The sequence below is a fragment of the Anopheles nili genome, chromosome 2 (genome assembly GCF_943737925.1).
Source record: "Anopheles nili chromosome 2, idAnoNiliSN_F5_01, whole genome shotgun sequence".
NCBI classification, from domain to species: Eukaryota; Metazoa; Arthropoda; class Insecta; order Diptera; family Culicidae; genus Anopheles; species Anopheles nili.
In genome coordinates, this window is record NC_071291.1 from 17,643,121 (window position 1) to 17,755,861 (window position 112,741).

At 51.0% G+C, this 112,741-nt stretch overlaps 10 protein-coding genes across 10 annotated transcripts; 3 read left to right on the forward strand and 7 right to left on the reverse strand.

Moving 5' to 3' along the window:
- The first annotated feature begins 59,004 nt into the window (after positions 1–59,004).
- On the forward strand, positions 59,005–60,093 carry LOC128730704 (S-formylglutathione hydrolase). The gene is made up of 2 exons (XM_053823781.1): positions 59,005–59,091; positions 59,174–60,093. Exon 2 carries the CDS (start codon positions 59,176–59,178, stop codon positions 60,025–60,027), a length of 852 nt encoding a protein of 283 aa, XP_053679756.1. The 5' UTR covers positions 59,005–59,091; positions 59,174–59,175; the 3' UTR covers positions 60,028–60,093.
- Positions 60,094–60,141: 48 nt separating this feature from the next.
- On the reverse strand, positions 60,142–61,620 carry LOC128731657 (presenilins-associated rhomboid-like protein, mitochondrial). Its single transcript, XM_053824789.1, has 5 exons — positions 61,483–61,620; positions 61,192–61,411; positions 60,828–61,125; positions 60,435–60,757; positions 60,142–60,359 (listed from the first exon to the last, which is right to left on the reverse strand). Exons 1-5 carry the CDS (start codon positions 61,530–61,532, stop codon positions 60,168–60,170), a joined length of 1,083 nt encoding a protein of 360 aa, XP_053680764.1. The 5' UTR covers positions 61,533–61,620; the 3' UTR covers positions 60,142–60,167.
- A 1,794-nt stretch (positions 61,621–63,414) lies between these two features.
- LOC128720659 (uncharacterized) lies at positions 63,415–69,681 on the forward strand. The gene is made up of 6 exons (XM_053814345.1): positions 63,415–64,037; positions 65,239–65,348; positions 65,429–65,561; positions 65,695–65,896; positions 65,961–66,179; positions 66,586–69,681. Exons 1-6 carry the CDS (start codon positions 63,415–63,417, stop codon positions 69,679–69,681), a joined length of 4,383 nt encoding a protein of 1,460 aa, XP_053670320.1.
- A 5,284-nt stretch (positions 69,682–74,965) lies between these two features.
- LOC128730918 (uncharacterized) lies at positions 74,966–76,597 on the reverse strand. The gene is made up of 3 exons (XM_053824012.1): positions 76,416–76,597; positions 75,623–76,086; positions 74,966–75,546 (listed from the first exon to the last, which is right to left on the reverse strand). Exons 1-3 carry the CDS (start codon positions 76,595–76,597, stop codon positions 74,966–74,968), a joined length of 1,227 nt encoding a protein of 408 aa, XP_053679987.1.
- Positions 76,598–78,314: 1,717 nt separating this feature from the next.
- Positions 78,315–79,607, reverse strand: LOC128730927 (zinc transporter ZIP3). Its single transcript, XM_053824023.1, has 2 exons — positions 79,135–79,607; positions 78,315–79,074 (listed from the first exon to the last, which is right to left on the reverse strand). The coding sequence occupies exons 1-2, from the start codon at positions 79,605–79,607 to the stop codon at positions 78,459–78,461; spliced, it is 1,089 nt and encodes a 362-aa protein (XP_053679998.1). The 3' UTR covers positions 78,315–78,458.
- A 4,435-nt stretch (positions 79,608–84,042) lies between these two features.
- Positions 84,043–89,219, forward strand: LOC128732071 (tubulin polyglutamylase TTLL13-like). Its single transcript, XM_053825233.1, has 6 exons — positions 84,043–84,422; positions 86,169–86,234; positions 86,711–87,004; positions 87,077–87,334; positions 87,419–88,541; positions 88,614–89,219. The coding sequence occupies exons 1-6, from the start codon at positions 84,043–84,045 to the stop codon at positions 89,217–89,219; spliced, it is 2,727 nt and encodes a 908-aa protein (XP_053681208.1).
- Positions 89,220–92,660: 3,441 nt separating this feature from the next.
- On the reverse strand, positions 92,661–95,377 carry LOC128720467 (protein pygopus-like). The gene is made up of 2 exons (XM_053814135.1): positions 92,868–95,377; positions 92,661–92,781 (listed from the first exon to the last, which is right to left on the reverse strand). The coding sequence occupies exons 1-2, from the start codon at positions 95,375–95,377 to the stop codon at positions 92,661–92,663; spliced, it is 2,631 nt and encodes an 876-aa protein (XP_053670110.1).
- Positions 95,378–99,653: 4,276 nt separating this feature from the next.
- On the reverse strand, positions 99,654–102,570 carry LOC128732069 (sodium-coupled monocarboxylate transporter 2-like). Its single transcript, XM_053825231.1, has 5 exons — positions 102,368–102,570; positions 101,002–101,502; positions 100,566–100,925; positions 99,834–100,496; positions 99,654–99,750 (listed from the first exon to the last, which is right to left on the reverse strand). The coding sequence occupies exons 1-5, from the start codon at positions 102,568–102,570 to the stop codon at positions 99,654–99,656; spliced, it is 1,824 nt and encodes a 607-aa protein (XP_053681206.1).
- Positions 102,571–108,845: 6,275 nt separating this feature from the next.
- LOC128731891 (pro-resilin-like) lies at positions 108,846–110,039 on the reverse strand. The gene is made up of 2 exons (XM_053825044.1): positions 110,022–110,039; positions 108,846–109,526 (listed from the first exon to the last, which is right to left on the reverse strand). Exons 1-2 carry the CDS (start codon positions 110,037–110,039, stop codon positions 108,846–108,848), a joined length of 699 nt encoding a protein of 232 aa, XP_053681019.1.
- A 1,770-nt stretch (positions 110,040–111,809) lies between these two features.
- Positions 111,810–112,504, reverse strand: LOC128720681 (glycine, alanine and asparagine-rich protein-like). The gene is made up of 2 exons (XM_053814367.1): positions 112,397–112,504; positions 111,810–112,317 (listed from the first exon to the last, which is right to left on the reverse strand). The coding sequence occupies exons 1-2, from the start codon at positions 112,421–112,423 to the stop codon at positions 111,871–111,873; spliced, it is 474 nt and encodes a 157-aa protein (XP_053670342.1). The 5' UTR covers positions 112,424–112,504; the 3' UTR covers positions 111,810–111,870.
- Positions 112,505–112,741: the final 237 nt, after the last annotated feature.

Genomic DNA, 112,741 nt, shown 5'->3' on the forward strand with positions numbered 1-112,741 from the left:
CCCCTCCCGGACCACGACGCCGTGTCATATTTTGCGATGTAATCAAAGCGCGCGCGTTGTCCTGGCAACGCGGCAAATATGAGCAAATCACCATCGCCACGGCCACGGTGGGCGCTTCATTTTCATATCACGATGCCCTAAGCCTTCCGCCTTCCGGGCGCTTTCCGGCTATTTCCCGGTGACCCCTTGATCCTGGCCCATTGCGATGGCAGCCGCAACCAAGCGCGTCCGTTGCCTGTTGTGATCTTCCGGCGAGTGGATGATGACACACACTCACACACACAGGCGGAGAAAAAAGTGATCCCAGGAGGCCTCGACGCACGGAAGGGCACGACGATCCCCGGAAAGGTTGAAGAAGAATTTTTATTCGATGATTTACGTATACCCCGACATTTTCTAAACAGTGATTTATGAGCAAACGTTCGCAGCCAGTCGTAAACACTTTCACCGAAAGGGATGGTTCACCCGCGTCGAGCTTGAGCTCAAGACGCCACCCGCAGGAAAAGCTTCGAAAGCACAAAAACAGCTTCCTTCCGAGAATGGAAAATGAAAATTAATCATACGATCAAGGGCCCCAGGACTGGCTTTGCGGGGAATAAACAAAACCGAGCCGTTGGTTTGCTGGTGCGGCCGGTTCTTTTTTTTTTTACTTGCGACACCAAATGTAATCGGACATATTTCGGGTAGATTAGCTGGCCCGGTCATTTCGTTGGGGGTCGTAAAAAAGTTCCTCCCTCACACACAGACACACGCAGGCACGAAAAAAAAAGCTGGCTCACAATCAACCGTACGCATGTCGCATGTTCGGTTAAGTGTCGGTGGCGGTAGAGAAAATACATAATAGCTTTATGAATTTTATCTGCCATTTTGCCAGCCGTCAAAGGCTGGTTTCTTTCTTTTTTTTTTATCTTTCCTCTTGGCTCCCTCATCGCTGCAAGGCATGTACGGGATAAGAAGATAGACATTCCATTCTTTGCTTCTGACCTTACACTCCGTCCGTTCTTTGTCCCACATTTATTTATATATGACAGTTTCTTGACATGCACCGAATTCTCTTCCCACACCGCGGCTTCTGTTGTTGCCCCTCTGTCAGGGCCGGGTTCCGCGCCCGAACCACCGCCACCGCCCGAGGGGAGTCCTTTCGTGCTAAGATAAATGATGGTACAAACGACCGAAGACGACGGCTACAGTTAGTTTCACTTTCTAACTTTGTTATGTTCATCCGTTCCGAGCCGACGTCTGCCGCCGTCAGGACAATTCGTTCGGTCGTTTTCGGGGGAAACTCCCCACAGCGGAATGGGTGCGAAAGCGACGGAAAGCGTGAACGGAAGTAGGATGGGAAAAAAATAGCAAAAAATCCAAGCACAACTTAACGAGCATAACATACACACTAGCATAGAAATGGGCCACAAACATTCACTCACATGTAGCAAATAAAACCATTCAACTCTGAATAAATTAAGCCGTGCCTTCTTCTTTTCGTGCCCCACCGCGCATCCCTTATCACCATGGCGACGGAAACCAGAGCCTGCCACTGCCCGCCTGGTGGAGGACATCAACAGGCTTCAAAAGTGGAACCGAGCGGGTGCACAAAAACTTTTCAGCTGCGTACAAACTCGGCGGGTTGGCTGGCCGGGTCGGGAAAACAGGGCCAACGGCGATACATGATTGCGTACACCGTGTTGCGCCGGCATTTCCATTTCTATTGGGCCCCGACACCCGACGGGGCGACGAGCTCATTTTAACACCATCTACGATGCCGAAGCCGTACCGTTGCCATAGAAACGGCCAACGTGAGACGCTGGGTGCTCGTCGTCGTGTTACTGGTGCGATGGTGGCGATTTTCTAACCGGTACACCTGTACTGGCTGCAAGCTAACTGGACCGCTCGTTTTCCTCGATGTGGAGTGTCGTTTTTCATGTGAAAATTACCCAAAAAACACACTGAAGCGCATCTTCCGACCACCGTGGCTGAGAGGGATTTTACGAGCTTACCACAGAGCCACCGACAAATTATGACTCGCAAAGAAGGATTGCGCCGAATCCGGTCAAATTTATGGTGGCGCGAGTGAGTATAGTAGCCATGTGGCTGGGAACACACAGAGCCCTTTAATTATATCAACAGCCACAATTAACTGCAATTACGAGAAAACCAAATGTATATATTGACAAAGTTTTCACCCGCACCACCATTGTGGTTCATCTTTCTCTCTCTCTCTCTCTCTCTCTCTCTATCTCTCTCTCTGTCTCTCTCTCTCTCTCTGTCGACAAGTCCTTGTGGTAATGCATGAAAAATTACCGATTCACACAATGGCAAGCAAAAAAAGCCCGTGAACATTATGCACCAATAAAACGCAACCCTTTCCGCGTGACCAAACGAGACGTCGCCTTCGAAACGTCATTAAACGAGACTCGGGGCACATTTCTGTACCACTCGGAAAGCCCGGAAGAAAAAATCTCAACAACCACCGCTCTCACACTGGTTTACGTCGGACCGGGATGTTAAGGTGGAAGGGTTCGGCAGAGGTGCAGCGAATTTTACCTTCCCATTTTCCACCCGTGCGAGGTTCACGTACACGCGTGGAAATGTTAACGAGCGGAAATTAACACCGGTACATGTGGGCCGAGGTACGCGCAATGAATTAAATTCCAACCCCCAGAGGCCCACCTCTCGTCCCCCAGGGCCACCGTGCCGGAAAGCGCTTTAATTGCTTTATTTACATTTTACTTTCCCAAGCGCCGCCACGGGCACGCGTTTCCCGGAAGTCGAGCCTTCGACGCGTTACGTGAACCACGAGCGCCACGGGCTCGTTTGCGAATGAATTGTGTACGTCGATGGTTTGCTGCCGAAATTTTAAAACCATTGCGGCTGAAAATTAGCACGCCAACATTAACTGCCAGTTCAAGTGGCCAGAAAGCCAAAGGACACCCACACACGCGCGCGTGGGCGCCATAACTCACCGACGGGTCGTATTGTAACGCGCTCCAAACGGGAATGGTGGCGATCGCGATACGACGCAACATATTTGTCGCGGGTGTCGATAGCTGTCCAACATCCTGTCCGTTGACGCGGTGACAAATACCCCCACCTTCTCTCTCGAGACCCACGGCCCTCCACCTCAACACCAATCAATCAATCAATCCCCACCCTCGGTACCACACATCGGAGCATCGCAGCATTTCATAAAACTCGCCTCACTCGGGCAACACAAACCCACCCACGCGCACCCGCAAGCCAACAAGCCAGCTCGGTGGAATGTCAAAACACGCGGAAATGTTTTCCCAATTAAATATCCCACTCGACCTCGGCCACCACACGCCCCCTGCTCGGTTCGCAGGTCATCGGATCCGACAATCGCCGGTGCAGGTGAAAGCCAGAGCCACATTCCGATGCCGATGGTGGGAGAGGTCGATCGATCGATCAACCCCACCGCGAGGTCGGAAACTTGACACCACCATCCGTGGTCGTGTTGGGGGATGGATACCCAGAACGGAAGACCATCGCTCCACGGGTGCCACCGGAGCCATTGTCGCAGCTAATGAGAAGATTATAGAGAGAAAATCCCTCCGACCTAAGATAATAGCAGCACGTGCATTCCACCCACACACGCACACACACACGCATGCATGCTGTGACAGCTCGTGTGACAGCTCGATGTCCAACGTCTTCAAGCAGCCCACTCGTGAGGGTGACTACCACCCCAACGTGGCAGTGGAAATGGATCCTGGAGCCACGGCATGACACCAGCACCGTGTGGACAGCTCGTCAGGCCGGAAGGCGCTTGGTGTGGGTGGTCGGTAAACACACGGAACTCGGAGCCGGATCCGAGGTAGGATAATGAAATGGGATTAATGGAAGCCCCTTCCACATCCGGCATACCAGGCGCAGGCGGCTCCATTATGGGGTGACGTGTGCGAGAATTAAGGGCCAACTTTTTCCCACCCCACTAACGGCACTCGTCAGAACCCAAACAAAATGGCCAGCGACAATCGAGTGTCGCTGTCCTTTCGCACTGGCAGTGGCCCGATGAGCTCTCCCGATCGAGCTTTAGCCCTTTGCAGCCCCAAACGCCGTTGTAATGCCCGGAAACACGTGTCGGTTCTGGCCACCGGATCGACACTCAAACAGGAGCTAAGTGCCCACACACGGCATCATTCCGAATCCGGTCGCACCAAGGATTTGCAGGATTCAATCACAACCGACACGATCTAAACCGCACGGCCACGGGTGACGATGGAAAGCGCTGCGGCACATTGAAATCCGATTAATATCGGACGCCAAACGGACGGACACTCGATCGGTGAGCGGAGAATCAACAGATGCTGCTCCTTTAATTTAATTGCTAACCAAACAAAGTGCACTGCCGCTCGTGAGTCGAGCTCGAGGTTGTCGATTCCCCTTTGCCAGAAGCGCATGAATGGATTTTCCCACCCCGGTTTCGATGCAGCCGTATCAAGCTCCAGCCTCCGAATCTGGCGTGGCCATTGCGGTGGGTCATTGCGCCACCATGCACCGGTCGATCGATCCCCGAGGATTAGTATCACATTACAAAAGATTCACCATTAAAAGCGACGGGCTCGCGTGGAGAACATGGAGAATGATGGACCCAGCAGGACCGCTTATTCGGACGTAAGCTGTGGCACTAATGGTGCCGCATGGCGTCCACGTCGGGTGAGTGTGTGAGAGGAAAATCTGTGTTATTCTGCTGACGATATTCACCCCTTTTCTGTGCCTTTGCTTCGTTAAACCGGTTCTTATTCATGTCGAAAAAAAAGCCACCTGCATATGCATGTGGGAAACGTTTGGGGTTATTTTCCTATCGCTCATGACGCGCCCGAGAGGAAATTCCCGGCTAGGTGGATAGACAAACGTCTCCCACAGCGTATCAATCCCCGAAAACACCATCCCGACCACGCTTAGGTGCGTTTCGGTACGGCGTGGATGAAACTCTCCAAAAAGTAATTACACTTCGTTCGTTCGTTTTTCTTTCCTTTTTCCTGCCCTCTCTCAAGGACACGGTCGCCCGGTCTCGCATGTCACGCCAATGTCCGCACCCGGCACCCATTATGTCGATAGCGCCGCACAAAGGAATCGGCACGAACCTATGATCACGGATTTGCTCCGCCCGGTTGCCCGCGCAGCGCTTTCCCTTTTTTTTGCGGTGGAAAATCTTTCGAAACCATCCACCGGCTCTTCGCGACGTTCACGGTCCATCCACATGTCCGGCATGGTACCGGTGCCCAGCTGGTAGTGGTCTCGACCGAGTGGTGGAAAACTTTCGCACCCTCTCACCACTATCCCCAGGAACTCGGGAATCGTGCCCGCACTGCGGAGGAAGCGATATTGAAAGTGCGAAAGCGTAATCCACGGGAGCAAGGTAAATGGACTTTGGGTTGGATTTTCTTCGCTATTTCTGTCCCTGGGCGGACTGCGGGCTGGCCACATTCCAGCGTTCACGTTGAACAAATTGACAAAGCACCGGGAACGGTGAAGAAAAACGTGAGCCCGTGCACGGATCATGTGACACACCGTTGTAAAACTTTGGCCGCATCGCTTTCCACCCGACCGGATTGGGCGTTTGGGGTGGGGGTCAGTGCGTCGGAAGTGTAGGGGGAGGGAAGTGGAGCCGAAACTTACACCACTCTCACCATTCGGACACGGTGACAGTTTGGATGCATTCTCCGCAACACGGATCGCGTTTTCGCAGCCCAACCCCAAACCGAGTGGAATCGAATTTAAACTTGAATGGATGTACATAATTTTTTCATCGATCCAACCAGCCCCCGGGACCAAGGACATCGATACCGAGGGGCAAGTGAGTCGAACGGGTCGAGAGGTTGATTGGTCGGCAAGGTTACTCTTCTCCAGTCAGCTCGCCCGGTTTGCCCGACGCCATTGCACCGACCTCACAAGCCCCAGCGGCCAACTGCAACGGTGCCACTCGCACCGGACTGTCCGCAGCGATAAATGTTCATTAAAACTTTCCCAACGCGCCCGGGTGAGAGTGAAACGGATTTCGTTTGGTGCGTCCTTTCCCCGGTACCGAGAGATGAAAGTCGCCCACCTCCCGGACCCACGACCGTAAACGGGCTGACATATTCATTGAGCAGTAAAGTAAACGACGTTAAAGAAGTTTTTCACCTTTCGCCCGCGGTCTGCGGTTGGGACGGTGCGCTGCCGATCCGGCCAGCGCTACCGATGTCGATTGGAATGAAGAAGTTCAGGACCGCAGCACCCAGCACCGGATCGGGCGGATTAGACGACGTGCGGTGTTCGGAAAGTGCTCGATCTGGTGTTGTACACGGATCGGAGAACGTGCAAAGTTCAATTAGAGCCTTGTTTTGGTTGGCCCGAGTGCGAGCGAGTTTGATGAGCGCTTCTTTATGAAACGGCCATATGCTTTACGGTGGGCGATTCCGAGCGGATGGGCCATAACTTTGGCTTTATCGCGTCGTAACATAACACTTCAAAAGTGGACCACGTTCACACTCCGAGGGCTGCATGCGTGGTGTCGTCATTAAGCCGTCGATGCGGACGGGTCCATTTGCGGGAAGTATAGTGGGTAGTCATCGTTCCGTTTACGTGATGTGTCGTTTTTACGTACAAATTGATATGCTGGAAGCAAGCTGCTTGATAAAAGCTGTCCACACGAGCGATGGGAGCTTCGCTGCAGGCAAAGTGAAAACTACGCTGGACAAAGACAAAACAAAACAAGTCATTTTTCGCGACGAAGCTCAATTACTCAATTCACGGTTCCCATCCACTAGGATAAAAGCAGGAACCAGAAATGAACCAGAAAGTTATTCGTTTGACATTTTCCTACGATGGCTCGAGTCGGCTACTTGAAAAGCCACCAGTCAAGGGTGGCTTTGATGAAACTTTCTTCACTCAGGAGATGCTTTTTGGTCGATTGGAAAAGTATTCGAGTGCCATCTCATGGTCAAGAATTTCGGTCAACTGTTAACTAATATTCGACTGTGAAAGAGCGCTTCCAGCACCAGCGCTACCCACGGTGCATCTATTTTCATCCGTTGCACAAACCGATACCCAAATTAACCCGACACATTTCCACAGTGCCGCTTCAAATCCAATCACGCCCGAGACACCGTCCAGCGTAAACTTCGCGTGTTGTACCTTGGCAAATCACGCATCCTCGGTCGTCCATTCTGAGCAATTGGGTAAATATTTGATCAACACACATCTCGGGCCGGCCCCGGGAAGGATCACACCGTCGGACTCTCTCCTCCATTGCGGGCCACAGAAAAGGGCGTTAAGCCCCCTCACTGGTCATATTTGTATTCAATTTATTTCGTCTTGTTCGTCCTGCTCGCCCGGGCATCAGGGTGGTGTGGCGTTATTCAAATGATTAGCCGAAATGAAGGCAATACGGCGCCCTTGCGGTCGTTTGCCCCAGCCCCTGGTGGAGTCCTTGTGGGCCACTTCACCCGCCGCAGGACGGCAGCGAAGCCACCGAGAACGGAAACGGTAGGTACGGAAGCGATAATACAGCTATCAACGCGCGACCCCACTGCAAGACATCTGGCCGGTCCGACCTGGCTCTAAAAGGCACAGTTTGGGGCTTGCGTTGCGTCTTTTTTTCTTTTCACTTCACTGTCTATCTCTTTTTCTCACTCTCTCTCGCTCTCTCTCGCTCTTGCTCACCCTCGTTTTTCCAGCTCTCGCGTTGCTTTGTTTTCTTTGCTCGTAAACGAATTTTCCGCCCCCTACTGGTGGGAGGGGTGGGCTTTTCACTGCCCAACCCTCGGCCGCTGTTTCTATTTCCTCGGGTTTATTTGTACAGTCAAGTGACCACTTCAAACAGTAAAATATTCCACCCCCTCGACGTCCTCGGAACCAAATCCCACCCCCACCCCCATCCCGTCTTGACCGTGGCGTGGTCGTTTGTGGTTCGTGTTTGCGGTGTGTTTTGAATAACCGACCCTTTAGTGGGCTAATATATAGGAAGCAGAAGCCATGCAGCATTCGTGCAAGCGCTCGTTAAAATGCTGAATGGTGTGCTGTGTGGGAGTTTGGGGTCACCACCACCACCGTCACGCTTGGTGGCTTGGGGCAGCCACCCGCGTGGTGAGAAGATGGAAATGCTCGCTTTTTCCACCGCTTCACGCATTAAATAACCCATGGAAGAAGCCCTTACCCGCTGCAAACGAAGCGCAATGGGTCAGGAAATGCGGAAACGGAGCGCTTTTTGCCAAACAATCGCCATTTTGGTGGGACGAATAGAGGAACCAAAAAGTGTGTGAGAGAGAGAGAGGTCAAAAAGGCGAGTTTTTCACGTCTCTCGAGCGTTTCGTTGGCTTGGGCAGGAAGCACGAAAAACAAAGCAAAAGAAAAAAGAAACCACAGAAAAGAGAAAGGCGAGAACTTGCGTTTTACCACACGTCTTAGGTTAAAACTTTATTTTCTCCAATCGCTCTTTAGTAACGGGGTTTTGTTTATTTTACCATCGTTTCGTTTTTCCGCGCCCAGCCGTGGTTTCTCCACCCATTCAGTGTCCTGGCCCCCTGCTGCTGTTGCTGTTGCTGCTGCTGCTGGTGATAATGCTCCACGATGACCTTCCGCTGACCAATACCCTTCGCAATTGCGCAAGCCGTGTCGGCAACCCCGTGCCACATGCCAGCTTTAGTTCGAGACAGTAACCACCGCCGGTGGGTAAGCGGAGCGTTTCGTGGAAAGAAGAAAACGAGGGCGCACTCGGTGTAAATGGCCCTGGAGAAGGCAACCAACCGCGAACGGGACAGCAAACGCGCGTCGTCCTCGCGAAGCGCCCATCAGCGTGGGGAAACTCGTGGTCCGCGGAAAACCCCGGGAGTCGCTGGAGATAAGCGCGAAGAAAAAATCCCTCCAAAGCGAGTGCAGCGCGCGTGAAAAAGTGGTCCTAGTAGCTGCCAGGCAAGCGAGTTGAAGCAAACGAGACGAAAGTAACAAAAAAATGTGAGAAACTTTCACTGCTTGTATTATTTATATTTATGTGCTCAAGAAGCATAAATAAAAGCTCTCGCTCTTTAGCTAGGTTCAGCTAAAGCTTCAGCTCCGGCTCCGGCTGCAGCGCGCTCGTGGTAAAACCAGCGAGGGGATTTCACTCGACACCGTACGGCCGATTCCTTTTCACGGTTCCATTACTCGCAACCTTCAGCGCGCGGTGGTGTTTCCCGAAAATATTACCAGCACGAGGTACGCCCGTGAACGCGGTTCGCCCTCTCCAGCCCATTATGGCGAGGTGCGAGACCAAGAAAACGGCTACACAAAACGCCTTGCTCAAGGAGCCTGGTGCGAGCACCCACCAAGCCCATCAAACGAAGGCTAGCAACTTTCAGGAGGTTGAAGCAACAAAAAAAGAAAAAAAGGACCTGCAACATCATAACACCTACTCTGTTTTATCCTGACGTTTCTGTGTGTCTGTGTGTGTGTGTGCGTTTTCATTCTTTCTGTCTTTCGTTTGTTCTACCATCCGTTTCACGCCGGTTTTGTTTGGCGTTAGGCACCAGCATTAAGAGGCCAGCAGCGTACTTTAAGACGCCAACCGGACCGAGCTGGTGCACAGCGCTTTGAGTGAGTGGGCACAGGACGAAGGCTAAGAACAATAGCAATACTTAACCGGCATTTGATTGCGTTGTTGCGCAGAAAGATTGTCGGCACAGCAAACAAATCTGGAAAAAAACACTTCCCACGCGCCCTAACACCCGGTTAAGTGACCAACCAAGGGCCACCCGAACTAAGCGCTCGATTCTCATGGTAACGAAATTATAGCCATTTCGGAAGCACCTTTTGCGCTACACCGTTGCTAGGCAACCGACGTTGCTTGCTGGATGTAAATCGAGATCCTGCACACCAAATCATGATCGATGCGCCACCGTGGACCCGGAGATTCGCTGCCTCATTTAATCCCCATCCCTGCATCACTATTACTGCGTCGTAACGCTCCGATAAGCTGCGATCTCATAATAATAATCAGCGCACCGCAGCCGATAGCTACCACCTGGGTAGGGCTAGCGGTAGATTGTTTGCGTGACGTATTTTCCAAGCACCGCGCGCGTGGACGGTAAAACTACATCGGCCCCGGTTGGGAAACTCATTAGCAGAAATAAATGCGCTGCAAAACAAAATGCAAATCCTCCCAGGCGGTGGCCGCGAGCCCAGCCAGCCATCGCGCTGGCAATTACCGGGTGAAAATGGGAGAAAAATCTACTACAAACACAAATCCCCGGCCCACGTTTCGTGGTTCATTATTTTTTGCCACCCACCCCCTATTATCTGCGGGCTGTGCCCTTCTACGGCTCATGGCCACAGTGTTTGATGTAGCCGCTGCAAACTGCAATAATGCAAATAAACACGAGCGGAAAATAAACATTATGTTACATCGGGGACCGTCCTATAATTTAGACCTTTCGCTTACCTCAGCGAGATGTGCCAGCTGTGTCCGCGGTTCGGCCGATTACGAGGGGCTTTCCACCCCGAAGGCTCTTTATGTCCTTCCCCTCCCCCCCCCCCTCCCCCACCCTCCCAAACGCACCCCCTCGCACACAATGCCAGGCTCGTTAGGGTCTGTAATGGGCCACTTGTTCATCTGCCCCGTCAGTCTATTAACCTCTTTAGTTCCACCCGAGCTGATCGCTCGTGTGTATGTGAACTATCTCCTCGCTTCAAATACCGGTGGAGGTCCTTTTTTTCCCTTTCCCAGCTTGTACCCTTCCGCTCGTTCGCAAATAACTCTTCCCTCCCCCGCTAGCACGCCACTGAGTGACGTGACATAATTGTGATTGTAATAAATTACTGCCATACTGCGCGTGGGTTCACGTGAGCCCCGGGCTTCGAGTTGTTTTGAGGTAATTTATTTGACCAACGGCTCAAAGCCCTGCAACCACACGTTGGACATGGCGCATCGCCCTCCCACCATTGCACCATTGAATGCTGACGCACGAACGCGCTCGAAACAGATGAACCTAATCTAGATGTCCTGACCCCCGGGATCGAGCCAGAACCGAGTGAGATGAAACCCGGCCAGGGTCTGATCAGCGACGTCAAAACTCACCAAGCGATCGAGCGAACCGAGCGGCCCCAGCACACAATATTGACACACGAGTGTGAACGACACCGACCCCACCCGGGGGTGTCTGAGAGCACCGTCAGCTGGATGATTTTAATTAAATGTAAAATCACTGGCCAGTACTGGCCGTACGGTTCGGTGGCCGGTTCCCGTCGACGGACTGACAAATGGCGCGTCGAGGTGGGCTCGAGTAAACGACGCGTGTGTTTATTAACTGTCATTTGTACCACCGCGTTGGGTTTGCGCTCGTGGAAAATGATGATCGGCCGCGATGGCGGATGTCGGTTGGGGTGGAGTTTTTCTGACTACGCTTCGGGCGGATTACGGAAAGCGGACGATACCGTTGTTTGTTGAAGCGATGATGGGCGGTGTTTTTGAAAGAAAAAAAAAACAATTCCCCGATGCATGATACCTTTGTGCGCACCCACACACACACACACACCTAGCAGCTGTGCCATTTTACGCGTTTGTGAAAAACTTTTCTATCGTTGAAATCATAATTAAAAGCCACGCGCGTAATAATGGTTACGCGGTGATGAGGGTGTTTAATATTAATTTTCTATCCATCCCCATCCGAAATGCACCATGTTTTGTTTCGTCCCTAAAAAAACAACAAACACCTCCACCTGGGCAGAGTTGCATCATTACATCGAACCGCCCGATGGTGTCCTTCAGCAGGTGTGGAACTAGACAATCGCCCGACCGTTTCCGGGAGCCGGTACAAGATAAGTGTATCGATAAATGGCATCTCAACATTCGCTCGTCCTGCACACCCGGCTGCTACAACCCGTAACGATGGCTGTCGTTTGTGGTTCAAATTTGCTGCAGCAAATTTCAGCAAACTTTCGGCACATAACGGAGACTTATGCAACCGGCAACCCCTCGGCCGGTCCGGAGCAAGAGGCAAGCTAAACCTCGGGCGAGCAGTTGCATGTGCTACGAGCGTTTGAACTCGGGCAATCTTTTACACCGCCATCTTCTATGCCACGTCAGCCACGGTGTCGTCCCACCACCACAGCACATTCGTCGTCAGCATTTAAAGCACCGTGGCCTGGGGCGACGGCAGCTTCCCACCCAATGACCTTTCGCTTTCCCGTGGCACTACTGTTGCCGTGGGACACCCGGTCCGGTTGGCCTGCACGTTGTGGGAACTTTTCTGGAACGATTTTCCACAACCCATCCCAGCTGGTCGTGCAACCGAGATTCGATGCGTCTGCTCGTGTGTGTATGTGTGTGTGTGTGAAGGAGAGAGAGTCCCCGACAACATGACCGGGTTTCCTTTGTATTCGCAGCGCATGGAAGCCCGGTCTGGTCATGTCGTGCCCTTTATCGCGCCGGGTTGTGCTCGCCATCGCAAACCTCGTCGCTGCCGGAACGGAGATGATTTGTAGCAACAGTTTCAGCATATAAATATGATCTTTATTCACTTTCCGGACCTCCCGCGAGCCTGTGTCCGTCTCCGAGCCTTGAGGCGACCCAGTTTGAGGTCCTTTCCCCGTCCTCGGCGTTGGGTGGACGTTGCGTAACAGAATCATTGTACGTTGGACACCGCTTACTGCTACTGCTGCTACTTGCAGTTGGTTTTCTCACGTATTTTTGCCCGCAGATGCCGTAAATTCTCACCCAGAAGAGCGACGCAATTGCAGTGCATAAACGATTGAATAACAATTATGTGCGTGTAATTCACTCCCGCTGACTATGACCATGGCGAACCATCTTACCGGTTATCTTACCGGTTGAGCATAGTTTGAGTTCACCGTTTCATGGAACTGTTGCGTAATGATCAACTAAAGCCAGAGGCACCTCATTTGCTGTTCCCATTATCCTGGATATATGAAAAAAAAGGAAAGAAAATCACCAGCAAACTTCCTTCGCAGATCACGCCCAGCTTAAATCTGCACTCGAAAGTTAATATTCCTCCTTGCGCCACCAACGATGCCAACTAGCGGAGAGGAACTTTCGTTCCTTTTTTTACTCCATGTGTTCTTCGGTGGTTTAACGATACGTTCCCTCGATCATCGATACGCGTCGATATCGGGTTATCCGTTCGGAATGTGAAATCGGTAAAAGAACACCTTCCCGGTGCCGGTGGCGGGTAACCGAGGCCAGCCGTACGACATGCTCACGCAAACCCACCCATGCGGGTCGTGGTGGGTAGAAAGTTTTTCCAGGACATTTAATTATTAATAGATTCCACACTGCAAACGATTCTTTCATCGCATTCGCTTCCAACCACCGGTACTACCATGGTCGTTCGATCGTAGAGCAACGGAGCAAACTTCCGCCATCGGGAGGCACTTTTGGTGTCGGTAGCTCGGTTGTGCATTAGAAATCTTGCATGGTGACGCCGGAAACCAAGCACGCGCTAGTGTATATGTGTGAAAGCGAGAGAGAGAGAGGGAGGGATGATTTTAAAATTCATTAGCAAAATCTCAACCCGTGGTAGCGATGGTACGCTCGGTTTTCCACGCCGTTCCAACCGAAGCAGATTACCGGGCGTTGGTGGAGTTTTGCCGGAAGTTACAGAATGATTTTCTACGTTTCCCAATTTCCACCCATCGAAGCAAGGCGGTGAAGAAATTTCAGATGCACCACATGGCACCGAATGGCTGCCAAGATCGTCTCGCGTCTCACGGAACCCAACCGACCGATCATCGTCGCCATCACCATCATCGTCGCAAAACTTCGCACGACTCGGCCGTAACCACTCGGAAACGGTTTGCGAGCTTCAAACTCGGCGAATTGAAACCGAGAGGCTCATTTGCATTTATATTGAGCGAAAGCGATGCAACCGAATGTTAAATCGCACGAAACGGATTGGGTTCGTTGCCAAAGAACGCACCGTACCGGCCGCAATGGAATGTACATGCGTTTAATTGGAACCGTGCGAAGAATGTTTGCTTCTGGAACCGAAAGTAACCTGTTTGCCGGAATTTGGGCAAGAAATTTTAGCAAAATAAGTTTGCTGCTTACTTGAAAAAAAACTTTTTTGATTTTGATATGTTTCAAGACACGGCTTACTAATTTGTCAAATTCAGTACGGACGGTATAGCCTGATAGAGGCGCACGGTGGTTTTCAAATAGTTCATACTCAATTCGATAATTTCGAAAAACAAAATTTGTGTTGAAGATTTAGCCATGTCTTGAAGTGAGTTTTCAACAAGGTTTTTTCATATTTTTTCACAGGCACAGCTTATTAGTAGGTAAATTTTATTTGTATGTTTTTAGCCGATGGAGGCGCCTGGTGGATATCAAATAGTTCATACCCATTTCGATAAATTTCCAAAACAAAATGGGTTTTGAGGGTTTAGCGATGCCTTGAAAAGAGTTATCAACAACGCCTTGTTTTTACATATTTTGTATATGTTTTTTTATGCCCGAAACGACTTATATGACTTAGTTGTCAAATTCAATACGTATGGTGTAGTCTGATGGAGACGCCTGGTGGTTTTCAAATAGCTCATACCCATTTCGATAATTTCCCAAAACAAAGTGGAGTTTGAACGTCTAGTGATGCCTTGAAGTGAGTTTCCAACAACGTCCAGTTGCACTGACGCTAAGCTACCACCGCATTAAGCGGAACGCATTATGCATCCGCCGAACCAGCGCCCAGCGTCGACCAGTGGAAATAATGAATTTATCGCACCCATTTTATATTGCGATTTACATTGCAGTGCTCTTTTCATGCTAAGCGAGCCAGATTAATGCAATACATTTGCGCCGTGCCGTTCCAGGGCACGGACGCGCGCGAACGATTTCGAAGGAAACCGTTGAAGCTCGCCAGACTGCAATGAATGGCCCGGGAGGCATGCGGAAATAAATGGAAATACTGTAATCGGATTAAAATGACAGTTTACTTGCAAGTTGTGCAAGGAACGAAGCTATCAGTGGTAAATGAAAATAAATATAAAGGATTTACAGTAGAATGAGCACATCTTTCACTTTCCAATGCACGTTTATGTTCGTATGAATTGTGATATAATTATGCCATTTCTCTCATTATGGATGTTAACATTGCTTTTCATCCGAATTATTGTGTATGTTGAGCGTAGACTTCCACAAGCAAATCCGATCATTTTTTGCTATTTTTACATTCGTTTGATTATGATTTCGTGAAAAACGATGCTCAAAGTGAACGGCTTAAGAGGATTGTGGAAACTTAAACACATTTCAGAAACTGCGGGCGGCAACCTTTCTCACAAACTCGCTCTCAAGCAAACCCCAACAGTGACTGGCCTTTGGATTTAGATATATTTCAAGTGGATTTGAAATGGAGTGAGAAAATCTTCCCATCGCACCCTAACCACTCTAATCTAGCGCCCCATTTCCCTGAACTAATAACAACCCTGCTGGCCTGTTGAAAGTCGCTACGTTTGTTTACTGCAACCGTTTGAGAACGCAAAAAAAGTAGCGGCTCCTTCCACTGGCGGTCGCCTCAAGTACTATGACCGAATTACGGAGGCTCAAAGTTGAATGAATTCCCGACCCGCAACAGCGCAAACTCGACCACACAGTGCACTTACGAGGTTGCGAGCGAGGACGACCCCCGAAGGATATCGACCGAAAAGCGAGGCTCGGCGTTCATCGCTCGACGCTGGCAAGATGAATGCAGGGGAACACGATCCCCCCCCGGTGGGCGTTCATTCACAACGTGATGAACTTTTTCGAAAAAACGCATCAGGGCTTTGCACGGAATTTGCATTCATCGGGACGCTTCTCCGTACCCATTAGCAACATTTTCGATGAACGTTCTATGGGCATCGTTGGTTATTTGGAAAATAAAAAACACACACAATTCGAGAAACAACATAGTTCAACTTCCGCCCTTTAGCAGGAATCGAAGAATCATTTGCCTCGTTTGCAGTAGAACAATAAAACGAAAAAAAGAGCCACCAGTTCTCGGTATGATCAACTGGCCCTCGATAACAACACCACTTACAGCTGCTAAATGACAACCGCGCAACAATAACGGGGTCCGTTTCCGTGTGACATATAATTTACTCCGTGGCCTCCGTGTACCGCACCCATCGTAACGCACCAGAACAGAACGTACTCGGCGTACGGCGGACAAAAGTAGCAATTTTCGAGTCCACACGACACACAAAGCAATACTTCAACCAACCATCTTGCCCCAACCGAGTGCCCCAATTACGGAAAGCCCTATGAGCTCCGCGAACTCGTTTCTAATCAATGCGAAAGCACCCAACAAAAACCGGTAACATACTCATTACCGGAAGGCTTGCGCTCGGAGCCTTCGAAGAATCGCCTGCAACGGATGCCCGTCCTAATGCGGGCGCCGCGTGGCTCAACCACCACCATTAGCTCCTTGTTGCATGCTATCTGAAATTGCTCGTAATGACAGAGCCATCAATGGGTTGGGTGGGTTGTGGCCGCATCTTCCGTACCACGGTCACTCGGGGTGCCCATGCCTTCCAGCACGATTTATGCGCCCGTCCGGCAGGACGTGGTCGAGCGAATAAAATTTCAATAATCCACGTCCCTCAAACCCTCGAGGACGTCCCTCCCGGAGCAAGAATTATGTGTACGTTTGGCGCCATCCTCGGGGCCACCCCGCACGGTCGGTTTGATGAGTGCGGTAGCGTTGATGACCGAAATCGGACCGGTTTAACGGTGGCGGTCCATTTCGTAGATTAAGGAAGTTTTGTTTATCTGCTGCCCCTACCGTGCTGCGGCTTGGTGCCCCGGGGAGAAGGGCTTTATGTTTTTGCCGGCCAAGCCAAGGGTCTCCCGCTTAATGGTGCATGAAGCAAATCCGTGCCCGTTGGCCCACGCATTGGGCTCCCGATCTCCGGGACAGACGGTTGCTGCGTTTACAAATTACTTTTACAGTTCAACCGGCAGTAACGGATCTTCGAATGGGGTTGTTTTTTCCTTTTCCCCAACCCAGTGTGGGTGAAGGAGAGAGAGCGTGTTTTACGACCAGCATAAGCTCCTTGACCTCGCCCACCCCTAGTGTGTTGATGGCGGCTAGTTGCTCCCGTCCCGGCGAATGGAGCTGATTAAACTAGTTGGGTTCGTTGGGTTTCATGGGTTTTGTGCCTCCTGCCCGTCTGGCGTTGCCCGTGTATGGCCAAGTCGTGGCGCTTCGGTCGAGTAATGGTATGTGATTGAGTGTAAACGAAGCTCTCGAATTACGCTCATAAAACGTTAATGATAGCCCGCCAGCATCGTACAAGATCCGATGCTTGCATGATGCTGGATTGATGCTGCTCATGCGTTGATGGCGCTCGTGCCTACGCTGGTGTTGTTTGCAACCATTCAAAACGACCTACTGATGTGAGTGTTTCTATTCTTCGAGATGGGGAAAAAACACACCCACAGCTCAAATGCTTTAAACCGGAACCCATCGATGCTAATCAATCAAATTAAGTGTACGACTCGCCTACTTGCTTTCTGGAGTCGTTTAATTAGCGCCATCTAGCGCACACGAAGTGAACTACTCCCGGCGGTCCCATTGAGTGGGGCTTTTCTTTTGCATGTTTTTCTTCCAGCACAAACCATCGCAACCCTGCGCGTACCAAAGTGCCCTGTTACAATCGTCCTCGGTACCTGGTTCCGTTTGCCCTCGCAAACACCCGTCAAACCGCTCGACCGCTCGTAACGAGCCTAATTACATATGCAAACAGAAACCATAACAATAATTGATAAGGGATTTGTGCTGGAGATTCTTCGCTTTGTCTGCTTTATTTGCGTCCCAACCCGCACCGGTGGTACGCGTGCTGCGTACCTTCACCGGTCTTCGGTGTGTGTGCCCCCTAATAGGCCTCGACTCTCGTCGCTTGCGCCGTTCGATCGAGACCAAGTGGGCTGACATTCGATATTTAAATTAGTTATAAATACCTTAATACGAGAACACTTCACCTTTGGCGTGGCGTACCGATTTAATACCGCCTTCTCCGCGTGTCACGGCGGTTGCCGGTCGGTTGCGCGTTCCAGGACACAGGCACAGGCCACAACGGTTCGTTCTGTTTGCCGCGACTGGGAATTTCCAAACACACACACACACACACAGTTCCAACCAAAGGACTCGCTCACTCACGTGTGTGCGGGTGTGTGTGTGTGTGTGTGTCTGTGTGTGTGGATGTTGAGCGTCCTGTCGGAAAGGGCTAATAGAGCCGCAACGAGCGGGAGTTTCTTGATAACAAGCTCCCAACCGCAGCTTCTTCGAAATGAATATGAGTGGGCGGGTTTGCGAGTGGGTGTGCGGGAAATGCCGGCGGCATTTGCATTTCATACATCCCATTCCACGAGACCATCGTCGCACCACAACACGAGTGAACGGTGGCAAACATTTGCTTAGCGCTTGGCATGCCGGTACTGCACACGTACACCGACGCCGACGCAGGGTGGCCCTTTTAACCCGTTTCAGGACACGCGACGTCGGCCCGTCGTCGCCTGCGTTTCGTCGCTGACTTATGATCGAGCGGAAGCAGGGCAGCGGCGAGGTTAATGAAGATACGCTCCCCGGACGAGACCCGGCCCGCGTATGCGCTTTCCCGGCGCTCGGTTATTTTCTATTTTCAGGGATTATTGCTTAATCCTATGCATATTTTATCTATCATTACTGTCATTATTGTTCCGGCAAACGGTTTTCCCTCTTCTTTGTGCCCGAGGGTTGCGCGTGTCCTCACCGAAACGCCACAGCCAGCCCTAGCCTTCCACGGGGCCGTTCCGGTGGTTCGGAGAATAATTGCACCGAGCATAAACATGCTAACGTTGGAGAGCGCGCGCGGGAGCGCTCGACCCGATGACAATGAACGGCGAAGGACGAACACACGTTGCCATCGGTCGAGGACGATGTCGCCCGCCGACAGACCTCTCGGTGGCCGTTGATGTGGTGGCGGGTCGATTCCTGGTGGTTCTCCCGGTGTCACGCGGCAAATAAATTATCTTCACCATCAGCTGCCGGAAGTCGTGGACGAGCCAAGAAGACGCACCGATGCGAACCGGTCGATGGCCGGGCAAATGGTAGCTGACTGGCCGGGATTCGGGGGCAGACTGGCGATGCAAATGGGGGGACGAACATAAAAATGGCCCCGGGCAGCTCGCTCGTTCGCATTTCGTCCGCAAAGGCAATAATTTACATTTATTAGAGCACATTATTGATATGTGGCTTGCAAATTAAGATCCCATTCTATTGCCCCGGTCCTGTTGCGCCGGTTTTCCCGAACGAGAAAGGATGAATATACAAATTGCGAACTCGTTGGCATGCATTTTTCCTCGTTGGTGGTTAGCAAGCGAATCGACAAAAAAAAGGCCACAAAAAAATCTACTCACGGTACAAACTGCTGGAATGCGTTGCCCTATTTCGCTATTAGCGTAATTAAAACACCGGATGACGAAAATGGGCACGCAAGGATGCAACAACAACGGAAAAAAAACCACACGCTGCTACAGGGAGTTGCGAGAGTGCGCACAAAATTGCTGATTAAAGAACACGTTTCGAATGTGCTGGCTGGCAGGGAATGGACGCAAGGACGAGCGCATCTAATTGCATATGGCGTGAAGCAACAGGACAATGTCCCGCCTTTCTTGTGTCGCGAAACTTGTGCTGGAGAAGCGTTCACAGGCGGTCACGTAATTACACTGCAGTGATTTGGACGTGCCCATGTGGGCTTGTTGGTGGTGTGTGTGTGTGTCTGTCCTTTTCAAGCTGCTGCTCATTAGAATGCATGCATTCACCAGAGCGCATTTGTGCATCCGACACCGACCGATGAGTCGCGCACGAAAAAAAAAAATCATGCTAATCGTAAGTCTCTTTAAAAATGGATCGCATCACACAACCGAGCAGCAATACGCTAAACAGAACTCAATTTAAATCGCTGCGTAGCTTGGGAACGAAACGATGAAACGCGCAAAGCAGAGAAGAAAAAAAAAACAACCCGCCCTTCTTAAAGTTCAAAGAGCACCGAGCAACGAACTAATAGAACATTTGCCACGGCACGGTGCACGGTTCCCGAGAAATGATAAATGAAACGAAGCGAAACTTCACGCGCCCACCCATTTCTCATCCCCGTTTCCTTTCGTCCCCGCGGCCGACGAAACTTTGCACGGTGGTGCCCGGAAAACCGGAAGCGCCCGGGAAACGCGAGCACAGAAAATTGTGCACTCGACACTAGTTTCTTTCAGCGCGCGCGCGCGCGCGCGCCGAGAAGCAAAACCTAACCCCGCGACGGCAGCCTCGCGAAGGCAAGAAAAATGAGCCACTATTAGCCACCGGCGCAAAACTTTCCACACGCCCCTCCGAGCACGGAAAAGAAAGGAAAGCTCAAGAGAGTTTCCTTCCCTGCGCTTGGTAGAGGATTCGCCACCCCCGGTGGAATTGGAACCACGGCCAGTAGTCAACAAAACCGGTGCGGAATTTTCCAAAGTTAAACGAGCGTGTAACGGAAGAGCGGCTGATGTGAAGTGAACTAATTGTGCACGCCCACGAACGCCAAAACCACCCCCGTAAAGCAGCCCGTACGGGGTTGATGTCGCTGCCAATCTCAACACCGTCGGTCCGTCAGCCGTCCGTCGTGGGCGATAATGTGCCCGAGCAGCATCCCGGTCGGATGGGCGCTGTCCTTTGAATCGGAAACTTCTGAAGGATGCTGATTAAAACGGAGCCAACCGTTCGACCGTTCGACCCCGAACTTATGATTTATGCTTCCCACGGGTTCACTTCCCTTTTATCTGCACCACCACTGGCGGATCGACAGAGGGACGCGACTGACACACGCCAAAATCACGCCAACGTTCGCAAGCGGCAAACGAGCGCAAGCTCCTCGATGTCGTAAATTTCGATAAAACGCTCCACCCCCTCGAAATTATCATACGAATAGCGACGTCTTTTGGCGTGCGAATGGCGCAAGAAGCCATCGAGCGAGCCACAAACCGCAAAGTCCCAGGTATCAGGACACCGCTTGGACGCGCAAGGTCCTGGCTCACGTGCAAAGTGACAAAACCCATCCCGAGAATCCTGCCCCAGTGGTCGAGGGCGTGTGACGCGCGCGCGTGTGTTGATGAATGTAATAAATTTCCTGAATTTCAAATACCCGGGATTAGTGGCCGAGGAAAACCCTGCTCAAAAGTTGAACTATTTCCCACCTCGCCCGGTGGCCATCGCCACAATCTTTGACCGCATGAATCGATAAAATTCCGTCCCCTTGCGGCACCGCGCAAGTGACGCTCGTTATCGCCGCTTGGTCCTTTAGTCCTTGAACCCGGACGCTAAGGCGGACCAGGCAGGCAAGCAGACAAGCAGACAGGCATATTCTTTGCTCGCAATAATGTGCACCGTCGCGTCAAATAGCCTCCGGAAGGTGGACGGAGTTTCGTTGTATCGTTCGCTTGGATCTTCTTGCCCCGTTCGTCATCATAATCATTGCCGGCTGAATTTGCCGGGCGAAGCGAAGCAGTCGGTCCTTCCGGTCCGTTGGCAATGGACGCCGGTCCTGACAACCGCAGGCCGGTGCAACGTCGAACCATTATGCTCTGTATGGTAGCAGCAGCAGCAGCTGTGGCACACACACACACAACACCAAGCCGAAAGGAGCGAAAGGAACCCGCACAAAAAAAAAATGGCGAAAATATGTGCAAGCACGCAGTCGCAGGGATGATTATATTGCGAGACGCATCGTATGAAGCCGAATGACAAAGGCATTTTGCAATAACCACGGCAAGTTGGTGGAATCTTTTCCACACTCCCGCACTCGCTTGCGACCGCACCACGGAAAGGATATTAGAAAACGTGCGTCTTCATCACGGGCGGAATAAGTGATGAGCTCTGAGCCAGGACTCCCGATGCTTTTCACTAGTCACTCTAAAAAAGGGGGACGGTTTTTGGAGAGAGAAAAAAAAAACGCCAGTAAAGAATGTTAACCGACGGAAAGTGTCCAACAAAAAAATACATCACTCTAAAGCTCGCCGCGCGTGTCTGTGTGTGTGTGTTCCAATATTGAACGGGCCAAAGAGAATGTCTTCATCGAGCGAGCACGCGATCACCTTGTAGATCGTAGCACAGCAACACAATGGAGTGGTTTTGATGTGCGGTATGTTTTTTTTTCTTCTCTCATTCATCGCCGTTTTTAAAACATTTCTCCCAACGACCCCCGCACAACGTATCACTGCGGGGGTGTTCTATTGTGCTCCAAAAAAAAACACGAGAGATTGGAAGAAAAATTTCCCCCACGTTAGAACATGACTGTCGTAAAGCGCGGTAAGAGGCAGCCAAAGCCTTCCGCTGCATCAAACGCGCTAACACCGAACTGACCTTTGGCACGCGCAGTGGTAGCGCAAAAAGAAGCACACTGGCAACGCAAGCACACGCGCCCATAACCCTTTTGCTGCGTCGTTACAAAACTGCCATTCATATCCACTTCAATTGGCAATGCGCATCGTTAGCCGTCATCGCGGCAGCAAAATAACATCACTAGCGAAGTTTAACGGCCCTCTACGGCGCGCTATCGGACGAATGGGGACAAAGGGTACAAAAGGGACGAGCGGGGAAGGTGGAGTTTTTTTTTTTGGCTATCGAACCACCACCCACCCCATTGAGACGGCATCTTTGCTAGCTCACCCTTAACGAGCTCGCATCCGAGATCCCGCAGCAGATACACCGAACCCGTGCGCTAGTTTGGTTGCATTTACGGCTCGTAGGGCAAATAAATAAAAACGACCACTATGAACTATCGTCGCACGTTGGCTTCGGAGAGGAGAGTGGGCACGAGCTTTCGTTTTTTTTTAAGCTCTTTTTTCTTAACCCTCCCCCGAAAGCATCCGTAATGGTTCGTAAGCGCAAGCGACGATTGCGCTTCCATACCGCTCTGGGAGGGCTCGATGGTTTTCGTGTTTTTTTTTCGTGTGCTTTCAGCATCCTTTCAAAATCAACGAACCAAATCTTAGAACTTATCCTGCTTCCGATGTCCCGATTACCGCCACCGAAGAAAAAAAACAGCCCCACCCTGCTGATTCGCAAGCACACGTTTCGCCTGACGACGGACGAAAACGGGTACGTACGCCAAACACACACACACACCAGCACCAGTACCAGCGGCATGCCGGGGGCATTTATTTATATTGAAAGGAAAGTTTATCGATTCCGAATCCACCGGGTACAGGGTTCGGTCGACCGCGTCCTCACCGAATGCAAGGGACCGGTGCGACAGCCCTATCAAAATATGTCACAAAAACAGCATCAACTGAACCACCGTGGGGAAGGAGGACTTCTAGCGAGCGTGAGCACAGGTATCACACCATCCCGGTAAGTTTTTTCTCACGCCCAAAACACACACACACACGTGGCCGTGTGTGAATGCACACATACAAAAGGTAGCTGAAGCGGTATCGAAAGCAAAAAAAAAGACACGAACGCCCGCTACATAAATGACGTTTTGTGGAGCTTTTTCTATCCGATTCGTGTGGGGTGGGACGCACACGAAAAACTCGAAATGAAAGAGTGTCAGCGAGGCCGGAGGGGAGGGGAGGTCCTGTCGCTCTGCCACCCCTGAAGCTCAGGACATCAACGCCTCCCACCAGCTGTCATTCTCGGGCCGCCAGTTCCGGACACTAAAGAAGATGTTATTTTTGCTGCTAAGCATCTCATATATGTCACACATGTTTTCCTAAACGATGCTCAAACCACCCTCGCGTACCTTTGTGTGGGTGTGTGGGTGTGTGTGTTTGTGTTTGTTATTTACGCCCCCAACTGCTCTACCTTTGGCGGACCGCAGCACGCGAGCAAGTTAACGAAAGAGCGAAAGAGCGAAAGCGAGAGAGAGAGAGAGTGTGAAGAAAAAAAAACTACGAAACCTCGCTTCCGAATCTCTCGCAAGGACGACTTCCGGCGGTCGGTTCGAGCCGCATGTCCTGTTTTCAATTTCGACAGCTTTTCCCGACCATCCCTAAGCCGGTCGGATTTGTGGCCCGGACTCCCCGGTACCGCAAATGTAGCCGAGCGACTCGCAACCAGCCGACAAAAGCAGGGGTTTTCCCGCGCGATTCCCGCGCGAATCGTTAGCAGCGTGTGAAAAATCAGATGACAAGTGGAGTTTTATGCGGCCATAAATATGTTGGCCACCCCCGGCCCGCGACGGGAAAATATCCACCACGTTTTCCACGTGCAGCGTTCCCACATCTTGCTAACGCATCGGTTGGTCGTCCTTTGGCACGCGCGAAACGCAAAGCCGATGGCCGGATCCACGCGGGTCCCACTGTTTGCACAGCGTCTTTGCTGACGGATGGAAAATCAACAATTTTTCTTCAACCACCACCCGGCTCGTTCGGTGTGGAAATCCCGAGAACCGGCCGTGTAGCACCCGGGTGATGAAATCCTGCAACCGATCCTCGTTGCATGTTTTTTTTTTGTTTCCACCAACACAACTCAAAATTCACCACCCTTCGCTGGTCGACGAACAGACGAACGCATACACACACGCAACCGATCTAAAGCGCCATTACTCCGGATTGCGATCCATGGATTGCATCCGGATACCCGGGCCGTCGCTGGGTCCCGGAAAGCAAAAATATGAGTTTTGAAGGGCGCTCGCGTCGCGCAGTCCCATAAATTGGCACAATGTTGCCTTCCGGGGCCAACCGGGTTTCGGTACGGTTCGGTTTGCCACCGGTTCCGGAAACCCAACAGCATGGTACGGTCCACTTTTCCTCCACCTGTTTTATGGTTTCTTTGTCTCGGGCGGGTGGCGCGGTTTTTCGCAAGCTCATGGCATTCGATCGTCCTTCCTTCAACCCAACTGAGAGGGTGGGATTTTTCGATTTTAGTGCTCGCATGCTCTTTACGATTAAACAAAGTGTGTGCGACCGGTGGGATTTTACACGACTCTGTAGGGCGCACTCGTCGGGCGCACTCATCCGGAAGGGTGATACCCGACGCACACGATGCGTGAACATTATTTTTTTTTCTTTTTGAGGGGCCGACCAACACGGTGGAAATCCGACCTGAACGGATGCTGCGCGTTGTTGCGTGCGTGTGTTTATTCCTTCATTCTTTTTTTTCACACTCATTCTTTCTTTGTCACCAGGCGGTTCTGATTCATGCACTTTTTTTGTACCGTTCCAGGGTGTTTTTTGGTCCTTTATGCTTTATGTCAATAATTTGGCGAACGAAAATCCTCGGGTTTTTTTTTCTCTCTCTCGTGTTTAGCAGAGCGTGTGTGCGTGCGACCTTATTACTAATAGCCGGTTGTGACGAGAGAGTGGGCTTTTCCCTTCCGAACCAGCTGTGTTTCCATCGGGCAGCCTTTATGATGGGGCTCCCACGTAGAGTTACGATTACGGGACGCTCGTTTGCCGCTACGCCGATGAGCTTAGGGATTATTTTTCCGCTCCATTTTGTCTCTGCGAGTGTTTGCCGGGTTTTTCTTTCCTTTCTTCTTCTTCTAAACTCTGCTCTTTACGTGAACAGCACCGTGCCGATGAGTTGTAGCGAGCAGCTGTTTATGGTAAACGGATGCTAAACTAGCGCAACTATATTTCGGTGGCCGTACCGGTAATCCGCACCGTAAATCAAGCGCACCCGCACCCGGTTTTGTGCGCTCCATTCTCACCATCATCATCAGCATCCAGCAACCCAGAGTGGGCCCATTTTCCGATGGGATAAAATATTGCCCTTCCACGCTTAAAAGCGCGCGCGCGCGCGATCGAGGGCTTCGTTAATTTTCGGTTCCAGTTTACAGCCAACTACACGCACCGTTTAGCGCCCCCATCCCGTTCGCAGCACCTTGGCGCTCGCGTGGTGCGCTCGGGAAGATAAAATTCATCCAATTATCTCTCACACCCAGTCCCGCAAACAAAAAGGCGCATAAAACCTCGCGCTCCGCACCAGGTTCCGGTGCATTTTCCGACGCTTTGGTGGCAACCCTAGAGCGAAGAAGTGCACGCGGACGTTTCTTTTCCACCTGCGCAGAGACCGAACGGTGTACGCTGTAGAGAACAGCCGAGCAAGCCCGAGGCGCGAATGGACGTTTATGATATGCACCGCAGAGCGCAGAGAAGAAGAAAAACGGACGCAATGGCGCACACACACACACCCACACACGGCCGGAAGTCGCGTTTTCTCGCTAGCATAGCCCACCGGGTGCTTTGCATGTTGCACGCCCAGCGATTATGCTCCAGCAGCAAGCGATCCCAGGGATAAGTGGTTCCGTGGCACACACACACACGCATGCACGCACACACACACACACCCACATGCCCGGAAGGTAAGTGGCTTTTAAAAGAGTGCTAGCAACTGCAACGAAAGCTCGACGTTTGCTCGGTAGTGCACCCTGCCAGAGGCCCAAAAGCAGCTGCTAAACTGCAGGTGTGCTCTCGTGCGGAACGGAAGCTTGCCACCCCGGGGGCACCCTCAACCCGGGAGACTCATCATACTGGCCAGCACACACACACACACACACACACACACACACGAGAGCGGCACTAGTGCATGTGACACTCGAGCAAACGATTCTGCGCTACAAATGAGAGCGCCCTTCTGCTGGAGCTTCAACGGGCACGGGAAAACTGGCCCCACGGCTACGGGACGAACCTTCCGTCATTCACACTCGGGCGCATCCTGGGGCCCTGTGGCCGAATTTTGGAATATCATCCCCCCCCCCCCCCCCCCGGAACCGGAGGCGGTGGCTGAACCGCGTTCTCAACCACTCGGGTGCGCCACCGTCTTTGGCGGTTCGCTGTTTGATATGGACGCCGTCAAAGGACGCCTTTGCGCGCGCCAACGCTCGGCACCAGCGCAGCGACATCAAAGCCGACTGCCTGCGGGGTGTGCGAATGTGCGTGGGAGTAAGCACCGGTGCCCACGAATATTGACCGAATACTCACTTAGGTCGTTCCGCGGGAAAATCACGCTAGATCGTAGGCTAAAGCTTCATGGCGCGTGGCTCACCAACAGACAAATCATGGGGTGTTTTTTTGGGAAACTCTCGCTTTTGCACAATTTACACGAGTGATCCAAATTCGAAAGAGTAATTAACTTGCTGTCAAATTGCCATCAGTGGGCGATCAATGAAAGAGATGGCTTTCTAACCTATCAAAACTACACGAACCGATGATCTGGTTACGATCGTGTACTTTGAAAATTGTTCCACACATTCTGAAAGCATGAACATGAAAGGCAAATTCTGATTCGAAAGCATTTGCAAACGATGAAAGCATATCAACAATTCAAAAATGGTAAAAATGTAGAATATCTGCACAAGCGAAAGAAAGCCCCCTGCTTCAAGCTGTGAAATATTTGTGCTTTCTTTAATCTCCTTCCCGTTCGGGCTGAGAGGGCAAACAAACGGAGCAAAAAAAAAAGGGGGCTTCTTGCCCGGAAACCTGATGCACCATGCAGCGCCATGTTTGATTCACACGCTACCGAAGCGTGGCGTTGAATGGCTTGCTTGCCTGAAAGGGGCGATTTGCAGCTGGCCCCGATAGAACGTTCGGGATTGGATTTCAGGCATCCCCGGGAACGGATCGCAATCGTCTAGCACGTCGCCCGGTTGCCCGTCCGGTGGCATTCGATGTCAAGATAATTCCCGGCAACATCGTCACCATTGTCGAACCGAATGCTCACCGGGTGGGTCGTACGAACAAACCGGTTCGTCCCTTCGTGCCCGGATCCTTGGCGCAGGGTGGCTCACAGCACATTCTATACATAAATAAAAATAATAATAATATCGATAGAATGCACCATTTGATTTAGCATGCGTCAAGAATAGCATATTATATATCGAGCACCAACGAGGGGCAAAGGATCCGGTTTCCGGTCAAAATCACAAAAATCCACCCCCGGCTGGAGCGACATTCGAGCACCCAAATGCTCGGTGGCTATTATGTGCGCATTGGCAGCGAATCGGTCGGAAAAACGGGATCCCTCGCAGTGGGGATCGATCCGTTCGAAATGGCACGGAATGGCCAGCTCGAAAGTGTTCTCGCTTCACGATCCATTCACGACTGTCGAACGGTTGTCGCAGGCGCACATTTGAAAAACCCACTCGGATCATTGCTCGGTGCCGGCTTGCAGCTCTTTTCGCGTGGCTGAAATTTCGTTCATTCTCGGAAGCGGGACACACGTTAACCTCCTGTGGATTTATTTAATAGATTTTTGGCCGTTTTTTTCTGGTAACGGGTTTCCCGGGAAAACCGCACCTCCCCCAACGACGGTGAATTCCCAACTACATAATAACACGCTGGCCTAAATCACGCCGGCCTCGAGCGCCACACAACTCGCGTTAAATGCGAAATTGGACCCCGTGCTGGGAGGACTCAAAATTATTCCCCATTCACCCGCCGTGCCCGGGGCTAAATGATTTCGGGCTCAATTTAGGCTGTCCGCTGGCGCAGCAAATGCGCAATAATTGTGCGAAACCGAGCGGGCAAGTGGGTGGTGCGTGTAAAAATATCGAAACAAACCAGGAACTAATACCGCTCCGCCAGCAGAAATTACATCCAATTTGCTCAATTAAGCTCACGCCGTCACCGAATGCGCGCTCGAAAAAGCGCAACCCACCCCGGGCCAGGCATCCGGCACTTTTTGGAGACACTGACGGTGGGTCTCGGGAATCGAATTCGCTCCATCCACCCGCCAAAGCACCGCTTTCGAATGCAAAATGCTGCCGATGTTTTCGCTTAAATTAATTAAGTCTAAATAATGATGCCGCGTTTCGCGAAAACGCTCGCTGCTCGAATCCCGGTTCTTTTGGCGATGCCCGGATGCTTCATCCCCACCGGGTTCGAGCCATTTTCGCGCTGCTGGAACATCGCTTCGACGCGCCAACCTATGGGCTGATTTTGGACGTTTTTGCTCCGGTTAAGATCGTCACTTGGAGCGCTCAACGCACGATACTAAACGGATCCGCCATGCTGAGTGAATGCGCTCTGCGTTTGGCATCTTTAGCAAGCGGTTGCAGTCGCTTCATCTCTGCCACGGAACGGGAGCTTTCGGTCGTTTGTCGCCCTCAAACATTCCCAAAACGCGCGGAAACATGCACACCTCCCTATCCACGAAAGTTGTTCATTACCGAATTTGCGAAACCCCCACCTTGCTAGGGGGCATTTTCTCCCGTGCACTTCCCACAACCCGAGTGAGGATATAAATTAAGTAAATGCATATTTATGCATGAGTCCCGCTCGCGTACCCGACCAGGGCAGGGACTGCATCGCACGCGAGTACCATCGAGTTTTGTTACCAACGGGAGGGAAACGGGCCACGTAAAACTCCGGCGCAAATTTATGCAGATTGCTACAAACGATTCGCCCGCACTCGCACCAAAAGCGGGCTTGATTGCGGTCCCATTGTGGGTGGTGAAGCGTTCGCGTTTTCACGGGGACATGATGGGATATGGCGGCCGCGTTATGACGGCGACGCACGGATACGGTGAGCCCAATCGAACGTATTATGGGTGCAAAATTCGTCGTTCGACGAGTTAACGATCGCGAGAGACGCGTGCCAAATTGTGCCGAAATCGCACAACGTTTTCCCGCCAGCCGACGCCCACTCGTTAGTCCTTGGAATCTTTGGATGAGAGAGAGAGAGAGAGAGAGAGAGAGATGCGAGTGGCAGGATGATAAACTTTGCCGGTCTCTTTTGGCCAAAAACCCGAACACAGCACACACAGGACCACGCGTCCCATCATCAACGAGACAATAATTAAGTAAATATTGCACGCTCACAAATCAACTGTCGGCTATCATAACTCTCCACCCAAAGCGTCCCGAGCGTTTCACACAACTGTGTGGCGTGTCTGACGTAGCCCGCGTTCCATCGTCGATAAATACTCCATCAACGATCGTCGCAATCGTCATCAATAAACTGTCGCCATAAATTACCGTCTACCAAGGCCAGGCGCACGCCGATCCGGTGCGGTCGATTATCATTCCGAATCGATGCCATTCCAGGTATAATGGCATTCTCTCTCTCTCTCTCTCTCTTCTCCCGGTGGATCTGCCCGATCCCGACCCTCGGCGCGTTTTGCCATCGGTCCCCCGGTCGGTCGGTCGGTCGGTCGGCCGGTCGGTCTGGCACAAAGAAAGGGCATATAATGATGAAATTCCGGGCATTCGAACCGAACTCGCCAGCCCGCATGACGGCCACTCTGCGCCACGTTCCGCGCGTGCCAGCGTTCTCGTGCCACGCCGGTAGTCTGGTGAAAGGAAAATTCCCACAGGGAACCGATGGCCCGAGAGGAGGCGGCCACCATCCGGGCCACCAGGCGAATCACTTCCTGTTGAATGCCAGTAAATCTTTGCGGCCCGTTCACGCAGCCCGTTCATATTCTTATCCTTCTAAGCAGTGCGCTTCTGCGGGCCCGCCCGCGTGGGTGGATTTGCAAATTTCAAACCTCACCGAGGGCTCACCGTGGTTTGCTTCGTTGGTTCCATCCGGTGTGCGTTTTCCCACCGGGAGTCTTATCGGGCCACCGATTGCCGATCGCCGTGCGATGGTACGGCTGTAAATCGGCACGCCAGACCTCATCGAACCATCGTCAGTGGCCGGGGTCGTGCTCGGACGGCAACCAACGGTCAACCAAAGAGGCCAGCCTGAGAACCGAAACCGCAAGACAGTTGTAATTGAAATTGTAAGTCACGCAAACTTGGTCGCATTACGGCCATCCGGAGCGATGAGTTAAGTCCCGCTCGGATCGTACCATCGTGCCATGGGACGAACCAGTAGGTTGGGAGGTAGATCTTTTGTGTGCTCATTCGTAGCAAACCACTGGATGTCCTTGCATGGCCATCCGTCGGGAACGGTTCACTAAAAACCCTCTAGTTGAGCCGCTTGTGTAGCTTGTGTTTGGTGGAAAATACACATTGTCTGCACGCTTTCCCCGGGAAGGGTCATTGTCTTTTTTCGAGCTTTCGCCAGTATTCAAATCAGAAGCTGTCACGATCTTTTAACCGGTTTGTGTACATTTCGCGGAAGTTTACCACCGAATCTTTGCGCAAACCAAATCCAACGTTTTGGTCGGCACGTGGCGGCATAAATCAACGCATTTAGAAGTCCCATAAATTTAGCCTCAATAAATAATACCGCAGACAATCCCGGGCGCTTGTTTGGCGAGTGCGCGTGGAATCGAAGCAAACAAAATAAAGCCCAGCACACCCGAGGCTTTCCAATATCATACCTCCAACGGGTGCGCTTTCTGAGTGAACTTATTTCCTTTTAATCACCCGCTTGACATCGACACGATAACGCTCTTTTGCACGCCATTTATTTCCACCGCGCAGAAAAGCTCAGCCCTCCAGGCCATTCGCCCACTCCTCCGGGGCATCGGTAATTGGTTTCATTTTCATTTCACAATCCCACCCGCCTATTGTGGTGCGTTTGTGCTACGGGCACAATTCTTTGCGCTCCCGTGGGCTTGAGAAATCCGCGCCCAAACCCCCAGGCTAGGCCCCGGTCGTTCGCATTCTTATCAACAATTTGCCACGCCACGGGACATCAGTGGCTCAATTCTTGCGATTCACTCGGGTGCAAAATGCCGGCCAATGAGCACGTGGGACCGGGCGCGCTTTCAAAGCCTTTTGTGCCGCTGTTCGGTGTTCGAGTTTGAGAGTAGATTTTCCTTTGCTTTTCCTTCAATGACCCTTCGCTGCTTCCCGGGCTGGGTAGCATTCTCGAGCCCGGCCGGCGGCCAAAGAAAGTCGCATCGTTATTAATGTCAATAACTGACAATTGCATGCCTATCACTTAATTCACTACTGCTCTCCGTTGTGCGGACGAATTCGTAGCCATCTTTTTTTTTTTCGTCTATCTCCTTCACCGGGCCATGGAGCAATTTCAATTTTCATCCTTCCAGACACGAAGTGGGCCTCGGATTCGCATGCTTGCCTATCTTCCGTCCCGTTCCCGTTCCCGGAGGACGTCCCGGAGGGAGAATTCAACCACCGGTGAACGAACCGTACTCGATTTGCGCTCGCCCACTCGACGATGGTATAATGAAGCGCAAAACATCCGGCAGCCACCTGCGTTCCCAATGGTGCGCCTCCATTGCGCCTTTCGCCAGCGGCCATCTGGCTGCTTCTCGCCGGTCTCGTTACAGTGCACATTTTCAGCCCGGTCCGGTGAGTGAAGCTCCCCGAAACGGTTCAATTATTACCACCCGAAGCGCTCACGGGCCACAGGAAGTCGTTGGCTGCAGAGGAGTAGAAGAAGAAAAAAACAAACCCTAATCCCTAATAAAGGCGCACTGATCGAACGGTCCGGCATTTCAGATACGCCGCAGATGATTGGAGTTCCGGGTCGCACTACAAAGTCCCGACGGGATGGAACTGCGATCCTTTTCCCCGAAGTACCTCCGAATGGTAAATAAATCGGCAATCGGATCGTTGTGCTTGCTTGCGTTGTGCTTTTTTTTTTGGTTGAAATTCTTCAGCCAGCTCGAATGAATCGACTCGAAGAAAGCACAGAAATTAGCTGTCTCTCGGCACATCGATTCGAACGCCTTTTCCTCAACATTTCGGCCGTGAGGAGTCCCTAACCTTCAGCATCCGGCTCACAGTGGTCCCGACACACAGCACATGTGATTGGAGTTGCGTTGCTCCAAAAACACATTACCGTTTTCCCAGAGCTATTGGCAGGTCATTATTCCTGTCCGGGGGTTCGATGAGCCGATCGGAACGAACCACGAATCTGTGCTGGCGTGCGTGTTTCCAACAGGCATGCCTTCGAGCTCGCGGGTGCCTTTCATCTTATGATTTTCGGTAAATTGCTTTCAATCAGTCATACGGTGGCGTTTTATGTCAGCGGCAATGCTGCGAATCGGCGTTTGCTAAGGAAATCCACCCAACCATCATGACTGCGCTAAAGTTAGCCTTTGATCGCGGTGATGTGTATGTGATGATGTATTAACATGGAAAATTTCCCCACACAGTGGTGTAAGATATAATTTCGAAAAATACACCCGCTTGTTTCACGTGATTTGATTGTTTTTCCTCTTACGTTAAATCGTGCATTCCCTGCATCGTTTGCAGAAAATTAAGCAACTTGTTACAAAAAACTGTCATTTCTCACGTCGTCTTGATAGCGTGTCTATCGCCCGTTAGCTTTTTTTATTTTCTCTCACTCGCAATAAAGATTACGTCGAATAATACACTGCATATCACCCGTCAGTATATTCTTCCAGACACCGGCGACAAGGCGACCACCCACAGTCCATTGTTACATCACCGCGTGGATAATAAATATGTGGGACGGGCAAATAGCAACCGGAGGAAAAAAACTCACCCCTCACTCACACACGCACACACATAAAGAGACACACACAATGCCACTGGGGTAGGTTGGGATTCAATCAATTCTTTGACCAAAGTTGCGTGGCAGCCCAGCACCGTGCTACCACCATTGTTCCGTCGCGGTTACAAGGCAAGTTGTCACAAAAAGTGAATCTCGTTGCGTACTCCAAAAAGCTGGCTTAAGACTCGCTCCGTCCGTCGAAACGGTAACCATCCCCATCGAAACAGCTATCCCGATGCAGACGATGGCGCTGTCGCAGTTCATACGCTCCACGCTGAGATCTCCCCACGTCACAATCGATCGTGACGGATAAAAGTTTTATCCGTCCGCGTGACACGACAAACAGACAAACCGAAACGGACGACGACACTCATAATGCTGAAAATATGATAATGTTTCCTTGCTGGCTCGTTCGCTCGATGGGCACCGCGGGCACACCGTGGCTGCCACAGAAAAGAAAAGGAAAAAAAAGATCCTCCCAAACGAGATGCGAGAAGCATAGAAGCACACACCAGCAAAAAAAAACACACCCCAACCGGCATCGAATACAACCCACAAATTTCAGCTAGCACCATAGAAAAGTTATGATAAGTTTTCCGCTCCCACGGTCGTCCTTTCAGTGGGGTGGTGCCTGTTCGAACGGTCGAGCTGCGAAACGCCCGACATTCGGAGAAAGCGACAGGAGAAAATACCCAAAAGAATGAAAATGAGATGATGATGATGATGAAGCATTCAATAGCACAGGACAGCGCCTGGTGGCCCAGGGCGGGTGGTGGTTGCGATGAAAGCAGAAATACACACACACCCACACACACACCTACACCGAAGCCCCACGAGTAGTGACGGCATCCGGACCGCGCGAAAACAAAACACGAAGTGCCATCGCATGACAAAATAAATAACGAACTTCGAACACCGGACGAACGTGCAGCAGTACACGGTGTACCGCACGGTGTGCGAAATAACATCTCACGCTTGTCATGGACGCTTCCTGCCGAAAAAGTCCTCCCCCAAAACACGCCCAACCCGTTTCCAAACACGCGTCCGTCCGTTTCGGGTGGAAGATTCCTCCCGGCATCGAGCAACAGCGAGAAGAGGAGTACGCAAAAAAAAAAACCCCCCACACACCTAAACCGGCACTGGCGTCCTGTGTTGTGCCATCGCCCACTTTCCGCTTTCCTTGAGCAACCGAGAACAACTAAATAAACCACCACCCCCCGATTTGGCTCGTTGGATGTGACGCCTTCCAGCTTCCAGACGCTGCAAACGCGGCTGGCGTGCGACGGTGGCGCCGGTCGCTCGTTGTCAAGTATTGCGAAAATGTATTATTATTCGGTATATTGATCACATTTTGAATATAAATGATGTCAGCGGGCGCACCAGGCAGCGAACGTCCGGGTGAACGAGAGTGCACGAGTATTGGCATTGTGAATAAATTGCCACACGGAAAAGTCACAGTCTCGCGGCAAGCGACATGGAGACGCCTGGTGTCGCGTTCCCGTGCGACGATGGAGACGCCTGGTGCGCCACGCGCAACCGTTGGATCAGGTTTCACTGGGGCGTGGGTGCTCGAGCGCCAGGGGGGCCAGGGCAATGTATATTAACCGGCAAATCAACTGGCAGCGGATGGCGGAACGGTTCCTAAGCCTCTGGTTCCGTTTTATCACCACCCCATTCGGGCACGAGTGAGCAGGATCGAGTGGCTGATCCGCCCACCACGGCTAAACTGAGTGCAGATTTGGCGGTGTAAATTAGTTCTAAAGGAAGCCCAAAATCTCTCCAGTCCGCGCAAGTTCCCATCGCGTCCTAAGATGCCGTGGGCGAAATTTATACGTTCTCAGCGGATCGGGAGGCGCCACGAAACAGAGCACAAGCGACCCGCGCCCCGTTAATGGGGAAAAACCTCAGCAATTTTCATCATCTTCAGCCCGCACGGTTCCACCGACGATGGGATAGTCAATCTATCCATCGGGGGCGGGCGCCTTTTCGTACTTCAGCCGGTCTTTTTTCTATAGCACGCTGATTGGAGAGGATCTATTCAGAGCTACTTTCACCGCACTTACTCACTTCCTTGCTGCTTTATTCTACCCAGTCTGCGTGGCGGCTGGTGGCGCTTCTTCTCTTAGCGGACGGGCGGCTCGAGAAGAGCTTTTTTGTTTCTTTGCTTCCCGCGTGTTGTCTTTTTCCTCTTTTCCGGCTTTTTTTTTCTCTGCTTCACCCACTCACCGCGTCACCGTTCGCGTCCCCATTTTCCCATCAACCACCAAATGATCTGCCGTGATGCGTTCCCTTGCCCGAGGACATAAATCGCTTTCGCGCTGCCACATTATCCGAAAGTTCGAAAGAAAAGCTATTTTTCTTTCTCCCACTCTCGCTTTGTGAAAATGGAGCGGGAGGGAGTTAGGCGAAGAGACATCCGGCCACCCCGTGACACCCGCTTCCCCGGTACGGTTCGGTGATTTGCTTTTTGCTTTCCATTTTCAGCCCCCCCCCCCCCTTTTCCCCCGGCACTTTCCCCCGGCAGCAGTGGTTCAATTTCGAAGGCGAACCCCACCGCCACATCTCCTGGCGCCACCCGCGTCACATGCCGTTCAATTTTAATCCCAAATATATTGGAAAAGAAAAACCGAACACACACACACGCGCGCACACACATATCGACTTCGCAACACGAATCGGTACGTTCCATGGCACACTGCGTTATCTGCTTCCTATCTGCTCGAATCTCGTGGTCCGATCGTACGTTTCCAGGCGGAAAACCCACATCCGGTGTACACAGAGGCCGGCTTCTGCTTGCCTTTTCATTTCACCACGAGAGGTCCTAAATCACGGCCAGGTTCTGTTTTTGTTCCTCTCTTTTCGCTTTTGTTCCTTCTCAACGTGTCCGACACCGGCAGCCCTCGGCACAGCGTAGCGTAGTACTTATCGAACTCATTATCCAAGCGCTGGGTAGCGTACGGGCTCACATAAATAATTTCTGCTTACAAGCGATTCACTCTGCGTGCTTAACTGCTACGAACGGTTCGGTCACGTCCCCGCTGCGGTAAGGATGTATTAAGCTGACCTTTAAAAAATGCGTCCTGCGCCACTCGATGGTGGTGAAAATCGATCGCCGAAAGCCTTACTTATTGATATTGTAATCAGTTTTCTTCTCCTGCGTTCTACCGACGTTCATCGTGATCTCACGGTCCAATCACCCGCCCAACCAGCTCGCTCCGGCCTAGCAACAGCACCATCTCGCCTGGGTCAACCATCCGGGCTGTTGGGCCGTCCACACTTGATCGAAAATCTCCCGCACCGATTATTATGTACATAAATGTACATACGCAAGCTAAAAGGTTGCCCATCCCCGCAACAGTGCGCGGCCATTGTGTCAGCTGCGTGGGCGCGTGGGTGGTGTCTTTTTCGCCCACCCTGACCAGCCAGCCGACTCCGTTCGTTAGCGCACCGGGAGCGTGGTGAGTTATAGTATACGGTTGATTTGGGAGCTGATTTGCTCTCGCTTATGCCACGACCAGCGGGACAGCGAGCTCGAGCGAACATCAGCTGTCGTAGATGCGGTGATTTATGCTCGATTCGGAATTACGCGCGCATCTTTTCCGTCCGGGGTTCCGAGAACTCGAACAAACACCAAGCAGAGGCAGCTTATTAGCGACACTGTGACTCGTTTTTTTTTTTGGCCGCTGGGTGGGCGCACTTACTTCCATAAATCAGCGATATATTGTGTGAGGCGCGCTCAATTCAATTCGCCTAATGTGTGATTAGGAAGAAGAAGAAGAAAAATAATAAGCAGCATTCAAGCATCACACACAAGCAGCTACACGTGCTGGAAAACATTTATCGTGTATCTTTCCGTTGGCAGCACGCTTTAAACCCGTTTGACCTCATAAACGCTAACCCGTCACTCGAAACGGCAAGCCGCAGGGTGGATTTGTTAAATAATAAATGAATTATGAGCGGCTTCAATCAGCACTTAATTAAATGCGACGCTGACCACGCGCGTGGCCTTTAATGCCACTCGAAGCATATGAAAATGGAAACGCCCGTGAACCGGGTGGACTCCCAACCTGCGGAAACTGCGCACGGCTCAACGCTGCTAATGAGCGATAGAAACTAAAATTAGACCAAACCGGCACAGGACATGCTCGCGGGTGATTCCGAGTATAGCCCCACGCGTGCTTTTGTCACCGTGGCTGGCTAGCGAAACTATTCGTTGCGCGTAACATGTTGCTTTTGCGGTGGGCGAATAAAAGCCACGCCGCATTTCGAGCCGCGTTGGTGTGAGCCTTTGGAAGCTCGCTCACAAAAGGCCTGCGGGAAAACGGACCGGTCGAATAGAATGAGAGAGGGTTGAAAAAAAATACTCTCCAATGAAACAGACGTTGCCAGCGCCAACGAGCGGTCGAGAACACGCGTCCGTTCTTTGGGCTCTTTATCGTGATCCTTTCATGCATTCACACGAATTCCCTATGACCGAAAGCTTCGGGTGGCCCGGACCCGGGGCATTCTTCAGCCATGATCAAAAGTCTACCGGTCACATAAAACAAATCGTGCCACACGATGGCGGCAAGCGTGGCAAATTGGTAAACTGCTACCGTCCGCCGGGCGAATTGTGGCTAAATAAAAAGACTCCGTGCGGGTTTTTTTTTCCACCCCAACGCGCAACCCTCTGCGTTCGTGCGCTGCCCAATTGGCCAAGGGGCTGTGGAAAATGTGTGCAAAATGTTTGCGACAGTGCGCCAAACGAACAAAGCCGATCGCCATCGGCAAGCGGGCCAAATGAGCCTCCGGTTCGTCCGGTGCAGTGGAACGGTACAACCGGAACCCCCCTTTGGAGGCCCAGTGCCAGCGAATGGTGACCCAAATTCCTGGAAATGTCCTCACGGGTAATGGCGAGAAAGGATATCATTTTCTCTCCTTTAACCAACCACCTGAAACCACCGGGCCGCCGAAAAGTGACGTGTGAAAAAGCACCCAATGTGAGCGAAAGGCAACAAAAGGCTGCTGGATATTTATGGCAATCACATCGCAATCCCAATCCGATCTGGGGGCAGTATTTATGAGCTGGGAATAGCATCGCACCGTGCACTGAGGCGGGCATTTTACTTTTCACGAGACCTGTGCCCCGAGAGAAAGCTCGAAAAAGAAATGTGCCGGCCTCGCGATTGACAGTTTTCCGGTTCCCCGGGGGCACGTTTTTCACAGCTTCCGGCGACCGGTACGAGCACCACCCACCAAGGCCAACCCATTAAACCCGATAATGGCTTCCGGGAGCTGTCGGTTAGGGCTTTGCGCCACGCCACGGGTCCATTAATGCGCCATTAAATTGAATCAACCCCAAAAGCAAAGCGATACCCGGGTGATACGAGTGTCGTAGAATACATGGTGTCATCGAAATCGCACCGGTCGTCCCAGGAGTGGGATGAAAGTGACAAACGTTGGTATGGGCGATTTCAGCGAAGTAAACCGATCGCTGGTTGAAAGAAGAAGGGCCTTATTTCGCCCCAAGCGCCACCTAATTGCCCTCGCATCCATTCCAGCGTGCGATGGAGCTGCAATACGTTTTCTTCACACCTGCGTACCAGTTGGATCGTTTCACCCGATCGCGATGATGCCGTCCGTTTACACGCGCCCGAGATTGGCATCACGAAACGTCACCATGGATGGTGATGGCGTCTGAGAGCTCGCATAAATACTCCAAGATTTTCCAACCCATTAGAAAAGTCAACGCCAGTGGTGGTGGTCGCATGCGGCATAAAACACAAGAAAAAAACCAACGGAGAGCAATCCGAACGAGTGCACTCTCGTTCGAGGCAATCCTTAAGGGCTGGCCTCGGGTGGCTGGGATTAGCACAGCATACAAACACATACACCCGTTCAACTCGACCCTGCAATGGTTAGCGTGGGGAAACCCGGAGACGCCGTACAACAAAAACCAGATGAAGTGGTAGTTAATGAGGCAAGTAACAATGCATTCATTATTCTTCCCCGTCCGTTTCGTTCGTCGGTGCTTGCTCTGCGTTCGGAGCTTTGTTTTCGCCGCCCACGTCCGCCAACGTATGCTTACCCTGTCAGCTCACCCCCGGCTGTGGTTTGTGTTTTCTTTGCTGCTTAAGCGGAACTTATCCCGCGGCAATGCCACCGTCGTCTGCTGTTTGCCGGTCGTTTGGGGTGGGTTCCTTTCAACAGGCGACAAGCTCGGGTTTTTATTTGTCATTTTGCATACTGCTTTCTTGATTTTCAGCGTGCATTTCCCGAGGCTGAGCAGAGCTGGCCCCATTAGGGTGGGCGTGATCCAGCCCGGTGTCGCCTGGAGCGCCGCAATATGGCTCGGGATTAGCTAAGAAACAGCAGAAGCACCTTTGCGGAGGCACCTTTGAAGCCGAGTCTGTGCGTCAGCACCGCTGCTTTACGGCCGTTTTGCCACTGATGGAGACGCCCAGTGATGGAGACGCCTGGTGGTGGAACCACTCAGTGATGGAGACGCCCAGTGCGCTTTATTGGAAGGTGTTTCGAAGCAAGCAACCTCCTGGTTGAATGGTGTGCCGTGATCGACGAGCATTTTTTAAAACCAGCAAACCCCGGCCCGAGTTCGTGTTTGTGTTTTATCTTTGGGTGCACTCGGGTGGAAAATCAGGATTCATTATCGTCCCGGTTACACGCGGAAGAGGAAAAACACGGCAAGCAGATCGATCCAGCGTCGTGGTGTCGAAGCAAAACGATGCAAACCAGCGAAGCGGGACCCGTTCTGCTTCTTTCCCGGATGGCTAATTAACATATTCGATCTGGCGGAGTGTGAACGCACGCGAATTGTTCACGGACCGAGCAGCTGGGGCAGATTTCCTGAGCGAGGCAAGATACCCGGTACCTGCGGTACCGGTCGTAAATCAGGAGAATTTAATTAATTTGACACGCCTAAACAGCAACAAACGATGGCGTTGCCAGTTCGATCGAGCAAAATTAAGAGAGCGAAAACAAAAAACGATTTTGTTCCTTCATCTCACAAACAAAATGTGGAACAGGGTGCCCTACTGAGGGGAGAATAACGAGAATACATCAACATAATCCAAAGCCGACTGATTTCATGTGTAAAGCAAGTTTAACAAATACATTTATCGAGAAATACAAAAGAAAAATACATAAGCCATCCACTCGTTCGGTATCATTCAATTACATTAACAAACCAACATGTTCGCAGTGGTTTACATGTTTCATGGAAAACACACAATTTTCACCTACCAAAATTTCTGTCCATTGTTGCTCAAACCACCTTTTTCAAGCTCTTTCAGTGAAGGGATTTTTTTTTTTGTTTTACTACCGGTGAACAACCGGCGGAAAATTCGCTCCATTTACGAGAGTAAACCATCGCTCACCGCACAATTGGACCACCGTCACTGGTAGCTCGTTAACAATCGCACAACATTTGTTTCGTCGGCTGATTCGAAACGCACACATACACACTCACACCATCAACCCAGCCACCCTCGCAAGCTGTGGCATCAAATGCAAACAAGACCGCGGGCCAATGACACACAACGAGCCGCATCGACGTTGAGCGGGGTGGTATTCAAGCATCATTTGCCCGCACAAAAGTATGGAACATAAACAAACTAAACCACCACAATGGAACGGGGAAGGACAACGAAACGAAAAGGAAACACCATCACCCCACACAAACACAACCCTTACGCGGGCTTGCGTGGTGTGCGTGCTTCGTCAACGTCTTATGCAGCGGCGAGGAACGCATCAAAGCGATTGCATTTTAAAAGCGGCTGCCGCACAGTGGGCAAAAACCAGGATGAACGGCTGGCGCTTGTGTTTTTATAGGTTAGGATTTGATATCATGGAATGATGTCATCACGTTAGTAGAAGTAAAAACAATTGATATCCTTTAGATCACCACATATGGTAACATATTGATTTTATCTTTATTTACATACATACATATTGATTTTATCTTTGATACAAAAGTCAAGAGTTTTATGTCAAGAATCTTAATCTATGCGATTAACCCAAATATTTTAATAAAAAGATACATTCAACGCTTTAAACGGCAGTTAATCAATTAACAATTGCATACTCAAAGCAGCCTTTTTTATATTTTTAAATGATCATAGAATTTACATCATCGACAGAAAATACATCATTTTTCTTTGCATCATCGCTGTGTTTAAAATACTCAGTAGTTCTCATTTTTAGTCGTTTTTGATTTCAATTTTTTTTTAATGTCATTTGAACCTGTTTCATTACATTACAATTATTACCATCATCTGGCATTCTTTTTGATATATTATATCATATATTTATCATATTCGTTTAAAATATGTGCAAACAAACCACCACTACGTCATTTTAACCACCTTGCTCCTCACTGTGCCCAAAACGGGAGTGGGTTGAATTGGAAAACCTTCTTTCCATTCGCGGCAGCCCACCCACGACCAAGCGCGAACGGCAAGGAAGCAGAAAAAACACCCCTTCCACACCGGCACCGCGACAACATTGCCTTTCTTTCCCGATTTCCAACCATTTACCATTGAATAGCGGCCGCATCTTGTGGTGGTTGAACAAAAAACAAACGCCAAACAATCCAAGAAAATCCGCTCTCGTGCTGGGTGCCTTTGCTTCGTTCTGCACTTTACATTCGGGGTTTGCCTCGACTCTCTCTCTTTTCGTTTCTTCCATCAGCGCTGTTGAAACAATTCAACCCTACCCAGCATCGCGCCAATGTATCGCGCTGGATAAACCCTTCCAACGGCCACCAACACCTTGCCAGCCCACGTGAGGCACGAACGTCGGCATCGACATCAACCGTCGCCGCCGGGGAGATTTTCCCCATCCCAGCCGAGTACGGGTTTTTTGTTGCAATCTGAGGAAGTATTTACTTTGCCTCTCACAACCCTTTCTCAAGCCTTCTTGCATCCATTACCAATCTTCCGACGTGGGAGCATCGCATTTCCGGCAGCGGAACGAAACTGGCTTTATCAACACGGACGCCTCGGCTGCAGACTGCAGAAAACACTTCCACTTGATGCTTTTGTTTCACTGAGAGGCCACCTCTCTCCACCACTGACAGCTTCTTAAGGAGCTCGTTTTATGCTCGTCTGGGAATCGGAAGGGTGGGAAAAAAAGGGCGGCAGAAAACGAAACGTTCCGGGCACCAGCCTCAACCACCGGTGGCTCTTCTTTACCTCACGATCATTTCTTCGGGCACCATTGCACCCGTGGCTTTGGCTTGCAAACCCGGCTTGGACGCACTTAAAACAACCTCTCAACGCCCGGTTGCCTCCTCCCCGGGGACCGGATTTCGGATGCAATCCTACGGAGAGTGAGGTTTTGGTGATGCTCGCTCGCAAACCACAGCCCCGGGACGTTCGTGTAAACCGGCCTGCCAGCGGTTCTACCGCCGGTACCGCGAACCGGCCATCGCTTGGGATCGTTTGCGGGCAGCAGACTGTCTTGAGCAAAAGCCAAAACTCTTCAGCCGAATTGTGGAGCGAAGAGCTGTATGAGGTTGCCTAAGTTTTACCGCCCGAACAAATAGCACGAGTTTGCCGAGGTTTCCGCGGTCGAGCTCCGGACTGCGGCTGGTGCAACACTTGACGTGAACACAACAGGACTCGACAACACAACAGGTTTTCTGTTCGTTGCATTGTGGGATGAGGTTTTTGTGCCAAACCCAAGCGCCTTGGTGATGGCTGATTGATGCTAATGAGTGAACAACAAGGCTTTATTTAAATGTTTAATTAAATTAATTGAGCAAGCCAAAACGCTTGGTGCAAGCGCGTCGAAGGAGCCAAAATGTTCAAGAAATGAATACGAGAAATGCACGCAGTGAGGCATCAAACGAACCAAACCCCCACCTAAACGAAGCCAGGATTCATTAGGCAGAAATCCTTTGTGAAGTCCCGTTCAATGGATGAAACAATTTCCGACTCAGCAAGCTCTTACAAAACAAGCTTTTTCTGTTCCATGTTTCCATGGAAACGAACATGTAGCGAAATGCACGTGAATGCATTCTTGCACCGGTGGTGATTAGTTTGCGTTCTGTCATTGCGCGCCGTATTACCTTAAGCCGAAAATAGTGATAGCTCATAATCCGATGCCACATAAACATTCCCACCAGTGGCCGCATTCGAGCGTAAAACCGAGCCTCAAAGGCATCGCAATCGTACCAGACATCGGGAACGTTCAAGCCATGAGTGCATGAGCATTAATTTGGCCGACCCTCGCATGGGTAACTAATTACATCGCCATCGTTTTGGGCTGGGCTCTCAGGCACCCAAGCACACCTAATCGATTTCATCACAGCCCAAAGATCGATCGGTTCATAATCACCTCCCACCGACCGGCTGCCGACCCGGTTTCGACCGTGGCGTGCAATTATTAATTTTAAATCTCCTATTAAATGCGCGCGCAAACGAGCTCTGCTGAATTTTAGATTTCACCACCCGAGCAACTCCCGTTTGGTCTATGTCGGCGATAAACGGTCGCCACCAACCACGGCCAGTCCCGTTAACGATGCACCGGAATAGAACGCAAGCGACCGTACCACCTGGTGGGTGGTTAAGTTCTTGCTATATTCACAATTTACTGTACCATCTCTCCATTTCATTCTCATTCACTGTCTCGCTTGCTCTTCCATCTCACGAGGCTCGTTTTACCCGGTGTAAAGGGCCTGTTACGTGGTGTTTACACAACTGCACAGGATATTTGCACTGCAGGCGATTCCAGAAACCTACTGCGCGGTAGCAAACAGCTAGACTGGGCGTTTTAATCGCAACTGCATGCACCCGTACGTGCCGTGCGATGCACCTGCACCCAGGCGGCAGGCGGGTTTTGTTCCTGATAACCGCAAATGGCACTCAATTTTGTGGCTCTTATCGGTGCAAAAAGTTTAATTACACCGCTTTCAATAATTGTATCGCCGAGGTTCCATTCTGCTGAAATCAGTTATGCACCGTGCATTGTCACCGGTACACACGGTGGTGTGGCGATTAGAGCGCCAACCCCACCCGATGGTGACATTTATGGGCCGTCGATGGACAACATGTTAGCGAAGGCACGCTGTTTGGACGTTGGAATGCTTTGAGGCGAGTGTAATTGAATGCTGAATGCCACTGCACATGAATCAATTAACTGCAGGCTGGTTTCAACCGCGAGCCATGAAATTGGTCGTCGGCGCAATCGTAATGTGGCTCAATTTACTAGTGATGCTGTTACACACGGACAACAGCATTAATTTAATAAAAACAATCACGTGCAAACATCAAAGACGATGGAGTGAAAATACTGTTTGTTAGAATGTGCAACGACGGGCCGCGTGCATTGTGCAAAAGCTCGCCATCGGATATGGGTTGAATCGCAAACTCTGTTCTAGCTCAACTTTTATTGTCTCTCCATTACTTTGCACCCTTTTTTGTGCATGTAAACGGCAAAAAAAAAGGATTGATAACTCATCGCTAATATACCTCGACCCCATAGGCATGTGTGTAAAACAAAATTTAAACAAGTTTATTAAAAGCTTAGTTACGGTTAGTAGCTGCTCACATCAGTGTGGCAGATGTTTAGTTGTCGGAACTTATATACTTGAGCCTGAGCAAATGGCCCAAAACAAACGGTAAGTTGGAGTCGGAGCCAAAAGCTCGCAGGACCTCCCCTAATAACAGGCATCGTTGCGAAATCCACTCCCCAGCGACCGAATGCCCTACGGTTGATATTTCATCGGCATTAGCGTCTCCTTTTCCGACTCCAATCCAATTATATCTCAAATCCTCCCATCGAAAAAATCTGTTCACCCTCCCAGTTTCGGGGCCGGCCTGGCACCATCCTTCGGGCACAAACCCGCCCAATAGCCGGTGCGGTTCATTTCGCAGCAACAGGAAGCATCAACAATTCGATGGGCTTTGTCAGTATCTACGCCCCCTTTTAGGAATCGGGCGGCTCGAAAGGCAAGCCGGCAGCTTGCCGGGGACAGTCACACACCGCGCAAGGAACAACATTGAACGAGCCCGACGGCAGCAACAAAAAAAGGGCTGGCGGTCGTGCACGGAAACATGGAAATGCTTCCTCTTTATTAAGTTCGTTGATTTGCCACCCAACCGAGTGTTGGTCCGAGCCCGGGAAAAAGGCGGCAAAACTACGCTGACATAAAACCGAATGAAAACCATCGGAAGAGCAGAAAACATAATAACATCTAAATAACCAAACCTCCACCGACTGGGTGGCTGCGGTTTGCTTCATTCTGTGGGTGGCTTTTTTCTTTCGCATTCCACCCACGAACTGCGACGCCAGCGTTATCTCGCAGCCAGGCGAACCGATGTAAAACTAGCCTCATACGAAGCGTCCAAATCCGGACGGCTAGATCGAGCAAACTTTACCACTAGTCATCGCCGTCGTCGTCCTCGTTGTCGTCGTATTATTACCTCACTAGCCGGGCTGATGGTTTTCGAGGAAAACTTCTCGTTTTTGAAAGGCGAACAAAAAATAATACCGCCTTGTTTAGCTGCGAACCGGTTGCGAGCTCCCGAGTCCGAGCGTGCCTTGAGAGCATTTTATGGTTAGCGATTTTAGCTTCCCGACAAAAGAGTTCCGGTAATAATCTACATTTTATTCACCCGGAAACACGGCTACCGTCACCAGACGTCGCAGAAACCGTTGCCCTTGCCAACGGGAGCCGCACAAAATCGGCCTACTTAGCGCGCCAACACCCTTCCGACCGGTGTTTAATTTGTTTGGCAAAGCTAACGATGGAGCTTTTGTTCACACATTTGCATACGGCCCGGTCCCATGTGTGCGCCTGCCCTGCCCACGAACAACATGCGGCAAATTGCGTATCGGAAAAGAAGCCTCCCGATGGCAGGTTGAACGCAAGCTGGACCGATTCCTCGTGCTCACGAAACAAGACGAGGGTTCACCCACGGTCGAACACAGGACGCTGGAAGGTGTGATGTTTTCAAAACAGAAATCAAATCTCGGGCAACCCTTGTCCCGGGGATGAAAATAGATTTTTATTCGTGCACAGCGCTTACGAGCCACCAGGCGTCTCCATTCAGTGCGCCGTGTTTGGGGGAAAATGTGCCTGCCTTGCGGCTCCCATTCGAGATGATCGATCATTTGAATGCGAAAGACGGAAGTTTCCTTTTTATGAACTATCCCCTTGCTCGTGCTTCTGTCCCTCTTCGGATGGGGACGAGCGACACAAAAAAAAGAAACACCCCTAAAGCCACCCACCAGCACGTACACGTACACCGAACCCACACAAGCGCGCACGTCTGTTAACAGCTTTTGTGAAATTTTAATTGCTTTTGCTTGTAGCTTTCAATTTCGCAGCCCATTCCAATCAAAGGGCCCCACCGAAGGGTCCGCCCCATTCTATCAACTATCTCCCACCGACCCCGGAAAAGAGCCCCCGGAATCACTCTCCACTATTGAGCCGGCAAGTGCCGAGGGTGAAATGGAAAAAGTGCCTCCTGCTCCTGGCGGGAAAGTGGATGCGATTTCGAACGAGAAACACCTACTTTGCCCACCCATCCTGCGAGCGCTCGGGGTGGTAAGAAAACACACACACCCTCAAAAAAAAAAAAGGCCCTCCACACAACCACTACGGTGGGTCATTACAGCGGCGGAAGCAGCTGATTTATTTCAGCTCGCTCGGCATTCATGTGCATGGGCTGCATGGCGCGAGGTACCAAATGCAATAAAGTGTCCTTTTTCACCGGCAGCTTGAATGGGAATTCAGGCGCTGATTTCGCCCCAGCATCCGCATGCCGGAACGATCATTCGCAGCGTTTTGTGAGATGAGGCGCCTGGTGGCTTTTCACCGTACCTTTCCCATTCACTGGCTCAGTGCTTTTCCTAACGTGCAGGCACCTAACGAACTCCCTGCGCGTTGTCGCGTTGAAAGCGGCAAGCCTGAGTGGTGAGCGCTCAGGTGCAAATCCTGTACCGTGCGTTGTGTAACGCCGGATTCAATCAACCACCCGCCAGATAACGGACCGCCGCTCGAATCGTCGACGATGATTTTCCCGGATCGGTCCCTTCTCGGGCGCACTCGGTCCATCGATCGGTCCGTTTCGTCGTGTCTTGGTTTCCGGTGGGCCATGCCATCGCATTTCTGCAACTCATCACGCGCTGTTTTCGCGCTCGCTTCTAAATCGCTCACAACCACCCGCAGGTGGGTTCGGTTTTGTACGACACCGTTGTTTCCATTGTGTTCCTTGACAGCTGGGGAAGCGAGAGCGAAAAAAAAAACAGAAGGCGAACCAACGAACACCCATCATAAATCACCATAGCCGCACCAAACGCGCTAGAAGTCGGCCAGCTGCACCCCGTTTGCGAGGGATGATGGCGGATTAGGCGTAATTATTAATTAGCTGTCATCGGTGGGCGTATTCGAGTCCGCGTCCCGTCGCGCGAGATGATCGAGCCCCATTTTGGGGGCTACCAGTGGTTGGTTCGGAAGCTGGACACATTCCAACCCATCCAGTAACGCTCCGGCGTGCGTGCGTGCGGAATTCGTGGACTATTAATTACCGGATCGGATGGCAGCACTCACGACATGCGGTGGCATCGTTGGTGGTGGTTTAAAATATCAATTAGCAACGATGGATGGCAAATTAATGATGAAAGCAAAGCGCTGCTGCTGCCGTTCACGCTCGCACACTGATAATGAAGTGCGGGTTTTCGTCGGACACCATCGTCACGCACTGGTCCGAGGTTTATCATCGTTCTGGGAGAACTGGTGTGAAGAAGAAGAAGAAAAAAAGGACAGACCCTTCGGTGGATTCGTGTGTGTCTGTGTGTGTGCAATTGTCAAAGGAATGAGGCAAATATTGGCCCCCTCTTAAAACACCCCATTGTAGCTCTCTTTCTCACTCTTATAGTGGCACAAATCGCTTAGCTAACGACATTTAAATCTTCCCAGGCACACATTGCACACGCGGTGTCTTATCAGCCGCCGTGCAGACGACTCCGGCAAGGTCGCAACCGGTTGCCGAATCTTTCATCTCCCTCCGCTGGCCCGGTAATCTTTGCCGTTTTATCGCGCGCACATTTCGGCACCCCCCAAACGGCGGGGCGCTTCTGCGAGCAGCGCGCGAAATTCGATTACATTTTAATTAATATGAAAGTTAAATATTTAATTATCAGTTAATTAAGGTGAAATTATCCTACGCTCGGGTGCGCCACTCGTCACATCGAGCCGCGTACGAGTACGCGGAAGACACCCGTGAGGCTTTTTCCTGCTTTCCACCCAAACTGCGCAAGAAGGCTGTAATTATGTAAAATATTTCCCACCACCCGCTCGGATTGCACAGCAGGTGCACCGATGCACCGAACCCTGGGATCGGCCGTGGCAATACATCGGCGTGACGTGCGAAAGCGAGAATTAGAAACCGGATAGCTCGGTCTACCGTGATCTTCCTCCTATTATTCGTCCCCTATCAACCACCCTGCACGATTTTCACTCCTCCTCGCTTGAACACCTGCCCAAGCAGAAGGGCACGGTTCTGAAAAGTGCACGGTTGCATTCCTTACGAGAAGTTTTCCACCCGTGGCACACGCGGGGCGCTTTTCACGACGACGAATAACTTTCGCAATAACACTTGCTCGCACACGCTAGACGTTAAAGCGACTCCCATTCCGGTCTGCCTCCCACGCTCCTGTTCAGGTGGGTGGGGGATGTGAAAATGGGAAAATAATGGCGCTTGGGTTGGGGTGCAAAAAAATGCAATTAAAATTGTACTGCAAAACCGCGCGGTCGCCGCCCGAAAAACCGATGATCTCCATTACTTTCGCGCCAAGGTCCTGCGAGCGCGCGCGCGCTTATTCTAATGAAGTAGGAATCCGTTCGCGCGGTTCGCAGGTCGAGGGAAAACTTTCACCCAGCGTGTGCAAGGACGCAGCACCAGCAGCCAGCGGGCTCGGGTCGTATCGTGCGCTCGGCCATGAATGTGATTATGATATCAGCGCATTGAATATTTAAATTAATTAAATGAATTTCTTTCATTGCAGCATGGATTTTGCCGCTCGGGCTTCGGGATACGTTGCGGTGTGGAGCTTTTTTTTTTGGTTACCTTCTTCTTTGACATTTTTTTTCTGTTTTTTTTTTCTCCATCGGTCTTCTCACAGGGTCCTACGAACCGGCTACGCTTTTTAGCCTCATTTGTTTGGCGAGTTCGCTTCGCTTTCTTTCCCACCAGCCGTGTGCTTTCGGGGTCGGCGACGATCCATTTCCTGCGGCCGCTCATTTCACATTCCATTCCTGGCTTTGGCATGAGCGGGGGCAGGCCTCATGAATATTGCGCGGTGCTAAGCAGATCATCAGTTCAACGGTGCACCTTTTTGATTCCCAACCCAGCGAAAAACCCCTTTCACTTGCGTGTGGTGCGCATTCTTCGCTTCGAACGCTGACACCTGCTGACCGTTTGCGCGACTGGATGTGGGAGTTTTCTTTTGTTCTTACCGTGCTGCTATGGATCTTACTCCCCCCGCCAAAACCAAGTGGTGTGAAATACATCAATTCCGTCAACCACCTTACTACTGTGAGGCGGCGTGTTGAGGCGCGATTAAATTGCAGTTCGGTGGGCGAGGTTTTGCTTCAAAATTTCACCGCAAAATTCAAACCAAAACCAGCACCGATTTAAGTTGCAACGGCCCTCCCACACGCCACTCTACGATAGCCAGCCAACAACGCCCGGTCCGATAATGCCGCAGTTGTTGGCACATACAACAGTGACAACCGTATCATAGGGCGGAGTTCAGCGTTTGATAAGCGATAATAAAACTACTTAATCGCTGCAGTGCTCAACCGTGCGGAACTCGCGACCCACCCCCCGGACAGCAACTGTATCAATTGTGTATTTGCCAACTTTCGTTCCGGGTGGGGGTGGGGGGGTGGTAATCGAGACAACTTTCCGAATCGTGCCACTGGCAGCCCAACACCACCAGCAACCACCACAAGACAAATGGCGCTGCAGAGAGAAAGTTTCGCCCTCTGCTCGACTTCCGGGTTTTCACCGGCCAGCCAGCCAGCCGGACGCAGGTTCCAGGAACGGGTGTCCCGTGTGGGTGGGTGGACCGCTCAGTGAATTTGATGTAGTGCTTGAGTTGGCCAAGTGCCCTACCTCCCCAACTGGGCACTCGCCCTGCTGCTGCTGCTGCATATTTTATCCATAAATCATGCGAGTGATGAGAATTTTATTTGTTGAAATAATTTATCCCCCAAACGTGATTCAATTTGCATCGCACGTGAGCACGCGTGGCGTGAGCGCGTCTTGTCCTTGCAAGGGGTCTCGGAAATCTTGCGCCTCGACCGTCGCACGGAAAGCACGTAAAAGATTTCCCTTTTCCCGTATGAGTGTGTGTGTGTTTTTGCGCGCGCTCGGAAGCAAAATAAGAATGTCACGCCACGAGACGGCCGTTCAACGTGGCGCGAGTCAAACGGAAATCATCCCGAATCAACTAAATCGCGTCCCTGTGGAGTTGATGTCTGCCCCGCCCTCGTCCCCAACCCCCTTCCTTCCTCCCTTCCTCCCTCCTTAAATGGTCTCGTTGTTCTCGGTGCGCCCATAATTCTCGTGACAGTGACTGACTGGCTTCCGGGGAGCGTGTCCTGAAGCGTCATTCGTCGCGTTTGTGCACCCAAACCCCGAGTCTGGAAAATGGCCCCACGGGAAGAAGAAGTGGGATGAGGTGATCCGGCATGGATCCGGCGTGGATGCGAGTGAGAAATGATCAACTTTTTCGATTTGCCAGTCACTTTCTAAAGCCCCCCTATTTTCCGGACCCAACGCGACGTGAGCCCCTCTAAAGGATACGTACACACCACATCCAGCGAGTCCTGCTCCCCAATGATGGGAGAGCCTTGAAATGAGCAAAATTAATTTTTCAAATCCTTTCCCATTACTCAATTTGTGCTTCCCGTTCCTTTTTCAGCCCGTAGCTCATTTGGTCGCTCATTTCAGCTTCAAAAAGGATAAACAGTTCAATGCAAACGGTGCCACCCGGGTACCGGGGCATTACGCAAAGTGAAAACCCCACCGGAAGCTGGCACATGCTACCGCTCAATTTCATCCCGCCCAAAACGACCCCAAAAGTACCCAACACGACACATGCACGCTTTCGGTTGGTTTTATTCAATTAGCTCGCACGATAATCTTAACTGCTGGTCGTATTCCTTTCGGTTCGGTCGAACGTCATCCAGCCAGCACGGTAGCCCCAGTATGTCGCAAAAGGGCGTTACCTAAATAGCCAAACCCGTTCGAGATTGATCCAACGATCTCTCTCCCTCTCCGGCACCCGTTTGCCCATCCAAACGTGACCCCCATCGTTATCGGTAAACGAGCATCTCTCCTGGCAGGACCTGGGATCACCCAAACACCCAACAGGTCCGGGAACATTACGGCACTGTTTACCGATGGATTCGAGCAAATCAAAAGGGCATGTGCAGCAGACCGGGCTCCGGCACTGATATCCACATTGTAAATAAACTAAAAGGGAAAACTACCGCCCACTTCCACGGGCCACCCGGAATGGATCAAATGACGTACTCATCGTAACCGGTCTGGATCAGTGGACTGTTGGGTAGCGTTTCAGCGTTCGTTTTTCCCCACAGAAGCGAAAGGTGGATGGCCTCTTTCTGTGCCGCCCTTTTGCAAAACCCTCCGTGCGTCCTCGAGGACCAGGACACCAAGGCAGCCGTTCGCAATTCGGTTCCAACGTTGGACCACCACGGTACGGACGAAGGAACTGCTGAATCGGCTTGCCGTCCGGGCGTGCCGACAATGTTTTAATGATTACCCAGGAGTAGTTTCCTCCGGTACGACTCCGATGGGATCTCTGGGTTTGGTGGCAGAGATGGTGGGTAAAAATGGAACGTGCGAAGAATACGAAGGGTCCTGGCGTGCTCTTCAGCGGCGACATGCACTTCGACATCCATCACCCCTACCTACAACAGGTAACCTTGGGAAAACACACAGAGAGTGCTCGAGTAACTCAATCGCAACGAGTACACGGGCACGATGGCAAATAGGGCAGCAATAACATATTCTTTATTAAATCAAATATTTAGAAAACATCTACGCCATCCCGGCGTCGCCTACCAAGATCTACCTGGGCAAACGGGAGAGATTTTGACGTTTCGATTCGCCACCACAGCCTGCTGTGTTTCGTCTCGCCTATTTTTGTCTATTTTTGTCTCTCAGTCCGACACATCAGATGCCAGCGTAGGCTTTGATGGAAATGGAAATGTGACGCCCGTAGGACACATTCTGTTAGCGCCCCTTAGGCACAAATGTCTAAAGGCATTTCATTACCGGATCACCGAACGAAAGGATGCATCCGACTGGTCTTGTGGTTCATCATTCCATGCATTAACATGACAAATTGATAACAAAGCTGAATACATGATTAAACGCCTCCACTCCACGGGCGCCTGTTGACGCATGTGGCAACATGCGTCCCGGAAGTACCCGGAGCCGGGCTCGAGAAGTGCGTTTAGGGCGTTAATTTCCATCACAGACGGTCCTGCTCGAGATAATCACCGGTTAGGTAATGTTTTTGCAATGCAATGCTTCGTTTGATCATGCCAACCGTCCTTTCGGAACGAATCCAGAAATCGACCGTTCCTTTCATCTGTCAATTGCCCGGCACTTCAATTAGCTTCCGGGGCACCGTCGGGCCTCAATGGTGCCTTCATTGATATTCCCGCCACGTTCGGGACGGCCTGTAAGGATCCCACGTAGGGACGAGAAATTGCTTGCTAAATCGGTGGTACTGCCCCCGCCATCGGTGCCAATCTTATGCATGTTGCGTTTTGCAAAACCCTTGTTTGATTCGCCAGCAAAAAATCTAATTCCTTCTTCATGGAGAGCCAAAAAAAAGGGGCTCCTTGCAGAAGAGGGCAACGAAACAAAAAGCAACGACGCACATATGTGCAGCTGATATTCGACACACACGGACGGAACACAAACGGAACCGAACGATGGTCGAAAGGAAAAACGCCACGGGATCTCGGGACAAACCACCGAATAAAGAATCAACCGACGCAGCCTGTTGCGGAACCCTCATCAACCCAGCAACAGTCGTGCGCGTAGCGATCATAAAAATAGCAAAAACATCGCTGACTGAGGGGGCTTCCCACCACCAAAGGGGGTGGCTTTTTTGTTTTCACGATTGCCACACGGCCCACAAAATGGGATACATTTCGAAACGGACACCCACGTGGCGTGTGGGTGGTTCGCGAGTCCGCAACACACTCGCTCGTACGAGAACAAGGACTTTAGCCTGCATCCCTGCTGGAGGGTGCAAACGTTGCTTTTCCATTCCCGCGCCAAGGAGCCACGAGGGTTGGCACGAATCAAGCGTAAATCGTCCCCTCTCCACGTGGGGCACGGACTCACGGATCGTTTTCCATCACGCGGGCGCCCGGTTAAAGAACCCGATAAAAGCGCTCGTAAAACAAACAGAAGCAGCAACAACACAAAACAGGAGAGAGAAAAAAAGCTCCCCTCAAAAGGCCGTGTACATATAAATACGCGCCACAGCCTCACAAAGCATTCGGTACCGAGCCGGCGCTCGGTGGAAATATATCAAGTCCACCCGGGCCGATCCCGTACGCCGGTACTCCGAAACGTGCACAGGTCCATCTTGGCGCTAACGTGAAGCCAGATCAGATTACTTGCCCCGGAGCAACCGCAACTCAACCGGCGCACACCCTAGCGTAAGCTGGGTGGATCCTATGCCCGCGAACCGCACCACAGCGTGGACGTGACTCCCACGGCATCGATTAAGCCCCGGGTCCCACCGGGAGTGTGCCCAGTGGCGGCTCAGGAGCAGCAGCACGAAAAAAAGGACTACCGGAAACATAGGTTATTTCGGGTGGGAACGATGCGAAAAGAAAATGGCACCCCCGCCTGACCGTAAGCGGATCTGCACGGGATTGTGTGAGCGAGCGAGCGAAAGGACAACAACAAAAAAATGGAAGAAAAGAAACGACCACAACCTACCCGGTGGAGAAACCTTCGCACTAATTCCAGCACACCGTCGTACTTCATTAGTTGCCCCCGGCAACCGAAAGGGAAAGGGCAACAAAACTATTCCACAGCGTACTCTGGGATCTGTATGTATGGGTGTGTGTGGGTGTGTGTGTGTCAGTGGACCATAAAAATGGCGCTCGCCCAACCTGTGGGTGAAGGTCGTCAATGCGGGAGTCAAAGCGCTCATAAAAGCATTAGCGTAATGGTGAAAATTATGCACGCTTTCTTCCGCCCATTTTTCCGCCCCACGGACGGTGTGCGGAGTTGGACGGTTTCTTGAAGGACGTCCCCATAAACACACCGGCATGTGGGGGGAGGTGTGCTTAGTGTATGTGTGACAATATTTAATACCCCGACGAAGCTTACGCCGAGCTGCACCTCACACGATGGCGTTTACGGGCCACGGCACAACCTTCGCTCACCTCAACAGCGCCTGGGACCGGTGCCATTGTTGGCGAGCATATTTTCGCCTTTCGGAGATTAAGTGCCATTTTCCGGAGCCGCAACCAACCGAGCAGCGAGCGAGGTGAAAACTCACGCTCCAAGCTGCTCGCCTAATCTGGCTAAAGCCGACGCTACTGACAGGAAAGTTTACGGTCTAGCGCAGCGAACGTACGCCACCGCACGCCGAATGTGTAATGAAGCGCAAACGACCTGACATATCGCTTCTTGCCCCGTGCAAGGATCTGCCTCCCGTCCGCTTACGGGCCATCGGTGTAAATAATACAACACTCCACTCGGCAGAAGGGCTCGAGTCAACGCGTGGTTTACGATCGTGCGAGGGTTAATGCTGCGATAGCGCAATTTATTCGAAGCGTAGTGCAGCCTCGGAAACACACGAGTAGTTTTCCGCCGTTGAGCAGAGTCACCTTTACTGGCACACGGGGTCATTAGTTTCGGGGAACGGAGCCAGGCTTTTCACGAACCGTTAGAGTTGAGTCCGTTAGTCCGTTGAGAGTGAAGGATCTTCGCGGCAAGGCACACGTTGATTCTAAAATTGAAAGGAAAGGAGTATTTTTGTGGTCTCCTGTCAGCTGTCAACGCGTCAGTTCCTGTGTCATGCCTGCTTGGATCTCTCCCTAGCTCAAACAACTCCACGAACGTGCCACATACCACACACACACACACACAGGACAGCTAAAAGCAAAGCAGGTTGGTTAAAAATTCCCCCCCAAACGAACCGCGAGCAATACCCGAGAGCAATTGCTTTAACTGCGTGTAAACAATTAATATGAAAAAGGGTTACCTGGAAAGGAAGCGAGTGCGCATAAATTCCAACGACGTCCAACAACGCACACGGACCGCAGATTAAATGCGGCAACATATGCTGGAACGTTCCCGCCAATCAGCTGCTCCACCCAAATCCAGCTCGCGGGTAGACACCGTGCCGTGAACGACCCAGTACGGGTAGAACTGCTGAAACCGCGAACCACGGTCATCTCCGGCAAGCCCCCACCAATCTCGTGGCTCACGACACGACGAAAGGGTCACAGCGATAGAGTCAATTAAAATGCAAATGAGAAACCGAATAAAATTCCTCGCAATCAGCGCAAACTTTTCCCACCCGAAGGGGAAAACCGGACGGCCCTCGATGGAGGGCACACGGCCACATGGGGACGCTCCTAATTCATTAAAGAGCCAAACACCGGACCAGGTGCCAGTGGCGCCATTCATTAGCTCGCTTGTACGGGGGAGTCCCGATGGGAGGCAGGCATCAGGATCAGACGCGGGTAAGCTTGAAGGATGAACGACCGTTCGCTTGTTGCGCCCGACGTGATGGTCACATTAGTCCCGCTTGCATGGTGGAGGCGCATGGTGTTCCTTCGCGGAATCGACCCTTACCGAGGATAATGCCATTAGATTATTTTAATTCCCGTGCGCACTCGTGTGATCTGATTGCGGGCTAGCGTTTTGGGGGCGGTGGGAGTTTTTAATAAGCCTAATTCGTTGCACACAATTCGCTGAAAATAGCCACATCGAGGTTGCGTTATCATTAGCGTTCGTTGGATTGGACGGGTTGTAAAAGTTGTAAAAAAAAAATCGATCGTCAAAGACGTTTATTAGCCAGCATGAAGCGGAGGTGAATCATTCCTCCCACCAGAGCGCAGATCATGTGCCGAAGGCGAGAAGCAATTAAATACCGGGATGCGCTAATTGCCATTGAAGGGAAAAGAAAGTGCATTTTATTTATGGACTGCCGTAGCGGGTCCAAACCACGACCACTCAATTAATTACCATCAATTGTAAGATCCTGCTGCCCCCACCGTGGTCCGTGGGCAAATCCCTACCAGGGGGTTTGCGAATGCACAAGAAACTGCACTTTACCTTTCCCGCGTCCGTACACAATGCCCCCAAGACGGGCGCTATGCAAACGAGAGAACGGTTTCTGTTTTAATTGGCAAACGCTTAATGGAGTTCCATCTTTCCGGTTCCTTCCTTCAGCTGCCAGCCGAACCGTGGGTTGGGAAGAAAGCACCGACAAAGCCAACCCTCGATGTTAATGCATGTCTTCGGGTGGTGCAGCTCGGACGAGATTACGCCAATGGCTTCCAGTTTTCCAGCAAATAATCCCGGCCAACTCGGGCGGATGGTCAACGAGCGGATGGAATGGTTTTTTCGACTCGACGGTTCGTGTGCGACACTCCGATTCCCAGCTTCCCAGAATCAAGCACATTTATGGCACGGGTCACCATTACGGGCGGCTCAAAAAGGGGTCAGACGGTTGGCAGCTGCGAGGGTGCATTTTCCCTCGTGTTAGTTTTGCCTTATTGTACCGGCAGCGCCATCGTTATGACACAATTTCCTCCCGACAACTTTCGTGCTGCCGTACCGAGTGTACCGATAAATCGAGAAGTGATCATAGTTCAATTTCTTGCCCGCGTTTCCAACCATCTTGGGGCCGATCCGTCGTCCCGCTCGCGGCCCCGGGTGGAAGATGGAAAAATATTTATTCAAAAAGTTACCATCGGAACCCATCTCCGGAGAGGAGAAAATTGACTGCACACACTTACCGCCCGAGCACTCGACGCTCGAGTGTTCACTTTCCAAGAAGGATAGCCTCGTCCGATGGTTCGCGATGGGCTGCGAGTCCTCGCGACGGTCGAATTTCAATTCCGATTGTGTTCCGTGTGTTCCACCTACCCGATAAACTGAGTTAGGGAAAAGTTGGTCCCGGGCCGGGCCGCACCGTTCCAGGGTACGATTGTCGCGTCCTGGAACCGCGTCAACCGGTCGTGTTCTGTGGATGGCACGGTTTGATTGAAATTTGGCAACTTTTGCAGCAAATGGGTTGAAACCGCTAAAAACAATCACGATTGTAACTCAGTTTTATGATCACTTTCATTTGTTGGCGCGTCAACGGCAATTGGTCTTTGGTTTCGCTTCGGCTTGCTTTTCGCTAGTTCCCGGGCAGTAGGAAAACTTTTTACTGTCGTTGATTTTTGTTGCTGGTGATTCGGCAGATTCGTCGGACTGGCTGGTCCGTCAGACTATTTTAACCTATTTCACAGTTTTATTACAATCACTCCAACCACAAACGTACTGATCAAAGAGAAAAAATGAAAGGCCCTACTTTAATATCATGCCAATTCATGTCACTTAGTTCCGTCGTCTTTCGTCCTTTTTTCTCATCCCCGTCCATTGTCGCTTGTATGGCCCTTTTCACCATCATGTGTGTTTCATGCGACAAAGTAATATCATGGAAATAATATACTTTCAAAGATCCATTTAAAAACAATTTAAAATCCATTTAAAACAAGTCACTCGCAAATCATCGTTACACATTTGAATTTTTAAACTCCAATATAATTACTCAGATGGAACCAATAGGTTACAAAGTTTGAAAAAAAGGTAATTCTAACTGTGTTCCTATGCTTATAAATGAGTTTAGTTCAATTTAATCCCTCCTGAGACGGATGATCTTGTGGAAAAGGATCGAGAAGACAAGGTTGTTTCCGATGAAGGATGGATCGGTCTCGTCTGGATGAATGATATTAGAATGTCGTCAGTTTCCGTTGAAGCTGCAGCTAGCATGCTTTGAAAGGACAAAGCTAACGATCATCTGCCCGTAGGTAGGGTGTTGTCTTTCGTTCCGAGCCAAAGTTAACGATCGTCTTTTCGTAGGATCGTTGGTAGCCTGACATCTGTCCAAGGATTCAAGTGAGACATTCCCTAAGATAGAGATTTGCTTTAGAATTTTGCAACAGTTTTCCTTAGACAGATATTGTCATCCATAAAACGGCTCCCTAAGGATGAAAGAGGTTTTTCGAATAGTGACTCATCATTAAGGATCTTTCCCAGATGCGTGTATCGTTACAATATTTGTCCTTTGTGTTACGCAAAGTGGTTCATTGTAGATGTTCCATATTTTGACATTTCCAAATCAGGGCTGCTTTCAAAAGCCGCTGCGGTAAGTTTCGAGTCTGATAAAGAATTAAAACGAACTGAAACTAACGATATACTATAATCTACCCTTAGATATGGTTTCATTCTGCTATTGTTTCAACAAGCAATGAGTTCATAATTCAATTTCAAATAAGATCCATACAAAGACCCCAGTACAGTAACGGAGTTTTCAAACCCCGAAATAAACATTGTCAAATTTTTGTCCGGTCTGCGATGAAACAGTCAGTGAGGTTGGTTTGAAAACAGACCACGAAGAAGAATCCGGCTAATATTTTCTAATTTTAAAAGATTTGTGCTTGTGTTTCATCGTTTTCTAAAAGCATTTCGTTTTTCAAACCTATATTCTAGTGAGTATATATGGTTTCCCATCTGAATGTGTACCTTCTAGAATGGCTTTACTGATAATTCATCTCTTCTCTGTCGCCGTAGCCATGACTATTATTTCCCTTATCTCGTCTACCAAATGCTTCGCCGGATTACAAAATGTGTACAGCCACCAATCGAAGGTGCTGTCGTGCGAAATGAAATTCGCCATCTTTCTTCCGGCGGTGGCCGACGATCGTCGTTTACCCGTACTTTACTGGCTATCGGGATTGACCTGTAACGAAACCAACTTCATCCAAAAAGCCGGTGCCCAGCGCTATGCCACGGAAAACAACCTTATCATCGTGTGCCCAGATACGTCGCCACGCAATGTGAACATCCCGGGAGAAGACGACTCTTGGGACTTTGGATCCGGTGCTGGGTTTTATGTCGATGCAACTCAAGAACCGTGGAGCAAGCACTACCGCATGTTCAGCTACGTCACGCAGGAACTTATCGATGTGGTTAACAACAACTTTCCAACGTTGGCGAATAAAATGAGCATTTCCGGCCACAGCATGGGCGGGCACGGAGCACTGGTTTGTGCTCTCAAGAATCCCGGCCTATTCAAGTCTGTGTCGGCCTTTGCTCCGATCAGCAACCCAACGAAGTGTCCCTGGGGCGAGAAAGCCTTCGGTGGATACATGGGAACCGAGAATAAGGACGAATGGAAGAATTGGGACGCCACGGAGCTTGTGGCCAACTACAATGGTCCCCCACTTGAGCTGTACCTCGACCAGGGCTCGGAGGATAGTTTCCTGAAGGACGGTCAGCTTTTGCCGCAAAATCTAGTCGACGCATGCCGGGCGGCACAGGTTCCGTGTGTGTTGAATATGCGCGAAGGGTATGACCACAGTTACTTCTACGTAGCATCGTTCATCGGAGAGCACATCGCGTATCATTCACGTCATTTGAATTAGCCATGTTTTCCCACACGAACCAATGAAACATTGAGTTTTCGCAATGATGCATTTTTGTACAGTAAATCGGTGCAATTGATGAAATATTTTAAATTTTATTCTCATGTTTCCTCTTTCTTCGTCCACTCCGTCGGTGATGGTCATTTTTTGGGTGGTCCTCTCAACTCGTGCCAGTATCCGATAAAGTGTTCCCTCATTGGCCACACGTTTTGGCAGCCAAAGTAGCACCAGAATAGTCCAAACATTGCCCCACCGAGATGGGCAGCATGGTCGAAAATCCGCCAGCCCAGCAGAACGCCTGCCAAATCAATGCCCATTATCACTTTGATTGCCTGCAGAAAGAAAATATCGAATTTAAAATCACATTATATGTGCTTGTAATTGGAAACGCTATTGCACAAACTTACCACTCCGGCAGAGAAAGTGTACATCGGTAGGAACAATATGCTAAGCTGCGTGTCGGGATACTGCGTGCATACGTAGGCCAGTACACCCATAATTGCACCAGACGCACCCAGCGAAAGACCTGGTTGCCGAGCTAACGTTTTGAAAACGTGACTTGCGAACGATGCTACCACGCCCGCACTCAAATACATGCCCAAGAACTGTTCTTTGCCCAGCGTGGCTACGGCGGCATGCGAGAAACTGTGCAACACGTACATATTCGCCATTATATGAAACAGCGAATAGTGGCTGAACGTAGACAATACCATGGGCCAGCATACCGCCTCTGCAGATAGAAAGTAGTCAGTGATCTGTCCCAGAACATCGTGTCCGATGTGTATGAAACGATAGCTTACTTGCGGCTGGATTTGAGGCAAAATATTTCACCATTGTCGGTGCCAGGCTTGGTATTCGCCAAAGCCCATAGACGATCACGTTTAGCGCGCAAATGGGAGCAAACACGCGCTCGCCAGGAGAAAGTTTATTCCACCAGCCGCTGAGGTCCTTACGCCATTGCTCCGTGTCATGGCGGGTCTGCCTCATCCGTTCCTTGAACCAGTTGACGTTTAGTTTGCTTCGCAGTGCCTTTATCGCACGTGATCGTACCGTTTCGTATTCCCATATGGAAACTGCTACGAAACTGCCGGTTGTGAACTAGAAGAGAAAAAAGGCCACATTAGCGCTACTTGTATGTCTAGTGTAAAACGCATGTTCTGTTACCGCAGCAGTGAACAGGAAAGATCGCCATATTTTAGAAGGATCGATGTAACCTGAATCTATAACGATGCCCTGCACCTCTGTCGGCACGATCGTTTGCCGTGGAGCGAACGATTCCGATCGCGTATTCTTCACGTTCCTCGTGTACCGTACTATCGTTAGCTGACGATCGGCTCCAACATTGCCTAGTATTTTCCGAGGATGATGAATTAAATTGCTGTTTCTGAGGATAGAACAATAGAAGTTCAGATTAGAATAACATTGTTAACCGCTCTGGTTCGGTTCGTATCTTACCGCAATACGGAAGGAATCTCTCGACAACTGAGCACTAAACGCAGCGCCATTGTTTTAATACAATTGAACAGCTATCGATCGCGAAGGCGGAGAGCTAAAGCATTTTACAACTTATATTTTAAAGAGCTTCGATTAACGCAATCCACTCCCGTATTACACAAGTTTTTCGCTGTTTACGAATATCTCTTTTTTTGTATCGTGTCGCTTGCATATTTTGCTGTCAAAACCAGCTGTCAAACAAACAACCCTCATACGTAGTGTAAACAGTCACGTTTTGCCTGTAATGTCTGTGAGGAAGAGGTGAGCTCAACGTACTTCCATGTTGTTTTCTAGTTTGACGCTTGTTGGGCATTAAGATATTCTTTTTATTGCGCAAAATATCGATACTATCTGATAAACTTTGTTATTTTTTAACTATACTTCTTGTTACACAACATCAGAAGAGATGAATAATCGTAACATAAGTTCCGAAGGAGTCTGCTAACCCCGTACAAAATCAAAACATTTTCAGCTTTTTCTCCTGACCAAATGTCACATCGTTCTCAACATGCCAATCTAATCTGTGCACCCACTGTGAAGGCAAACTCCAACAGCTGATGTCCGTGCTTGTCAAATCTTCTCCCTTCTACCGTTCTTCAGTTTCTTCCATTTATTTATACATTTAGTGCACAAGTAGTACACTCTCTTGTCAAAAGAATCTTCCGTGTTGGCTGCTCCATCGGGACCGTACGCCAAGAGACTGTCCTTTTCCTTGCCCACTTCAACGCCATTGGTGCAGTGCGTGTGCATCTCGCGATTCGCCCCAACCCCCCTCCCCCAGTCCGTTCAGCTGCGGGCAGGTCCGCAGGAACGTGTCCCCATACCCAGCCGTCATCTGTGCAACTCTTCCTTCACAATCGTGTACTGGTGTTCTCGTTGTTCGGTAGTGTGATTGATTCCTCCCTCTCTGCACGGCGCAAGGGGAAGTGTGAGCCAAACAAGAAAAAAAAACAACAACCGAAATGTTTTCCAGTGCCTTCTAGCGCCCCTCGTCCTTATCGCTCGGTCTTCGTCTTTATCCTTTTCCACAACGCCCCTCCTTCGGCTAACCATTCCCCCCGCGGTCTAGCAGCATCGCGGCCGCCGAATGCAAATCGTTCATAGAAAATCTCGCTACTCCCAGTGGTCCAAGGCCGGAACGACGGCGGCGACGGTCTGTCGCGATCTCCAGTGCACCGCGAACCGGAGCCCAGTGTGAAGTGGAAAATCCTTGTCTCAGCCTGAATCCGTGGAGCTACCAGTAGCAGTGCTTCCAAATTTCATCCACCGCTATCGTTTCACCGTCATCGATCCACCGTGGCCCTTCGACAGCGCAAGATGTAATTTCCAGTGCGTTTTGTTGTTGTTGTTGTTGTTGTTGCGACGGATGCACCCGCCCGTAGCCTACACGATACGGTGTACGGCAGATACGTGTGTACGTGTGATACTACTAAAGTGATATGAAGAAGAAAAAATAGTTTTTCCTTTTTACCGATGAGTGTGCCTCCTCATCTCCCAACGTTACCGGATAAGAAAAGTGAAGAAAAAAAAAGCAGTGCAGTATTCGGTGAGACCGTACTCGCCGCTGTTTTCGTGTGTCAAGTGGTGTTCTGGTGGCTTTTTATTCTCCTTTGTCCAGCAGTACCAGTGCCACCCCCCTACCTGCTCAAAAACCGGCACAGCTTTCGGATCAAGTTTTGGCCCCCTTCGCTTCCAAAAGCTCCACCCTCCAGCCCTTCAATCTTTCTTTCGTTCGCCGCGCCTACTCCGTTACTAACGAGCCTCCTGCCAACGAGCCTTTTCCATCAGCCTTCTGCTCCACCCCACCATAGTGAATAGTGCAGCAACGAGTGGTGGTGTGTTTCGTGGTCGTGGCCGGTGCCAATCTATTCTAGGTCCCTGCTGGGCTGGGAAATGTCTCAGACCAACTCGTTCCAGCCGTGGAAACAAACGCTCCCCGTCGGATTACCCTCGAATCTGGCCTCCGGTAGCTTCGGAGGTAGCGCTGGTAGTACCGTGGCAGTAGGCTATGGAAAATTGCCAGCGACTCCTTCGACCCTGCAGCCCGCTCCGTCACCGTCCTCGTCGTCATCGTCCTCGTCCTCAATCAGTTCATCGACTCCGACGACACCGGGCGGTGGCGTAAGTTTGGCCACGTCCTCGCCCCTAAACGGGGCAGGTCTGCCCGTGCCACTTCACACCCGCCTAATAGCCGGTCTTTGCACACCCGGTGGGATTGTATCGTCATCGACGGTCTCCAGCACACCTGCACCAGGAGGCGGTGGAGATTTCCTCGCACAAATGGCCGTTAACAAGCTGAAGCTGGGAAAGCTAAACGCCAGCTACGAGCTGACTGCGGCCAACACCACCAGTAATCCTCCGGCCGAGCACGATATGGAGCTTGGGGCCGAGCTTGATCCGGGTGTGGCCGCAATGAAGGCGATGCTAACCACTGCCGGTGGCTACAGTCCAGCGGCCAATCTTGGTGACCGCGAACGCGAACAACAGATACAGCAGATCTTCGAGAAATCCATCAGGTAAGGTTCACTTTGTTCAAGATTCCCCTGTCTCGATCTCTGACTCTTTCATACCAGCAAACCCTCCCCGCTACTATCGTCACGTTAATCTATATACCCACCCCATTCCAATCACATCCTTTTACAACCCCCACGATGGACCCGCGGCTCGCTGAAGATGATCGATGATCGATAGTCTGCGACCGATGGATCTCCACGGCAGGGCAAAAAAAAAACAACGCGAATGGGCCGCGAGCGATCGAATAAATACGAAAAATTCAAATGAATACGAACGACCCCTTCCCCAGCCATAACAAAGATGGCCGAAGGAGATCGGCGCCCGCTGATCGGAACTGTACGCGGGGCCGTGTATAGCAAGAAGAAAAACAAATCATCCCCTGCTATTATCGTTATCTGGCCTCGCGCGCGCGCGCCTACCTTATCGTTTGATTTTGATTCCATGCGAGAGCAAGAGAAGCTCGCTTGGTTTGGTGGATTTTTTGTTGCTGTTATTGCTGCTTCGGCGTTTTCTTCTTGTTCTCTCGATTTGGCTATTTATTTTATTGTTGCGTGTTCGACGCTTTTCGCGGCCCCACGAGCTCTCTCTTTGCTATATCTCTCGTTCTGCTGTTGTGTGTTCGATTTTGGTATTTTTGGCGTATTAATTGCCTCTTACCGATCGCCTTTGTCTAATACGGTACGACGGTACCTATTTCCCACCCGTTGCTAAGAAGCCCATGCATTTGTCGCGAAATTTTGTTCCTATCGTACCGTGAAATCGTCGCGGCGGACGTGAAATTAATAGGCAACCCGATGATCGGCAGCTTTTAGCACGCGCCGTTTTGCCCTGAAACTAGCGTGGTATTAATTGCTTCTGATGTACACCGCTTCTCGATCGTCGACGATTTTTTGGCGCTGAATCATCTCATTTAGCGGTACTTATGATGATGCTGTCGAAACTGGCAGAGGAATGCCATAAGAAGAGCGGTGTTTTCTGAATATCCCAAATTTATGACTATTTTTTTTATCGATCGAGAGCAGTTAAGGGAGCATCATTTCCTTCAGATTCTTTAGCCGAATTAGCTTGGTTAGCTGTGAACTCCTCATCCATAACCTTACAAATGGGAATATTTCGAACCCCGACTATTAATTCTAGTTTACCCATGGAAACCGACAACATTTATTGACTGCTTCTGCACACGATCATACACACTATTTTTAGCGACAACACCAAGAAACAGATCGTGGATATTTTGGAGAAAATATCGACCCTTCGGCCACCGGAACGCTTGCTGCTGTACCTTCGTATGCCTGGCGGTTATCCAGAAACAGGTGCATATCCTTTTTTTTTTTGTTTATTTACCACTACAATTTCTGAAACCCCACTCGGATTCATTCTCCCTGTCTCGCAGATCCTTTGCGCCAGTCACAAAACCCCCTGGGCACGCGCCTCGAGATTAATCACACGATCAATTGGGTCCGATCGCATCTAGAGCACGACCCGAATGTGTCAATTCCGAAACAAGAAGTTTATGACGACTATGTGTGAGTGTTCAGCATACTCCTCACGTTAATGGAGACGGTTCTGTAACATTGCTAACATAAATGCATCTTGATGCGCTTCGACTTTCTCTCTCTCTCTCGCTCTCGCTTGCTGCTAATGGTCGTGTCTCCACAGTGCGTACTGTGCAAGAATCAACATAAAGCCCCTTTCCACGGCCGATTTCGGTAAGGTAATGAAGCAGGTCTTTCCCGGCATCCGGCCCCGGCGGCTCGGTACGAGGGGCCATTCCAGATACTGTTACGCGGCCATGCGCAAAGCCACGAAGCTTCCCACCCCAAAGCTGCCGGATCTTTCCAGTGCAGGCGGACCGCTCGAGGTAAGGAACTTCCGTGCACAAGCAGCCACCCATGCGCCACACTCTGACCGTCTCCCATTCCCAGAAGCAGTCCAACGATGGCCAAAACTTCAACGAGGAAGAATCCTGGAAGGTCGTCAAGGCATGGGCCGAAGCGATGCTACCGTCGTGTTTCTCCACGATCAACGAGCTGGCCGGTTTCATCGCGAAGAACAACCTCAACTCACCGACCGGCATCGGGAGCAGGCAGCAGCTGCACAAGAAGATCCTCCAGCGCGAGATGAAGGAAAAGCGAAAGCTCTCTGTAAGTAATTGTAATCCGCGCCCTCACGAGACAACACACGATGCGTCACATCCGGGCTTATCCCCGCGACCAAATCCCCTCATTTACAAAGCGTGCAGCGGCAAGCTTAAGCTCTCCGCGATCGAGTCCTGCCGCCAGTCTCTTCTCCAGCATGATTCCCCGAAATGCATAATTCTGTTGCAGCCAATGTTCCGGTTCGCTTCAGTGTGGCGCGCAAAACACGCGCTCTAAAACGTGACTCGAGTTTTGCAGCGAGAGCTGTATTCCCCCCCACGATCAGGAGAATAGCCGCAAAACGATTCTATATGCACATGTTTCGTCGGGTTGATTGTTCTACTTCTCACCGGTGCTCCTTCCGTGGGTTGGGGCGTTTTTCTTTTGCTGTCTTTTTCGCCCCTCACCCCAGGCCGTAGCGATGAAGAAGCGACGCAAGAAGCGCAGAAAGACACTCTCGACGAGCATGTGTGAGGGGACGTCGGAACCCCGCAGCACACCGGATGGAACCCACCTGAAGGGTGTGGGAGTGTTCGGTGCGATCGACACGCCGCAGCAGAGAACCGTAAGTACAAAGCAGCCACAAAACGCTCAACAACCCCTGGCAACAACACCGGTGATCGATGGAGGAGGAGGAGGAGGCATGGCACCGATGGGCAACGAGGGCACGACGGCGATGACCAACCAGCTGCTGCAGCACATGATCAAACGGGAGCAGCAGGATTATCTCGACGAGGACAACAACAATACGAAGGCCGCCGTTGTCGGTGGTGGCGGCAAAATGATGCTCCTGCAGCGTCAGCAACAACAGCAGCAGCAGCAGCAGCAGCAGCAAAGTACAAATCTCAACTGTGATACTAGTAATGGTGTCTTGGAGTCGTTGAACAAAGACCTAATGATGGCGGCGGCGGCAGCAGCAGCAAATGGAGGTCTCCTGCCACCTCCGTCAAGTGGCGGACTGCCGGTTATCGCTCACGGAACTCACCCACCGCAACACTTACAACAACAACAGCAGCAGCAGCAGCAACAACAGCAGTTAGTACATCAGCGTTTGCTTGAGGGCGGAATGCGTAGCCCGCAGGATCAGCAGTTCTTGCAGAACATTTACTGCAAAAAGGTTCGCCAAGCCCAGCAGCTAAAGGCCGTCCAGCAGCAGCAGCAGCTGCAGCAACAACAGCAATTGCAGCTGCAGCAGCATCACCAGCAACCGTCTGGACACCCATCGCCGCTGTTCTTTCCCAATCAACCCACCAACGCTCAGAAGCGCCAGCTAGCACACAACATGGCCTACGCTAGCAGACAGAAACGGCTGAAGCTGCTACAACAACGTCAGCAGCGATCACTGGAAGCGCAAAACAACAGCGCGCCACGCTACGATGACCAGGGCAATCTAATACTCATCGAGTCGCAGGACGCGACGCGGGACGAATTTATCATCCCGCGCGAACGAGTCATCAGTATTTGCAACATGGACAAGAACGCACTGGACGGTTACTTGAACTGCGACGAGGAGAATTCGCAGGACCAGGATCAGGAGTTGTTAAAGTACTTCCCGGAGGAGGACGCCGCTGGCAGCTCGCATCCGCAGCAACTCGACGCGTCGATGGATGCTGGCGATGGTTCGGGATCCTCCTTCGGTGGTGGTCTGTTCGATGACAACGAAAAGCTGTTCCAGATACGCATGATTCTCGAAAAGAACCAGAGCAACCAAACCAAACAGCAGATGTTGCAGCAGCAGCAACACCAGCAGCAAATGCAGCAAGCCATGGAAGCTCAACTCGGTGGGTACGATTCAGCATCGGCACCGGGTGGAACGATTAACGCCGCGAACCATCAGAACGCGGGTGGTATGGGTTTGGCACCCGGATCGGCTGCAGCTTCATTGGCCGCGTTATCCCAGCGCCACAACACGACCACGGGAGATGTGCCCACTGGCGGTGGAACTCAGGCGGTTGCTGGCGTGAGCACGGATCAACAACCGAAGCAGCAGAAATTTAGCGAACAAAAGCACACCATTCCTGAGGGGTTTGGCATGGGCCAGATTAATGAGGCGGTTTCCACTTCCAACCAGGTGCTCTGCCAAACGGTGCAAAGCCCTACGGCTCGTCGGAAGAACTTCAGTTTCGTGCCCATTTCCGAGCAACCTCGCAGTGGAACGGGCGGAAAGCGGTTGACCGGGGGTGGCAACATAAACCACACACCCACTGCCAGTCCGTTCGTGAGTCCTCGGAGCACTCCCATCCACCGGAAACCCCAAAAAGCACCGAACGGGCTTACGCTCAACCTTATGGAGCACAAATTTGGTGGAACGCAGGCGCAACAGCAACAATTGCAGCTTGTCGGTGGTGGCGGAGGCGGTCCTTACAACCACCACCATCATCAGCAGTTGACGCAGCAGGCACGTTCCTCAATCGGAGGATACATTAAGAACGAGCTGCCAGCTTCGGCCCCTCCGAGCCCTTCGATGATGCAACCTTATCGCTTCGGTGCGGTCGGCATCAATGGATTGAATTGCGGCGTTTCCCCGATGCCGACCGCTTTCCAACCGATCTGTAACCCCCACGGGGGCCTTTCGTCCACCGCCTCAATTGGGGGTGGGCTGAATGGGCCAATGTCGTCGCTTGAGTCGCGCTCGAGCAGTGTACCGCTGATACAGAACTACGATGGGTATTGCAACTCAAACTACACATCCGTCTCGCAAACGCCCGTGCCCTCCGAGTACGACGACTTCAACGACACCGGAACCATTCTGGACATGCTGAACGAGCAATCGTCTCAGCTGACCTCCGCGGTGAAAATGGAAACGGAACTGACCCTTCCCGATCTGCTCGATCAGCAACAGCAGCAACAGCCAGCTCAACAGCAGCAACAAGAGGACGGTGGGTTCTTTTCGCGCTCCACAAACTACAACATTGTTTCGCGTTCGGTTCCGTCGACTCCTTTACCGATGCTGGGAGGCTTCGGAGCAGCCGGAAGTTCATCTTCCGGCTCCGGAGCGGGTGGCAATTGCGTGTCGACCGGTTCCATGGGTTTCCAGCGCTTCGAGCTGCCCAAATCCGTCCCGTCGACACCGATCGCACTGAATGAGGGCAGCTGCCACGGTGACCTGATGTTCCAGTACAGCCCGGAAACGTCACGGGACTTCCTCATCAACGGGAACTCCGTCGAACGCAGCAAATCGTCCGCAACTTCCTTCTACTCACCGGGACCAGGAACCAGTGGTCCCGCAAGTGCCGGCCCTACCGGTGTCTCTGGTCCGATGGTCATGACGCCCGGAGGATCGGACAACATCGGAACCAGCGTTACGGTTCCGGGAGAGCTCGGAGTTACGGTTGCACACACCAACGGTGCCACCTGCTCAGTCCATTCCACATCTTCCGCCGCTCCCGATCCGATCGCACCACCAACGGCCGACCTGGCGAACCTCTCCGATAGCATCGGTCTCTCCACCGATTTGGAAAGCGTGGCGGAATCGATGATCGACTCCGACATCCTGCGGAATCTGTAGAGCGAGCGCGCGCTGTACGACGCCGCGATCCCGTCGGGTGGACAGCAACATTGTAGCTACAATGTAGGTCATCAGTTTTTATTTGTTTGGTAATTTATTCACCACGTGCCGCCATCAACTGCGGTCGAGATTGTGTACCGGCTATATACGGCGTACATAGGGCGCACCCGGTCGTTCATTACCCCTGCGCGCTGGCCGGACGTGGGAAGCACTGGGTATGTATTCGACCGGGCCACTACTAATGCACTCGACACTCGAATGGGAACCATTTAGCGGCAATGAGCTTACTGCATTCGTCCCGTACATCGGAGTGGTGCAGCAGCAGCATCACCACCGAAAGGGGGTGGCGTTGTCGTACTCGTTCTCGCGCACACAACCAACCCTTCGTCGGAGTCGTTGTGACATTGGCCTTGAAATAGTGCACACACTTCCCGTCTCCCGCATCCCCTCGGCCCGTTTCCGGCTACTCGATGGAACACTACTCGGTTTGCCGGCCGGCCGGTTTGGATGAAGGGAGCGATGAAAACCTAAGGGTGGCGTGAGTCGTCGCGTGGTCAGCGTGCGAGCAACGCGGGCGGAACACGGTAGTAGTGTGTGGATTCCGCGTGTGTGTGTGCACGCGCGCGCGTGGTTTGTCTACAATATTTTGCCTTCCCGTTCCCTTCCCTTTTCAGATAATGTTTCACTTTTGCCGTTTTCAAACCCCATCGCCTCGTGCTCGGACACTTTCTCCTCGCGTGTTGTGGCAGGGTGGGTGGGAAGGTGCCTGGGGGAAGTGAAGATGCAACGGGTGCAGAATGCACGTTGCAGATTTTATTGAGCCTGCTGTGACGTGCGTCGAGAAGCATTGAAACGAAACGCTAAATATCATCATTTTGTGCCAAGAGCCGGGGGTGATGTTCTTTTGCGACGCGCTTTTAACTATTTTTAATCACAACCCCATGTGGCGTGGCGTGGTCATTAAACCGCTTCTTTTTATTATAGTAGATGCCTGCAGTTTATGCGCCAAATTGGTGTGTCTATAATCGATTTCAAATTGCACCAGCAGAGCTGCGTACGATCGAATACTTGAGTCCAAGCATTTTATATTTATTTGATGTCCCAAACCCACGCATATACCCAAGATAAATATATTCTTCAATTACCTAAAGAATTTTATCAGCAAAAGTTACAATACTTCATCTACAACATTGTGCGCTATGGATTGGAAACGGAAAAAAGAAGCCTAGAAAAGGCCCACTTTGCGTGATCACCGTGGCGAGTAAATTAGCATTCAAATATCAAACAATCCTCGCCACACCGGTCCATCGATTTACATCCTAAGCTGGTCCATGCTGGTGGACAATCTACACGTGCCAGCTGCTGGCCAACCGGAACGCCATTACGCTCACTAAGTGTGCGAAAGCGAAGGGAATAAAGAGGATGTTCTTTAGCCATTTGGGCATTGCTTAATTAGTGTGACAAAAAAAATCAAAATTGCCCACACGTTTCTCCTTCTTTCCACAGTAAATGTTGTCGAAAAAAACTCATCAAATCTATAACTCTCGAGTGCTGCGCGTCATCTCACGTTTTAACGCTCTCGCCCATACATTGTAGCTCGTCATTTCGATTTCAGTACAAACAGAAATGTGCAACATTGATAAGAACCTGCATAGGGGCCTCTTTATTTATTCTTTTTCTAATCCAATAACGGCCACGAAAGGGCGTGACACTCGAGCGAGCGAGAGCGTACGTGGGTTTGGAAAACTTTCGCACTCACCACCGCACAAGTGGGGCCAGCTCAAGTGGGACGCATAGCTGGTGGAGAACCTCCCCGGGTTTTCATTTCCGACGCGCGTTCTTTCCTTGTCGCGCTTTTTTTTTATTTGCCGGAATGTCCACTCACCATGCATGGGTGGTTTGGGCTGTCCAACAGCTGATAAGAAACTCACGTGCACCGGCATATGCGCGCCACAGAAACCGATCAAAGGGTGAAAGTTGTCGATGGTTCGAGTGATATGGTTGCGATTTCCCCCATCCGCACGGAAAGGTGTCCGTGAAAATCGTGCCCGTCGGTGTATGTGTGTGCGATAAAAATAGTTTCCACACTCCGGCAATGCGAAAAACAGCCGTGGTTTCAGACGACGAACGGATGCACTGGGTGGTGCAGGCCTCCAGTGTGCATCCGGTGACGAGAGAGAGAGCGAGAGCGAGAGCGAGCGAGTGAGATATGCACTGTCCTTGAAAGGTATCGCAAGTTCATCGACACGCCTGCACCAGCTGCATGTGCATCAGGGTATGCAAGCCAATACGAGAGCCCCGACCCGCGTTGTGTAACAAATCTCTAATAATTCCGCGCACTAGTACGCGAGATGCGGTGTGTGATGGATCGCATCCTAGCGCGTATCACAACGTGTGCACCAACACGAACCGGTGCCGGTTTTGATTTGGTCACGCAAGCAAGTGTGCAAGGCAGCTTCAGCGAAGGGCCATACATCACACCTGGAACACGCAACATTGGCGTCATCATCGGTGGATATTAAGCGATGATCGAGCAGAAGTGATCTTTTACTCCCTTCTCGTGGACCGTGTAGCCCCGGGACTCGATCGATCTGGCCCCAGACGTTATGTAAACGCACTTGTTTAGTGATCGTCAGCCCTCGGTGGCTGATAAAGCTGACAACGCGTGGTGAGGTGGTAATGTTTTGCGAGCTCCGCCGCCGCTTGGCAACAAAACCGACCCTTAGGGAGAATGGTTTGGGTCTGAAGGTGGTACGGTGGACCCTTTTACAAGGGTACGTGTTTGTTTTGTGCTTGCTCGATGCCTGCCCGGTGTTGGATTATTAATTCGTACGAAATTTATAGTCATTCGCGTCAATCCGCGGCGCTGGCTGTGCTAATCAAACTATGTTATTAAAGCACAGCCGATTGTTTGCCTGCGGCGAGACTCGCTGCAAAATGGGTATGTTTGTTAAACAAGCGCATTCGTTATATAATTCGCTAGTCCCTTTTGTTACCACAGGATTTTTTGTTATTGGCAAGGGTTACAGGGTAGGTTACTGTCGCGTGAATTGCAACAAATATCATTGTTTGTGTCATTTCCCAAGATCGATCTCCTGGAACTTTGCGTTAAGCAAAGCCGCTTGGTAAAAGCTGAACGATTTCGATCGTACAACCGATCTCAATTAATCGGAAACCTGTAGAGTGTAAAGTGAACTCTGACCACAGGAGACGTGGATTCGAATCCTGCTGATCCCGAGCCGTACGGGTTAAACCGAACAGAGATTAAATCACGAGCGATCAAAGCGATCTCGGATCAAAGCAGAACGATGAACGAGCACGTGAGGAATGTTACCGTGACCAAGTGCGCAAGGCGCGCGCAATGGAGGCCTATTTTACACCCGCCTCCCCATACCATATATATATACATACATACATATATATAATCGTGTAGAGCTTTTGGCAGCAGATTTTAGCGGAACAAATGTAACCAAGCACAATTAAACGTAATCAAAAGGAACAACAAAAAGTCACTTAACGAAACATTTACATCTCGGACCAAAATTATTTACACGGAATAGTAAAAAAACATTTAGGTGGAAAAATGAATTGGAGAACAAAATGGATAAAGAAGAAGTAAAAAGGAAACAAAGAGAACAAATCAAGTGCTAAAACGAAAAAAAACTAACAAATTTTAGGACAAAACAAATTCAATTCAATCGTTAACAGAGCTAATGATTAGAAATTCACGGTGGTGCTTCTGATTTTATATTAAAAAAAACGTAAAACGGTGTCATGTAACGAGTAGAAAAAGAGACTAGGGGAGAGAGAGAGAGAGAGAGAGAGAGTCAAAAGAGTATACCAGTCAATCAATGAGTAAATCCCACCTGAAAGCGCATGTACACTGTGTCTGACCACGCCTGCAAGAGACTGGCATCGAGGATCAAGGCTCCACCAGGCCTCCCAGCCGATGCAGCCCGGCCCAGCACGGTTCTCCCAACCCCTCTTGTGCATAAGTAGAAACGATAGCATCGATACGCGTGCGGCGGGAGAAAGTCGCACGGCAAATAAAAGCAGGCGACCGAAAACAGTAAAATCGATGTGCAAAAACAGGTTCCCGTGTGGGTTCGCGTACGCCGAAACGGGAGAACGGCGATCCTTAGCCTGTCTTTAGTTTTATTATCGGTGTACAGCAAGATTACCTATACCTAACCTTCCTACACAGGTAGCGATACGCATAAAGAAGAGAAAAAGAAAGGAAAATAACACAGAAAGTGCAAATTAATTAATAAGTGTTGAGTTGTTGCAAACATTAAACGTTACATTTATGTTGTTTTGTTTTGTCATAAACGAATGGCAGCGAGGAAGGCTCGCATGATTGGCATCAAAGAGAGAGAGAGAGAGAGAGATAGAGAGAGAAGGACACCTTTGCGTAGCAGAGAAGCGCGGTGGTACATCAGGATTCATTACCGGTAGCGCAGGTGGTTGATTTGTGCGAATCAACGAGATACAAGAATCGTCCTTGCGAAGGAGAAGTTTTTCTTTTTTATTACTTTTATTGAGTAGTCATTATGTGTTTGTTTATTTGTTATTTTTTAGCTGACCTACGTAGACGTTTGTTAGAGTATAAATCATAAGCCGTTAATCAATGTGCGTCCCGTTTGAGGATTTTAAACACGTAAGACGTCCGCCGCCAGCCGAGCCTGTCTGGTTACGGCGCTCGGTAGTGCGTGTGTGGGTGGGCGTGCGCGTGTGTGTGGGAGTGTTTCCTGTAGCTCCCCTCAGCCACTATAGCAGAAAAGTTAGTAATCAATCAGATAATTAAAATAACCCGATAAGCGATAAACCAACCGACTTGCGGCGTTATATTTGACCTTCTCTTAGAAGGTGCGTGTGTGGCATTTTAATTAAACGGCCCCTTTCTTGAGCTGAACTATACGAACAAATTACAAGGACGAAATGTCCCATATCCTCCCACACTCGTATGCACGCTCGCAAACACACACACAGACACACGAAATAATATTCATATGATGGATGTGCCTAAAAACAATATACGAACAAGCTACAGATATAGTGGAAACAATTGTACAACGTGTTCCTCGTGTGTTCGAGCTTTGTCTCACGAAAGCGAAAGCGAAAGCTTACATCCGAAATCGGGATACTAAAGCGTGGGGGCTTTTTTTATTACTTGCAATATCACTCGCACTCGGTACTGACTGGACGCCCTTTTCGCGCGTTTCAATAAATAACAGGCATCCTGATGACTGCCGAAAGCTAATCCTAATCGCATCCTCCTTAACGCCTAAGACACATCGCCATCGCCAAGCTGAAGCCGTTTCGCTATCCTCGAGATTTCGTTGTCGAGTGACTTATCCTTCAGCTCGCACACGTAGCTAAACTGCGCAGAACAATCCTCGCCCCGGTACCCGTACGTGTAGAGGGCTGAATTGTAGCTCAACCGAAGACAACGGCCACTGCCCGTGATCTCAAGGGTCGGATGTTTCGACGCGTTGTTAACGATTTTCGTAGCCTCCAGCTGATCGCTGAGTTTCGTCGAGTTGGTAGAGCCCTTCGCCGACGGTGGCTTTGGTGCGGTCGTGATCGAGCTCAGGTTCGTGTTCGGATTGACCGGTTTAGCGGAGTTGGCCCAAATCCACAGCAACCCGGGGTTAAGCCCACCCAACCAGAAGTCCTTCCCGCGGTTCACCGGATTGTTGAGAATGTACGCGACCACATCCTGAAACTCGGCCACCGTCTCGAACTCGGCCAAATGCGCACCGTACGATTTACACATCGTGCTGGCGGATTTCCAGTTCAACCCACGCTCGATGTCGAAATGGTAGCACCGATCGTGCACCTGCGTGAAGTTTTGAGGGCATGGTTCTGTGGGTGCAAGAGACAAGAAAAGAAGGACATTAAGCGGCTCTTTCGAAGGAGATTGGTAAACAACGAGACTCACCCTGCTTCTGAGTGTTTCCCGCCATTAAAAAGTACAGGATCTGTTCGGCCCGGCGTAACCGATTCTCCATATAATCCACCCGGTAGACCAGTTTCTCGATCGCCCCCAGCAGATACAGATCCGTCTCGGAAACCTCCCGAGGTGAAGCGAGCAGTTCGGTTGGGGTGGCACCACCAAAGGTTTGCCGCATCGGTGTAAATGTTGCCCCATGGCCACCGAGCTGATTGTCACCGTACCGACCACCCGCTCCGGTTCCGGCGATTACTTTCCCCACCGGTGGTACGGCCCGATGCGGATGCTGCTGCTGTGGCTGAGGTTGGGTCTCGAGTTCGAGTGCCTCACCGATGCGTTTGTTGATGTAGAAACTGGAGGTGGGAATGTACTTTGGGGCTGGCGCCGGCCCCACGACGGTCGCCTGCATTACCCGACTTTCCCTCGACGCGCCGGAGGTGCTGTGGTTCAGCCTGCCAAACGGAAAATAATAACGCAGAAAAAAAAAACGCAGATCAACAACGCGATTCACCTATACGTATGCTTGCGTCCCGGGGCGCGATCATCGATCGCGATTGATCGCGGGGTTGCTTTCACGTGCGCGCCGGAACCATCGTGAGTGTGTGGTTTTTGCTATTTTTAGCGGGGTTCAGCTGACTACTGCTGCTGCTGATCATGCTGCGGGAGGTCAGCATTATGAAAGTGGAGTGATTTTTTAACTGATTTTTTAAATGATCTTCTGTAGATCTTTTTCCAATGCACTAAAGGCTCCAAACAGTTAGGACAAACAGTTGTTGCTCACCCAACGGTATACTCCTCCAGCAGGCTTGACCAAAGACCACAGTCTTCCGCTCCATCAGTCCAGTGATGTGCTCCGAGCCGGATGAACGACTTTTTCCCACCATTCTCGACCACGTAAATGCCACCGATTCCGATCGTGGCCATTCCAACGATCAACAGCAAAATCACCTGACTATGGATCATTCTCGATCTGACAAATTATCACAGAGGTTCTTCACTGAGGTTCTTCACAGATCGCAGCTCGCGACACTCTTTCGGTTCGATCAATTGCGTTGCGTCACGTTCCCGATTAGTTTCACTTTCAACGGTTGTCCACATCCGTTCCGACACACCGGTGGCATTATCTAACACTGCGTGATCGCGAAGTACGTACCGGTGATCGACAAACCGGAACCGGCACTAAAAAACCCACTCACTCACTCGGGATGCGAACAAACGAAAACGGAACCAACCGATACGGGACGAAAATCCCGGCCCAGGTTCGCAAGTAAGATGTCACTAAACTGGCACCCCGAGTGCCATGTACGGAAAATGGACAAATAATCGAGATGGGTGGCGATCGACGATCCGCACGCTCCTGCGGTCATTTACACAATGGCCACCGATTCGTACCACTGGGTGGGGGTCAGGCACAGAGTTCCACGCGCGTTTGGATGGGGGAGGGAGAGGCCTTTTCGGTGACGCGGTGGCGCGAGGTGACTTTCTACATCCGTTTCGCACAGGTGGCACAACGACGCGTACGTAAGCGAAACAAGGAGCACCATGGCAGTGGGAGGATGGTGGAGAAAGGATGATTCAACGGGTGGGTACCCGTTGGTGGAGGATTTCCCGGTGGTGGAACCCGCATGTAGGACTTTGCATTTCACGCTTTCGGAGGTCGGTTGCGCTTCTGAGGTGTCCGTGGTACTGTGGGTTCATTTTCGGACAAAATGTGTGCCACGTGTTTTCGTGCACGTGCAACGGAAATTCAAACCTTTTCAAACGATCAGTTGAGCGCGTTCTGATCGTCATGGGTACGACCAACTCCTCAGATCAATCTTGACCACGCACGATCAACGGTTTGATCCCACCATGCCGGTTGCCGGTTGCCCTGAACGCAAAGTGTGTGATTTCCCGTTTTTTAATACATTTTTTTCCCCTTTTCTTCTCATTCGAAAGTCTCCGAGAAATGAGTGGCCGCCAGACTCGCGCTCACCGACCGACGACGGTTGGACAATTTGAAAACGACGCAGCGCGAGGCCGGTTTCGGTGGCCAGACAAGAAAGGCGATACAAATTTGCATCACGATCGCAAATATCGGTCTCGCGTACGATCGCGCAGCGCGCGTTGTTCGATTCCGGAACGCGCCTTCCTGCGCGTCACGCGATCGCGAACACGAGCCTCGTCTGATGCCAATTTGTGAGCCATATTTTTTTGTTGTTGTTGTCTTCGCTGTTTCGCTTTGTTGTCACTCCCTTTTTTTTGTTTCGCTCAATTTTAAATCATATTTGTTTTTTCCCTTTCCGCGGCACATTGTTTTGGGGAGTGGGAATTTAGCACGGGTGGGGTGGGGTTTTTTTTTTTCGAGGTATTTCTTGTCACAAGGACACCAAACCCGGTCGGAAACGAGCTCGGGATGGAATAACCCGCTTTTTCCTATTATTCAGATGTTGGTGAATTTTAAATTTAACCCTACCGGAATGCTACCGGTCCGGTTGGGATGCGCCAAAGTGGGTCACCGGGTGATTGGCGACCGGGAGCATCTGCCAGATTGCCTGTCGTAAAAGCAATCTTCGTCTTCCGGTACGACCCTGCCGATGCGGCTTGACCTGCACGATATTTATTGCCATTTTCTTCGTCGCCTCGGGGGTTTCGGCACCATTACAGAATATGTGCGCTTGTACGTTTCGTGTTGGTAAAAGGTTGGTAGCTTACTAGCTAATGTTTATTGTTGAAAATTGTGTAAAACGGCACATTATTTTTTTTTGGAGCGTTACAATACAATACTATAAAAAATGTTCACGTAATAATAGATAAATCACGTTAGCGGTTCCGTCCCGTCGCTTTACTCGTCGATAAGGGTTAAGCTAAGCACGGACATTAACGTAAACCCGACTAGAACGGCGACGAGCTGGGTTAGGCCAATGCTCCTCATATGCAGTCGTCGTTTCGCGCGTTCACGTGGCAAAACCTCGCTCACGGTCACGTACAGGAGCGTTCCACCGGCCAATCCTTGCAGCGCCGGCACGATGAGGCTGGTAAGCGTTTCGTTCAGTCCGTCCAAACCCATTCCGATGCCAATACCGGCCACCGAACCGAGCGAGAACGTTAACACCTGCAGGATGTGCGAGCATCGGTGTATCGTACCCTGCAAGCACAGTTCCACACCAAGCGCAAAGCCCACCACGAACTTGTGAGCACTGACCGCACCCAACAGGAGCAGCACTTTGGGTGCCGAATTCTGCACACCGATCGCCAGCCCCTCGAGCAGGGAATGCAAGCTGAGGGCCAACAGTAAACCAAACACACCCGTTAGGTGAACCTCGGTCGCGTTCGACTGCTGTCGTTGCAATTCTGGCCGGCCTTCGATGGATGATCTGTTGGATAGGCCGGTACCACTGGCGACAACTCCGCTCTCCAACGCTCGATGGACGATGTGACTTTCAGAGTCGCTTCTGTAACTAACAAAACACAAATCGATCAGATCTAGGCGTCTAGATATGCATGCAAGTTCAACTCACTTATTCAGGAGAGATTTGGTTTCCTCATTCGTACCATATCGGCGATCTCTTCGGCTAGACGTGCTCGCGGTGTCAGATTCCTCACCGATGCTGCACCGTCGTTCCGGTTCGCTTCCCTCGCCATGATCATGCGCTCCGATACCACAGAACAGCATCAGCTCGTCGATGGCGTACATGAGAAAGAACCCGCTACAGAACACGATCTCGGCGTACGCGTTCAGGTAAGTACGCACTTCCGGCAGCATGTGCACGATGGCGGTCGCAAACAGTACACCTGCCCCAAGGCACAGAAGACACGACAACGTCCGTGGGAACCGTTCCCGATTCCGGCGAGAACAGTACATCGGTAACACACCGCACAGGAAGCTGCCGAGTCCGAGCGCAACGATCGCCAACAGCTTGGCCTCGTTGAGGCTAACACTGCCGGGTGGTTCCGTTCCATTCGACGTTGGCGTGTGAACGCTCTCCTCCATGGTGCGGGAATAATTTGGTACCCAAAACGGACTTGTTGAGTCTAAGTTTTGTCTTTGGATGCGCCTCGGACGTTTTTGGAGCGACACGTCGTTATTTTCTTCCTCCGCAGATTATGGCATTTCATTCACAAATTGGGAAGCTGCGCGTTGCTGAAACAAGCGGGAGATATAGTTTAGTACTATCGCTATCTAAGTGCCACGACCGCAACGAAATGGCCGAAATGGATGCCAGCCGGTGTAAGGAGGTCAATGTTTGAAAAGATTACGTGAGGTAATGTAAATACGCATCTCGAGTAGATTTTAGCAAACAGACAACCTGTTAGATGATAAGGTGTGTACGTACAGGAGAATGCTTTGGCAACCACGTGTCTGCAGGAAAAAGAAATGTGCACTAGAAGCTATGCACAAACAAGCTCTACCGTATGGTATTGCGTTTTTGAGGGCTTCTAGAAGCTTATTTTGATCGTACACCCATGTGCTAATATGCGAAATAAGAACAGTTGGTGAGGCGAACACGTGGCCCGCTGTATTGCTTTGCAATAATACTTTGTTTAAACTACTGATTAGCAAGGTCGTGAGTCAAATAAAAACTGGTGTCGCTGTGCATGATTCACCAGGGTGAAAACGGGACCATTTTGTACGGTCACAAGGTTATCTTGCAAAACTTTCCAGATGGAAAGTTTGAATTTTTTTTGCTCACTCGCAACGCATCGGTATGCCATCCAAGAATCAATTGCAGTTAGCTTCTGACTCACCCTGTGCGCTGGCTAAACGTCATTCGTGACGGCGTCGTCTTATGCTCTTTGTTTATTTTGCCCTTGTACGGTATTATTAGTTTTAGGCAACACCTTTATTGCAAATTCTAGCACTATTTATGATAATTTCGCCAAACACCAGGACACAAATTGAACGTATATTAGCTGGTTTGATGCTCCTTAACTTTGCTGTACTCGCAGTGACGCAGTATTCGAAATGATCGAATATTCGCGACAAAATATAATATCTGTTTGCAGCGAACACCCTGTGCACTTACCGTGTATCACAGACGCACCATTCCATTCAACTACGGACGCGTGAATTAAACATTTTCTACACCGTGCTCCGAAATGCACCCTTGAAATCGAGAACCGCGAACACAACACGTACGAAAGCAATAACAAAAACAAACGAGCGAGCAGACAACAACAAACTGGAAGCGCGAATTTAAGCGCAGTTGACACACAATCGTATGTCATGGACGGAAAACGGGACATTTCTTGTTCAACCGTTTGATTTTTTCAAAAATATACTCCCTTTTGCACGGAAAAAGGCGCTTTTTGCTCAACAAACACCTTTTGGAGTCAGAAAACGTGTACTTTTATAAACCTGTCAGCGAATGCCATTTTTGATTGATTTCAATCACAGCTTTTCCCCCATGGGATTTGAAAAGTGTACTCACGGTACCTATGCCGCATGTTTCAAATACACCCTTTCCAATGAAACACCTGGCAATATTTCAAACTTCTATGTCAATTTTACTCCTTTATCAATCGTCTACCTGTGCCAAGTTTTATCACCGTACCAAGCCCGACTGAGGCAACACCGTTTGCAATTATTCACCCTTCAACGTCGGGTGTGAAATCAAATTTACCTTCCATGTTACAGTTAACATGCCGGCCCTTTTTCGAGTGGCATGCCTCTACAACTAACCAAGTACTCAGCAAAGGTCCGTCCAAAGTCGCCAGCTCCCGTCGTCTTCTTAATGAAACTGCCCAGAAAGCCATGGAAAAAACCCACCGTCTGGCGTTTGATGGGTGAACGGTTGTTGTATTATTTCGATGTTACTATAACAACTTTTTCCACCCTATAACTAGCACGGCGATAATTGTGCTGCCCTACGAGGCAGGTTTTCAGAGAAAAGATTCCCTATGTCACGGTCGAGTCAGGTCGGGTCCTTATCGATCCTTGGGGATATTTGGTCGAATTTGAAATTGTGCTAAAATATGATCGTCGACCTCCCACCGACCATTCCCCTGGCAAGCAGAAGAAAACATTCCTCTCGTAGCGTCCGCAGATTTGTGACTTTCAGGTTTCCCTCATTATGCTCCTACAAAATTGCCTAATTAACCCGCCGTGCGTGTACCGATTGTTTGGTTTATCGGTTCATACATCAAAGTTGCAAATTGCACATCACAAGAACAGTCATTCCTCTCGATCAAAGGTCACGCGGTGGTGGTTCCAACAGGCGCTCTCTGCACCGTTAAGCAAACATGCAAACATGTTAATGGCTTAACACGGCTTGGGTTGGGCGCCACCCGTGTAAATGGTGTAACATGCAACACGTTTCTTTCGTGCTCAACAAAACCCCAAGAAATCCCACCGACCACAAAACACGCTTAGTCTCACAAAACGCTTGCCAGTGGCCCTCTGGTATCATAATTTACCGTGCTCCCATCGAATCAGGTTCGCTATTTGAAGCCATCCATCCTCACCCTATCGCATAGTACAATCGCCATTTACCAGGACCCTGCCACGTGTCCTCGGTCGCTGCTCGAACTGCCAAAAACTTTCCCACCAAAGCGGGTCAGTAAAACCGAAATATATGATCAAATTAGTATCTTCCTTTTGGCAATGCCGTGACCAGCGATGATTCATAACGCTTTCCGTTCGATCGGGGGCAAAAAATCGTCAATAAACAGTCAAATTTACAGCAATAAAGACTCCATCGAAAGCCCCCCTGGGAGCGCGTTAAACGGAACGTAAAACTGTGGAACTGGAACACGTGTCGATCGGAAAACGCCTTCACGCTCATTAGAAATCCGTCTGGTGGATTTTTTCGATGTATTTTTCTATTCTCTGAACCATCTAATTTACGATCCTAGTAGCCTGTGGCACGCAGTCAGCGACCCGCGCTAGGGCACTGAGCTGAAGGAGAAAACAGAAAAAGAAAAAAAAAATCCCCCCCTTGGAAAGGGGTGGTTATATTTTTAGCAACACGAAAATCGCGAGGTTGACTTTTTGATCGCCGAACTTTTGAATTTCATCCTGGCTTGGCTGGCCAATGCTTGCATGTAACGCTCGTCGGCGTCACGCAGCGGTGGAAGGCAAAATTCACGTTTACTATTGTTCGATTCGTTTCAGGACACGGCGCATCACCGGGAGGTGGTTCGGGGTCACCCTAAAACCCGACCCTTCGAGGACCTTAACATCGTTCGGTCCTGATTCGTTGTAATATTTTTCCGGCCTGGAAAAGCGGAGACAACCAACCGTCCGACTTCCACCCGCGAAGGCGCACACCGGAACTGGAACATCACGGGGCTCGACGTCGTAACGGAAATTCCCCCATCGTCTTCGCCTTCGTCGCCTGCCAATGGTTGGTCGTCTGGTGGGGGGGTTGGAAAACTTTACGAGAAAAAGTTTTCCCGCGCAATCGGTACACCGTACGCCGTAGCCCGTTTGTGGAAATGCTCGTGAAAGCGCCTCCGTTGGCGACGTTGGGCAGGGTGGCACGTCACCGGGGTGGACGGGGCCACGCTAAATGAGCGATGTGAAGGGAGCACCCGTTTCCGGCATCCCCTCGGGCTGCTATCCTGGCGCTATTCGTGCGGGGCCAACTGACAACCGACCGCCACAAGAAGGAGTTGTTAACGGGAGGGTGGAGCGCAAAAGCGCTTCGGGTTCGTCCTTTTGCGCGAGTAAGGACCCCCGCGCGAGCTGGTACGCTTCGTCTCGTGAGCGACTATTTTTAGTATCCTTTCGACTCCTGCCCGGCTCGGTCACGCCTGCAACCGGCGCGCGATCCTTACACGGAACATCCTTTTCGTACAACAGCCAAGTGGTGGCCATTTTTTTCTGCTCACCTTCCCCCACCTTCCTTCCCTCGCCCCCATGTGTGCCTGTGTGTGTTTGGGGTAGGAAGCATGCACCAACCGTCGGTGCGTCCGTCAGCTTAGCCTACTTCGATTGCAGAAGGACGCACAGCTCCTCACGAGAGCTTCGAGACAGCGCGCATCAAATGTTCGGTGACACGGCAGCAGTGTAGACTTTTTTGTTGCCTTTTTTGTTGTGTTCCAGCGCACGTCCAACGTGCGTGTTTTCTACTGGCTTAAATCTGTGCGTGTGCATTCAACCGGGCGTGTGGCGAGTTCTTTTTTTTAACTTTTTGTTGCCAAAGCGCGGTGAAAACCCGCCAACGTGTGCATTACCAAGGTAGGCGCGCCGCGAGAGAGGCTGCAGGACGAACGTACGTGTGTGTGTGTGTGTCTAGTATGTCTGGCATTTTATGGTGCACCACCTGCTGTTCCGGTTTGCAGACGTGAATACTGCGTTCCAGCTGTCGCCGATACGAAATCCAACTCTCCCACTCACTCAGTGTAAACCAGCCGGAAGTAATCCTCTCCCCTCACCTCCACCCCACTCCCCCCCCCCCCGCCAACACGGAAGGACACACGAGACGATGATCAACCGCGGGTACACCAAACCAAAGCCGATCGTGCAGAAAGGCTCGAGCGACGATGGCGACGACTCGAACGAGGAAACGTCCTCAGGAACCGCCGAATCAGGCACCAGCTCAGGCACGGAGTCGGAGATGGACACCACGGAGACGTCCTTTTCCTCGAAAAGTGCCACCGAATGTGGTGGTAGCAACACCACGGCCGGTCCAGGACCCTGCAAGCAGCTCCAGGGCCATCAAGGACTGCTGCGAATGAACAACCGCAACTACGCCGTCTACTGTGGTGGAGACGCGGACACGAAAAACTCGAAACACTTCTGTCACCATCATCATCATCGCCATCATCACCACCACGGCGATGATGAGGGCAAAAAGGACGTGAAGTGAGTATGTGGTGCGAGTGCGTAGGACGAACACGCTTTTTTTTTTTTGCACCGCGGTAAAGGATGCTGCTCACACGCATCCTGGTTGCTTCGATGGCTGCACAAACTAGCGCACGTACTGTTACCGGGATTACACCATCCATTCATCCATGCCCCCACACACACGCGCACAAACACACACACACACCTGCATGCATTCGAACCGCTCCGAAAGAGGTCTCCGGTTTTTTGTTGAAAAGGAGGCCACCAGTTCAGACCTCGTGGTGGGGAGGGGTGGGGTGGAATGAGGGGGGGTTGATTTTCCCGGCGCACGGGTGGGCGAGGTTGGCAGGCGACTTTTGCTCCAGTTTCGAGCCACCCGAACCGTGGGCTCGATTTTGCGATTCACTCCCAAACGGGGCCGGGTTGGATTGGGAAGAAAATGGCTACCAACCCCCGATCCTGCTTTGGTGGGTGGTATTTCCCTCACTCGGGCTTTCCCCACGTCCAGACATCCGCGGCAGGAAACCGTCTAGCCGGCCCACTGGAAACACCCAGGGACCCCCGTTCGGTTGCGGTAAAATGGTAATAAAAATGGCGTTGCACACTGCGGTCGTGGCGCGCCTGCAGACGAGCGCGGTTGCGGAAGCAGGCAACCAAGATTGCATAAATCGATAGGGCCCGCTGCTGGTGAGCTGTCGCGTTCCGGAAACTACGGCCCTATCGCGAAAGTCCCTTGCACGGCCTTCCACCCACCAATCCAATCCCCCGAAACACAGGTCTCGCCGATCCTTTGCGCCTTGGCAACCCGGGCAACCCGAGTCCTTTCCTTCGGGTACGGTTGCGAACGAACCGTGGCGTTGTTGATTATTTGTTGCTTCCGTGGAACAACCGTGCGAGGACGGAGGCGCACAGGACGCGTTCACCCAGACCTCCATGGTGGGTGGCAAATTGCAGCACTATTTGCGGTGGTGTGCGGTTTATTTTTGGAGCACACATCTAACTTCCATTTTCGGAACGTCGGGTAACCAATACTTTTTTTTTTCGGGGGCATGCCTAAATTAAGGCACCGTCTAAACCACCGGCTAGTCATTTTCCGTGCCGAGAAGGCATTTTTATTCAGCCGGAAGCCAGAACTCGACTCGTGGAAAGTTTTTTGAACGGTTCGCTTTTTTTTTGTCTGCGCTCCTCCCCCACAAGCCACGCTTTTCCTAGGGTTGGGAAGTTTATCCCACCCAATTAGTTGTGGGTTTGTTCGGTTCGAAGCGCGTTTTATGCAAATTAACGGCAGGCACCGGGAATGGTTCGCATTTCCGGTTTATGCTGCATTGCGGCTGTTCCTGTAGCACCGTTCGCATTATTGGTACGCTTATTGCCTGCCATCGATTGCTAATCGGGAGTATTAGCCCACAACTTGAACAAAGAAACGCATGTATTTCTTTTTCATTTAATTTAAGCAACAGCTTTGATTCAAGTATCACTCATCGAGTACCTTCACGCATATCCTTGATGTACGATCATTGGCTAACCTGGCACCTCGATAAGCACAAGAAAGCAGGGATCCTTACAACGATCGTCCTTAAACGTACACTTCTGTTTTCTCACCTTCGACACAATGCTTTCACCTAGGGTTTTTTTATCATTTTTCCCCAACCCCAAACAGTAGCTTCCGTGCGTGCGTGCGTGTGTGTGTGTGTATACAAATGTGTTTTTTTTTCGTTTTTTTTCTCCTCCTTTCTTTCCTGCTGATCCTGCTGTCTTTTGCAGCTGTTGTAGAAGTGCTCTCGACCAAAATACGCGCCTTGTACATAGAATCAAGAAATCGAAGAAAACGTAAGCGCCCTCTCCTTATACTTTCACCCACCTCTGACCATCATTGCCTCATGTCCCATGCCACGCAGCAACAAAAAATAGCCCGATTGGAATAGACCTCTCCCTTAGGGTGTGTGGGTGTGTGTCCCCACCCGGACCGCAAGGACCTCTCCGATACACTCCGATTGGCGTAAGGGAATGGAATTAAAATTTGGACCAGCTCCTTGTGGCACCCCAAACCGCCAACAGACGACTTGGAGAAGGGGTTACGTTGACTGCATTCGACCGGAATTTCGACCTGCCTGGACCGTCCATAGCGACAGCAGCCGTGGCTTCAAATTTTCCCTTCCAAGCCCACATAACCGCGAATATATAAATAGCGATCATTCGTCACACGTACTCGCGATCATCCACCCACCAGTGCGGAAGCGCGCCAAAACACACATTTGCCGTATCCCATGCTCTTCTGCTTTTCTTTTTTGTCCCGCTCCCGACAGACAACCGATCAGTATTTGCATTCTCAACTGCCGATACGACATCATCCCGCGGGTGTGCAAACGGCTCGGGTACCGGCTGGTTGGTGAGTCGGACTTCTGGAACGTCTGCTGGACGGATTCGTTCGTGGCGGTGGATTTTTGCCGCGACATGCGCCGCTTCCAGAAGGTTAACCACTTCCCGGGGATGTTCGAGATCTGCCGGAAGGATCTGCTGGCGCGTAACCTCAACCGGATGCTGAAGCTATTCCCGTTGGACTATCAGATTTTCCCCAAGACCTGGTGTTTCCCGGCGGAGTAAGTTCCCGATTGTGGTCCGGTGCTTGGTGTATCCGTATCCGTTTCCTGATGGCTTGGTTTCTTTTGCAGCTTGGGGGACGCGATCGCGTACAGTCGAACGCACCGCAGCAAGACGTTCATCCTGAAGCCCGACCAGGGCTCCCAGGGTAAGGGGATCTTTTTGACGAAAAACCTTAAGGAGATCAACCCGAAGGATCGCATGATCTGCCAGGTGTACGTCACGAAACCGCTGCTGATCGATGGGTACAAGTTTGATCTACGCGTGTACACGCTGATCACCTCGACGGATCCGTTGCGAATTTTCGTCTACAACGAAGGGTTGGCCAGGTGAGTGCGTGACATGGGCTGTGGTAGGAGTACCGGGGAGGCTTTCCATTGATGGTGGGATTGATCATCGCCACTTTCCGGCAGGTTCGCCACAAACAAGTACAAGGAACCGTGCGTGACGAACGCATCGAACACGTTCATGCACCTGACGAACTACTCCGTCAACAAGTACAGCCGGACGTTCTCGAACGACGACGAGGCCGGTTCGAAGCGACGATTTTCCACGCTCAACCGCATCCTGACAGCCGAGGGTTACGACATCGCTGAGCTGTGGAGCAACATCGACGACGTGATCGTGAAGACGGTGATGAGCGCCTGGCCGATGCTGAAGCACACGTACACGGCCAGCTTCCCGACGCACGACATCATCCAGGCGTGCTTCGAGGTGCTCGGATTCGACATCCTGATCGATCACAAGCTAAAACCGTACGTGCTCGAGGTGAACCACTCGCCATCCTTCCACACGGACGAAACGATCGACAAAGAGATCAAGGAAGCGCTCATCACCGACACGTTCGTGATGCTTAACCTCAACGGTGAGGTGAAGAAGCGCGTGCTCGAGGAGGACAAGCGGCGCATTCAGAACCGATTGCTGCAGCGGCTCCGGGACTACTCCAAGCAGACGGGTCCCAAGGACCAGCAGCAGAAGGAACCCCAGCAACAGCAGCAACAGCAATCGCAACAGCAAGGAGGACGAGATGGGCAGGATCCTGACGAGGACCCTTACGGGGAGGATGGGATGGGCCCGTGGGCCGAACAGATCACGTGGGAAGAAACACACCTGGGCGGGTACAGGCGTATCCTGCCAGCACCGGGTGACCCCAACCGGTACCTGCAGTTCTTCATCGCGCAAAGTCAAGCCTCGGTGTACAACGAAACGGCCGCAAGTAAACGGCGCGAAGAGTGCGCCAAACAGCAACGGATCGAGCTGGAAGAACGCTTCCGCCTGAACCAAGCCATCCTGCACAAGCACAATCCGAAGCTGCAGAAGGGCGGGCTGGGTGCGGGCGAGGACGCAGCGGGTGGCGCCGGTGGTGCGGGTTCCCTGGCGGGAAAGAAGAAGCTCCGGAAATGGAAGGCGCCCAAGGTGACGAAAAAACACGACGACTTCTCGCCGGATCAGATCGCGGATTACGAGGAACGGGAACGGATGGCGCTGCTTGGGCAGCGGGATTTTCTCATCCGAACGTGCGGGTTGGTGCAGAGTGTAAGTATTGCTAGATGCTTGGTCAGATTCAGCACGTTCAGCTTCATCAACACGTTGCCCTTCACTTTGCAGATGTACATCAACTTCCACCGGAACAAGCTGCTGACGGATTCGGATCGGCGCAAGTACAAAGAAACGTACGCGAAGCTGATCACCAACGATCACCTGCAGCAGTCCGAATCGTCCCCACTGTCGACCCACACGTTCTCGACGATTCACAGCACCAGCACGGTCGCAGGTTCGGCCGTAACGTACGGTGGCCATCACGGTGGGACGAACGTTTCGAACACGACGACAACCTGCCTGCCAAGTCTGCAAAACCACGCGAATGGAGGCGGTGGCATTGGGCAACATTCGGCGGTGCAGCAACCGTTCCATCAGTCCCCACATCAACACCAGCAGCAGCAGCAACAGCAACAGCAACCATCACAGCAACAGCACTCCAATCAGCTACAGAAACTGCAAATCAAAAGCCTCGTGGCGATTAACGACGTTACCTCGTGGATGCAGTGTACGGAGGTACCGGTGCAGAGTCGGCCTCCGTTGCCGTACCTGTTGGCCACGCAACCGACCAACTATCGCAGCACCAAATCGACCATGGCCCGGCAGGTGACGAACGTGGTCAAACGGCACAGCATGGAATCCCGCCAATACTACACCTCTGATAAGCTCATCTAGTATTGACTCCGGCACGGCATGTACGGGCCGTGCATTGAACACTGCCGTTTCGTTGCTTTTCTGCTCGTTTTTCTTCTTCCTTTGCTCCAGTGCTAGCCAGGATGGGCCACGGAAGGAGTACGGGCTGCGGTATTGCTTCCGGTACACACGGTTCTTAGTGAGGTTAAATTGAAAGTACTCAAATCTAGCGTTATGCATTTATCCTTTTATTTCCACGGTTCCTTTTGTCGGTTAAAAGGAACCGGGATGTTGCCGCGTGCCTATGGAGGGGGGAGGGATTAGTATTGTTTGAATTACATTTACAACGTTCCGTCCCACTCGCAACCATCCAGAGATCAGAGACCAGCGTATCACACGCTACACGGTTTGATTAAAAATTTAATGTTTATTAATAATAAAGGAATAACAAATAATAATCATTAGCATCTATATGTACACGGTCAATTGAACAATCTTTTGTTTCCTTTGCGGTTTGTTCTGTACTAGGTGTGTGTGTGGGTGTGTCTGTATGTGAGTCAGTTTTCACGGTCTCTCTTTCTTTTTCTGTTTTTTTTTTTTTTGACATTTTTTACTTTGTTATATCCTTTCTGCACCTTGCTCTATCAATTGATGATGAGTCCTGAAACACGCCGCTTAGGTGAAGGGATACCTTTTATTTGTTCCTGGATTTCTTAACAACTCGAAAATCTCCCCCGTCCGGAAGCAAAGCATCGAGAACCTTGGTGTGAAGGTGTATTAAACTAGGCTAGGAGGAGTTGTGTTTCTGAGGAGCTTTTTCATCCGGTTAGTAAAATTATATTGGCAGGTGTTTGTCCTTTCCGCACTAGCAAAGGACAAAAGCCAAGCAAATGAATCACAATAAACGGCGCACACGAGGCGCTTGTTCTTCGAAAACGTTGCTGGCGAAATGGTTGAAGCTGTTAAAAACCCTAACAACACGCTCCTTGTTCAATTCCCGGTCTTGCAGAGCAGTTGCATCCGAATCAATTATCGAATCACACGCCTAACATAGGCCAAGCGAGAAAACATTTAAACATCGGCCGTTTTCACTGACGAGTAGAACTTCAGCGTAAACCAAAGGACTCTTGAGATCGCCGAAAGGTTGCCATAATCTAATCTCTGGGCACACCAACAACTCAGCGCCTCACCCCACTTGTATCACAATCTTCGTTTTGTTTTCGCGGCCTGGTAAAAGCTGCTGCACGCCTGTCAATTAGAAAGGACCCCCAAGGACCTTTGCCACGCGGTTAACTTCCGCTACTTTGCGTATCCTTTTTTGTGTGATTTACTACGATCGGACGAAGTCGACAAGCTTACGTTTGTGATCGCCTTTTCTTCTGACAAAGCAAACTAAACATTTGCGAGGTTTGTCCTCTTTTATCCCGTTGCTGCCTAGTTCTTCCTGCCTATTAGGACTAACTCGTGTGATTCATTGTACACTTTCCTTATCCTTGGCTCGTTATCCAACGTTTCCCACTGTTTCCCTTTCAAGCTTTTCATCGCGTTTGTCGAGCATTAGTAGCGTTAACCGTGCAAAGGAGAGAAGTGTGTTCTCATTCATTCGAAATTGCTTAATGTTCACGTTCAAACCCACAAACATGCGCTCCACTTTTACGTTTGTATTGTTCCTCTCACACGCACAAAATTCATTCTATCTCTCTCTCTCGCGCGTTTGCTCTCTTTGCTTGTTGGTTTACTTTCTCTTTTTCTTTTCCTAGAACGTCGTGTCGCATTAAATAATTTAAATATTTTTACTTAAACTTATCTGTTAAAACTTTCTTCTCTAATTGTAGTTCGTGTTCCCACCCGCCGGGTTCTGGCATTCTGCCCCGCTTCGCTTATCTTATCTGTGGTTCCTGTTGGCAGGGGTGCCCACCGGTGGCGCTAGAATTCTTTCCCTAACATTATAGCACTCCAGCGCCCCCGTTCGCTATATCTCGTGGTGGAGACGTTTGTTGTTGTGTTTTTAACTATCCTCATGCTCTCCTCTTACCATCTTATCCGCACCTATCGCCCTTTCCTAAGCTTCTACATTAAATTAAATATATATATATTTATATATTTATGTATACTCATTATATAATATTTGCAATATATTTGAGAAGGCCATTTTTGATTTCATTTATTACTTATACACATTAGCGCCGCTTCCGCTTTTGGGGATCCTCCTGGCTGGCGTTTCCGCCTCAACCGAAGCCCGGCCACCAAACAAACGGCGGCTATTGTGCTGCCCCCGGTGGGGACACGAGCACTGCGGGAACGGCGGGATAAAACAGTGTCCCCCCGTGCAAGGTCTGCGAGGACACGGTCCAACCATCCGCCGAGGAAAAGGGTGGGCTATCGTTGTCGCTCGGGGTACGTTTGTTTGCTTCTGTGTTTTCTGTACAATCGTCAATCTCATTCAGTGCGAAAACAGCCGCGACTCCGACACGAATGGGACCGCCACGTATGGGGTGTCGGTCCGTAACCGCCAATTGTCACGGACACCGGCGGAAGGGCCACGGATCGCGCTCGTTTTCAGGATGCTTTCCTTGCAAATAAAAACAAACAAATAAAATACACCCGCGGGAGGCTACGGTTAGCTCACCGCAAACTTTCTTTTTTTTTTGTTGACTGCACCATCCGGACCTAATGCAAAGGATACCTTCGTCAATGCCACGAGGAACACATATGACTAGCCCGACTTAGAAAGACCGGCAATTGCCGAACCCGAAAAAGTAACGTTACACCAGCACCAGCAGTATCAAAGCAACGAATCCGTCACGATACGGGGCTTGAGAGTAACGCTTCACACCCACGCTTGACGTCGAGGAGTCCGATGACGCTTGGAAGGTCGTACGAAAATATGTGAGGAGGGAAGGAGACCCTAAATATATACACAAAAAATATATATCTCGCAAACCGCCCAACGTCGCCATCGTCTTCGTCGCCGACGTTCGTTTTGAAACATTAAAACAACAGGAATTTGAACAATTTAAAAAAAGAGAACCACCCCTACCGGGCGATGGTTTTCAATGTGTGTCCAGTCTTACGTTCTGAACCGCGCTCGATCCTTGCCATCCCAACAACAACAACACACACACACACACATGCATGCATCCCATTCGTGCCGTCCTAGGTTGCCTATCGTTTCCCTCTTGCCTTAATAAAACACACCCGCTTCTTCCCTAATCCGGTGACTACACACGCGTACGCTGCTTTTTAAAAGCAAATGGCTCATCTGTTTCTTCCCGATCCGCGGCCCCGGATGAGTCACCGATGGTCACCGTATGTGTCCCGGAACGCTCCACCCTCGTGGGCCGGTCGGAAGGAGAGATAGAGAGAGAGTTTGTGTGAATCTCGGCGGGAGTGTCTTCGGACTTTGCTATTTAAGTATAATGACGTGGCTCAGGCCCTCCGCTGCGCGGTGCAACGTCCGGCCGAGCTACGGGGTCGCTTCTACTACGGTTTGAACTTGACCAGCGGTATGTTTTTGGAGTTGAGACACTTATCGCAGCACCACTCGGCGTACACCTCCGCGTGTATGAAGTTGAAGGCCGCCTCCGTCAGTCCACTGCACGTCCTGCAAGAAAGGCAACAGCGAAAAAACGAGCATTAGAGCCACAGGCTGGTTGGCGTCGAACCTCTCCAGACAGGGGGGTTACTTACCGATGAAACCAAAAATTACACCCCGATTCGCACAGGATGCCCTGGTCGTTGTCGTGCACCTCCTTGTGGCAGCCACCGCAGGGATAGATCGGCGGAGCGTTCGGGTTTTGCGGGTTAAACACCTTCGACTGGTCGGGAGGATAAAGCTTCCCGGAGGTGACAGGCATCGGTTTCGGGCCAAACATGCCCATATGGTGATGATGGTTCGGTCCATTCGGTCCATTACCCGGTGGTCCCAGCCCTCCCATCGGTCCTCCCATTGGCCCTCCACCCATTGGCCCACCGCCGCCCATCGGTCCACCCGGTCCGCCGCCGCCCATCATGTGCGGCGATTGCATCGGACTTCCGCTCATCATACCGCCTCCACCCATTCCACCACCCATATGGCCACCCATCGGTCCGCCCATCGGTGGGCCACCCATCATACCGCCAGGACCTCCCATACCACCTCCCATGCCACCGTGCATCGGTGGCCTATGACCGCCACCACCACCACCACCGGGAGGCATGTTCCCGTGCGGGGACATAATGCCACCACCCCCACCTCCACCTCCACCACCGCCACCCATGTGGTGGTGCATGTTGTTCGTCCCCATCCCCGGAGACATGTGCGGATTGCCGGCCTGCTGATGGTTCCCCGCATGATGATGATGATGATGGTGCGGGTGATGATTCATGCCACCCATCGAATTCGCAGGACCTCCAGGTCCACCGGGTCCACCCATCATACCACCGCCACCACCCATCGGACCGCCCATGCTGTTACCCATCGGTGGGCCACCACCGCCAGGTCCCACCATCGGGTTCATTTGCTGCTGCTGACCCGGACCAGGGCCCGGCCCGCCACTCCCGGGACCACCCGGATTGTGTTGCGCGTGAGGTGACTGTTGTGGCAAGGGCAGCTGCCCCTGCTGGCCGCCTCCGTGCGGTGGCGGATGAGGCTGAAGTGGTTGTGACTGTTGCGACGACTGTTGACTGCCCGGCGGACCGCCCTGCGGCGAGGGACCCTGGTTGCCGCCGGGTTGATTGCTAGCTCCCTGACTACTGTTCTGCTGTGGCAAGCCTCCTTGAGGTCCTTGCGGTCCTCCCTGCTGCTGCTGCTGCTGCTGCTGGTTCGCACCCATGGGTCCGAGTTGATGAGGTAATTGATTTAGGTTCCCTGATTGCTGATTTGTCATTGCACCGTTCGGTAAGTTCATCCTACTATTACTACTGTTCATGCCGACACCGGGCGCCCCGCTTACCACCACGTTCGGTGACGTTTGTCCCCCAACGGTCACGTTCGCTGCGGACACCGGCTGGGGCGTTTGACTGTGTCCAGCCGAGTTCGGTCCGAGTGGCACGTGATTCGGTGGTCCGTTTCCGAGTGGACTGTTCATGGGTGGGCCCATCGGACCGTTGTTCATGTGGCCACCACTCGTGTTCATGGGGCTACCGAGCATGCCACCAGCACCCTGACCGGCCGCATGCGGTGATCCCATCCCGGGTACCGAATTCATCGGGCTACCGATGTTGCCGCCGCTCATAGGACTTCCGACGGATTTGCTGTTCATCTGCTGTTGCTGCTGCTGTTGTTGCTGCTGCTGTTGCTGTTGCTGCTGCTGCTGGCTCATCGGAGACATTCCTCCCATCGGACCCATCGGCGACATGCTTTGGTTCATGGCACCGCCCATCGGACTGAGACCTCCCATTTGCGCGCCCGGCCCCATCGAGGGTCCCATCGGGCTCATACCACCGCGCTGCATCCCGTGCGGCATGCCACCCATCTGGCCCATTCCGGAGTTCATGTGCATGCCCGGGTGACCGTGGTGACCCATCGGGCTGCCCATACCCATCGGGCTCATACCCCGCATCGGTGGCCCCTGCGGTCCACCCGGTCCCGGGCCTCCCATCCCCGGTGGCCCATGAGGTGGACCACCCGGGCCCATGCCCGGATGTGGCGATCCGTGACCCGGTCCGTGTGGTCCCATACCGTGGGGCATCCCGTGCGGCATGCCGCCTCCATGCGGTCCCGGTCCACCCATCGGACCACCATGTGGGGGCCCGTGCGGATGGCCACCCATCGGTCCCGGACCCATATGGTGCGCTCCTCCGTGCATCGGTCCCATGTGGTTCATCGGACCCATCGGACCACCGTGGCCCATCGCACCGCCACCAAGATGACCCATCATTCCAGGGCCCGGTCCGTGGCCACCGCCGTGCGGATGTCCCATGTGGCTCATGTGCGAGGCGGGCGTCGGTGGTGGCGTGTCGTCGAACGGATTCGACGCCACTATCGTGTCACCGTAACCCGTCGGTGGTGGCGGTAACAGGTCCTGCGGGGATGGCGTTGGCGTGGGCTGTGACGCGACCGCATTCGAGTTCGCGACATTGGACGTTTTTCTTCGCTTTTTCGGGTTGCTCGGCGCGGAGATGGGCAGCTGGGGGGATTCCGAGGGTGACTTGAAATCTGGTGGACAGAGTCCGGGTCCTGGTAGCCGATACGACGCCATGCCCAGGTTGTGTGTCATACTATTTCCGCTAACAACTAAACAGGTCCCACGTGCGCTGCGCTCGGTGCACCGTACTCTCTCCCCTCTTCCGTGTGTCCCTTTCTTCTCACACGGGACGGGACTCCTTCACACCACACGATCTGCACTTCGATCTGGTTTCCCGCGGGCGTGCGTGCGTGCACGTTCGATTTGGAAGAGCGGGACCGAAATGACCACTGTAGCAATGGGGGTCGGGGGAGCTACACCCTTATCACATACTCTCGCAGTCTTTTACTCCGGGGTTTTTTTTTTTCGCTTACCACACTGCGTGAACGAAAAATATTATAATAAGCGTATACTGTACACAAAGCGTCTATACAAACAGAGAGTTCGATATACACATTTCACTCGACGGGCTGGCTGGCTGGCTGATTGACTCAAGCTGCACACTGAATCGATAGCCTCCGGCGAGGGAATTGCCGGTGATCGCCTACCAGCGGTCCAGGGCCCGGTACACTGTCTAATACTAGCAGCAGAACGACGTCTATACACTCTATTCCTCCTACGTTATTATCTAAAATATTGCTCATGCTCATGCTTTTCGGCGTTCGACTTCACTTGGCCATCACCGGCCGGTCCAGCAAGCAGTCCGTACGACGCGTGCTGTTGTAATGTGGCAATGTGGCCAGACAGTATCCATTTGGGATCGAGTTTTCCAAGGAGCTAGTTTTTGCTTCCTCCACACACCACACAGCCTTATTCACGGGCACGATTTTTCACCTCCACTGTTCACGGGGCAATCAGTTCAATCGGATCCTGCAAATGTCGATCAACAGTAGGCATGCCCGGAACGGATCCGCCACTGTCCGGTTGGGCGCGTTTGAATATCTGAAATGCAAAACGAACAAATATTAGAATGTTTCAGTTCATAAAAAATTTGAATTGCATTATATGCTCAAAATGGCAAGCTGTTCCTTTCGTGTCCCTGCAGGAATATTACGTATCCTCTTATTATTTGCTTGTGCGTATATTGTCCTGTAAGCGAAATTCTCGACCGCTGAATTCAATCCGCAAATGGGATTGTGGTGGGGTACGATGGAAATAATCTCAATAAGTGACTCAACCAGGACTCTCCCTATCAACTTGTGGCGTTATCGAAACCAACAAATGCGCGAGTACAACCGTCATTCTAGGGGTTACTCGATCGTTCGGCGTAGGCCTTGGAAAGAGACCATTGAACGAATCCTTAAGGAATTTCTCGAGCTTTGTATTTGTATTTCAAACCATCAACACAGCTGCTGTTGCATGTTTTTTTTTTTGCAAGGACATGCCTACATACAAACACACACACCACATTCCGTGCCACAAATGTCCTTTGTGTTTGACCATAAGTTTTACAACAACTATTCGTCAGCAACAGGGCGGCAAAAGTGAAACAAATCGTCAAAAAACAAAACTCAAGTATGCAAGTATCACTGCACTGTCAAACGACGTCTGTGGTGACATGATCGCGCTGGCATGGATACCCTCTGAACTCTCCGCACAAGGGAGCGCGTTGGGAACGGCATTATCCTTGATCTCGCCATTGCATTACACCCGGTGGAATCCCCGCAGCAAGGGATAATAGAGCCCACGCAACACTTACTTCACAACGCGCGCGGACGTGACACCCGCTTGGCCAGACAAAATCACAGATCCAAATTCTTATTTTAATGGTTCTTTTCGGAAATGTCAAAAGCTAACCTAACATTTCGCCGTGTTCGCTGCTACCTCCAAAAACAGAACGCGTAGAAGAAGACAACGACAAGCTGTCGCAGGTGCTGTCTCTCTCGCTCGCTCGTAGCTGCCACGTGCTCTCTCGCTCGCACGTGCACAATGACGGGCCGAGATGGGTCGCGTGCGTGAGCGAGACAACCGTAGCAACGCTATCGCGATATCTTCTTCTCTACGGTGTTTCGTTTTGGTGGAAAACGAACACGGTGCGAAGGAAATTATTATTGGCCATTTGTTTCTGGTCGCACTTTTGATATTTTTTGATGTATTTTTTGCCCCTCCATCGGAAACAAAATTCCACACCGAGTTCGCCCAGCGAGTGAAGAAATTGATGAAATCTGACAACTTACAACCGCATCCTTCGATAGCTAGCTTCCGGAACGCCGCGATTCCGGCCTTTCACGATGATCCTATACTTCGCGTTTCGTTGATTTCTTCGCGTCACACGGGGAACACGCATGCACACGACACAGGAATGTACACGCGAGTCGACGGACAACACGGCGGTCACTTTAACGGTGCCATATCACTCAAATACTGTTCCACTTTTTTTCCTGCCTTAAATACGCGCTGCCTATGCACGGCCGCCATCTATCGCACACTCCCTTTACGTCCGGTGAGGCCTATCGCGCCAACGGGATCAACGCATTCCCCCGCGGGAGTAAATCTGGACCCGAACAGCAGCGATTTGTCGCTCGATTTCCTTCCATCAAAACAATTACACGCAACACCGATGGCCACCCCAGGACGACGGACGGGCGGAAAGAGACGCCCAAGGAATGTCCAAACAATCGTCCGGCAATCGAGTAGGAACCGCGTGATTAGTCCTGCTCTATCGTCGTAACACACGACCCGACGATAATATTTATTTATTTTTTCTATCCGATCAAGTTTATCGAATAATCATCACCGTACTCCAGAAGTGTCGTTTACGATGGTGTTTTCTTCTTCGCGCTTCCCATTCGCCCCGTGCTACACCACTACCATCATGCGTGGCTCGTGTTCCGCTTAGGAACGCAGGGGAGTGTGCGTGCGCTCGAACGCACCATCGCCGAAAGCCATGCCATGCACGCACGGAAATTCTCTATTTCGCCGATATGGATTGCTCCTTTCCGAGGCTCCGGCTTACCGGGACACACACCAAAATAGCTGACCTCTCACACGCATCGGTCAATCGGCCAGCCTTGCGACCATCGTCATTGGGACGCGTATTTTTTCTTCTTCACAGCGCCAACCGGGAGGAAAGCGTGGTGACTCCCCGCACGCACGGCGTTTTGGTTTTCGCTTTTCCCGACCTGCCGCGCTTCTTCCCCGTCTCTTCCTTTCCTTGCACAGAGCACCACTGCCAGCCTCCGGGCCACCGCACCACTTTCCGCACGTTTTCTCACTCGAACCCTCTTTTTTTTCTCTCTCTTTCTCTTTCGCTCTCGTGGCTTGACACCGCTGCTTCTTTCGATGAAATGCCAGGCACGCGTGTACTGCTCTCTCGCTCACTCCTACACACCACACGGCACTCGAAGCAACATGCACCACAGGACTCGTCCGTTTATTTCGAGCCACGAAATTTTAGCTGATATCGCTCAGAATCGACGCGATTATGCACTTGAAACGTTTGTCCCAGTTTGATGGATCGAATTTACAAGCACCTGGCCAGATGGATTGAGGAGTACGACGGAACCGCGCGTATATTTTGAACCCTCAAAATTATTATTACCCCGAACGACCGGACAACGCGACTGTAAACGCGAGCGTTTTGCATCCCAAGCAACAAACTGTTTTCTCTGACTTTTCCTGCTGGGTTTACTGTGTAAGGCTCAGTTCTCTTCTGTTATCGATTTAAAGAATACCACACCCAAAAGCCCCCTTTTACGATCATTTTGTAACATCACAGAAATGGTCTTATTTTGGAACGAAATCTTTAATAAATTAAAATGAACTTAAAATAAAATTTCAAGTGATTGATCCCCTCATACTTTGTCGACACGTGTCTCAGGAAGTTATGAGAATTTGTTTGTTGGATTTTAGTACAATATGTCCTTTCTATTGTGAGGAATTAAAAAATACTCGATGTAATTCATGGTTTATGCCTTACATTGCTTTGGTGTATGATGTCTCCACTGCTGCATAACATGCTATGAAAAACTTATAAAAATGAACATTCTTTTCCATGACAGGACGATCCAATGGGCATTAACATTGGGCAATGAAATTAATATTGAAACAATTTAAAACAAACTCTCCTTTCCATTGTTTAAATACTACATTCGCTTTTATTAGACCACAAAATGCACTATTACAGCAAACAAACAAACTAACTAAACGAATATGTTAAAACTGAGACATTAATACTAGACATCGATGAGATGAACCATTAACACAGCACATATGTTGCATATGCACTAACGATGCAAGACATTCCCTTAGCCACGGTTTCTTTGTAGAAGCTATAAGCGGAAGCTAAGTTGGTTCTTGTCAACTAAACGTTTCCATAGCAGCACCACGCAGTACATAAATGCTATTTACTATTCAGGAAATATACGCTCTATAGAGTTTGTTCTACCACTCCATGCCGATCTTTATACTTCTCTGCTTCATTAGCGGTAAATGTCCATTCTTTTATCGGCTCCGCAGTAAGTTTGCTGAAATGTGACAACAAATATGGCATTGTAATTGGTCTCCTCTTTAAACCAACCAGCTAGCGCCAACCCAACGGCATACTCACTCATTTTCCGGTTTAAGAGAAAATTCATTTTGACGCACTTCCTCCGGCAGCAACCAGTGGACCAGCGGGGAAATTAACTTCGGTCGGAAGTTGCGCATATCCTGAGACCCGGTGAAGTAGCTCACGGGAATACCCACCAAAAACACCATGAACGTGCCGACGGTCGAGTACCAGACGAACGATATGTTGTAGATTGAAAACTCGGCCTCGTCCTGCGGCGCCACGAGTGTCGGGAAATCAGACGCCGATACGTTGAATCCATATTCATAGCAGCCTTCAACGCTGGTTGGTTTGGGCGGATAGGTGATCTCCTTGTTGCTGATCGCCATCTGGGCACCCGCTATGATCCAAGACATCACAATCACGCTCGATGCCGAACCCCAGAGGGCACCGTGCTTGTTTGCCCATGGCCACAGCATACCGAGACAGAAGATACCCATCACGGCACCCTGCGTCACGCTGGCAATCGTGACAACCATCTGCAGGATGTGCCCAAACTGCTCCACAATCAAACCCATCGCAATGCAGTACACGCCGCTCACGAGGATCAGTAGCTTCATGGTCTTGTTCGCTGACGCGTCGGTGTGTTTGAACAGTTTAAACGGTCGAATGTAGTCCTCGTAGATGAGTCCCGCCAGGGAGTTTAAGTTGGCGGACATTGTGCTGCAAATCGGAAGAGAAAACGCGTCAGTCGGGTTGGAATTCTTTGGTTCTACTCGTTGTAACACTTACCTCAACCCTGCACTGAAGACGCACGAAATGAACACACCTGGCATGCCCTTCAGGTTGCCCACGACGTCCTGCACGAAAAACGGCAACAGCTTGTCGGCTTTCTGCACCAGTCCGACCTTAATCGGGTCGCAGTCGAAATACTTCGCGAAGATAACGATGCCGGTGAAGCAGTTCAGCGTCATGATGATGATGAACCCGACGCAAAAGATCCAAAGAGCCGCTCGGGCATGTCGCATGCTCGGTACGGACACTATTCGCTGCACGCAGCTCTGACTCAGCCCAAGATACCCGGTCCACAGAAACAGATTGCCCACGCTGGACGTCCAGAACGTCTGGCGGGTTGTCGCGTCTAACGTCATGCTGGTGGACAAAAGGAAGAGTGATGCAACTGATCAGCTGACAGGAAGTGCAAGCAAACCGATCGCTAACGACTTACTCGAAAATTTCCAATCGATCCCCGGCCATAGCCCGCTCGTACACCTCCGACAGTCCACCGATCTTGGCGACACCGATAACCACCACCAGAAAGCAGGACACGAACATGATCATGCCCTGCACGACGTCCGTCCACACGACCGCCTTGATGCCACCGAGCATCGTGTAGAAAATGCAAACTCCACAGACGATCCCATTGATCAGGTGGATGTTGATGCCGGTGACCTGCGAGAAGGCCAGCGCCGGAATGAAGATGAAGATCGGCAGGATCAGGTAGATGTTCAGCACGTACGTGAACGTGACGAACTTCTTCACCGCCGGGCTGAACCGATCCTCCAGGTACTGGTAGCAGTTGGTGATGTGATTGCTGTAGAACACCGGCACGAAGATGTAGTTGATGATCATCGTGATGACGATCATGGTCGGTGCGATGATCCAGTACTGGGCCCCGTACGAGTACATTTCCGCTGGGACCGACATAATCGAAACGCCAGACAGCTGACTGCAAGAGAATACGAGAACGACCTCAGTGGGTGTTAAACAGCGGTGGATCTGAGCCAGCAAGGATAGCACCCATCGAATGCCCCGAGATAAGCTATACGCGTGGACAGGAAATTAACTGATCGTGCCGGGTGATCTGTGATTCACCATCGTTCTACTGCACACAGTGTTCTTTCGAGGACATTGCTTTATGGCAAACCACAAGACGAGCCAGAGCGGCAAAAAAGAAACCTAATCGATGAAACAACAATTCAAGCAATCAAATAGCACACAAAAAAAACTAATCAACTCATTTCTAACGTAAGACGGAATGTTTTTAACATAAATCTTGCTGTATGAATGAATGACGAACAAAAACCATCGTTGCATGTCCGTATCATGTTTTAATCAACGGTCGAAAGCCCTGCGGTTTTAATGAGAAAAAAAAACTTAAAAAAAAGAGAGCCGACTGATTGTGGATTGGACACACACTTTTCGATCGAACATTCCTATCAACAAGGTCAGAGCCTATGCAGGGAAGCAGAGCGAAATAGATTCCATAGAGCATTAATTTCGCAAAATCATCTAATACTTCTTTTTCCCGTGACTTTTCCCTATTCAGCCAGCAAGGATATTTTTTTTTGAACTGCCTCTATGAATGCGATCCCTGCTCCCATGATTATTAGCTTTGTTCTTGGTGAATCTCAAATCTATTAAGCGATTTGCACCGTTCTAGCCACTAGTAGCCACGCTTGTTTGAATGCCATCACCTGCCTTAAAAATTGCAACGCCACCACTATCAAGGATTAGATTTGCACACTATCACTTCACCCGTAAGGCAGCGACAGACAAGCGATGCCAAATCCACAACTACACATCTCACTTACCTTGCAATCAGCGATATCGCAATCGGAAACGTTTTCATCTTCCGCCCGCCCAGCAGATACTCTTCTGTCGTTTGGTTTTTCCGCTTCTGGAAAATCCCAAAATACACACCGATCGCGGTCGAGATACCGAGCATGATCGCGAACACGGTGTAGTCCTCCACCGAGAACACGCCCTGCGGATTGGCCGTGATCGATTTCACCATCGTTTGCTTGTCCGTGTGCCGTGCTCTGGAACGCTCAAGCCACTCGTCCTGATTCTCTCGCCCGGTGGCCAGAATCCGACTGACTGGTACGCTGGAACCCTATCGACTGGCCAGCCTAGAAGCAGGAACCACCACGGTACGGTACGGGATGCGTCACGGAGTGCCGATAGTGCAGCCAAATAGCACCCGTCACGATGGCCACCGGGGGAGGCTCTTCGTCAAGTCTCCGATAAGGTCTTGATTTGTGGAATCGATGCACAGGATCTTTTTTGTTGTGTCTGCCGTCCCGCTCTTAAGTGCGCTCGTTATTCGTCATTCCTGACTCCGAATATACCGACGTGGGGGTATAATTTTTAGCTGTCTAATCTCACGAACGCTTTGCACCGGGCTGAAGCGCAATGGAGAACGAATGGAGTTACGAGAGCTGATAGGGCGCCTTTTTTCTGCAGCCTTTTAGTGGCCCGTTGTCATTTACGATCGGTTCGTCCGGTTCTACCACTCCTGCTTAATCTTGTTTAAGCTACACCTACCGCTTGAAGGGTTCATCGATGGAATTTCCTGCACCTGCTGTCTGGCTGAGAAGCTCGTTTGAATTTACGATCAGCACACCCGCAAACAAACCAACACCCACATACACTAGGAGCCGTCGAGAGCTTAATAGCCCTTCCCACACTTGCTGGCTCCTGGCGAATCCTGAATGGCCTCTACTCACGTAGCCGGACGCATGGAGCCACATTTATCTGCACACGAGACAAGATTTAGACGTAATCCGCCTCGTACGGTCAGATCGATTATTTCCCGTGCTCGGATCTACCGGATTGACTGATCGGTTCGCGTTTGGAGCACCAACTGGAACGGCACCGACAATTGATCCCAATTAAATTGCACTCGAGCGACGGATTCGGGGAGCCTTGCCTTTTAATTACGATTCCCTCCGCGCCGGATTGATGTGCAATCTAAAACTGCTTCTGCGGTCAGACGGTGCGATGCGTTGCCCAGTGTGCCTGGGCGCGTCAGTATGACCCACTTTCGATGCGGAACGTAACCAGGACCGCTGCGGTTAATCCTGACGAACCACAAACCACCAATTCCGGGTGCCACCGATATGCGCCCACGCAGGGATCACCGCATGGTTGCAGGTGTGAGAGTTCCTTTTCAAGATTTCCTTCCAGTTTGAGCGGTTTCCACGTGGTACGACAAGAACGAACAACACGTGGTGACAAACGGACGAATACTGACGGGTTCTGACTGATTTCAGTACATGCACTCCATGCGCTCGGTGCCAAGTTGAGGGTGATATAGTGTAATTGGGATGCCCCCAGGGGAATGTGTCTCAACTACACCCGGGAGGGACAAGTGTGTCGGTTACATATGCTACATGCACACCCACTCACGCACAGTGTAATTTATCGTCACCAACGAATTGTGTTCCCGGTAAATCATTACAGCATTCTAGAGTATAATGTTTAAAGTCGAGAATTTGAGCTAACAAATTAGAAAATGATATGCTACGAGGAACTGTTAATTACCTTCAATTTTACCTGTCATTTGGAGGCATTTTGAAAACAAGCCATTAAAGTAGGCCGTTTTTTTTTACATTTCTTTCCAAAAAGAGGAAAACAAATAAGCAATCAAGTGCGTTCTCCGCGACAAGAATAAATATGTTAAAATCAAGTTATTTTGTTTATTTATTTCTTTCTTTGGATAGAAAACTATTTGTCCTACAAACGAGCCCGCCGGGACATGCTCGAACTGGTTGTAATGGATATCGGCCAAGCGGGCAATAACCCACCGGGGTAGACCGGGCTTCACCCAGGTACAAGGAAAATGTGCCTGCCTCAACGACAACCAAACGGCACATCACCAAACCGAAAGTCGTGTGGCCTGCGTACCGACTGCTATGGCTTCGCGTATCGTTCACTAAGCGCTCAAACGCCAGCCCGTCGCAGTTCGAGGACCTCTGTATAGCTACACGCCAGCTTTCTAGGAGTTCGCACAATCCCGGCAGGTATCGAGCATCCGGCCGGCGGTGCGATATGGTACAAAATTTGGACCCCTGGGATGAGGGTTCATGCAAAACACACGTTCTACAGCTGCCGCTGGTGATAAGAGCTACCATTGTTTTGGCAACTCATTGTTTCGGCGTTCTATTTCACACACGCCAAGCTGAGGGAGTAAGAGAAAAAAAATAAAGCGCGCCCATTCAGATCGGAAAGCAAACGAAATTGTTTTCCCTTCCGATCTCGCTGCTCTCGGCCAGGCATCAATCAAATGTCCAGCCTGGTGAGGTTTGTGCTGCTGCGAGATGGTATCATGGCGCCTCGTGGGGTCTCGCCTATCGCTTCCAGGTGTCAATCTTGAGCCTACACTGACACAAGATCCCCGAATGGTTGCGCCGAGTGGTAGACAAAAAAAAATCCCACGCCACTCGGAGCGTCGATAACGCTCGATGCATTTAACGCATCGTTGCACTTTTGCAGCTCCCGATCGGTGTTTGGTCAGTGAAGCGAGCAATCGATGCAACATTGCAACCGGCGGTTTTATTGGTGTTAATTACAACTAATAGCATCGTGTTCATCCCACCCATATCCGGTCCAGAGCTCGAGTGTTTTGTCTAACATTTTGTAAAAAAAAGCCCCCCCGATGGTGACACCTCCAGGCTATGATTACGGAATACGGCCGGACGTGCATTATCACCCCCCTAATGAGGAACCCTGCGGCGTGCTCATTAACGGCATGCTGGAAGCTTCCTCAATGTAAACTTCTTGTCTTAGGTCGTTTGAAATTTCGCGTGGAACCCGATTATTGCTTTATACGTACCGCTCATTAAGCTACGTTCTTCCCAGCTACGGGACAGATAATCAGCTGAGTTCATGGGAGAGTCACACCGATCTTTTGCTTGTTAGAACTGTTAAAAGCGTTGCCAAAATCCCAACGACCTGATAAGGACGAAAGCACTCAACTATCATGGGATAGGCAAATAACATTCTCGTTCGGTAAGTTGAACTTCAGCACGGATACACGTTTAGAAACGAGGTTCCGCTCGTCAACTGCGTCTTATCAAAGCCCATTTGCACGTTCGGGAAGGTAGATTACGGTCTCTTCTCCTGAGACCGTTCGCCGTACCGTCCCACAAATGTCGTTGCCAATCAGACACGAGTTACGTCAAACGAAACCACAACATCCAGCAAAACCGCCGGGTGTTACCATTTTAAGTGGCTTCGCTCAAGTCGGAACCGCACCGTGATTAGAAAACCACCGCCACCAGCTAATGAAGTCGAATCGTCGCGATGAAGCGTGCATTAAACATGATGATTTCATTTGTTGTCCCATCCCCAATGGAGCTAATGCTAATGAATTGGGAATGCCGACGATCGATAATGAAAGTGTTCGGGCAAAATTTGCTCCGACAAGCCATCAACCGGCTCGCCCGGTTGCGCCAGGGATTTACCGAACCTACCCCAATCGGACGGTTCAAAACACGCGATGGTCGAATTTCGGAAACGGTAGCCGCTTAACGGTGCGAGATAAGGTCTCTTCTGCGGACGCACGGGTGGCTTAAAGCGAGTGATGATTGAATGAATGATTTTCGGACACAAAAATGGGCGATCCGGTGTCTCATTTGAATATTAACCAACACGTGAGGGGACACGCAGCGTGCGCAACGCAAACACCTGAACGTGTTGGCTGAAGTGGCCACATCAAGGGAACGATCGAAAGATGCCACGGGTAGGGGGGTTTAGGTGAGCCATCGTTTGTTCAAAGCGCCGCTAAACGATCGGCAGCATTTCGAGCTCCATAAATTAGTGGCGAGTCCGTCCGGGCCTTAATGCACCAGCGGTTGGTTGGAGTAACGCCTTTTGGGAGGTGAAGCTAACGTAAGGACTTTCGCCGTTTGTTTGTTGAGTGTGATTTTATTCGACGCCATGCCTAATGACGCTCATCAGCATCATCCGTGAAGGGAATAAACAGCAACACTGAATGCGATCGAAATGTGTGCACTAATATTTCTTTTTTGCTTTTGTAACAAATCCGTGCTGTTTTCACTCGTGAAAACGGTGGGATCGTTTCACCTCAATCGGGCTGCTGATGGTGGGAAATTCTACCCTGTTGCACTATCGCGAATTGGAGATGAAAGTGCACTGGCGAAGCTTGGGTGAAAAACAAACCCCTTTGTGAGTTCGTTTATTCAACCTATCACCGAAAAAGATGCAAACGAATCGCCGCGTTCATTCCGCCACTCAAAGAAAAAGCACCATGGTTGAGAAATGCACGAAGGTCTACCTAAGATAGGCCAAGAAAAAGCGGAACTGGAAGTCACGACGATCGTTTGCTCTTTAGCTTTTTACCGAAACCACGGGGACGTTAAGTTGTACTTTCTTCTGTCAGCGGCACAATGAGCGAAACCGTGAACGAGCGCATAAAACGACAGCACCAAAACGAACAGCTTAATCTTGCCAAAGCACACTGCGAGACGGTCAAAAGTATGGTAAAAAAGAGAAGATTTAAGGCGCCGGAATGAAATGACGATCACCGATCACGGGGAGCCTAAAGGAGGGGGAAGTTAGCAGGAATTGTGCGGTTAAAGATTATGCGACCACATCATTAACCGAAGCAGGCTTTGCATCTTAACGGCTCAATTTGTGGCTGGTAAAAGTTTGTCGTGTGTCGATTTTCTTATAAATTGCTTTAATTAAATAAATGCGTTTGTATGCATATTCGATCGCTTGCTCGTGAGGAGTGGCGGGAAAAGCAAAGTTAACAAACAATCGATATTACACGACGCTTTGGTGTATGTTTATCATGTTGCCAGCATTACGAAAAAGGGCTATCATCAAATGTCTTGGCCAACTATATAATCAGACGAGTCGCAGGGAGCGCGAAAAAAAAGCACACACACACAGAAGCAACAAGAAACGAATCATGCAAGACTGTCCGGTTCATAATTAACCCCTAAAGTTGCATCCCTAAGCGAGCCCTCCCATTACGACGTAACAATGGGCCGTGTGGTTGCCCGTGGCGTACCCGTTAGCAGCCCTACTCCATTTTGCAACCATGGCAACCGTAGCAGATTGTCTCTTTGCATGCAGAGCAAAACTTTTTGTGGCCCATCCTGTAATCGGATTAGGTTTGGTTTCAGGTTGGCGCTTACGCCATCGCCTCATCTTTGAAGACTCATTGTCAATTAATCACGCCTGACCGCTCCTCTGAAGTCCCGAGGTGGCATTGTTGCTGGGAGTGCCCTTTCAAAACGATATTTAGGACGCGAGCGAAAGGAGCGATGGCATTCACAAAACGCCAATAGTAATACAAACGGGGGTTGGCAGGTTGAAAAGCGATCCGATTGCTGGATCGCATTGCTGACGGGAACAAGAGCCGTCCACCCAACGATTATTGGCGCGTTTTACACGCCACAGCTTATCACCCGTGTTTATCTAGCGCATTTCAAGTGAACAATTTCAAGAGGTAATTGGCTGGCTTCAAGCGTGCATAAAACATTTATGGAAGGCAGCAGTTGTAACAGGCAACAATGCCACAACAACGCGGCCTCTTGTTGGCCTTTCTTGACAGGGCGAATAAAAAACTTCACCCATTGTAAGGGCCTCCCCCCACCCCCGTTACGCACGTGTGTGCATTTCTTTTTCTTCCATCTCGCGCAAAACAGAATAATCAAGCAAGTGGGGGGTGTTTTTTTTTAACGGTGACAAATTTTTCGATTTTTTTATTTTTTTATAACATTTTTTTCTCGGTTACGGTTTCTGCTTGAGTTGACAAAAAACGTGGTACTAACGTAGATAGGGAAAGAGATGTAGAGACAGAGAGATATGTACATGGAAAAAGAGTTACTATCTCGGTTCACAAGCGGCCCGGGCGCTGGTCGGTGCGATGGTGGAGTGTGCCCGCCGCCCGGACCGACCCACCTGTCCCGGAACCCGTGGTACGAACCCCGGCCACCAGAGGGCCACGATTCGCCACGGGTTCTAGCTGTCCCGAGGCCGCATCCTGCGGGACAGGTGGACTCCTCGCTCAGCTGTCGATCGGCGGGGAGTTGGTTCGTGTTTTTTTCCATGTTCGTGTGTGGGTGTATGTGTCATTCACGTGCATTTGCGTGTGTTTCTGTTGCTGCTGCTGCGTTGCGTCATGCCGGTGTCCAGATTGCGGTGTTCCTGGTTCGGTTCGGTCCGGGAGGATGGTTCGTTCATTGGCTACCGCAGGACGCTGTACGCGATCCTGTCGCGTTGATGCCGTTTCCGTGCTACCACCGTGCAGGTCCTTTAGAAAGGAGCACCGTACGTGCTGGACGGACGCGACGGAGCACCGTACGAACCGGACGGTGCCGATGGAGCACCGTACGAGCCAGACGGAGCCGATGGGGCACCGTACGAGCCAGACGGGACCGAAGCGGACGAACTCTGCAGGAACTGTGCCACCTGGATCGCCTGCTTAACTCCTTCGAGGTCAATGCCAACGACACGGGTCGAATATCCACCGGCAGGAGCACCATACTGCGACGAAGGCGGTCCATACGAACCCGATGGAGCACCGTAGCTGCTCGACGGAGCCGACGGATATCCTCCGAAACCACCGGACGAGGAGGACGATTGGCTTTCCTCACGCAGCAGAATCTGACGGATCTCGTTCAACAGCTGCGGGTCAACGTTCAAACCCTCGGAGGTCTGAACGCCGGCCGGAACGGCCTGATAACCGCCACCGCCGGTCGTGAAGGAGGACGAACTCGAGAAACTGCTGACGCTCGGTGCGTATCCTCCTCCATTCGAGTATCCGCCACCTCCATGGCTGTAACCACCACCACCGCTGCTACCTCCATGGCTATAACCGCCACTGCTGCCTCCTTGGCTGTAGCCACCTCCATGGCCACCAGAAGGCCGGTTGTAGCTGTACGGGGATGGTGGCTCAGCGACGGCCACAGCCGCCAAAGAGGCGATCGCCAGAAACTGTAAACAGAAGCAGATATCGGTGTTAGAATGCACACCCCCACAGGATGAACCGGACGTGTGTCTGTGCTGTCTGTGCTTCTGGCACGAGTGCACGAGTGAAAGTAATGCGTCGCGAATCCTAGCAAGCCATGAAGTGATTGCACTCTTACGTTTCCCTGGCGAAGCATGTCAAAACAAAGCCAAGAATTTTTAGCTAATCGGCGTCAACTCGAGCGTACGATCGAGCCCCCACCAGGGCATGTGATGTACTCGAGAGTGGTCGAGTCTGTCTGTCAAGTACTCGAACCCATTAGTGCACTTAACGGTGGCTAATTATAGCACCGAGTTCGAGAGGCAAACAAAGGATCATGACACAGGGATGCTTCCCGGAAAGATACACTAAAACACCCCCCCACACGCACAAGCACACAGACACACGCGGCATGAGCACGAGGACGAAAGCGATCGTGAGGTCCTTGAAGGACCACCACCGGACAACGGTGCGTTACTTACCACGGCAAAGCTGTTCATTTTACTTAAGGTTATAGAAAAAAACACGGGGACTAAAATTTAGAGATGTTTACTGAAGCGAGTGTTGTGACCGAGTGTGCCTTCTGTGGGCCAAATTGCAGTCTTTATACTAACCGGCGAGCCCCCACGAGGTTCCCCCGGGGGCCCGCGAGGTTTCCCGAAAATGAAAAAGCAAAAGGAAAATAAAAACACCAGCAGCAGCAGCCCGCTTCGAGTGGCGTATCTCTCCCCTCGTTTGGGGTGAGTGTAGGGGCTTTTTTTCTTCTTCTATTTTTCGCCCCTTTTTCTTCTCTTCTTTCTCTCCCCATTTGCGCTGATGCTATTCATTGCTGTTTTTATTATTTTGCTCCCTCTTGGATCCCATCGGTGCACGCAGTTCACTTTCCGTTCGTTTCCACTTTGGCCCCCACTGTTATCCCCCCCTCCACACCCCTCCGGAACGCGTTCGTCCTTTCCCTTTCCAACCCCCAGAGGGCTGGGAGACCCGTGGAGGTGGGGGGGAAGCGAAAGGGGGCACACTATTGCCGAATACCGATCGTGAGAGTCTCCACTCGCTGTGGTGTGTTTTTCAGCATCAGCTACCGTCGGAGAGCAGTTCGCTCACTCAAAGCTGCTCCCCACCATGCCACCCAAACGGTGACGACCCACCCTCCCCCGAAAAAAGCTGGTGGGAGGGAAATAGGGGTTGTTTTCTGCCAGCCAGCCCCGCCGCTTCGCTTCCTCCCAGCTCGAGGGCTGGTTCGGCTCATCACCGCGTGGCGCTTTTGCGATTTATTTTTCCTTCTATCCTTCGGTTTTCCTCACCCACCTTTAGGGGTTTTTTTTTCTTTAACATTATCTCGCTGTTTACTGCCACAGGACTGCAATTCCCGGCGGGGCCTTACGAAGGGGTCTTCCCTGTCCCGAAAACCCACAAACTGGTGGAGTTTGATAGTTTATCTTTGACTATTTTTCTTGACTTCTTTCACTTTCCGCTCGCTTTCCATTTCATCCCGACCGGTGGCCTTCCGGTTCTCGTGCTCGAACCCGAGGCCACCATTTTTCGAGTGCATTCCCGCGTGCGCTTGTGTGGCTTTTGCATGGTGGCATCTTCGGCACGCAATCGGTCGGATGGAGGTAGGTGATTGTTTTTTTTTTTCTCGACTTGAACTGCCTTGAAGGTTTATCCCTTCTTGCGCATTTATGGACCCCCCCCCCATGAAGACTGATGCAAAAATCAAGATGCACCCGGGGGGAAAAGGCCGGCCGAAAGCGCAACACGGTAAATGTCTATCATTATGCGCATCAACCTTCCACCGGCGTCCCTTGGCCGGGTTGACCCGCTAGCTGACCCGAAGTGAATGTCGCCCTATCCGTGTAGGTTCTCGAAAGGGGGGAAAAAGTCTGCACCAGCGCGCCCGAGAGAGAGAGAGAGAGAGAGAAGAGAGACAGCCTCTTCACAGCGTGGACGTGAACGATGATGATCGTGATCGTCCTCGCGTGGTGACGGGAGAAATGAAAACTGGTTTCGATCGCAAAATTCGCACGATTCGGCTTGCGAGGGTGAAATTTGAAACCGGCCAGCGTTGGGTACGGTCACGAACGTGCAATGGTTGCTTTGTTTTTAGCGGTTGCAGCAGCGCGATGTAACCATGACCGGAAATGATGTCAGGCTGGTGGCGCTAGCGGGAACACTAGCGCACAGGAAGTACTCACCCGCCGTTTAACGGTGACAAATTTTCTATTTATTTTTTCGCTTTTTTTTTGGGTTGATTCTTTACCTGCGTTTTTCTTCTTCTTCCTCCTTCTTCTCCTATTCCTTAGCTCGTCGTGAGGGAGAACATTTTGCTATTTACTGAGGAGCACCGTACGAGCCGCTTGGTGGTCCGTACGAGTTGCTCGGTGGCTGTTGATCACCCTGCCAGTATTCAGCCAGCTGGATGCTTTGGACGGGTTGTTCCAGCATCAGCCCAACAACACGTTCCATGTTACGTGGTGGCCCGTACGAGCTGCTGGGTCCACTTGAGCCACCGTTGGACGCGGATTCGCTTTCGTGCTGCAGCAGAACCATCTTCACCTGTTCCAGCAGCTGAGGATCGATCATTAGCCCTTCGGTCGTTTGCTGGCCGGTCGGTTTCTGCAGCAAAGGTCCAGCACCGCCTCCGTTTCCACCGCCAAAACCATTACCACCGCCACCGTTACCACCGTAGCCACCATTTCCACCATTTCCACCCGGATATCCGCCACCACCGGGTAGGGGTGCTTCCGCCAGGACAACCGCAACCAGCGCGGCTACGCACTAAAAGCGAAAGAAATGGGTCACAAATTAGCACAAGAATGCCCACAGAGCCGGAGGACACCACAAACACTGCACTTACCACGAACGCAACACCGAAAGCACGCATTTTGACTGCCTTAGAGAGTGATCTAGCTGCTGGTGCTGCTGCTGCTGCTGCTGCGAGAAGTTCTACCGCACAATCGAACGCCACTCGGCAGAATGTGCTGGTCCGTCGATTGTTCCTGCCGATTTATACCATACCAAACCCGCACGCTCCGGGCGCATCCTTGAGCGGTAATAATGTGGCGGCCGTGCGGTGATCCGTCCGGCCAGATACGGCCACCGGTGAACCCAACCGACGGGCACGTACCGGCAGTTTTAGCCGACGCAAACGCGTGCACCGTTAAAAACCCCCTGCCAGTGTCCGCGAGCTGACGCGCAACGG

What these genes read in the sequence shown, in the direction of transcription:
- LOC128720681 (XM_053814367.1), bottom strand. Translation starts at nt 112,423, where the DNA reads ATGCGTGCTTTCGGTGTTGCGTTCGTG. An exon ending in CTTTCGGTGTTGCGTTCGTG is followed by an intron (nt 112,318 to 112,396) that starts GTAAGTGCAGTG and finishes TTTCGCTTTTAG; the next exon opens with TGCGTAGCCGCGCTGGTTGC.
- LOC128732071 (XM_053825233.1), top strand. Translation starts at nt 84,043, where the DNA reads ATGATCAACCGCGGGTACACCAAACCAAAGCCGATCGTGCAGAAAGGC. An exon ending in TACAACGAAGGGTTGGCCAG is followed by an intron (nt 87,335 to 87,418) that starts GTGAGTGCGTGA and finishes ACTTTCCGGCAG; the next exon opens with GTTCGCCACAAACAAGTACA. An exon ending in CGTGCGGGTTGGTGCAGAGT is followed by an intron (nt 88,542 to 88,613) that starts GTAAGTATTGCT and finishes TTCACTTTGCAG; the next exon opens with ATGTACATCAACTTCCACCG.
- LOC128731657 (XM_053824789.1), bottom strand. Translation starts at nt 61,532, where the DNA reads ATGGCGCTGCGTTTAGTGCTCAGTTGTCGAGAGATTCCTTCCGTATTG. An exon ending in GAGATTCCTTCCGTATTGCG is followed by an intron (nt 61,412 to 61,482) that starts GTAAGATACGAA and finishes TTCTATCCTCAG; the next exon opens with AAACAGCAATTTAATTCATC. An exon ending in CTTTCCTGTTCACTGCTGCG is followed by an intron (nt 61,126 to 61,191) that starts GTAACAGAACAT and finishes TTTCTCTTCTAG; the next exon opens with TTCACAACCGGCAGTTTCGT.
- LOC128720659 (XM_053814345.1), top strand. Translation starts at nt 63,415, where the DNA reads ATGTCTCAGACCAACTCGTTCCAGCCGTGGAAACAAACGCTCCCCGTC. An exon ending in GAAGTTTATGACGACTATGT is followed by an intron (nt 65,562 to 65,694) that starts GTGAGTGTTCAG and finishes GTGTCTCCACAG; the next exon opens with TGCGTACTGTGCAAGAATCA. An exon ending in AGGAAAAGCGAAAGCTCTCT is followed by an intron (nt 66,180 to 66,585) that starts GTAAGTAATTGT and finishes CCCTCACCCCAG; the next exon opens with GCCGTAGCGATGAAGAAGCG.
- LOC128732069 (XM_053825231.1), bottom strand. Translation starts at nt 102,570, where the DNA reads ATGGTGAAATCGATCACGGCCAATCCGCAGGGCGTGTTCTCGGTGGAG. An exon ending in GCGATATCGCTGATTGCAAG is followed by an intron (nt 101,503 to 102,367) that starts GTAAGTGAGATG and finishes ATTCTCTTGCAG; the next exon opens with TCAGCTGTCTGGCGTTTCGA. An exon ending in TCTCTTAAACCGGAAAATGA is followed by an intron (nt 99,751 to 99,833) that starts GTGAGTATGCCG and finishes GTCACATTTCAG; the next exon opens with CAAACTTACTGCGGAGCCGA.
- LOC128730927 (XM_053824023.1), bottom strand. Translation starts at nt 79,607, where the DNA reads ATGGAGGAGAGCGTTCACACGCCAACGTCGAATGGAACGGAACCACCC. An exon ending in ACCAAATCTCTCCTGAATAA is followed by an intron (nt 79,075 to 79,134) that starts GTGAGTTGAACT and finishes GTGTTTTGTTAG; the next exon opens with TTACAGAAGCGACTCTGAAA.
- LOC128730704 (XM_053823781.1), top strand. Translation starts at nt 59,176, where the DNA reads ATGACTATTATTTCCCTTATCTCGTCTACCAAATGCTTCGCCGGATTA.
- LOC128720467 (XM_053814135.1), bottom strand. Translation starts at nt 95,377, where the DNA reads ATGACACACAACCTGGGCATGGCGTCGTATCGGCTACCAGGACCCGGA. An exon ending in TGTAATTTTTGGTTTCATCG is followed by an intron (nt 92,782 to 92,867) that starts GTAAGTAACCCC and finishes CCTTTCTTGCAG; the next exon opens with GACGTGCAGTGGACTGACGG.
- LOC128730918 (XM_053824012.1), bottom strand. Translation starts at nt 76,597, where the DNA reads ATGATCCATAGTCAGGTGATTTTGCTGTTGATCGTTGGAATGGCCACG. An exon ending in CTGGAGGAGTATACCGTTGG is followed by an intron (nt 76,087 to 76,415) that starts GTGAGCAACAAC and finishes TCCGTTTGGCAG; the next exon opens with GCTGAACCACAGCACCTCCG. An exon ending in GGGAAACACTCAGAAGCAGG is followed by an intron (nt 75,547 to 75,622) that starts GTGAGTCTCGTT and finishes TTGCACCCACAG; the next exon opens with AACCATGCCCTCAAAACTTC.